Source organism: Myxine glutinosa, chromosome 2, assembly GCF_964187855.1.
Source record: "Myxine glutinosa chromosome 2, kmMyxGlut1.1, whole genome shotgun sequence".
NCBI classification, from domain to species: domain Eukaryota; kingdom Metazoa; phylum Chordata; class Myxini; order Myxiniformes; family Myxinidae; genus Myxine; species Myxine glutinosa.
Window position 1 is genome coordinate 51,346,050 of NC_136262.1, and position 144,179 is coordinate 51,490,228.

General features: G+C 48.4%; 2 protein-coding genes across 2 annotated transcripts; both read right to left on the reverse strand.

Annotated features, from left to right (window-relative positions):
- Positions 1-18,201: 18,201 nt before the first annotated feature.
- On the reverse strand, positions 18,202-85,171 carry LOC144891036 (uncharacterized). Its single transcript, XM_078773287.1, has 4 exons — positions 85,117-85,171; positions 21,499-21,584; positions 19,219-19,468; positions 18,202-19,089 (listed from the first exon to the last, which is right to left on the reverse strand). The coding sequence occupies exons 2-4, from the start codon at positions 21,559-21,561 to the stop codon at positions 18,857-18,859; spliced, it is 546 nt and encodes a 181-aa protein (XP_078629413.1). The 5' UTR covers positions 21,562-21,584; positions 85,117-85,171; the 3' UTR covers positions 18,202-18,856.
- Positions 85,172-102,102: 16,931 nt separating this feature from the next.
- Positions 102,103-135,760, reverse strand: LOC144891032 (uncharacterized). Its single transcript, XM_078773280.1, has 10 exons — positions 135,361-135,760; positions 131,553-131,623; positions 129,189-129,392; positions 128,834-129,066; positions 124,398-124,482; positions 122,014-122,223; positions 121,659-121,891; positions 117,202-117,286; positions 103,342-103,548; positions 102,103-103,218 (listed from the first exon to the last, which is right to left on the reverse strand). The coding sequence occupies exons 2-10, from the start codon at positions 131,599-131,601 to the stop codon at positions 102,962-102,964; spliced, it is 1,563 nt and encodes a 520-aa protein (XP_078629406.1). The 5' UTR covers positions 131,602-131,623; positions 135,361-135,760; the 3' UTR covers positions 102,103-102,961.
- Positions 135,761-144,179: the final 8,419 nt, after the last annotated feature.

Below are 144,179 nucleotides of genomic sequence, written 5' to 3' on the forward strand. Positions count from 1 at the left end.
GTCCATCACTTTGATTATGCCCGCTGTAATAAAGTGTTGATAAAAGTCTCGGCTTCTTGGAATTGCAGGAAACAGTAGGTTGTAAAAAAGGGGTTCTTCCACAAACATGCTTGTCGCATAGGTTTCTTGCTGGCGACTAGTCGAAAGGCTTTGCCAGGCATTCAGAAGGCTCTGATAGAATGATGGTAGATGAGATGTGTCGACATGTTGGAGTTGGACTCAGAAAAGTTCAAGGCCATATCCGAGCCCGCTTGCTTTTCGCAGCACGTGATAGGCCAGAAGTTGGCTTGGCAGTCGTTCCTTGTACAGCAACTGCTGTATGGTACACAGCCGAAAAGCCATGATACGACTTTTTATGTCGATCAGTCCCTGGCCACCTTCAGACAAGGGGCTACATATGACATTTGGTAGTAACCAATGGTGACCACTCCAAAAAAAATCCACGAGTAGCCTCTGCACTGCCTTTAGTAGTGCCTCTGGCGGCTGAAGGCAGATAAACCTATGCCACAGGGAAGAAGCCACCAAATTATTCACCACTAGAACCCTGCCTTTGTAGGAAAGGTGGGGCAGAGCTCGTTTCCACAGTCCCAGTCTTTTTTTGACATGCTCAACAATCCCGTCCCAATTTTTGAGGACGTAATGTGGAGATCCCAGGAAAACCCCAAGGTATTTGACTCCGTCTTCCACCCATTTTAACTTTGTTGGTAGATGCACAGGTGGTACCAGCACTCTTCCAGGTGGAATGTTCTTGAGACAGGGAATCCATAAGGCCTTACTCTTGTCCCAGTTACACTTCAAAGAAGAAGCGAGGCAAAAAAGATTTAAACATTCAACAAGTGCTGGGATATCACTCTCCTTCTTAACAACCACACAGACATCATCTGCATAAGCCGATACAACTACTGAAGGACTCCCAGGGGATACAGTCACTCCTGAAATATTTTTCCTAAATAAAATTAGGAGTGATTCCATTACCAAGGAAAATAATAACCCAGAAACCGGGCATCCTTGTCTCACCCCTCTTTTAACCTGTACCGGAGAGCTGAGTTCGTTATTTATTTTAAATAAACTAAATATATTGTTGTACAACAAAGTCACGTAGGCCCTAAAATTGACACCAAAGCCACATGCTTCTAGCACCCGATACAAAAAAACATGATCCACACTGTCAAAAGCCCTTTCCAAATCCAGGAATATTATCCCAAAATCTTTTTCCAAGCAATCACATTCCATTAAGTCTCTAATCAAAAAAATATTATCATAAATAGATCTGTTTGGGATGCAGTAACTCTGATCATGGTGGACTAGATCACCGATTACCGTCTTCATCCGACTGGCCAACACTTTTGACAATATTTTATAGTCCGTACATAATAACGAGACCGGCCGCCAATTCTTTATCTGTCGTAGATCCCCAGTCTTTGGAATCAGCGACACCACTGCTCTTCTGAAGCTTAGTGGGAGTTCTCCAAGCACCAAGGATGATTCCAGGACATTCAATAATTCAGGGCCCAAAAGGTCCCAAAAAGCCAAGAAAAATTCTGCCGGTAGGCCGTCAATCCCAGGAGCTTTCCCCGAGTCCATTTCACTTAGGGCCTGCGTTAGCTCAGGCAAAGTAATTGTTGAATCCAGGCCCAGGCACTGAGGCTCAGTTAGGGATGAAAGGTGAGAAGTTAAAAATTCCATGGTTTGCTCACAAACATTTTGTTTTGCATAGACTTTTGAAAAAAACTCTCTAATGCACATCCTTACATCTCCAGGGTTGGCAACCATGTTTCCCCTAAAGTCTTGTACAGAGAAAAGGGTTTTGGGTGACTTATTGACAAAATCCATTTGGAAAAAAGATTTACTCGGGGTGTCTGATACCTTTAAATTGTTTATTCTTAATCTAATTAACAGGCCTGCTGCTTTCTCCTGAATCAGCTCTCTCAGTTGAGCCTTCTTTTCAACCAATAACCTGTGGTCTCTTCTGATATTATCTTTAGCCAGTTTACACTCTAACCGTATAATATCAGCTTCTAAACAAGCCATTGTTATATTTTTTATGTCAGTTCCATTTGAAACAAACTGCTGACAAAACACTCTAATCTGAGCTTTTGTATTATCCCACCATAATGCTAAAGAAGAGAAAGAGGGCTTTCTTGAAAGTTGGATGACCCAAAAAGCACGGAAGGCGTCTTTAAACAAAGCATCTTCGAGAAGACTGGTATTGAATTTCCAGTATGCACTTTTGCGTAAGGGTTGAGGGAAAAAGAGGCCCATGGTAACTAAATGATGATCAGAAAACAAAGATGGAAAATGATTTGGAGAGATAACCGCATTCCTGAACTGTGAGTTTATGTACCAACGGTCAAGTCTAGCGAAGGTCATTCTCCCATTGGCACATCGTCCCCAAGTATACTCAGATTTGTTGGGGTAATGCAGTCTCCATGCATCTAGCACACCCACTGCCGAAAAATAATTTAACAAATCAGTACTACCTTCGGGATGAGGTTCTGCTGTATTTCGGTCTATACTGGGTTTAAAGGTGCAATTAAAGTCACCCCCCATGCAAATACAATTATTGAGATCTATCGACTGCATGTGTCGAATTAAAGATGAAAAGAAAGCTCTTCGTTCCACACTCTCACTTGGTGCATAAACGTTGAATAGTGTAAACCGAAAATTATTAATGACCAGTTCCAATGAAATAAACCGGCCTTTAATCACCTCCTGGAAGAGGCATGACTCAGGTACCAGGCCTGGTCTGAGTAAAAAGGCTACACCAGCAGAAGAAGAAGACATGTTACTAAAAAAGCATTGTCCTTTAAAGAGGCGACACCAGTCGTACTCCCCATTTTGAATTATATGGGTTTCCTGGAGTAAGAGCACATCAATTTTCTTGCGCTCAAATAAACTTTTCACCTGAACCTGGCGGTTTTGGCTTGCACCTCCGCCATTCATATTTAAGGTTCCAAAGGTGATTTTTTTCATGGATTATCAAAAGGCGTGAGCGGTTGCTGGGAAATCTCGCTCCCTGCTTTTGTAACAGCCTTTCTAAGCCGATGAAACAGCGACCTTGTTAAATGAAATTCATCCGGCCTCCTAATTATGTCCTTTGCAGCCTGGATGAATGAAATTAAATCAGGAAAATGATCTTTTACAATCACATTTCGGTGTCGGTAGGTGTCATTCAGAAAAGAAATAACGAGTTGAGGGGCTATGGATGACTGATCAGATGAAGATTGAGACAACTCAGTCATCTCAACTTCATCCTCTGAATCTGACAAATCAGAAACAGCTCCACCCGGGTCACATATATCAGTCTGCACAGTCACCATTTTGATTCCAGCCAAGTCCGAAGATTTGCTGGAATGTTCTATGGTAGAGTCATCCTCACTCTGGTACCCGGGACATTCAGCAGGAGCTGAAATCTCGGCTTCACCCTCCTGCAGGGAGATGTTCACTGGCTCAGTTGACGAACCAGTGTCATGATTTAGATCTTGCAGGGGTAAAGAGGAGCTTGGGGCTGAGACATTCCCAATCCGCTCGGTCTCAGCAGGTAGTGAAGGTGGCGGCTCACTAATGGGCTCACCATCATCTTTAGTCTCACCATCTACTTTTTCTCCCAGGTTTTCGGTGCTGCCCGATAATGTTTCAGAATTAATTAATTCATGTTCCTTCTCCCTGGTGTCAACACAGCTTGTGGACACCTGAGAAAGACGTTCCAGGGCGTCTGCACCCACACTGTCTTTATCCAACACTACCTTTTTCAAAGTAATGTTGGAGTTACAAGCACCAGGTGCTCTTCGTTTCTTTGTCACCACAATGGGATTTTCTTCCATCTCCTCACTGCACGTAGCATCTGCCACCACAGGTGGGTTATCTGGGGTTATTTCATTATTTACCGAATCAGCGGTGTTGTCGTTTTCACTAAGACGAACAGGAGTATTATCCCTACTCCTCGAGTGCGAGGGAGCGTCGCTAGGAACCGTTCGGGTATTTCGGTTTACGTTGTTTCGCACGTTAGAGACCGGGGTGTTATTTCTTTTACAATCAGCGTCACTATGACCTGCTTCACCACACCTTACACACGATACCTTCGGACAAAACCTTTTCACATGGCCAAAAGCTCCGCACTGAAAACATGTTAATGAGGCCGATGACGCATACATCTGATACTCATGGTTGTTCACCTTTACCTTGAACGTGATGTTTAACCCCGTGTCATCGCCTCGATCCGGAAGCACCATATACACCTGCCGTCTGAAGCTCATCACGTGTTTAACACGTTCATCCTGAGACCGGAGCGGAATCATTGTGACTTTTGACACAGCTGTTCCGTATCGGGACAAAACGGACATCAGCTGGTTGCAGGTTATAAATGGGGGTACGTTAGATATGACGACCCTCATCGACGGAGTGTCCATAGGCGACGCCAAGACAAAGAGACCTGTCTCTGTGGTTAAACCCGCACTTACAACATCGTGAACGAATTTTTCATCGGACACAAATACAACAACTTTTTGATTCATTCTCGACGCTACTCGTACATTTTCACAACCGATTATTTTCCCCACCGACAAAACAATGTCCTCAGTGGAAGTTCCTTCGGGTGGAACACACACAAATGCATGCTTCCTTGTTAAGTTGTCGAACGCCTCTAACCGAGAGCGTGCATTCGCCATCCCAGCGAATTAACACCCCCCCCACTTGTCCGAACCGGACAAGTAGGTACCAAAACGAAATAAATCAAACTAGAATAAATAATAAACGTGCAGTATAAGCACAAAAAGGCTTACAAAGCGTCGTCGATGCCAGTAGGCCGCACCCAAAATGGGTCCGCTCTCAAACCTCTCTCTCTTGAAGACAAAGGTATAGGAAGGATGAAAAACAAAATGCCAAAGTACACAGGATGGAAAGGAGAGGGAGGGGGGGGCAGGGGAGGGCAGGAGAGGAGGAAAACTCACAAAGAACTCGCTACACCACAGAGCAGTTGCTCACAGCCGCCATGACGCCACGCCCAACACACGAACGGCCAGCAGGGGGCGCGAGAGAGAGAGAGAGAGAAAGAGAAAGAGAGAGAGAGAGAGAGAGAGAGAGAGAGAGAGAGAGAGAGAGAGAGAGAGAGAGAGAAAGAGAGAGAGACTTTTGACTTTTCTTCCCCTTTATTACAAGGAAAACAAGTTTTACATGGTGAAGGATGTTTGTACAGGCATCAAAAGAAATAACCAGGAAAGGAAGGGGTAACAAAGAAGCAATACTTTAGATTTATAAATTGATTGTTAGAACACCACCAACCATACCACATAAGGATTGTTTCGCACACCACCGGTTTTTAAATAAAGCAGGATCTTGAGTTTCAAACTCAAAAAGAACACGCGATGTAACCAATGCTTTAAAAACAGTTAAAACGTCATCAGCTAAAACGTCAGTGTTCTGCAGTTTTCGTTTCCTCGATAAATAAATGGCAAGTTTTGCCTCAGAACACAGAAAGTTTGCTAAAAGACATTCATTTTTACATTGATACAAGACATTAAAACCAAATATGAAAACACAATGTGTAAAAGTCAAACCGAGCCCCCGGATCACACGTGACAGGATTTTAAAAAGCGAGGCCAACCTTGAACATTCAATGAAAGTGTGAAAAATGGTCTCTGGGGTGTCGCAAAAGGGGCACAATTCCGAGTTTTCAGGACATATACGGTGGGACAGGATGTTGCAGGGCAGGATATTGTGTGCTAACCGCCATTGTAGATCACCCGAGCGCTTGACAGTAGGTTCTTTGTACATCACCTGCCAGTTTATTGTTGTGAAACGGTTAGCTTGAAGCAGCGCTCGCCAATGAGCTTGTGGCTCTGCAGTTTGCCAGGAAAAAGAGTGAGAACACATAGATTGTACACTGAGGATTTCTCCATCTGGTTAAAGAGCCTAAAACTTTGAAATAAAATTAAAAGATTCGGGAAAGGACATTGGGATCGATGGAGGGCATCTTCTATGTCTGGGTCCCATTTTAACCCGGTTTGCTTAAAGGTCCGTAAAATCACAGAGAAAATTCTGCCAATAACTCTGATGGACCTCACACTGGTGGCCACGGCAATGTCAGCAGCTGGCTTCCATCTATGTACAAGGGGGTTCCTGAGGTGTTTTACTCTGGTAACGCCGACATCAATAAACTTTTGCATAAAAGATCTGTCACTACAGACCCCATCAAAAAAAGAATTTAAAAATATTGGTTCATTTAAAAACATCTGAAGGGAGTAAGCACTGGTGTCACGGCGAAAAGAAACAGCCTGCCATGCTTCCAGCATGCTTCGGTAAAACAACGGGACCGATGTCATATCCACGTGCTTCGCGTCAAGAAGAAAAAGCTCATCACCATAGCCAAGTTTCCCAGCTTGCTTAAGCAAACAATGGGCAAAGGCTTTCCATGGGACGTCGGAGTATAGAAGCCTTCGTACTGAAAGGAGGCGAAAAGCCATCACTTTGCTCGTCACATCTATTAGCCCCTGTCCACCTTCTGCAGTCGGCAGGCTTAGTATTCCTGGCTGGAGCCAGTGCTTTCCCCCCCAGAAAAAATCTACAAAAAAGCTTTGAAGTTTTTTAAGGATAAAACCTGGGGCCTGCAGTGCTTTGAAAACATGCCAGAGCATTGATGCCGCGAGATTATTAATGACCAGAGTACGACCCCGGAAGGAAAGCTGCCTCAATAGTCCCCTCCATTTTATCAACCGCTGCTCAGTTTTGGTAATCAGCGACTCCCAGTTTTTTAAAATAAAATCTTGAGTTCCAAGAAAGACACCGAGGTAGTGTATTCCTTCATTGGTCCATACAAGCTGCCCTGGTAGGGTTGGAGGGGGAGTTTCATTCTGTGGACCTAAGTAAAAAGCTTTGCTCTTTTCCCAATTAACTTTGGTCGAGCTTGCCAGGCTGAATTCCTCGACAGACTCAACCAGAGCACGAACATCGTCATCGGAGTACACAATTGCGCAGAGGTCATCCGCATAAGCAATGGTCTTTACGGGATTTTCTAACGGCAGAGGATAAAACCCTTGTAGCCGTGTGCGTAAACGATGTAGTAAAGGTTCAATTGATAGGGAGTATAGAAGGCCAGACAGGGGGCACCCTTGACGAATACCCCTGGTAACAGGGAAAGGCTGACTTAAGATGTTGTTTACTTTGAGCAAGCTAAAAATATTATTATACAATATTTTGATATAACAAATAAAATTTTCCTTAAAACCAAACCCCCGTAAAACAGCAAAGAGATAAGAGTGATCAATCGTGTCGAAAGCTTTTTCTCGGTCTAAAAACACCAGACCAACATTTCTATGTTCAGCAATACAAATGTCAATCATGTCACGTACAATAAAAATGCTATCGTGTATTGTCCTTTTAGGAATGCAATAGGATTGATCGGGGTGTACAATCTCCCCAATCAAAGGTTTGAGGCGGTTGGCAAGAGCTTTTGAAAAAATCTTGTAGTCCGTGCAGAGGAGCGAAATGGGACGCCAATTTTTAAGTTGCTGGAGGTCTCCTTTCTTAGGTATGAGAGCAAGTATAGCCCTGCGACAGCTGATTGGTAACAAGCCTGATCGTAGGCTATCAACTAAGAGGTCAAGCAACTCAGGTCCCAACAAATCCCAGAAGGTTTTGTAGAACTCTGCAGGGATTCCATCAAGTCCAGAAGCTTTACCTGTGGGCAAAGTTTGTAAAGCAGTAAAAAGTTCGTCAAGAGTCACTTCCTTGTCAAGTTGTTGACATGCAGGTTCGGACAAGGTGGGCAAAGAAGTGGTTAAGGAACGAATCATGTCTTCTTTAGTGTTTCTGGCACAATACAAGCCAGAGAAGTATTGTTTTGTCAAGCTTCTAATGTCTTTTGGATCGTGTGTTGTTCGGCCTCCTGGTGCCTGCAGCGAAGTTATTTGCTGGTTTCTCTTTTTTCGTGCTTCCAAAGCAAAGAAAAACTTGGAAGGAGTATCAATAGAGCTGTAGTTCTCCATTCGTAGCCTTATTAGAGCCCCTCTGGCTTGTTTTGCACAGAGTTGAGCAAGGAGTGCTTTCTTTGTTGCTATTAGAGAACTAGTCCTTTCGGCACTGGGAGCTGGAAGGCTTGACTGGAGAGACAATATTTCTTTGGCAATTAGAGATTGCAGCGCAGATTCATTCCTTGTACAAAAGGAGCTATATTGCTGGCAAAAGGTCCTAATATGGGCTTTCGCATTGTCCCACCATTGTGTGAGGCAGGAGTAGGAAGGCTTCCGTAGTAGTAAAGCTTCCCAAAAGGCTCGGAAGGCGACAGGAAAAGCGTCATCTTGCAGAAAACTCACATTGAAGGTCCAATGGGCAGTGCCACGATTTCGAGCCGGGGAGAGTATATGAAGAACAACCATGTGATGGTCCGAAAAACCACTTGGGGTGGTGTCAACATGGTCTATGACATTTAGAGAGTCATTATTGATGTAAAATCTGTCTAGCCTTGCAAGAGATAACCGGCCATTGCACATCGGCACCACGTGTATTGCCGTGCAGATGGGTTCTGGAGTCTCCATACATCCATAAGGGAGAATTTGGACAGTGCTCTCTTTAAGGGTGTTGTACTTGATGGGTGGGGCTCTTCTCCATTACGATCAAGGGGGGGGGGGGGTACAGTGTGCAATTAAAGTCCCCACACAGACAAACAAGACCATCAAAATCAAGGTGTGTGAGGGACATTTCTAACTGTGTGAAAAAACCTAATCTTTCTGTGCTCGTGCTGGGTGAATATACATTTATTAAAGTGTGTTTGTAACCATTATAAAAGAAATTAACTGAAACTAAATGCCCTTTAATAATCTCCTTAAAAGTGACATTTTCAGGACAGAAAGAAGGATTTAAATAAATAGCCACTCCAGCACTAGGACAGGTCAAGCTACTAAAGAACCACTGTCCTTTCATGATGCGAGTCCATTCGCTCATGCATGAAGAGCTACATCTTGTCTCTTGCAAAAGAGCAACATCGAAATGTTTTTGCTCGACAAGCAACTTTACCTGAGCTTTACGCAGGGGTGAACGTCCCCCATTTATATTTAAAGTTACAACAGAGAAGGTCATGGTGTAGGTAGGGAAGATTTATCATGTACAGGGAAGTTAGGGTGTGCTTGTAGCTCTTTCCGAGCTTTCAATACACACTTTCTAAGGCGAAAAACTTGTGACTCAGTCACACCAAGTTGTTCAGCCTTAAGGAGGAGACGTCTTGAGGAGTTTATAAAACCAGACAGGTTCGGGAAGAAGGTTATAATTTTAACCTTTTTCTTTCGAAAGGTGTCCTGAAGAAACTTTAGAATTTCCGTGGGTGATGAATCATCATCACCTTCCAGTTCCTTGGCTATTGCTGGGTCATTCCAGACCTCGCTACTAGCACTAGAGGCAAGCGACGAGGCCCCATCTGAGTCGTAATCCGAAAGGTCTTCATTTTTTCCCCCACACACCGAAACCGATGCTCTCATAACGGGAATATCGTCTTCTACTAAAGGTGCAGCTGTTTCCACAGCGGGAGTTTTTAAAACCGTAACAGGGATTAACGTTTTTATATCAGAGGCTTTGCACTCTCCTTCTGGAGCTGCTACTTCTTCTGCCTCCATTACCTCAGACACTTCATCGTCAGCAGGGCGCGGGACGAGAGCAGGTTTGTGGTTCTTGACTTTAGTTTCAGTAACCGGGGTGGTTACCACAACATCTTGGGGCATTGCGCTTGGTCCTTGTTCATGAGAGGAATGAACGGAAATGTCTTCTTCCATTTCAGCAAACACACTGAACCTATTCTGCAGCAGAAGACCAGCTGCAGGAGCTTCTGTTTCTAAAAAGGAAACATTACGTTCATTCGACGGCGCTATCTTTTTCGAAACGCTCGCCTGTATGTCCTCATTACCGCTTCCTCTTTTATAACTCCTCCTGGAGGACACGGTAGTAAAACCCGCGTCATCAGCCGGTGAATTATCGATTTCCGCGCTCGAATGTGAAGGCTGATCTGCCGTCCCAGACGCGTCATTAATCATTGCGAAGATCGACATTTGGTTCTGTCCGTCTAGATGTGCCACTAGGATCGGCATTTGTTCCTGACTGTCTAGATGTGCCACCGGATATACACTTCGGACAAGCACCTTTTAAATGTCCGAAGGCACCACACGTGAAACACGTCATTGTCTCTGTTGCGATGTACATTCGATAATTTCGATTTTCAACGACCAACGTAGCTGAGGCATTGAGCGATTGAGCATTGTTTTTTAACACCATGTAACAGTGCCGCCGGAAGGACATGATATGGCGGACTGTAGAATCCGAACGCAAACAGAAGGGAATCATGGAGATTTTTGACACCACGGTGCCAAACTGTGTTAAAACGGACAAAATCTGTTCATTTTTAACAAAAGGCGGTAAATTAGATAAAGTGATTTTCACCGCCGGTGAGTCCAACATACTAACGTTAACGAAAATATCTGGCGGTAAGGACAAACCAGTTTCAACCGCCTGAGCGACATAGCGCTCCTCGGAAAGAAAAACAACAACTCGTTGGTTCATCTTTGAAGCTGCTAACACATTTTCAAAACCAACGAGTTCACCCAAGCCCATCACGACGTCATCGACCCGAACCCCGTCGGGTGGACTAACTATTACCCCATTTTTACGAGTAAGTGACTCGTAAATGCTGTTCTGCAAACGACTGTTTGCCATAGCGATAAATAAACCAAAACTAAGGAAAATTTTTGAAAAAGCAAAACAAAATAAAACCTATCGCAAGCAAAGCCTGCAGGCGAAGGTAAAATGAAAAGAAATAGAATAAGGGAGCCGATAAACGACGATAATGAAAAACACGACAAGCAGAGCACAGGCCCGAAGAACACAAGGTTCTTTAGGACTCGCACCAAACTCACCGTGCGCGCTCTCTTTCTCTCTCTTGTCTCAACAAAGAAAGGAAAACACGGGGAAAACTTCACAAACACGTACAAGGACACAGAGGGAGTGAAAAGGGGGATGGGAAAGGCAACAACACAACACAGTACTCACAGCTCCTCACACACAGCAGCCATGATTGCCACACCCACGTACGACTCACCAATGACCAGCAGGGGGCGAGAGAGAGAGAGAGAGAGAAAGAGAAAGAGAGAGAGAGAGAGAGAGAGAGAGAGAGAGAGAGAGAGAGAGAGAGAGAGAGAGAGAGAGAGAGAGAGAGAGAGAGAAGAGATGTCCTTTTATTACAAAAGTATAAAATGAAGATTTTTTACAGTCAAAACAAAATAAACAAAACAGTTACATACAATTTTACCATCGGGGAAATCAAAACCAACAAACCGTTAAGCTACCAAAAAAACACAAAGGATATTTAGTAAAGACTAGAGAGAAAGCACCAAATGACCCTCGGATATTTTACAAAAATCCTTTACACACCACATTCTTTCAAAGAGTTCAAGTTACCTGGGAAGCGAGTAACAGTAAAAATCAAGTTTTATCCGGCTTTCGCAAAAAGATCTGAACTTTATCTGATCTACAGTATCTGTACTGTACAAGTCATTCTTTATCTTTGATTTTCTGGTTTTGTAAATTGCCAATTTTTGCTTGGGAAATGAAAAAGTTTGCCAGAATTGTTGCTTGGATGTTTAAGGGGCCACTTGGACCTAAAATGAAGATTGGAAAATTGAAATCAATGGAAAGATGTGCAAATAGCACTTTCAAGAAAACAAAAAGAGGAGTTAAACATCTGCATTGAATATACGCATGGGGCAAGGTTTCTCTCTGTCCACAAAAGGGACACTGATCACTTGTCGCTTGTGAAAAGCGGTGAATGAGGGAGTTTGTGGGTATTATCCAATGTGCGATTCTCCATTGGAGATCACCAGCACGTTTTGGCACAGGATTTTTATAATACCATCCCCAGTTTGGGGAGAAAGGAGGAGTGTGTGGCAGGACTGCAGACCACCTGCAAGGTGCTGGAGGAGACAAAGAGGGGAAAAGAGCTTTTAAACATTGGAGATATAAGGTTTTATGGGTACCACTGGAAGAGAAAAAGGAGCGGCCAAAATTTATTGGCTCCAAGTTTTCAGAGGCCGACAAAAGAAGGTTGGGGAAAGGAGAGAGGCTCGGCTCAGAGGGAGGTACAGGATGAACCAACCAAGGTTGGGAGGTACCGTAGGCATGAAGCACCACCCTTAAACATCTGTCTAGTTGGCGAGATGATCTGACGCCAGTCGCCAAGGCAATAGCAGCAACACTTAGCCACTTATCATTTGCATTGTCTCTAAGGTGGCACACTTTAGTTATTGATGCAGCCACAAACTTTTGAATGAAGGCCTGCTGTTATCAAAACCTTCAAAAAGTGAGTTGCAAAACAGTGGCTCGTTGAAGAACATTGATCTCTCGTACGTAGTATGATCGCGATGGCTTTTGAGAGCTTGCCATGCATTTAACAAACTTCGCTAGAAAGAGGGGAGTGAAGAGAAATCAAACATTGTCAAGTCCATCAGGAAAAGCTCCTTAGCATGACCGAAATTCTCAAAACGACCCAAAATGCAGCATGCAAGTTGCCTCCAAAGCACAACAAGCTCATGCAAAATGGACCATATTGTGCATAGACGAAAAGCCATGATTCGGCATTTTACATTGACAGGTCCTTGACCACCCTCAGATATCGGCAAATTCAATCTTTCCGGTCATAGCCAATGCATTCCAGACCAGAAGAAATGAGTGATGCTCTTCTGTATTCAATCGATTAACCCAGCAGGTGGTTGCAGAGCCAAGACCTTGTGCCACAGAATGGAGGTAACCAGGTTGTTTATGAACAATACTCTGCCACGGTAAGACAATTGGCGGAGTAGGCCTTTCCATTTTATTAAAAGGAGTTCAATGCGTTCAGGCAAACCTTCCCAGTTATGCCTGATGAAATCTCCAGGACCTAGAAAAACTCCCAAAAACTTGATCCCATCTCTTCTCCAAGCAATATTTGCGGGGAGAAGCGGGGGTGAGGGCGGGTGGGGAGAATGGGGGTTGGGAAAGGGATTCGAGCCACAGTGCCTCAGTCTTTTTCCAATTGATTTTTGCTGACGAGGCTCTGTTAAAAAGTGCTAAAGCATGCATCATCTTAGCAATGTCATCAGAGTTTTTGATACAAACACATATATCATCAGCGTAGGCAATGGTCTTTATAGTGTGGTTTAAACCTCTAACAGTGAAACCAGTCAAAGACTTTCGAAGCGTGTTTAAGAGGGGTTCAAGGGAAAGGGTGTATAAAGCACCTGACAGTGGGCAGCCCTGCTTAACACCTCTTTTAATACAAAAAGGGGGTACAAGCTCATTATTTATGTTTAGCAGGGCAGATACGTTTGAGTAACACATATGTATACATGATAAAATAAAGGGTCCAAAACAAAATCGATTTAAAACTTCGGACAAGTATTCATGAGAAACGTAATCAAAAGCCTTCTCCTGATCTAGGAAAACAAGGCCAACACTTTCATGATGGATATCACAAACATCAATCAAATCACGAATAACAGAAATACTGTCATGGATATTACGACCAGGAACACAATAAGTTTGGTCCATGTCTACAATGTTCTTTAGGAAGGGTGAAAAACGTAAGGCAATAGTTTTGGAAAAGATCTTGTAATCAGTACATAGTAATGATATTGGCCTCCACTGGGAGATGAGTAAAGGGTCGCCTTTCTTTGGAAGCAAGGTAAGTACTGCTCTTCTGCAGCTCAGCGGGAGTTCCTTCTTTTCAAGGCTCTCCTGGAAGACTGATAGCAGTTCAGGGCCAATTAGGTCCCAGAAAGATTCGAAAAATTCTGATGGTAGACCATCGATGCCGGGTGATTTTCCTTTGCCAAGGCTCTTTAATGCGATGGAGAGTTCCTCAAGTGTGAGTGGTTTCTCCAGGCTCTGCCTTTGCTCTGGGGTTAAGGTGGAAACACCGTCAAATAAGTGAGAGACACCATTTCGATCAACTTCTTTTGTTTTGTAAAGGTTGGAGAAAAATAGTCTAGCTTCCCTCTTGATTCCTTCAGGGTGAGTGATGACAGAATTGTCAGGGCATTTTAGAGCAGTAATTTGGGGGTGAGGAACCTTAGATTCAAAATCAAAGAAGTATCGGGTTGGCGTGTCCAAAAGATTGAGCTGCTGAAACCGTAATCTTTTTAATGCCCCTTGGGTTTGGTTCTCAATTATTGTATTAAGGAAAGCTTTCTTTTCTTTCAGTCTCAGTTCTTGTTGGGGAGAAGAATGAGTTTTTTAATTTGTTTGAATTTGTAGAATTTCCTTTTCTAAACTAGCCTTTATTCTACGTTCCTCTTGTGTTATTAGGAAACAAAATTGTTGGCAAAATCCTCTACATTGGGCCTTTATGTTGTCCCACCACAAACGCTGATCTGTAAACTGGTGTTTTTGATTTAATAAAACAGACCATACGTCTTCAAAAGCAGCCCGAAAGGAGGGGTTTTCTAAGATGGTGACACTAAGCTTCCAGAAAGAATGGCGATTCAAAGACAGATGTGAATGGTAATTCACAGTAATTAAATGGTGATCTGAAAAACCAGAAGGCAAAATTCCAGTGGTAGGGGAGAGATTAAAAAATGGTGAATTTATATAGATCCGGTCGAGCCTACCTAGGGATACTTGGTTGTTTGTGATCTTGCTCCAGGTAAATTGATGCGTTGTGGGATTTTGTTGCCGCCAAAGATCCTGAAGCTTAAAATCCCTTATTATCTCTGCTAATAATTTAGCTGATCCGGGATGGGGTACCGCACCGTTCCTATCTAGGTTTGGTTGCAGAGTGCAGTTAAAATCACCTGCCATTATAATACACCTGTGCAGGTCTATTTGCCTCATATAAGGCCCTAATCTAGCGTAGAAGCGTTGCCGCTCCGTGCTATTTGAAGGGGCATAAACGTTCAACAAAGTAAAATTTATGTTATTAATAACAAATTCTAGGGAGGCTAGGTGCCCTGGGATTATGTTTTTAAAGGAAAGTTTTGATGGATGGAAATGGGGATTCAAAAGAAAAGCCACTCCCGCAGTTCGGGAATTGGATTCACTAAACAAATTGGTCGTTTTCATCATCCGGTTCCATTCTGCATGCGATGCTGGCGTAGTGTGGGTTTCCTGTAAGAAAAGTACGTCTAATGTTTTCTGTAGTGCAAGGTTCACCACTTGGAGTTTGCGCAGCTGACTCACGCCACCATTTATATTTAAGCTTCCAAAACTAATTTTTTTAGTTCATCTTTTGCTCTCACAATGTACTTTTTCAGCCTGCTACATTGGGCTTCTGTGAAATGGTGGTCGCTAGGCCGGCGGATGATGTTTCTTGCCGTGTCGATAAACCCGTGCAGGTCAGAGAAGTGATCTTTAATGTCTACGTGTCTCTTTCTAAAAGTGTGGTTGAGGAATTTCAATATTTGGGCTGGTAAGACATTGGATTCACTTGTTGTAGGGAACTCCTCAATTTCGTAAGCTTCCTCATCGGACATGTCGGAACCACTGTCTGGGAAACTTTCAATTCCTGGTTCTTGGGGCTCTGAGGTAACTTGTGGCGTGCAGGTGTCATCCTGCTCCATATTAATAGGAGCAGGAGGGGGTAGTGGAATTGAAGGAGCCTCGGGTAGTGGGGGGTGGGGGGGAGGACGGGAGAAACCGTAACCGGTTTGACAGTTTGAGGTTCTCTGTCAGTTTTACCAATGTGCTCAGGCATGTTATGGAAGACCGCCAGCCCAGGTACTGCTGGGGTTAGAATATTTTCATTGTGCTCAGAAATTGGGGGCGCTGGAGGTGCGATCGGGTTTTCTGCTATCATGTTTCCTCCTATTTTTACGGTTGGGTCTTGATGCACTTCGGCATCATTCACAGAAGGACACGGAACAGCTTTAATTTTCCCTTGAGGAGGGATGTAATTTTCCTCTGTTGCATTGTGGGGGAAAGTCTCAGGTAAGGGCTGGGGATCTACATTCTCATGCATGAGCAGTTCGTACCGGTTGCTGGTAGTAGTTTGGTCGGACAGAGGCATTCCCGCAGTGTTTGACTGAAAAACTACCACCTTTTCTTTACGAGGTGTAAATGAATCCTGGGGTGTTTTTCTCTTCCTTAATGAGAAAACAAGTGTAAACCCATCCCAGATGTTCATGTTCGTATTATCAGCGGTCGTTAAATTTGGTGCGATGTCATCTGAGACAGTAGTTGGGGGAGTTTGCCCGTCAGTGTTGGGAGGTAGTGGGGGATCTGAGACAGTAGTTGGGGTAGTTTGTCCATCAGTGTTGAGAGGTAGAGGGGGCACAGTATTGTCCAGAGAGCCTGTCTGCTCGATCACAGAGGGTGCAGTTCGGGGACAGAAACGTTTTAAATGTCCGAACTTTCCACAAGTGAAGCATTTTAATGCTCGGTTGACGCATATACTTGGTAGTCCTGATCTTTTATACGGAATTTAATTACCACGTTTAATACTTTATCCGCGTTTGATGTGGGAAGTACAATGTATGCCTGGCGTCGGAAAGACATGACGTGCTTCGCCTGTTCACTTCGACAGCCCAGCGGCAGCATCTTGATCTGGGACACGACTGAACCATAGCGCGATAGTTCCGCTGACAGCGACTCATTTTTTAGAAACGGGGGGGGGGGGGCGTTGGGTAGGAGTATTTTAACAGCTGGGGTATCGAGTGGGGAAACCAAGACGAAATGTCCATTGTCTGTGGACAGACCAGCCGCGACAACCTCATACACGAGGCTTTCCTAGGCTAAAAAAGCCATGATACGTTTATTCATTCGTGACTCTGCACGGATCTTTTCCATCCCAATGATATTCCCAATCGCAATAACAATGTGTTCCACAGGAACCTCATCGGGAGGAACACACACCACGCCATGCTTCCGTGTGAGAGCTTCGAAAGCCGCATACGGGGAACGTGTCGACATTTTACTAATTCAAATTACCCGGACTAAGCCGAGTTGGGGTCGGGGGAAAAGGGAGGGGTCGGGGGTAAAGGGAGGGGTCGGGGGAAAAGGGAGGGGTCGGGTACAGTTTTCTGTAAAAGCAGGGGGGGAAAAAACCGCAAAGAAAACGCCACTCAGCATGTACCAGTACGAGAAAACGAACGCGGTAAAACACACCTCTTAATGAGGAAAAGGGGCGAAAACCCATCGCAACTCCTTAGAGTGTCGATAGGAATACCACTCACCCGTCGACCTCACGGAAAGGCGTGAGCTCTCTCTCTCTCTCTCTGTATCTCAGAGGAAAAAGTAGAAGAAGCTGGAAGAAAAAGAATCGAGACAACAACACAAGCGGGGAACGTAATGGGGGGGGGGAGGGAGGGGTGTGGGGGGGGTGGGGTGTGGGGGGGGGGGAAGTGGGCAGAGGGAGGGCAGAACGGGCGGGGAGCTGGGGGGGAGGGATGAGGAGTTGTAGTCGCGGGTTTTTTTTTTTAATGGAGTGGTGGGGGCAGAGTGTAGACAACGTGAGGATTAAAAAGAAAAATGGAAAAACAGAAGGTAAGAACAACGAGCAAGGGGGGGGGGGGGTTAGAAAGATCGGCGGTTGGAGCAGCTCACACCTCACCACACATGCACAGCTGCCATCTTGCCACGCCCAACAACAAACGGCCAGCAGGGGGAGAGAGAGAGAGAGAGAGAGCAGAGGGAGCAGAGGGAGCAGAGGGAGCAAAGGGAGCAATGTTGGATAGTAGATGGATGTGATGCTGGGCAGCCAGCCCGTAAAGAGAGGAGCACTTATAGACAAAGGCCTCATAGAGTGAGTAGATCTGCTTTTACAAGGAAAGGCTTGGATGAATGGGGAGAAGACCAGTCTGTGGCTGTCTTTGGAGGCCAGGTTTGCTATGTGTTTGGCCCAGAAAAGATGATAGCTGATGGTGGGGTAAAGAAGTTCACTACACTGAACCTCTACCAATTGCATGACCAAGAAAATATATTGATGGGTTAGGTTTGATGGGTGAGACTGTGAGATTTCTCCAGGATTAATGGAAATGTTCCATTTATCAGACCAGAATCAAATAATTTCAGGATGAGCCGAGAGAGCCACAGCTACTGTCTTCCTAGCAGTGGAATAGGGGTATTGTACAACACAATGTGGAGTCATCTGCAAAAAGGAAGAGAGATTATTTTTAAAGTATCAGAGAAGTCATTTATATAGATGAGCACCAAGACTGGGCCCAAAATGCTGCTATGGGGAACTCCAGCATCTACTGGGAGAGGGGAGTAAAGAGTTGCATTGACAGCAACATGTTGATTGGATGAGCGAATGAAGTCGAAAGGAAGAAACTATTATGAGTTATAGGAACGAAGAAACTATTAAATGAGATGTTAATGTCTACAATAATCTTCATTTATGTGAATAGTTTGTGCAGTTTGCGACTCACAACACAATACATGTGCTCACTGCTTTGTTGGTGCGTATCGCAGACAATATAAGTCTGTCGGGGACAAATCCCAACCCCACGACCTTTATCCTGTGTTTGGAATTCAATTAATTTCCTTTTTAATATCAGGGTGCTCCAAGTGCTTAACCAGCAGAAGAATTGAATGTTCAAAATTCTTAAATTTGCTTTATATTTGCTGTATAAACATATATATATTTGCTGTATACAACTCCACAACATCTTCACCAAATGGGAAATCCTGCAGTATGTTTCCTTCCAATCTTAGAAAATGTTTTGGTGAAAAGTTGATCGAAAGCAAGAGGATTGTCAGAGTTACAAAATGTGTTGAAAATTTGCTAAAATGGAAAACCCAAGTTGTAAAATAATTGTTTGTTTTGACTTGTAGAATTAAAAATTTCGTTTTTTTATAATTATCAAAAAAGGAAAAAACGTATTTTTATTACAAGATCACAATGAATTTTCAATTTTCACTCCGGCATATCAAATGGGTTCTCCTTTTCAATAAAGTTACTGATGATCTTTGCTACATCTCTTGTAGCTTTCTCGTTTTTCTCACAACTGTACAGTCCGTTTGACTCAAAGAAAAAGCAGTCGATCACACCCAAAATGTTGTCTTGTGGTACGTGGGTGGCGCTGTGTGGGTCTGACAGGAAGACCTGTGGAGGGTAGTGGTTCATCACGACCAGGATTGTTGGATGACCTGTTTAACAGGGAAATCAGGTAATTGCATGCTGCCTTTGCATTATCTTTTGTGATCTATAAAAAGCACAATGTTTGACACATTCCAGCTTTTTGATGTTCGAATATTAAGCAATAAATCATCGCTTACTTGGAAACAACTGCAGAGCAGCCTGAGCGTCTGTGCCGATGCGTGTTGCATTGACACAGAACATGAGGAGAGGCAGGTTTTCTTTCATGGGAGGAGATTTCACATGTTCTGCTTGAAGCTCCCATTTTTCAATGTGTAGCTGTGTTTTCAAGTCCTTGAGAAAGGTTTGCTCGACTCCAAAGCACTGTCCATACACATGATATGGCAGCGGAAGTTTGCAAGGTGGGATGAAATGTCTTTGATCATTGGTCTGAAAACGAGGTAATATAATGTTAGACCGATGAAAATACCTCAATATTACCTCAATTCGTGGCAGTAATGCAGAGAAAACACAATCCCACACACACCACACAATCTCACACTGAACACTTGAGTGTAAAAATCCATAAACATCGACAGCAAGCCAAACAATGCAAAGAACTTGAAATTAGTGATACTAGGACGTGCCCGTACGTGGGTGCCCGTTCCTTGCCAAAAAAAAAAAAAAAAATGTCTGGGCGTGCCCGTGGGCCCATGGGCGTGCCCGTAAGTGCGTGATGTGACCGTACAATGAATGTATCGTCCCGACGCCGCAGCTCGGATGGCGCTGCAGTTAATCGGGCCTGTATCGGCAGAGTTATTATAAACGTGTACTACAATCGATCGTACCTTACAACAATCAACACAGATTGCAACGTCAAATAAATGAATACGCTCTCAAATGTGCCGTCCGAGGCAGCGTCTGCTCGCCACGTTCAGCATCAGTACGTCGTCACTATGACTATCCGTAAGTCCGGAAGCGACGTCCTCATTTGACTGTCCGGAAGGTCGCATATCGCAGTTACGATGAATCGCAAATTAGTTTTAATTAGTTTTAAAACATAGTTTAACGCCAACATAGCGCCAACATAGTTTGCCAACGTGAAATAAATGAATACGCTCTCAAATGTGCCGTCCGAGGCAGAGTCTGTTCGCCACGTTCGGCACACGTGATAGCTCGCTGCTCTCTGATTGGTTGAATCGTTTTTTGGACATAGCTCGGTTACTACTTCTCCGATTAATATGAAACCTTGAAAAGGCACATCCTCAGGTCCCCAGCAATATACCTGGCAAGTTTCAAGTATATCGGACCCGTGGTTGTCGAGAAACAGCGGTCACAGACAAACACACACACACACACACACACACACACAGACACACACACACACAGATTACTGGAATTATAGATAGATAAAAAGAGTAAGGTGCTTGCAAGATTCCCATCCTCATATAACCTCTTCATTATCCTGAAAGGGCTTTCTTGGAGTCGAGGTGACGGTATAGTTAAAATGGAAGACGTTTAGTATGCTAAATAAAAGAGCAAGGAAGAATATTGTCACGTCAGACAGCCTCTGTTAATACGGGCCTTCTGCCCCCGGATCTTTCATCTCGTGAATGGCCGAACGGTTTCTAACTATACTACGGTCACTTTCTTTTACAACTTTTCCGTTCCGCGAGTTCACCCAAATGAACTAAAATTCATGGCACATGCACAGGAGGCAAAGGGTTGAACACGTTTCTTACTTTTTTAAAAGATTTATTGATAACTAGTATCTGATAGGCCAGATCTGGATTCGGACCTGAAGGAAAATCGAATCGGCTTGTTCTTGTCACTAAACCAACTCGTCCACCAAGTTTTGTCATAACTCGTGCATATCTTTTTAAATATCACGTTATATATTACTTTTCACCTCATGTCTCAATATTAAAGAATCACTTAAAAATTTAATAATTCTCGTATCCAAATTAATATTCAGATCTTCACCAACATCGAATCGTCCTTGTCACATACCCAATCTGTCCACCAATTTTCATCCGAATCCGTCCACAACATTTTGAGATATCGTGCTATGTATCGTTTTTAGTCTGAAGTCCTCATGGTGAGAGATCACTTTAAAAATTCTCTGATCTGGATCCGGATACCGATCTTCACCAAATCTAATAATTTCGTCCATGTAACATACGCTACCTCTCCGCCAAATTCCGTCCGAATCCGTCCACAACCTTTGGAGATATCTTGTTCGCAGACAAACAGACAGACAGGGGTGAAAACATAACCTCCGTCCACCTTTGGTGGTGGAGGTAACAACAGAAGACTAACCACACAAATATTACACAGGATACGAAAGAGAAAGAAAGAGAGTGAGAGTGGAGAGAAGCATCGTTCCACACCTCCATGTACAATCAGGGATAATTGAAGATTTTTACAATTATCTTTTTATAATGAGTAAAATTTTCAACACCTACACCTACCTGCCTTACCTTGTCCTTCTTCATTTCACCGTTGGTAGGCCTCTCACAATCTCCCTTGTGTTCATCTCCCATTTTTTCTTTCTTTGGCTCTGAGCCTGTAGAGAGAGAGCGAGACCACCTTTTGAGGCCATTTTTCCCCGCAGAGCAGGGGCTGGCCTTTTTCGGGCACCGTGGTCCCCTTTTTGAAGCAATGTTTTATGGCCGGATGCCCTTCCTGCCGCCAACCCTGTTAGTCGCCTCTTGCAACACACAGTGAATTACCAGTGAACTGGTACTCAATTTGCCGACCTCGGAAGAAAGACCAAACTTGTCTATTAAGTTATCTCTTATTATCTCCGCCGATCGCACCGCACCCCCTGGTTTTGGTTTGCACTGGCAGGAACGATGGTCTGGGTGGCAGAGAGGCTGTTGGTTCCTTGCGGGTTATGCGGTTTTTACCGTGTGAGACATAATCCATAGCTGATGCTCACCATTAAAGCTTGTAGGTGCCTTGATTCACTTAAAGACGAGTTTGGTCCTCATTGGTTAGATTTTTTGCAGTATGCCGTCCTGATGAGGGTCAATTAGCCCTCGTCGGGACGGCATGGTGTTGAAGTCATGGGGACTCACTCCTATGGAGGAGGGGTCCAATTGTATGACCATGCATTCTGGCCCTTCGGAGTCAGGATGCATGTGTTTTGATTGACCATGTGCTTCAGCCTCTGCGTTGAGGTGCATGTGTATGCCAATGGGACAGTCTTGATAGACGGTGTGCCTTGGCCGTGGGGTCAAGGGGCACGTCCAAGGCTGTTTAAATGTTTGATTTTTTACCTTTTTTATTATAAAAAAGGCGCCTTCATCAGAGGCAAATAAGCCCGAAATATGGATTGGCGGCTCTGCTTGATGTTTACCCAATGGGGACCAAAGAATAAATCTCTGTCTGTTGACAGAGTGGCCGGGCTGAGGCCTCCGGGACGGAGGTGACGCTTTGGTCTCGGACTTCGGTCCACAGGAGATTGGGACAGCGCTCTTCACGCTGTTATGTCGTTGATTATTGGCGCTGAGGAAGCGCCTCTAGCGAATGACTTCCAGCCAGTGTAACGCTAATTCCTGTCACAGGAATTCTGAGATCATATAAGTGGGCGTGGCAGTTCCTGATTGGTTCGTGTTGGCGAACCCCTTCTCACTGCCGACGTGACGTAAATTCGCGCACGCGCACTGGCAAGGCTGCCACTCGTAGGGGAAATCCCCTATGGTAGGGGTTTTCAGCCTAATGTAGGGGGTAGGGGATACCTACGGGGAAAATGGCAATATGCAGCAAAATGCAGGGGAAAATGACAATATGTAGGGGAGTTGCCAACTATTTCCAACTGCATTTATTGCCAACTGCATTTGCCGCCATTACGGCGTGGTCAAGCCTCGGAGAAGAAGGGGGAGGAGCTACATTACGGGCGTGGCCCGCACTTCGTCATCAGGAGGTGGAGCCAGGAAGCGCTTGCGCTCAACCAGGACTCGGTGATGTAGCCGGATACCAAAGGAAAATGTTCATTTACGCCAAAAATTTGTTTGTTTGTTTTGTGGAATAAGCAATTTATTAGCTAAAATACCAAAGAAAACTTTACTTTTTCTATGCCAAAAAGTATTTTCCTCCTAGAAATTCCATGCCCGAACCTCAGCGCGATCCAAGAGGATTCACTTGTTATCTCCGCCAATCGCACTGCACCCCCTGGTTTTGGTTTGCACTGGCGGGAACGATGGTCTGGGTGGCAGACAGGCTGTTGGTTCCTTGCGGGTTATGCGGTTTTTACTGTGTGAGACATAATCCGTGGCTGGTGCTCACCATTAAAGCTAGGAGGTGCCTTGATTCATATATACGTGTGTGTATATATATATATATATATATATATATATATATATGTATATATATATATATATATATGTATATATATATATATATATGTATATATATATATGTTGGGCAACAACTCTTGCCGATCGTATACAGAAGTTCACCAACAGTTTTGAGATTTAAGAATGACGAAACTTTATTAAAACAGCACTTATACAGATCTGGAGGAGACAGACATCTACAGCAAGAACCAGCTTCATGCCACGTCTAGCCTTCCTGGAGCACATTGATTCGCAGTCCGTATAAATAGGGACAAGTTTATCAGAAAATCTCCGAGAGAACAAAGGAACTAGCGAGAGTCCCCCACCGTCATCCCTAGCCCCCACCGTCATCCGTCCCTTATCCGGACCAGATGTTTCTCTGGGCTCCGAGGAGACAGAAAATGTAACTCATTAAAGGGAGGGTGCATTCTTGGCTTCGATAAGGCCATAAAATATATGGGTTTGTTCAACTGAGTAATTCAAAACATGTTTATACAGATTCAAGCGTCGCTGTGATTAATACAAAATATATAGTTTTAACGATAGGTTTATGTCTGCAATCTAATCATTCTACCGGCGTTACACATCCGCGCGCATGTGAGCGTTCTCCTGCCCGCGGCTCGAGGCGCCGTCTGAGAATCATCAGAGGGATTTTACGACCGGCCTTATCTAGCCTCGAAAGGGCACACGTATACAATTGTCCAGCACGACTAAAGCGAGCCTTTCCTCATTTTAAACTAAAACGAAGCAAAAACCTTTTATTAACTTTATGAAATAGCATTTTAGACAACATTTAAATCATAACCTCGTAGCCATACGGCGTCCATAGCCGACCATTAAGCAGCAACAATTCTGCGACCTGACATCCCTTCCTCTTGTCTCGTCGAGACAAAGTATCTCAAGAGACAACGTGCCACATCGGGCTTTATTGAAAGACAATCGTGTAATGCGGGTATCTCCCGAGGGCATACCGTGCGCCCATAGCGCCTCGCCCGTGCATTTGGGGAACGTGTCGTGTGGTGCGTGCTTTGAACCTGAGGGCTCAGAACATGAAAGTCCATTAACGTTTCGGATCCACAACGAAGACGTCTGGTCCAGATGAGGTTCTGCCCCGCCAGAGGGCCCACAACCTCCCCTGCGGAACTTGCTCCCCACACCCTTTGCAGACGCAGTCCTTGCAGATCTTCGAAGTTAATCAACGGTCATGCCCATGAGGTCCCTCACGTGCTGCTGTTCTGGGGAATACAAAATGTCGTCAGTATCTTGTGTCTCAATTTCCTGATCAGGGTACAGAGCGTAAAAATCCGATTCACTTGAAGCATTTGAACTTAAAACATTTGGAGAAAAGAGAGGGACTTCCTTTATGTCAAAGTCTCCCATGGGCGCCTGGTCGGCTTGCGGGTCTAGGACATCCGCGTCGGGTCCCTCGACCGCCAGACCCAGTGTCGCAATCAGATCCATAGTTGGGTCGGAAGGGGGCGTGCAGCTGTCAGCTTGTAATACATAAGAGGCGTTAGCCAGTACACGCAAGGGGTTTTCAGCACAAGTATCACAGTCATCACAAACATCCATACAGGCAGCAGCCAGTTCCCACATGGGATCCACACAAGTATCACAGTCGTCACAAAATTCAATACAATTTTCTGGAGCGTTGGTCGCAACTGCCTTGTTGAAGGACCCGTTCAGGTCGACGGCCTCTGTGGTCAGAGCCATAGTCGTTGTCAGCGGCTTCTTCACTTTCCATCCTGTAAAATACTTTCTCATACAGAGGAGGACTAGAGATTTCATTAGTGCCCCCCAAATTACTACCCCGATTATCACAGCCAGTGCGGTCAATAACCACTTCACTATGGTGCCCGTCCATCCCCGGAACCAGTCAGTGAGCCAGCTAAATGTATAAGAATTTTTGCGCGCGATCCGATCGATCGTCAGGGCGTGGCTAGTTTCCCTTAGTCTCACTATTGCGGCTGACACTCCTTCAGATGGATCGGGTATGTAAGTGCAACATTTTCCCTCTATAATTCCGCATACCCCTCCTTTCTCTGCCAAGAGCATGTCCAAAGCCACCCGATTCTGCATCACCATTGTACGCATGTGAATCACCGTATCCAATAGTATGTCATGAGCCGTAGCGGTGTCGTTTGCCACCTTTTCTAGGGCCAAAGCCAATTTATCTATCCGGAAACTATCCATGACTGTGCCCGCTCCTGGGAAGAAGAAACCAAACACCTTTTCCCATAGGCTCCCGTGTAGTTTAGTGGTTCCATCTTCGTTCATGACTGACCTCTTATAACGCCTGTCCAAGGACTTTGGGTCTAGCTCATCCAGTATCTCAACGTCAGGAAGGACTGAACCCAGATAACATGTGCCCCCCCAATTATTTGGTAAATAGGGGTAAGCCTTGTCGCCGCATATAAACATTGTCCCATGGGGTGGGACCAGGTGGGTGGATAAGCACCGGAGTCCCTTTACCACCCCATTAATCCTACTAACCCCCCTAGAGAATGTTATAGCCGTTATGTTGTGGTTGTGTTTATCTTGCAGTACTATTCGTAATGTAATCCCTGAGCTCCCTTGTCCCAGCTTCCCGGGGAGAGTGTAGGCGCATTCTGATTCTCCCATACGCAAGTGGCCGGAACCCTGGAGGCAGACCCTCCCTTTCTGTGGTTTGACCCAGACGGGGGCAGGCCTCTTGGCCACATGGGCAATCATTGACGGGCGATAATTAAATTGTCGATTGCAACTCTTGCCGTTGTCAACCCCTTCTCTTTCCAGCGTGGTGACTAAACATGGGGAATCGATAGGTTGTGAGCAGAGGTCATTGAGGGACAGAGGTAGCACTATCATGTGTATTCCTGTGGTGCCTGCTTGGGGAAAGTGCATGCACGACCAGCAGTGTGTCCTATTTTGAATTGTTGCCACCTCCCTGGCCACTTTCCAATATGTGTTTTCCCCCCTCTTTGGGGCCTTATCCTGAGGGTGTGGCGTGAGTATGTATTCGATGCATGGTGTGTATTTAGTTTCGCCACTGGCCGCTCCTGGGGTCCAGACGCTGCACCAGACCTGCATAGTCATGCCCTTCTCTAGGCGCGTGCGTGTTTGTAGCTTAAAATCAGGGGTTCCCCATTTGTATCCTGGTTGGGCCAAGGTCTCAATGCTAGCTTGCCCGTTTTCCCGGAACTCTCGTTGCTTTTGTAGTACCATGCCAACGCGTCCAGGCCCTGCCGACAGTGCTAGCCAATTTATGTTCACCCAATTTGTGTGCAGGGCTTTCTGTTCGAAACATGGTAGTGATACTCTTTGTCCCCATGTTACGGTGAGGTGTCGGGTTTCGTTTTCGCATCTATTGGAATCGGAGTTTCCCCTAGCTGCTGTCGCTATCAATAGTATTGTACCTATGATTAGGCCCATCCTTACTGTGGTTGCTGTGGTGTAGTGTCTGGTGCTTGTATGGCCAACTTACAGTGCGTGGCGTGGATCCACGAGGTCTTGCCCTCGCAAAAGACTGCCGTTGGTGTAGTCAGCAACACCTGGACTGGTCCCTTCCACCTTGGTTCCAAGGCGTTCTTGCGGGTGAAGTGTTTCACGAGCACGTAATCGCCGGTCTGGAAGTCGTGGATGGCGTGGCTTGTTGGTTCAGGCAACGCCTCTCGTACCCAGGCGTGAATGCTGCGTGCCACATTGGACAATCCTCTGCAAAACTTTAAAAGCATGTCATCCATCACAGGCAAGTCAAGTTTGGACATGTCCATCGGGGCCGAAACAGGCAAACTCATAGGTCGTCCCATTAATATCTCGTGGGGGGAAAGGCCCGTGGTGTGGCCCGGGGTGGAACGAATACTCATTAATGCCAGCGGGAGTGCTTCCGGCCACTTCAAACCTGTGTCTGCACAGATCTTGGCTACCTTAAGTTTCAGCGTCCCATTGGTGCGTTCCACAAGTCCCGCTGATTGTGGGTGATAAGCGCAATGGAAAGATTGTTTCACGCCCAGTGCCTTTAGGATGCCCTTAATCACCTCTCCCGTGAAATGGCCCCCTTTGTCTGACGAAATTTTCTGAGGGATGCCGAATCTGCACATGAAATCCCGCACGAGGCGCTTGGCAACTGTCGGGGCGTCTGACTTAACGCATGGATAGGCCTCGACCCATTTTGTGAACATGTCCACGATTACCAGGACATATCGGAACGACATACTTGGTTCCATGTTAATAAAATCGAACTGGACATGACAGAAGGGCCCGATTGGTCGAGGATGGCCTGCATTATGTGGGTGCCTAGGTGGTGCCCCCCTGTTGTGTTGTTGGCAAATCGCGCATGACCGGCACACCTCTGCTGCGATTCGCGACAGTCCCGGTGCCGCCCAGGTATAGTTTATCTGTTCCATCACCCCCCTCTGGCACACATGGCCATTTTGATGTCCCATACGTGCCAGCCAAGGCAGTAGTTCCTTGGGTGCTATTGGTTTTCCGTGAAGGGTCCACATCGCATTTGGTCCGGGGCGTGTGGCCCCTCGTTTTACCCAGTCATCGTGTTCGGCTGCTGTTGCTGCGTTTTGAAGTTTTATAACGTCCTCATTAGTCGGTGAGGCGGTGATGATGGTGCACCCATTTTTCGAGGAAGGGGTTAGTCCTGAGGTCGGTACGTTGGCAGTTTGCGTGTGTGCCCCTTTTGCTCGCGTTATCATCGGCATGTTCCGTCCTATTTGTTGGTTGGCCGCTTTTCCTGCCGCTGCGTCCGCTCTGGCGTTGCCTCGGGCGACGTCAGAGTCTGTCCTTTGGTGGCCGCGACATTTAATCACCGCGATAGCGCGGGGAAGCAAGATGCTTCGGAGTAGCCCTTCAACCAGTTCGCCGTTCTTTATGACCGAACCCGCAGATGTGAGAAAGCCTCACATCTTCCAAATTGCCCCTTTGTCGTGAACTACCCCGTGTGCGTATGCTGAATCTGTATAAATGTTGACGGCAAGGTCCGCCGCCAAGCTGCATGCTCTAGTCAAGGCGCACAGCTCCGCCTGCTGGGCGGAAAATGTGGGCGGAAGGCGCCCGCTTTCTACAGTCTCATTATCTGAACACACCGCGTATCCGGATAGCAAAGAGCCGTCCCATCCGCGTTTAGCTGACCCATCGACGTAGTACACACGATCGGGGTTGTCGAGGGGAACGTCCTTCAAGTCCGGACGTACCGTGGAGACTTGCTGTACTACATCGACACATACGTGGGGTTCGCCCTCCTCTGGGGTGGGCATCAGTGAGGCCGGGTTGAGTGTAGTGCAACGTTTAACAGTGACGTTGGCGGCCGTAATCAGTGCTGTTTCGTATTGCATCAATCTAGTGGTCGACAAGTGTTGTGTTGTCCGCTGTAGTAACAGTGAAGTGACGCAGTGTGGTACCTGTAGCGTTACCGGGTGCCCCATCACAATGTCCGCAGTCCTTTCCATAGCGTACCTGGCCGCTGCCACGGCTTGCAGGCACACCGGAAACCCTTGCTCAACCGGTTCTAGCTTTTTGCTAAAGTAGGCTACCGGTCGTTCCTTATCTCCATGGGTCTGTGTCAAAACGGACTGAGCAAAACCCCTTATTGCGTGAGTGTAAAGGGTGAATGGTTTCGCATAATCGGGGAGTCCTAAAGTCGGTGCCGTTACCAATGCCCTTTTCAGCCCCTCGAAACAGCGCATCAATTTGTCCGTCCAAACCAAGTAGTTCGGTTCTCCTATTCTGGTGGCTTCGTACAGCGGTTTAGCAAGTAGTGCGTAGTCAATTATCCAAGAGCGGCAGTAACCCGTCATACCTAGGAAGCGCAACATCTGTCGTTGCGTACTTGGTCGTGGCGACTCCATGATGGCGGTCACCCGTCCAGCATGCAGTTCTCGCTTCCCGTGTGAAATGGCATGACCCAAATAGGTTACTACCTTCCGTACAAATTGGAGCTTTCTCCGTCCCACCTTGTGGCCCTTGGCCGCCAAGGCTCTTAGCAGGGCCATGGAGTCCCCTTCACAGGCTTCCTTGGAAGGGGAACAAATCAACAAGTCGTCAATGTATTGCAACAACACCGAACCCCCTTTTAATTCCACGTCTGCCAAATCGCGGTGCAGCGCTCGAGAGAACAGGGTGGGGCTGTCGGAGAACCCTTGGGGTAGCACCGTCCAGGTGAACTGGCGCCCCCTAAAGGTGAAGGCGAACAAGTATTGTGACTCAGGTGCGATAGGTACAGAGAAAAAGGCAGAGCATAGGTCAATGACGGTAAAATGTGTTGCGTCCGGTGGGATAGATGTCATAAGGCCTTCCGCATTTGGTAGCACTGGGTGTATGCCTTGTATGACTTTGTTCACTTCCCTCAAATCCTGCACGAACCTCCATTTATCCTGCATTGGTTTCTTCACGGGCAAAATTGGTGTGTTGCATTGGCTGTTAGTTTCCACGATTATTTTCTGTTTCACCAAAGATTGAATCACTGGCTCTATGCCCGCATCGGCCTCATGCCGCAATTTATATTGTCTCACGTTTGGGAGAGGCATTCCTGGTTGGACCGGTATTACCAGAGGTTTGGCGTCGCGAATTCGCCCGACATCGTTGTCGTGTTGGGACCACAAATCGGCCGGAACCTCCTCCAAAAGGTCATCGGACTCGCCCGGGCCCTGAGGTACCGTTCGTACAACGTGGGTGCCCTTTGGGGGCAGGTCTGTCTCTTCAAATTTCCCTTCTATACTTTGCTCCTCAAGGGTGATCAAATACCCCTCGTCCTTGTCGAGCACTGTCACTGTCCAGTGGTCCACTTCATAAATGGCGCTGCACGGAATTTCTCGCAAGCGCCCCATCATCCATCCTACACTTTCCGCCGGCCACCCTTTGGCGGTGGTGAGGGTAACATGGGCGTACACCCCTGCGGGGTACTGAGACAACGCCCGCTGTTCCGCAGTTAGGGTTACCTCGACGCCTATTCCCTCCCATCCAACCCATATGTTTGACAATAGTAGGTCCGAATTCTTACCTACTGACCCCTTCGTCCTTTCTCGGTACTCGTCGTCATCGCCCCTAGCATCGTAGTAAGCCGTGCAATGGGGAGGGTTGTCCTTTACGTTTGTTGTAATTTGGTGTACGCGCAGCCAATCACGCAGCCCGTCGTTCCGGGAGCACACTGTGTCTAGGACGTGTGCCCAAGTGGCCAAAGCCCCCTTTTCCAGGCTCCACCAGTAGGCGGTGGGGCCGGGCCGAGACAATGCCGTCATTAGCAGATCGCGTTTGGATTCCGCGACGTCTACGAAAACTCCCTGCTCCGTGCATGAAATTTGGCAGCCCAAACGGCAAAGTAAGTCCCGTCCCAACAAGTTAGTCGGGGCGGTGGTAGTCATCAAAAAAGCGTGTCTAGCCTCTAGCGGACCGCACACCACTCTTACCTCTTCTGAAATGGGAAGCGCTTGGGGCAAGCCTGAAACTCCCACTATCTGAACGTCTCTATCAGTGGGGCGCAAAGATGGTAGCTGCCCTTCGTTAATAGTACTGCGAGTAGCGCCCGTATCTACGAGAAAGTCTACCTGTTGCCCATCCACGTCTAGTGTCCAGGTCGGCTCCTCGGTTGGTGTCATAGTCAAGAGGGGGCATTCTACGGGCGGCCCGCCGGCGTCCCGTCAATAGGCTACTTGATTTCTCTGTGGCGGGTATCCCTGACGGGGCCCCCGGCAATCACGTTTCCAATGTCCCATCCGTCCGCAACGGAAGCACGCCCCCTGTGGAGCGGTAGATGCGGGGTACCCGTTGCTATTGCGCTGACCCTGTTGCGTCGGACGCCTCGCAGGCTGTTGGCCCCGCTGTCCCCATTGTGGCGGTCCATTCCCGTTTGCTCCGCTTGGGGCCCAATAACTTGGGGGAGGCCCATCGATTTGGGGAGGGGGTCCCTGTGGATACCCGTTCTGGGGAGGGGGCGTTTGTACTGCCCAGGTCTGTGGAGGGGGTGCTGATTGCATGGCCCAGCTCTGCGGCTGTGGGGGGGGCCCCTGCATGTTCCAGTTTTGGGGAGGGGGCCCTTGTGGGTTCCAATTTTGGGGAGGGGGCCCTTGTGGGTTCCAATTTTGGGGAGGGGGCCCTTGTGGGTTCCAATTTTGGGGAGGGGGCCCTTGTGTCCGCATGTCGACTCGTCCACTGTCGTTATCGTCGATGTCATCGTCGTTTTCGTTATCGCGGCCCCACTCTTCGTTGGGCTCCATTCTGGTGTTCCGATTCTGGGCCCGCCCTTGGCCTCGATTCCCCTTCTTATTTTGGTTAAGTTGGGCCCGTTTTTCCTGGACAAGCATTTGCAACATGTCGTCCTTAACATCGGCCTTTTTATCGTCTCCGTCGCCACATTGTTCGGCCGCTTCAACTAGTTGGTCGGTTGGGGTGTTTCTCCATCCTATCATAGCCGTTTGAATGCGCTTCCTAACTGCCGGTCTCATCCCTTCTACCAAGAAATTGTTCACTACAGCGCGAGGGAGATCTTGTGCCCGCACCTGGCCCAGTCCTCCCCATTTTAACACTGCTCTTTCCACCCTCTCTCTCCAATCGATGGCTGCTTCGCCATGCTTCTGTTTAGGCCGTATATTTTATTCCAATCTGGCCCCGCGGCTGGCATCAGTGCGGTGTATACCCCGGCCAACAATAGGTCGACCAGGGCCTCCCAATTGGCGAGGGTCTGGGCCGCGGTTTGGGCCGGGGGCGGTTCTACATTTGGCCAGCGCGCGTGTACTTTGGCCTGGTCCCACACCCGCGCTGGCAATACAGCCTTCCCCATGTGGCAGACGTCCCGCCAATCTGCACCTGTATTTTGTATCCACAACCGCATAAATTCCGGTATCTGACCGGGCTGTTCAGCCAGCAGGGTTCTCACCCGCTCCTGCATAGACGCCAAATCTGATTCTCTCCAGGGTATCCTGATGTTAATGGGTGCCCCCCTGTTCAGTCCTATGGTTTTTAAGGGACACATCCCAATTGTGGGCTGTGGGTTCTCCGATTCCGTGAGCCCTTCCAATGAGGGGTACAGTTCACCTAGCCCTTCTGGGGCCGCGAACCCGCTGTCCGCCCCACTAACTTCTTGTCCTCTAAAAGGGTTGCCCGGGCTAAGGTGAACCTGAGGGGCGACTGGTCTAGTTTTCTGGGGGTCTAACCCCTGGGGAAACAGGGGCGGGGGTGGGAGAGGTGGCGCCTGTGGCCCGGGGACAGGGCTCAGGGCTTGGGGGGGTAGGGGCATGGTGGCTACCTCCCCTGTCGCGGGGTCTTGGTCCGGACTTTGGACGAGCGGCATTAGCCGCTGATTTGCTTGCTTAACTACCTCCCTGATTGTTTTGTCCTGAACCTTGTCTGCTTGCTTCTTTTGGCCCTGAAGCTTCAGTACTTCCCCTGCCAAGCTGGCCTGTCTAGTGGCCGCCAGTCGCTTCATTCCTTCCTTTTCCCACCACCCATACACTTTCCAGTAGTCGGGTGGGAAGTGTTTCCTTTCCCTTTCTAGCTTATCCAAAGCTCCGTATAACACTTCCAATTTGTCAAGTGCAAACGATCCCTCCTCTGGCCAGGGACTACTTAAATCTTTAGTTAACACAGCCCAGTCCTTTACTGGTCTTACCGCGGCAAAATGATGCCTCTTAAACATGAAAGATGCCGGGGTTCCCTTAAGGGGTTCCCCTTCTTTCGTTAGCTTGTTTCCCATCTTATTGCTCTGGGCTGATCCTTCCTGGAAAGTTCTCGGCCACTTGGCTCAACCTATACGGCTGGCCAACCTCACGTTTCCCCCTCCTGCTTGTTAACTATAACGTTACCCTTACCGATATCCTGCGCCAATCTTATCCTTAACGTTACTCTTAAATGTTATCCTGCGCAAATATTGTAACGTCACTCTTAAATGTTATCCTGCGCAAATATTGTAACGTCACTCTTAAATGTTATCCTGCGCAATTTCAACAAAGGTACGTCATTCTGAGGCCTGAAACAGCCTTTACTTACAATTTCAGTTCGGAATGCAGGCAGTGCGGATGACAGGGAAGCGGACTGAACCGTTCGAGGAAGCAAGGTACAAATTTGGAAAGATAGCCCTCTGGTATAAAACAATTGCTCACCTTAATCAAATTAGAGTGCCAGCGTCCCGGCCTCGGGCAGCCTTCCTCCTGTCGCCCGGGTTCCGCTTCCCGTCCTCCGCGTCTGTTGCGATCCGAGTCATGGCACCATCAATGTTGGGCAACAACTCTTGCCGATCGTATACAGAAGTTCACCAACAGTTTTGAGATTTAAGAATGACGAAACTTTATTAAAACAGCACTTATACAGATCTGGAGGAGACAGACATCTACAGCAAGAACCAGCTTCATGCCACGTCTAGCCTTCCTGGAGCACATTGATTCGCAGTCCGTATAAATAGGGACAAGTTTATCAGAAAATCTCCGAGAGAACAAAGGAACTAGCGAGAGTCCCCCACCGTCATCCCTAGCCCCCACCGTCATCCGTCCCTTATCCGGACCAGATGTTTCTCTGGGCTCCGAGGAGACAGAAAATGTAACTCATTAAAGGGAGGGTGCATTCTTGGCTTCGATAAGGCCATAAAATATATGGGTTTGTTCAACTGAGTAATTCAAAACATGTTTATACAGATTCAAGCGTCGCTGTGATTAATACAAAATATATAGTTTTAACGATAGGTTTATGTCTGCAATCTAATCATTCTACCGGCGTTACACATCCGCGCGCATGTGAGCGTTCTCCTGCCCGCGGCTCGAGGCGCCGTCTGAGAATCATCAGAGGGATTTTACGACCGGCCTTATCTAGCCTCGAAAGGGCACACGTATACAATTGTCCAGCACGACTAAAGCGAGCCTTTCCTCATTTTAAACTAAAACGAAGCAAAAACCTTTTATTAACTTTATGAAATAGCATTTTAGACAACATTTAAATCATAACCTCGTAGCCATACGGCGTCCATAGCCGACCATTAAGCAGCAACAATTCTGCGACCTGACATATATATATATGTATATATATATATATATATGTATATATGTGTATATATATGTATATATGTGTATATATATGTATATATGTGTATATATATATGTATATATATGTATATATATATATATATATATATATGTATGTATGTGTATATATATATATATATGTGTATTCTGTTACGTGGTCCCCTCGGTGACTACCTGGTCTCGGTGACCCCCGGACCGTGAGAGGAACTTCGCCAGAAAGTGGTATTATATATGCGCTTTCGCAACGCAATCCCTATGAATTCCACCCAAGAGAAAACTGATGTTCAATGATATTTTTCAAGGGTAATAATACCATACAATTTCAATGATACAATCAAGGATATATTCCCCGAGCAATCAACAACAAACAACCATCAACAATTCCCAATCCACAATCAATTCCCTAGATGATTAAGATGGCCATCTTATATATGTGTGTCCCCTTTTGTACTCACGATCCCCTTTTGGTCTCTGTCCCTCACAATGTCTCTGGGCCCCTCCTGACCAAGATGATGGTCGGCGTCGCCGCACTCGGGCGGTTGAACGAACCCCGGGTGGACATGTTTCCACCGGGCAGGTATCGTACCAGGCACCACGGCTGCAGCCCCTCGTGGCCACGCGAAGCGGGTACGGTAAAGCAAGCAAAAGCCCCACGCCGCTTGCAACGCGTGTTAGGCCCCAACGTGCGACCCGTACGCATCTTTTTAGACGGTGCCGCGAACGGTGCCAGACACGGGGTCGGTGCACGGCCCCACGTCAACTTGACGTCTCCACCGGGTAGGTACACGTCCCGGTAACTCCTCTCGCCAGACGGGCTTCGGAACGCCGCTTTTCCACGCGGCGCAAGGTCGATCCCACCTTTTGTCGGAGCGGGGCGAGGAAGAAGAATCCTCATCGCTTTTCTTCCTCGTGTCTTTTCCTCCTTCCGTTTCCGGTCTCTTTTTCAGAAGGGCTCCTGACCCTCCAACCACAACAACCCTTAATCTACTACACATTGATAAGCAAAGACCTGAATGGTAATTCACATACATTCACATAAATATGTAACACTCCCCCCCTTCAAGAAAGAAAGTTTGAACCCAGCGAAAACTTTCTTTGCCAGCCAATTTGGATAAACAAACCAGATAACTCAACCCCCCCACATTATCAGTTCCCCCCAGGCACAGTTATCACTTAACAATAAAGCAACAAAATTTCACACAACCCCCAGAGATTTTCAAAGGTAATTCCCTCTGGACAAAGCACCAGCCACGACATTGTCCCTGCCCTTTACATGTTCAATTTCCCCTTGGACTCCTGCCAAGCCAAACTCCATCTCATGACCCTCTGACTTTGACTGTCAGTTTCTTGTGAATGAAGGTTAAGGGGTTGATCAAAGATCCAAAGTTAAGCAACTCGATAGCACTTTTTCCCGGAGGCCAAGCCGAGTATTCACTACATGGATGCCTTTAGGAACGTGGAGTTCACGGTTAGTCCGTGCAGGAAAGTTCTCTACATGGGCGCCTTGAGGAACGTGGAGTTCACGGTTAGTCCGTGCATGAAAGTTCACTACATGGACGCCTTTAGGAACGGCGTTCATGGTTAATCCGTGTAGGAATCTTGGCTCGGCGGCTCCGCCGCCTTCAGTGCTTCAACTTCTCAGAACTTCCCTAATAATTATGGTGGGACCGCTTGTCCCTGTAGTCCCATGAATAGCGGTCTCCTTCTCGGCCACTACTTTGACAATCCTTCCTTCGGGAGCTGCCGTAACTCAGGGAGCCTCCATAATAATATTGATTGCGGCCACCACCAAAACTACCGCCCAGTTGTCCTCTCCTGTAGACCTCTCGACGCCTACGAAATGCCTTCCCTACTGTTATGGTCCGACCCTCCAAATCCTTGCCATTCCAATTCTTCTCTGCCTCTCTGGCGTCTTTTGTGCTTGCAAACGTGACAAAGCCGAACCCTCTTGACTGTTGTGTTTCCCTGTCTCTTACCAACCGCACTTCCACCAGCGGCCCATATCTGTTGAAGACCGAGGTCAGAACTTCTTCCTCTGTTTTGAAGTTCAGTCCCCCTACAAATAACTTGGTACTTTTGTCGCCCTCCCGAGCTGGTGTGGTGTTATTTTCCCTGCTGGGCTCTTTACCAACCCTCAGGTTACCATAAACTTGACCCCCGGCCAAATCATTCCCGATAACCACAGATACACCCTCTACAGGAAGCGTGGCTTGTAAACCGACGGTGACCGGTCCTGACACCAAATCGGACTCCAAATGGATGACATGAAGTGGAGCACTAACACCGCCCCCGATCCCCTGTAAACGAACACTATCCCCCGTTGCCGTCTCCTCGGACCATGGCAAAATGCCTTCAAGCATTAAAGATTGATGTGCTCCTGTGTCCCTCAATATCCTAACCGGTCTCCGGTTAGTCGAGGCTCCATCCAGTGACACAAACCCCTCCGAAATAAATGGTTGGTAACCCTTTTGATGGCGATTTCTCACAATGGCCATTGCATTTGGAGTCGTAATAGTCGGACTCCGCTCTGGGTCTTCCCTTTTCATGCGGTAACAACTGGACATCAAGTGTCCAGGTTTTTTGCAAAAAGCGCAAGTAGGCCCGGAGGAAAAACTCGTGGTCTGCCTCGGGCCCCCCGAAATATAAGTTTGTCTTGGGCCCGCATCCCTCTGATTTCGAACAGGTGGGGTATCCGCGTTGTCCCCATACTCCTCTCGAGGCCGCCGCCATGTATTGTCGTTCTCCGCACCTGCTGTTCCCCACCTCCCCTGCGGAGATCTAGGCGAGGAGTTAGGTTCGTGGACCCCTATTCGGTGGGTTAAAGCATAATCATCTGCCATGGTGGCTGCGTCCCACAACTTTGGTACTTTCTTTTCCTGCAGGTACACTTTGATGTCCTCGTGGACACACTGCTGAAATTCCTCCACCAGGATCAAGTCACGCAATGTTTCGAAGTCTTTCCCGACTCCTTTTGACTCACACCACCGATCAAACATGTTTTCTTTCACTCTGGCAAACTCCACATGGGTCTCACTCTCCCTCTTCCTGGCATTCCTGAATTTTTGCCTGTAAGCTTCCGGAACCAACTCATAGGCTTTGAGGATGTGCTTCTTCAGTACCTCATAATCTGCACATTGGTCCATTGGTAGCGCCGAATAAATCTCTTGAGCTTTTCCCACCAGCACACTATGCACTAGTATGGTCCAGGCCTCCTCCGGCCAGTTTAATTGTCGAGCCACTTTCTCAAAGTGTGGAAAAAATTTCGCGACTTCCTTTTCACTGAACGGTGGAACCAGCCTCACATGTCTGCCCACATCCCAGGTTTTCTGGTTAGGTGTCGACCCCGTCAGCAAGGGTGGTGCCTCTCCCCGTTCTCTCATTAACTCCAGCTCCTTGAATTTAATTTCCTGCCGAAGCTCCATGTCACGTTCCTTTAATTCCCTTTCTGCTTTTCTCTCCTCTGCTTCGAGTTCTCTTGCAGCTCTCCTCTCCTCTGCTTGTTTCTCTTCTCTCCTCTCTTCTGCTTTCCTTTCTTCTTCTTTCAACCTTTCCTGGAGTTCTCGTTCCACTCTCCTTTCCTCTGCTTGTTTCTCTTCTCTCCTCGCTTCTGCTTTCCTTTCTTCTTCTTTTAACCTTTCCTGGAGTTCTCGTTCCACTCTCCTTTCCTCTGCTTGTTTCTCTTCTCTCCTCTCTTCTGCTTTCCTTTCCTCTTCTGATCTTTCCTTTTCTGCTTTCCTTTCTTCTTCTGCTCTTTCCTTTTCTGCTTTCCTTTCTTCTTCTGCTCTTTCCTTTTCTGCTTTCCTTTCTTCTTCTTTGATCCGTTCCTGGCTCCGTAATTGCAACTCCAGTTTCCGGAGCTCAACGTCTTCTGGTTCTTCGGGTAGCCACTCCCAGGCTAACTCGTCCCATGTTCCTAATCCCACCATAGATTGTATCACCGTGGCCTGCAACTCTGCCTTCCTCAAATTAGTTCGGACCTCCAAGTTAAAATGTTTGGCCAATTTCAAGAGGTCCGACTTTAGCAACGCTTGGAACTGTGCCTCACTCGGGGTTACCCCAAAGTTCTGTGCCACAAACGCCATGGTGACTATCGTTAACACCTGTTAACCTTCACCCAAGACTTTACCCCAATTTCCCCAAAAAATTTCCAATTAATACTTAATTAATAAATTTTAATTAATAAAAATATTATTTTATTATTTTATACAATTTTAGATCCCGGACGTAGACCCAATTGCGAATCCGCAAATCGTATCCTGGACGAGCCCCCAATTCTGTTATGTGGTCCCCTCGGTGACTACCTGGTCTCGGTGACCCCCGGACCGTGAGAGGAACTTCGCCAGAAAGTGGTATTATATATGCGCTTTCGCAACGCAATCCCTATGAATTCCACCCAAGAGAAAACTGATGTTCAATGATATTTTTCAAGGGTAATAATACCATACAATTTCAATGATACAATCAAGGATATATTCCCCGAGCAATCAACAACAAACAACCATCAACTATTCCCAATCCACAATCAATTCCCTAGATGATTAAGATGGCCATCTTATATATGTGTGTCCCCTTTTGTACTCACGACCCCCTTTTGGTCTCTGTCCCTCACAATGTCTCTGGGCCCCTCCTGACCAAGATGATGGTCGGCGTCGCCGCACTCGGGCGGTTGAACGAACCCTGGGTGGACGTGTTTCCACCGGGCAGGTATCGTACCAGGCACCACGGCTGCAGCCCCTCGTGGCCACGCGAAGCGGGTACGGTAAAGCAAGCAAAAGCCCCACGCCGCTTGCAACGCGTGTTAGGCCCCAACGTGCGACCCGTACGCGTCTTTTTAGACGGTGCCGCGAACGGTGCCAGACGCGGGGTCGGTGCACGGCCCCACGTCAACTTGACGTCTCCACCGGGTAGGTACACGTCCCGGTAACTCCTCTCGCCAGACGGGCTTCGGAACGCCGCTTTTCCACGCGGCGCAAGGTCGATCCCACCTTTCGTCGGAGCGGGGCGAGGAAGAAGAATCCTCGTCGCTTTTCTTCCTCGTGTCTTTTCCTCCTTCCGTTTCCGGTCTCTTTTTCAGAAGGGCTCCTGACCCTCCAACCACAACAACCCTTAATCTACTACACATTGATAAGCAAAGACCTGAATGGTAATTCACATACATTCACATAAATATGTAACAATATATATATATATATATATATATATATATATATATATATATATATATATATATATGTATATATATATATATATGTATATATATATATCTATGTATATATATATATATATATATATGTATATATATATATATATATATGTATATATATTGTTGTGGAAATGAGAATGTTCTTTTTTTTTTTGTTGTTGTAGTGTAAATTGTTGTAAAGATCACCCTCTGTAAAATGTAATGATTCCTTGTAAACACCTCCGTAGTGTAAAGGTCAAAGGGCGTCTCGGTAGTTATTCCATAAACACCACATTGCAGGACACGATAAAACCCTTGTTCAGTAGCTTATATCTTATTATGTGTTTTAGAGTAAGGCCTTGTCTTCCATTAGAATGACACTCCATTGCACCGAGTGAAATAAGAGTAGATTCCCTTCATTCCCATTCCCAAAAACCTCCATTTCCCCTTTCGTCATTGCCAGGCCTCAATTGCCATTGCCAATTACATCCCCTCCAATTGCCGCCATTGACCACGAGGCAGGGTCGGAGAAGAAGGGCGTGTCTCCACCTCGTCATAGAGGGGAGGAGTGAGCCAGCCCCAAACAACCAACCGAGCACGAGGGGTTTGGTTTGAGAGGGCAGAGGAAGAGCGATCGGGGAGGTTCGCAAAGGTTCAAGGGTGGGGCTATATATAACCCATGAGAGACGCCCCCAAGAGAGATGCGCTTTTACTGAGACAAGGAGATGAGTCTGAAAAGAGAGGTCCATGACAAGAGCTGAGTTGGTCGTCAGGGGTGGTCAGTGGTTGCGTTGAGTGGTTGCGTTGGTAGCGTTGAGTTGTCGGTGGAGAAAGAGTGGTTGGACCAAGAAAGAGAGAGGAGAGAACCCGTCATGCCAGACCCCCCACCAGCGCGTCGGCTCCGACCGTGATCCGACCCATGATCCGACCCGTGATCCGACCCGTGATCCCGCACACACGACAGGATCGGTGGCATCAGCGGCCGTCGAGGTCCAGCCCGACGTCCCGTGCGGGATCAAGCTCCAGCCAGCTCCGTGCCGTCCTCCCCCTCCAGCCACACACCTCCTTCCAGCCAATCCACTCTGCAATTCCCCGTGTGAGTCGTCTTTGTTTGTTCTGTCCTGGGTAGTAACTAAGTCTGTATAAGCTAGTAATTTTCACTGTGTCACCTGCGTCTCATGTCCCCTGTAAATAATCGTGACTGCTCCTTTTTGCTTGTGTGTGTAAATAATAAATCCCGTTACTCTTCTGTACGTCTTCTTCCTCTTTGCATTCGGTCGCTTTAGAGTTTTCCAGATTGAGTAGCTGTGGCGCGATACGGCCAACGTTGGCTGAATCGGGTTTAGTGGGGAACAACTGTTCGGCCGCGGTTATACCTCCGCTCGGTAAAATAACATCCTAATCCGCGGACCGTAACAAATTGGTAGTCAGGAATTGGGATTCGAACCTGGGACTAAATTTATTTAGCCCAAATTTTGGACACCAATTGTGTTATTACAGTAACAAATTGGTGTCGGGGAGTGAGATACGAAGCCCAAAGCATGCTTAATGCGCTCAAAATTACGAGCTGCTGGAAATTTGTGTTGTAAAGCAAAACCCGAATTTTGACATCGCACCATGGCTGGTCAAGGCGACGGGATGCCGGTGGGAGAGATACAGATAGACGGGGTAGAACCGACCCAGGACCTCGGGGAAATGTATGTGGATGAAAGAGAGGAGGAGAACATTGGCAATGTGGTTGAGGGGGTATCAGGTGCACAAAATGGCGTTCTCGCGCACGAGGTTTCAGGCGCGCAAGATGTCGCCTTTGTGCACGCGGTTACAGCGGCACCAAATCTAGCCGCGCCCGCGACCGTAGCAGCGCCATCGGTGGATTTGAACCTGTTTTATGATGCAAATGAAGGCCCTTATGGAAAAGAATAGTGAGCAATTGGGAGACCAAATTAGAGGTTTGAAAAGCAGAATGGGACAAATGGGGAACCGGATGGATGCTCAGAGTGAGCAAATGGGGGCAATGAGGGACGAAGCGAGGGCTGATAGTGAGCGATTGGGGGGCGAAATGGGGGGGGGAATGGGAGAAATGGGGGGCAAAATGGGAGAAATGGGGGGCAAAATGGGAGAAATGGGGGGGGGATGGGAGAAATGGGGGAACGGCTAGAAGCTAAATTTGAGGGGTTAGACAACGGGATAAAAGAGGTAAAGAATGGGTTAACGGGGGTGGAAAATAGAATGGCTGCCCAGGAGAATCAGTTAGAGGGGGTGAAAAATGGGTTAATGGGGTTAGAAAATAGGATAGAAGACAAATTGCGGGAAATAGGGGAGCAATCCGCCCGGGAAATCGAACAGATGGGGAACCAGATAGAGGAGGTGAAAATCGGGTTAGAAAGTAAATTGGATGCTCAGAGGGATGAATTGGGACAGATGAGGGTGGCATCTACAAAAGAGATGGAGGAGATGAAAGAGGAGATACGACGAGGTGTAAGTGAGGAGGTCTCGGGGGTACGCGAGGAGGTAAAGCGAGGTGAAAAGTGTATGGAGAAAGAGGTGAGAAATGGGACGGCAAAGTTACAAGGGGGCATAGAGGACCTGACGGAGGAGGTGGAACAGCTGACGGAGGGACAAAAAGAACTAACGGAGCAGGTTCCAAGGAACACTGCGGTACTAGGAGGGTTAAAAGCGACACAAAACGACATAAAAAATGACTTGATAGCGACACAGAGGCAATGTCAGATGGTACGTGAGGGACTGACAACGAGGTTGGACGAGGTGACAGAGGTAATGGAGACGAAGGACCGACCGGCAGGTGAGGACGCACATAGAAACGGTCAAGGTAGCCTTAGAGGACGAACTTGAGGAGACGCACCAGGAAATAAAAGAGGTGAAGCAAAAATTAGAGGAAGTGGAAGAAGAGGTGAGTGAAATTAAGAAGAGACGGACAGAAACTAAGAGAGAAATACAGGAGGAGGTGATGGAATATGTACAAGGTCGGTGCTCAACTCATAAATGTGTGCTCACTAACCAAATAAAGAGTTTGCAGGTGGCGAAGGAGGTGCGGAGACGAGGTGCCAAGGTGAGTGGCGATATACGAGGAAATGTACATGATGTGAGGGGAGCTTCAGTCGGCTTGGGGGTTGATTTGGATCCGGGTGTTCGTGAGAGGCCGTTGGTGAAGTGTGCGACAGGTACGGTGTGCGAAGGAGGAGGTGTGTGAGAATGTCCGACTCTGGGGTGTGTGAGGAAAAAGTTTGCGCCGAGGAGTGAGTGTGCTGTCGAGAGTGAGTCGGTCGTAGCGCATGTGCGAGGGAGCACATGGAAGCGTGTAGTGAGGAGTGTAACAGAGGTTGTAACGGAAGCATGCACGCCTGTGGTGAGTGTTACAGAGGAAGTAACAGGAGAGTGTGCGCAAGAGGATGCACGAGAAAGGTGTGTAACGGACGGGTGCATGGGGAAAGAGTGCGCTGTCAAGAGTGAGAGAGAATGCATGCCTGTGGTGAGTGTTACAGAGGGTGTAACGGGAGAGTGTGCGCAAGAGTGTGCGCGAGAAAGGTGTGTAACGGACAGGTGCATGAGGAAAGAGCGCGCTGTCGAGAGTAAGGGTGAGTGCGCTGTCAAGAGTGGTGGTGAAAGTAGTGAGAGTGACACGGAGCGTGAGTTGGTTGTGACAGGTGAGAGAGGAGGTACACCTGGAATGGAAGGATGCACACCTGGAATGGTAGAGCGGGTGTGGGAATGCACACTTAAGTTGGTAGTGAGGCACGTGGTTGGGTGTGCGAGTGAGAGCACACCTGTGATTGTCACAGAGGAGGTGACCGAGGAGGGGGCGCGAAGAGGTGTGTTGGTGAGGTGTGCGAACGACGAATATGTGCCAAGGTGTTCGGTGGTCAGGTGTGTGACCAAGTCTGTGAGCGGAATGAGTGCACCTGGGTGTGTAAGAGAAGGTGCAATGACGAGGAGCATGGGAATAGCTGGATGTATGAGCAAGGAACGGGCTGCAGGGTGTAAGCATGCAGGTGAGGCATCGACGGTAACCGGGTTAGCGGTTAGAGCGACTTATAGCCTAATCGGGCCCTCGGTGCGCGTCGGGCAGCTTCGCGTGCCGCGAGAACCAGCGGGGATCCGAACCACGGCGGGTTCGAAAGGACCGCCGTACGTGATCCAGGCTGTGCCTCGCTTTGAACGGCCGCGTCCGTGCTCCACTAGGCGGAGCGGGCAGCCCGATAGGAAGGGTCGTCATGGCGACCCCTTTTTGTGGGGGCATTCCGGCAGGTCGAGATCGGGCCATGGGATGGCTCCATGCCCAGGTGGTGCGTGGGATCTCGGCCTGGGTAAACCCCCTTCCCTTCACCGAGTGCCGGACGCATCCAGCCGCCGGCACCAAACAACCCGCATTCATTGCTCGGCTTTACGAAGCCGGGCTGTAGACGTGAATTGGCGCACCGAGAGGCATTAGTAAGTAGACTGTGATGATGAGGATAGTGGTCTGGACCCGAAATTAGACAAACAAAATAGTGATGATTGGTAATGGTACAGTGATTGGCAGATGATTGGCAAATTTTTGATTGGTTGGAATTTGGTGAGCAAAATTGGTAGTGGAACGCCCCCGATGTGGTGGGATGGCCAATCCACCATCCCTCACAGCGGGGGGGGGGGGGGGGGCAAAGGAGCACTAGATTTATGGGGTTGATGGCAGTGAAAACTAGCCCGGGAGGGTTAGGATATATCGTGTGTAGGGATCTAGCGAAGATGACATTAGGTAACGTTAAGATTAGTTAGTGACAAGGATACCTGTAGTGGGGACGCAGGTAGATTAGAGTGGATGATAATGACGTGGGAGCGCAATAGTTTAAAGGGAAGACGGGGAAGCGCAAGTTTCAGAGGGGAGTAGTTAGCTGAGATGATGCCGTGTGTTTGAGGATTGGAAGTGTATGGTGAACAGGTGTGATTGAACAGGTGTGATTGCACAGGTGTGCAACTGAACAGGTGTATGGAGCAGTGTTTGAGTGAGTGATGGTGATGAGTATTGTGTTGACCAAATGGTCCAGGAAGAGGAGGAGGGTGCAGGTGGCACCAGGTATGATTGCACAGGTGTGCAACTACAGGTGAATGGAGAATGATTGTATGGATTACCTGAAGTGTGGAATATCTGGAGTATTGGAATGGATGGTCGTGGAGTGAGTATGGTGGAAACTATGGAGTGGAGTGGATGGTGCGAAGGTGTGAATGGGGGAAGAGTGGACCCCCATCACGAATACCCGGGGCGGGTAGTGTAAGTGTTAGGTAGAGGGTATAGGTAAATTGTGGTTGGATATTGGCATCTGTGGTGCGGGTGGAAGAATGGTGATTGGATGGGTGCATTAGTGTTGTGGAAATGGCTGGGCGTGTAGCCTGTTAGTGTGTGTAGTTGGTTTGGGCACTCCACCACTGTGAGGATGTCGGCCAGGTGAGGCCGCAGGTGGGCTCTGGGAGCTGGTAGAGTTGTTGTGGATGGGGCCCGAGGATCCGGAGGACGGACCCGGGTAGCCCAGTGCCAAGGGCACCGAGGGGTGACAGAGCCTGGAGGGGCCTTCCCCAGTTAGTTAGGTTAGGGTGAGGAGCTAGGTAAGCTCGGGTGGCAACTACAGTGGTGGAGGTGTGCAGGTGGGTAGACCTGCTGGGAGAGCTACATGTCACAGCCCAAAAATTGTGCAAGGGCACCGGGAGATGAATCGGGGGAGTGAGACCCCAAATTGAGAAGCACCACAGTTTGGTCAATGGGAATTGGTTTTTAGAACCCATAGTGTAAGTTGGCCAATTAATTGGCAGGGAAAGACCCCGGGTAGTGTAACGTGTGTTAAAATCATTTAGAGGATAGTTAGGATGAAGAATCTCCTTGCACCATCTGCATCCACTCACCTGAGGTGACAGGTACTCCACACCATGCCATGTTTTGATTATTTTTTATGTGCAAATGTTTTGGATTGTGAGACGCATCATGACGTGGGTGTGACATTGTGCTTTGTTGTTCCATCTCTTCCTCCTTTTGAGGATTGATGATGAATTGGGTGATGGCAAATTTTGAAGTAGAGGGATTGTGGAGACGAATTTGGTATAAGGGAAATAAGGGGAGACGTGACAGTAGCGACGAATTTGTAAATGTGTAGATTTTGTAAATATGGGGTAAGGGCAAGGGTAGTGTAGGTGACAGGGGGGGTGACGCACGGTAGGGACAAGCCTTTCTCACTTTGCTCTCCGTACGCATTTCGCCTTGCATTGCCTTATTGATGTGTACCCTTGTGACCTTACCCCTCGCTCATTTGTCTTCCCCCTTTTGTCTCCCACATGACCTGTGCGCCATTGGGCGCCGAGGGGAGCGTGCGTGAGTCCTCCATTGTGCGCCCGGAACTCTCAGAACCAGCTGTCTGCATCGATGCACCACATTATGGACCAATGCCTGTGGCCGAGCACCACTTATGGACCCCATGGGCTGGGGCATGGCCCCTCTGCTGGAACCGGCCATGAGGGCCCGTAATCTTGCTGGCGGACCTTGGCCACAGGGCACCGATGCCCCACAGGTGAACCACATGTAGTCGGCCCTGTGGGCCATAAATAAAGAAAAATAAAAGGGACACGTTGGGTGCAAGTTTAATACAAATAGGCCGCCAGCAAAGGAAAATGACAACAACTGGAAGAAATAATAATAGCCAGCAGAGGGAGCCGAAGAGCAAGAGATCACCTGCAGGGTTAGAGGTTGTTGATTTTATTTTTATTCATGAACATTGATGAACTGTGGTGACTGCACCGATTGGTGCTTGAGGGTGTGATGGTGCATTACAGGTGCTTTCATGGTGCGGCGATGCAGAGCAGACTGTCTCCCCCCGAGAAAGAACAATTACAGGTCCTGGGTTAGTTTTGTAAATAAAAGTAGTGTCAATTGTAAATAATGCTCCCCACCGTCAATGTATAGTTTGAAGACCATTCCGCAATTCGGTTAACTGTGGGCATAAGTCTGTTAGGCAGGGTGCAATGGAGCAGCGGGACACATTTATTTATGTTTTAAAACTGTCGCACTCAGGGTCAGGTTAAAAGTAGAGGGAACTACACCTACGTGTCACACTAAATTTAAGTTGTAGGCCCGGGAGGTGCCTAAGAGGAGGAGGGTGCAGTGTTGTGGATATGAGAATGTTTTTTTTTTGTTGTTGTTGTAGTGTAAATTGTTGTAAAGATCACCCTCTGTAAAATGTAATGATTCCTTGTAAATACCTCCGTAGTGTAAAGGTCAAAGGGCGTCTCGGTAGTTATTCCATAAACACCACATTGCAGGACACGATAAAACCCTTGTTCAGTAGCTTATATCTTATTATGTGTTTTAGAGTAAGGCCTTGTCTTCCATTAGAATGACACTCCATTGCACCGAGTGAAATAAGAGTAGATTCCCTTCATTCCCATTCCCAAAAACCTCCATTTCCCCTTTCGTCATTGCCAGGCCTCAATTGCCATTGCCAATTACATCCCCTCCAATTGCCGCCATTGACCACGAGGCAGGGTCGGAGAAGAAGGGCGTGTCTCCACCTCATCATAGAGGGGAGGAGTGAGCCAGCCCCGAACAACCAACCGAGCACGAGGGGTTTGGTTTGAGAGGGCGGAGGAAGAGCGATCGGGGAGATTCGCAAAGGTTCAAGGGTGGGGCTATATATAACCCATGAGAGATGCCCCCAAGAGAGATGCGCTTTGACTGAGACAAGGAGATGAGTCTGAAAAGAGAGGTCCATGACAAGAGCTGAGTTGGTCGTCAGGGGTGGTCAGTGGTTGCGTTGAGTGGTTGCGTTGGTAGCGTTGAGTTGTCGGTGGAGAAAGAGTGGTTGGACCAAGAAAGAGAGAGGAGAGAACCCATCACGCCAGACCCCCCACCAGCGCGTCGGCTCCGACCGTGATCCGACCCGTGATCCGACCCGTGATCCAACCCGTGATCCCGCGCACATGACAGGACCGGTGGCATCAGCGGCCGTCGAGGTCCAGCCCGACGTCCCGTGTGGGATCAAGCTCCAGCCAGCTTCGTGCCGTCCTCCCCCTCCAGCCACACACCTCCTTCCAGCCAATCCACTCTGCAATTCCCCGTGTGAGTCGTCTTTGTTTGTTCTGTCCTGGGTAGTAACTAAGTCTGTATAAGCTAGTAATTTTCACTGTGTCACCTGCGTCTCATGTCCCCTGTAAATAATCGTGACTGCTCCTTTTTGCTTGTGTGTGTAAATAATAAATCCCATTACGCTTCTGTACGTCTTCTTCCTCTTTGCATTCGGTCGCTTTAGAGTTTTCCAGATTGAGTAGCTGTGGCGCGATACGGCCAACGTTGGGTGAATCGGGTTTAGTGGGGAACAACTGTTCGGCCGTGGTTATACCTCCGCTCGGTAAAATAACATCCAAATCCGCGGACCGTAACAATATATATGTATATATATGTATATATATATGTATATATATATATGTATATATATATATGTATATATATATATATGTATATATATATGTATATATATACATAAATGTATATATATATACTGTTCAGCCCGAGAGCAGACTGCAAGATGCTGAAAGAAGTCTCTAAGATATGTATATATGTATATATATTGTTGCAGACGCGGTTTTAGATGTTATTTTACCGAGCGGTGGTGTATTACCGCGTCCGAACAGTTACTCCCCGATTAGAACCCGATCCCGCCCAAACGTTGGCCGGATCGCACCGCAGCTGCTCAATGAGGGAAAAGACGAAAACGACACAATGCAAAGAGGAAAAGGAATAAAACGAGAAGACGTACAGACGAGTAATGGGATTTATTATTTACACAAGCAAAAAGGAGCAATCAAGGTTTATTTACAACACATAAGACGCAGGTGACACAGTGCAAATATTAAGTTATACCAGCTTAATTAACCCAGGACAGAACAAACAGAACAAACTCACGTACACAAGAAGGATGGAATGGAATGAATGTTGGAAGGAGGAATGGGAAGGTTCAGCTGGGGCAGATGGTTCGGGCTTGATCCCGCACGGGACGTCGGCTGGACCTCGACGGCCACCGATGCCACCGCTCTCTGGTCCCCGCGGGGTAACGGGTTGAAGCTGCCTGGTGGAGTCAACGCTGCTTGTGGAGCCAAAGCTGCTTCTCTGGCTCAGCTCAGGGCGCGTCTCCCGTCTCTGCCGCAACTGCTGGTAATGGCCTGGCACCTTCTCTCTCTTGGCCCTGGTGTCTCCTCACCATCGACAACTCAACGCAACCAACGCAACCACTGACCACTCGACGCCACCACTTCTCACCACCGACTTCTTACCACCGCAACCAACGCAACCACTGACCCTCCTCTGACGACCAACTCACTTGCTTCTTGCGTGCGCGCCTTTTATAGCGCCTCCGGCGATTAAGCCGCCGGCCTTTTGGACACGCCCATCGGGGTGCTCACCTCGGCCCTGGTTGGTCGCGCGACCCTCTGGCTCCGCCCTTGATGACGACGGGCGGGCACACCTTTCTTCTCCGATTCGAGCACATGTTCAATGGCGGTTATTGGAGGGGAGGTAATTCGGCAATCGAGGCCCGGCAATGACGGAAGGGGGTGTAAAAGGAAATGGGGATTTTGGGGATGGGAATGAAAGGGGATCTATTCTCTTTCACTGGTGCAATGGAGTACTTCAATTAATGGGAGACACAGCCTTACCCTAAAACACAGAATAAGAGATAACTATCAACAGGGGTATTCTATTACTTGGCTGACGTGTATGCTTGTGGACTAATTATGGGATGCCCTTTCACCTTTACACAGCTCCGGAGGTAGGGGGGTGCAGAATAAACAATAATAATAATAATACAGCACACAAAAAAAAAACACAGTTCTCATCTCCGCAACACTGCACCCTCCTCCTCTTAGGCACGTCCCGGGCCTACAACTTTTATTTTTAGTGTGACACGTAGGTGTAGTTCCCTCTATTTTTAACCTGACCCTGAGTGCGACAGTTTTAAAACATAAATAAATGTGTCCCGCTGCTCCATTGCACCCTGCCTAACAGACTTACGCCCACAGTTAACCGAATCGCGGAATGGTCTTCAAACTATACACTGACGGTGGGGAGCATTATTTACACTTGACGCTACTTTTATTTACAAGACTAACCCAGGACCTGTGATTGTTCTTTCTGGGGGGGAGACAGTCTGCTCTGCATCGACGCACCATGAAAGCACCCAAAAACACACCAATACATTCTCAAGCGCCAATCAGTGCAGTCACCACTGTTCATCAATAAAATAAAACCAACAAACCCAAACCCTGCAGGTGTCGCTTGCTCTTCGGCTCCCTCTGCTGGTGATTATTATTTGTTCTTCCAGATGTTGTCATTCTTTCATTTTCTTACTGGCGGCCTATTTGAACTGAAAAATGCACCCAATGTGTCCTTTTTATTTGATTTTATTGAAAGCCCACAGGGCCGAATAGTGTGGTTCACCTGTGGGGCATCGGTGCCCTGTGGCCAAGGTCCGCCAGCAAGATTTCGGGCCCTCATGGCCGGTTCCAGCAGAGGGTCCATGCCCCAACCCATGGGGTCCATAAGTGGTGCTCGGCCACAGACATGTGGTCCATAATGTGGTGCATCGATGCAGACAGCTGGTTCTGGGAATTTCGGGCGCACAATGGCCGACCCACGCACGCTCCCCTCGGCACCCAATGGCGCACAGGTCATGTGGGAGACAAAAGGGGAAAGACAATTGAGCGAGGGGTAGGGTCACAAGGGTACACATCAATAAGGCAATGCAAGGCGAAATGCGTACGGAGGGCGAAGTGAGAAAGCTCGTCCCTACCGTACGTCACCCCCCTGTCACCTACCCTACCCTTGCCCTTACCCCATATGTACAAAAATCTACACATTTACAAATTCGTCACTACTGTCACGTCTTCCCCATATTTCCCCTATACCAAATTCGTCTCCACAATCCCTCTACTTCAAAATTTGCCATCACCAAATTCATCATCAATCCTCATAAGGAGGCAGAGATGGAACATCAAAGCACAATGTCACACCCACGTCATGATGCGTCTCACATTCCAAACATTTGCACAGTAAAAATAATTAAACATGGCATGGTGCGGAGTACCTGTCACCTCAGGTGAGTGGATGCAGATGGTGCGAGGAGACTTCATCCTAACTACTTTCTAAATGACATTAACACACTTTACACTACCCGGGGTCTCTCCCTGCCAATCCATTGGCCAACTTACACTATGGGTTCTAAAAACCAATTCCCATTGACCAAACTGTGGTGCTTCTCAATTTGGGGTCTCACTCCCCCGATTCATCTCCCGGTGCCCTCGCACAATTTCTGGGCTGCGACGTGTAGCTCTCCCAGCAGGTCTACCCACCTGCACACCTCCACCACTGCAGTTGCCACCCGAGCTTACCTAGCTCCTCACCCTAACCTATCTAACTGGGGAAGGCCCTCTCCTGGCTCTGTCACCCCTTGGTGCCCTCTGGCACTGGGCTACCTGGGTCCGTCCTCCGGATCCTCGGGCCCCATCCACAACAACTACCGGCTCCCAGAGCCCACCTGCGGCCTCACCTGGCCGACATCCTCACAGTGGTGGAGTGCCCAAACCAACTACACACACTAACAGGCTACACGCCCAGCCATTTCCACAACACTAATGCACCCATCCAAAGACCATTCTTTCACCCGCACCACAGATGCCAATATCCAACCACAATTTACCTATACCCTCTACCTAACACTTACACTACCCGCCCCGGGTATCCGTGATGGGGGTCCACTCTTCCCCCATTCACACCTTCGCACCATCCACTCCACTCCACAATTTCCACCATACTCACTCCATGACCATCCATTCCTATACTCCATACCATTTATTCCATACACCTGTCCTCCATTCACCTGTCGTTGCACACCTGTGCAATCATACCTGGTGCCACCTGCACCCTCCTCCTCTTCCTGGACCAGTTGGTCAACACAACACACATCACCATCACTCACTCATACACTGCTCCACACACCTGTTCAGTTGCACACCTGTGCAATCACACCTGTTCGATCACACCTGTTCAATCCTCACACACACGGCATCATCTCAGCTAACTACTCCCCTCTGAAACTTGCGCTTCCCAGTCGTCCCTTTAAACTATTGCGCTCCCACGTCATTATCATCCACACTAATCTACCTGCGTCCCCACTACAGGTATCAGTCACTAACTAAACTTAACGTTACCTAATGTCATCTTCGCTAGATCCCTACACACAAGATCCTAACCCACCCGGGCTAGTTTTCACTGCCATACACCCCATAAACTATAGCGCATTTGCCCCACTCTTCTGTGAGGGATGACAGCGTTGCCATCCCACCACATCGGGGAGGTCCTACTATCAATTTGGCACACCAAATTTCAGCCAATCAAAAATTTTGCCAATCATCTGCCAATCACCGTACCAATCATCAAATTTCGCCTTTTTCTAATTTTGAGTCCAAACCACTATCCTCATCACCTGTCTACTTATTACATCCTCTCGGTGCGCCAATTCACGTCTACAGCCCGGCTTCGTACAGCCGAGCAATGAACGCGGGTTCTTTTGTGCCGGCGGCTGGATGCGTCCGGCACTCGGTGCAGGGACGGGGGCTTACCCGGGTCGAGATCCCACGCACCACCTCGGCGTGGAGCCATCCCATGTCCCGATCTCGACCTGCCGGCACGTCTCAATAGAAAGTGGTCGCCATGACGACCCTTCCTATCGGGCTGCCCGCTCCGCCTAGTGGAGCCCGGACGCGGCCGTTCCAAGCGAGGCACAGTGTGGATCGCGTACGGCGGTTCTTTCGAAACTGCCGTGGTTCGGATCCCCGCTGGTCCTCGCAGCACGCGAAGCTGCCCGACGCGCACCGAGGGCCCGATTCGGCTATAAGTCGTTCTAACCTCTAACCCGGTTACCGTCGATGCTTCACCTGCACGCTTACATGCATACGCTACCCCTTTCTTGCTCATACCTCCAGCTGTTCGCATGCTCCTCGTACCTTTCCTTACACACCTCGGTACACTCATTCCGCCCACAGACTTGGTCACACACCTGACCACCGAACACCTTGGCACACATTCGTCCCTCGCACACCTCACCAACACACCTCTTCGCGCCCCCTCCTCTGTCACCTCCTCTGTGACAATCACAGGTGTGCTCTCACTCGCACACCCAACCACGTGCCTCACTACCAATTCCAGTGTGCATTCCCACTCACGCTCTACCATTCCAGGTGTGCATCCTTCCATTCCAGGTGTACATCCTCGCTCACCTGTCATAACCAACTCACGCTCCGTGTCACTCTCACTACTTTCACCTCCATTCTTGACAGCGCACTCACCCTTACTCTTGACAGCGCACTCTTTCCTCATGCACCCGTCCGTTACACACCTTTCTCGCGCATCCTCTTGCGCACACTTTTTCGTTACTTCCTCCGTAACACTCACCACACCGCGCTTCCCTGTGCTCCCTCGCACACGCGCTTCGACCAACTCACTCTCCACGGCACACTCACTCCTCGGCGTGCACTTTTTCCTCACACACCCCATGGTCGGACATTCTCGCACACCTCTTTTTTCGCACACCAGACCTGTCGCACACTTCACCAACGGCCTCTCACGAACACCCGGATCCAAACCAATCCCCAAGCTGACTGAAGCTTTCCTCACATCATATACATTGCCACTCACCTCCGTACCTCGTCTCCGCACCTCCTTTGCCACCTGCAAACTCTTTATTTGGTTAGTGAGCATCACATTATGAGTTGAGCACCGACCTTGTACCAATTCCATTACCTCCTCCTGGATTTCTCTCTTAGTTTCTGTCCGTCTCTTCTTAATTTCACTCACCTCTTCTTCCACTTCCTCTAATTTTTGTTTAACCTCTTTTATTTCTCGGTGCGTCTCCTCAAGTTCGTCCTCTAAGGCTACCGTGACCGTCTCTATGTGCATCCTCACCTCTCGGTCCTTTGTCTCCATTATCTCTGTCACCTCGTCCACCCTCATTGTCAGTTCCTCACGCACCATCTGACATTGCCTCTGTGTCGCTATCAAGTCATTTTTAATTTCTTTTTGTGTCGCCTTTAACCCTCCGAGTACTGCAGTGTTCCTTTGAACCTGCTCCACTAACTTCGTTTGTCCCTCTGTCAGCTGTTCTACTCCCTTCGTCAGATCCTCTATGCCCCCCTGTAACATAGCCGTATTATTCCTCACTTCTTTCTCCATACGCTTCTCACCTCGCTTTACCTCCTCGCGTAGCCCCGAAACCTCCTCGCTCACACCTCGTCGTATTTCCTCCTTCATCTCCTCCCTTTCTTTTGTAGATGCCGCCCTCATCTGTCCCAATTCAACCCTCTGAGCATCCAGTTTGGTTTCTACCCCGATTTTTACCTCCTCTATCTGCTCTCCCATTTGTTTAATTTCTCTGGCGGATTGCTCCCCTATCTCCCGCAATTTGTCCTCCATCCTATTTTCTAGCCCCATTAACCCATTTTTCACCTCTTTTATCCCGTTGTCTAACCCCTCAAAATTATTGTCTAACTTCCCAAATTTCTTGTCTAACTCCCCAATTTGGGCATTGGTACCCCTCGCTTCGTCCCTCATTGCCCCCATTTGGCCCCCCATACTATCCATTTTTGCATTCAGTTGGGTCAAGAATAATCTGAGGTCAAACGCGGTTTGCCCAGCGTCCCCAGCCGCCACCGCGGGCTCGCCCTCCACTGCGCCGCTATTTTGGGACTCTTCAACCACGTGCGCGAGCACGCCATTTTGTGCACCTGATACCCCCTCAACCGCATTGCCAATGTTCTCCTCCTCTCCTTCCTCCACATACATTTCCCCGAGGTCCTGGGTCGATTCTACCCCGTCTATCTCTCCCACCGGCATCCCGTCGCCTTGACCAGCCATGGCGCGATTTCAAAATTCGGGTTTTGTAAAACAAAACAAATTTCGGCCGCTCCAAATTTTGACCAAATTTTTTCTAGACGTTTTTAAAAATTTGGTTCGGGCCTCGAATCCCACTCCCAGACACCAATTGTTGCAGACGCGGTTTTAGATGTTATTTTACCGAGCGGTGGTGTATTACCGCGTCCGAACAGTTACTCCCCGATTAGAACCCGATCCCGCCCAAACGTTGGCCGGATCGCACCGCAGCTGCTCAATGAGGGAAAAGACGAAAATGACGCAATGCAAAGAGGAAAAGGAATAAAACGAGAAGACGTACAGACGAGTAATGGGATTTATTATTTACACAAGCAAAAAGGAGCAATCAAGGTTTATTTACAACACATAAGACGCAGGTGACACAGTGCAAATATTAACTTATACCAGCTTAATTAACCCAGGACAGAACAAACAGAACAAACTCACATACACAAGAAGGATGGAATGGAATGAATGTTGGAAGGAGGAATGGGAAGGTTCAGCTGGGGCAGATGGTTCGGGCTTGATCCCGCACGGGACGTCGGCTGGACCTCGACGGCCACCGATGCCACCGCTCTCTGGTCCCCGCGGGGTAACGGGTTGAAGCTGCCTGGTGGAGTCAACGCTGCTTGTGGAGCCAAAGCTGCTTCTCTGGCTCAGCTCAGGGCGCGTCTCCCGTCTCTGGCGCAACTGCTGGTAATGGCCTGGCACCTTCTCTCTCTTGGCCCTGGTGTCTCCTCACCATCGACAACTCAACGCAACCAACGCAACCACTGACCACTCGACGCCACCACTTCTCACCACCGACTTCTTACCACCGCAACCAACGCAACCACTGACCCTCCTCTGACGACCAACTCACTTGCTTCTTGCGTGCGCGCCTTTTATAGCGCCTCCGGCGATTAAGCCGCCGGCCTTTTGGACACGCCCATCGGGGTGCTCACCTCGGCCCTGGTTGGTCGCGCGACCCTCTGGCTCCGCCCTTGATGACGACGGGCGGGCCGCCTTTCTTCTCCGATTCGAGCACATGTTCAATGGCGGTTATTGGAGGGGAGGTAATTCGGCAATCGAGGCCCGGCAATGACGGAAGGGGGTGTAAAAGAAAATGGGGATTTTGGGGATGGGAATGAAAGGGGATCTATTCTCTTTCACTGGTGCAATGGAGTACTTCAATTAATGGGAGACACAGCCTTACCCTAAAACACAGAATAAGAGATAACTATCAACAGGGGTATTCTATTACTTGGCTGACGTGTATGCTTGTGGACTAATTATGGGATGCCCTTTCACCTTTACACAGCTCCGGAGGTAGGGGGCGCAGAATAAACAATAATAATAATAATACAGCACACAAAAAAAAAACACAGTTCTCATCTCCGCAACAATATATATAAGTTCAAAACACACCTTGTCACAAGTGTGCCGCACTGACCGGGTCCTCAGTCGAGGTCCTCAGCATCATCCCGTTTCGGCCCTTCAACCTTGATAGGGTCAGCTAAGGTGGGCCAGCAGGGGCACATACATATCCACATGCAGCAACTGCACCTGGATGCGTACATACTCCCACCCCCAGCCAGTGCGAACAACAACAACACCTCCACATCCAGAATCCACAGCACCAAACAAACATGGTAGAACACTCAAACACCCACCTTTATACCCTTCACCACTCACCAACAAAACACACCAGATCATTCATACACACACATAAACACACATACACACCCATTCGCACACATACACACACAACCTCAACCAACCAACCACATACCCTTACATCATCCACCACTCAACACACAAAAGCACACACTCATGCAAAAATTTATTCATGCAAAAACACACACCCTCACCCACTCACTCATATACACAAAATAAGAAATAATAATGGTAACTAAAAAAAAAAAAAAAAAAAGCCACACACAACCAACCGACACCGTTCGACGTGCCTCCATAAACTTCCTCCATCTCCAAAATGAGCCTTTCAAGGCAACCTGGGCCACCTTGTCACACATCCTCCTTCTTTCTGGCCCACACACTCCCAGCCTAGCAAGAAATGCAGAAAAGGAATTGTCAATTTTCCCTCTACATCCCACCTCAAATGGCTGACACGAAACTCGCCAACCCTTCTCCCGGCATTCTGCCTCCAGCTCACTGTACTTTCCTCTCTTCCTCTCGTGCACCTCCTCCATGTTCTCTTCCCAAGGTACCGACAACTCCCCTAAGATGACCTGTCTTGTTGCACTTGACCAAATGACAATGTCAGGCCGCAACCTTGTCACACAGATCTCCTCTGGGAATACCAATTGTGGCTTTAGGTCTGCCACCACCTGTTAATCACAAGCATCTGACAGCCCTCTTGCTTTCCACCTCCTCCTCTTTCCACCTCTTGCCACTTGGCCCTCTTTGACAAACCACACCTCTCCCCCATCAGTCTCCTTCTCCACTCTTTTCTCTCTCGATCTCAGCACCTCTTGTTGCACCATCTGCATCACCACCGCCAGCACCTGATCATGTCGCCACCTGTATCTTCCTGCTGCCAATGCTACTGAGCATGCACTCAGTGCATGCTGCACCGTTCCCACACCTCCACACAAATAACATCTCTCCTCCTGCAACAAACCCCACAATCTCAAGTTTACTGGTGACGGAAGCACATCATACGTTGCCCGCAACAGGAAATTCAACAATATTGGCTCCATCCTCCAAATCTCTCTGATCTACAGATGGGTCACAAATGTATATATGTGTATATATACAGTCACGTGAAAAAGTAAGTACACCCCATGTAAAGTTTTGACTTTTCAACATATTTCAACATACAGCTATTTGATCTTCATTTCAACAATATTGATAGATAAAGGTGATATAATATAACAAATATCATGAAACATTTACATTTTGTAGTCCATTGTATAATTTAAATAAACATAAATGCAAATTTCGCATGTGGAAAAAGTAAGTACACCCCGACATTTATCACTAATTAAAATACCTAAAATTAGAATCAGGTGCACCAGCTCAGGTGCAAATGATTAGAACATCGTTAGAGAGGATCTTGGAGGAACCTGTCTTATTTAAACCTCAGACATTTAGTTTGGTTTGCTATTTGTTGTTGAAGTGTGCAGCGTCACCATGACTAGATGAAAAGAGCTCTCTGAGGCCTTCAGAAAGAAGGTTATAGATGCATACGAGTCTGGGAAGGGATTTAAAAACATCTCCAAACAATTTGAAACCAATCATTCAACTGTCCGGAAGATCAACTACAAGTGGAGAACATTCCAAACAAGTGCCAACTTGTTCAGGCCAGGCCGCCCCAGCAAGTTCAGCCCGAGAGCAGACCGCAAGATGCTGAAAGAAGTCTCTAAGAACCCCAGAATGTCATCACGGGACCTACAGGTAGCTCTTGCCACTGTGGATGTCAAAGTGCACGAGTCTACCATTAGAAAGAGGCTGCACAAATTTATCTACATGGGAGGTGTACTAGGAGGAAACCTTTGCTGTCCTAAAGTTTGCTAATGAACACCTTTTTTTTTTCCTTTTTTTTCCTTTTTGTTGTATACAAGATCGAGGCTCGTGAAAGAGCCAACATTAATCACACAGAAAGACAAACCGACACATAAAACATATAACATGGGGAGCGGTAGACAAGATGGGGCGAGAGGGGCAGGAACACAAACCCAACATCTGAGAGCAGGGACATCGAGAGATCTGTGGGAGGGAGAGGGCTTTGGGGGGAGGGAGGCATGGGAAGGGGGGGTGGGAGAGGTATAAAACATATGGACACTGCCGGGACTTCCAGGAAAGAAGTTGGAATTTCAAACAAGGTGGATCTGGGGTGAATTAGTGGGGGTAGAAAAGATCAAGGTTTTGGATGGGGAAAGACAAGAGATGGTGGTGAACAGCTGTTTTAAAGACCCGGATGGAGGAGTGGGATTGAAGGGAGTGTGGGAGTTTTTTCCAGAGGCGGGAGAAAAGAGGAATGAAAGAGTGAAGGTGAGCAGAGAGCCGAGATTTCGGCAATTTAACCATCAGAGGGTTGCTGGCAGATCTTGTGCGACCTGTAGGAATATTTGAGGGACAAAGCACAGAGAGAGCTGGGGGAGCAAGGCTGGAGAGGAGTCCGTAGAAGACAGAAAGACCACCTACCTGTCTGCGGTGAGTGAGTGAAAGGCCCTCGGAGATAGCTTCATCACGGGAGATTCCAATGATTCTGAAAGCTTTGGTTTCAACAGCGTGAAGCCGAGCTAGGTGTGAGGCAGGAGCACCGGCCCATAGGGGAGAACAGTATTCCATTGAGCTGCGGATGAAAGCCTTGTATGTGGTGAGGAGCTCAGGTGTGCCAAGGAAGGACTTTGCACGACGGAGGATGCCCAGTCGGCGACTGGCTTTGGAGGCCAGCTTGGAAATGTGGTTTTCCCAAGAAAGATCATGGCAGATAGTGAGACCCAAAAGCTTGAGCGACAGAACTTCTTGGAGAGGATTGTTGAGAAAGTAGATGGGAGGGTTGTCAAGTCGATCTTTTCGGAGAGAAATAGTAAGAGTGTGAGATTTGTCAGGATTGAAAGACATGTTCCACTTGTTTGACCAGTCTGTGATTTTGTCCAGGTCTTCAGAGAGTGAGGAGGCTGCAGACTGCCGATCTGAGGGCAGAGGAATGGAGCGGCAGAGAGTGGAGTCATCAGCAAAGAGATAGAGAGGATTTTCCAGAGAGTCGGAGAGATCATTGATAAAGACCAGAAAAAGCACAGGGCCCAGAACACTGCCTTGGGGAACTCCAGCCTGAACAGGAAGGGGAGATGAGAGAAATCCATTCAGGGCCACACGTTGTCTTCGACCAGAGAGGAAGTCCGCAAGCCATGCATTGAGATTTCCATGGATACCATAGGAGGAGAGTTTGGTAAGCAGAGCTGGGTGCCAGACAGTATCGAAGGCCCGTGATATGTCAAGGGAGACGGCTCTGATTTCCTGTTTGGCATTGAGGACCTCCATCCATTGTTGAGACAGCAGAAGCAGCATGTCCAGAGTAGAATGACCTGGTCTGAATCCAAATTGATGATTGGAGATCAAGCCATTGGAGAAGAGGAAGGATTTGATATCCGAAGCAATGATGGATTCCATGACTTTGCTGATAATTGGGAGCAGGCTGATTGGTCTGTAGTTGCAAGGATCTGTTTTTGCACCTTTTTTGTGTAAAGCGGTAATGTTTGCTGATTTCCAGGATGCTGGCAGATGACCTTGAGCAAAAGAGAGGGTGAAAAGAACAGAGAGAGGGTGAGATAGACCGGCAGAGCAGGATTTTAGGACCCGTGGGCTGATGCCGTCTGGTCCAGTTGCAGAATCAGAGTCGAGGTTTGACAAAAACTCCTCCACCTTGTCAGGAGAGAAGGACACAGAGTCCAGGAGCAGTTGGGTTCGATTGGGTAAGGTGGGAACAGAGAGAGATGGGTTTGGGACACAAGATTTTGAGGCAATCACAGAGTTGACGCATTCGACTTTGTCACGTGCGGTGTCAACTGTGTAGCCATTTGAGGTAAGGGAGGGGATGGAGGGGGAACAAACACCAGAAACGGATTTGACCAGACGCCACCAGGATTTGGAGGAAGGAGACAGGTTTGAGAGTTCATTCTTGAGTGTGGAGAGATAGTGCTTCCTGGCACTCCGGAGGATAGACACAGACTTGCTCCGAGCTTGGTGGAAGGAACTGAGATTGCCTTCAGTTGGATTAGCCTTCCAAGAGGCAAAAGCAAGTTGTTTCAGGACAACTGCCTCACCACAAGATTCAGTGTACCATGGACGGGAGGAAGGGTCGGACAACTGAACACGAGATGGGATAAATCTGTGCATGAGAGAGAGCAGTTTGCTTTGGAAGAATTCCCAGGAAGAATTGATGTCAGAGGCAGTGGAGATGGGAGACCAGTCCAGATGAATGATGGCTGCTTGAAGACCGTGCCAGTCGGCCTGATTGAAATGCCAGACTCGGCGACGCTGAGGAGGCTCTCTGAGAAGAGAGAGTTGGGATGAGTGGATAGAAGTTGGTCCATGTTGTCAGACAGTGAAATGTAAATGGAGTCATCACTGTTTGGAGGACGGTACAGAACACATATGAACAAAAGGTGGGAGCGGAGAGGAAGCCGTAGCCAGAGGTACTCCTGGGGGTGAGGTGGAGAGAGGGCAGTGCAAGGAGAGTGAGGAAGAGAGTTTTTGATAAAGATAGCCACCCCACCACCAGGACGAGGCTCAGGTCTATCATAGCAGAGGAGGGAGTAACCAGGAAGAGATATTAAGGAATCAGAGACATCTTGAAGGAGGAAAGTTTCTGTTAGGCAGATCAAGTCTGGATTGTCAGAAGCAACCTGTATGGAGAGATCAGTCAGGTTTGAGCGAAGGCCCCGGATGTTTGAGGTCCATACCGTTAATGAAGAGAGAGGGGGAGCATCGGGTACAGGACAGGGGAGGGGAGATGTCGGGTAAGATGAAGGATGAGAGGGGGAGGTAGGGAGAGCAGTTGATAGTGTGTCAGAGATTACAGAAGAGTTACAAGAAAAGGAAGGATGAGGAGAACGAAAGGTTTGATGGTGAAGGGATGAGGCACAGTGAGGGGTTGTTTGAGGGGGGGGGGCAGAGGAAAGTAGAAGGTTGGGGGAGGTGGAGGTATGAGATAGAAGGGAGACGAAGTGGGGAGGAGGCAGCTTTGAGGAGGAGGAGGGGGGAGGGAGAATTGGAGAGGAATGTTATGGGAGGAGATTTGAATGGGAGGGGTTGGGGGGGAGTTTTGAAGGGGAGGAGTGAGGGGGGAGTTTAGGAGGGGAGGGGCAAGGGGGGAGTTTAAGAGGGGAGGGGCAAGGGGGGAGTTTAGGAGTGTAGGGGCAAGGGGGGATTTGGAGGGGAGGGACAAGAGCAGAGTTTAGAAAGTGGATGATTAATGAAAGACGAACATTGATAACAAATTGGGTTTATTGTGATTTTCAAGTTAGCAATCCGATTAAGAACGATGGAGGAAGGATGGAAAGAATGTGAGTTTAGAGCATGCAGTGATTTAAAGTTATAAGGGATTGAATTTATTTTTTTTGAAGTGGAATGAGTTGGAGAGGAAATTGAAAGAAACATTTTAAATATGAAGAAAAACAGCGTGTCGTAATATACCACTGAATAAAACACTGAAGGGGAAAGTTTAAACATATTTAAATAATATTTAAACAGAACCGTGAACAAACTTAAATGCACAAAATTCCGATGGTGGGAGGGCCGAGAGGGACCACCATGAGTCACGTGAACAGAGCAAAAGGTAGATGGCAAGGAGATAATCGGGGCAGGGCGAACAGCACACCTGGACAGAAGTACAGGATGAGACAACAAACAGCACACGTGGAGAAAGGAAAAATAAATGTTTTTGGTTATTTTATTTTTGGGGGGTTTTTTGGGGGGGTGGGGATTTAAAACGTCAGACAAAGAGTATTATGTTCGGGGAAGAATGGAAAAATCTAAGAGCCAATCAAAACACTAAGTAGGGGACTTAAGTTAGCAAACAACGCCGGGGGTACAAGGCCACACACGAGGAGCAGAACACAATTAATTACGGTATTTGCCATACGGTATTTAAAACGTTAGACAAGTGGTCGATGTTCGGGGAAGTTAGGGGGAGAAGAGAAAATCTAAGAAATAAGCAATACAGCGAAGGAAAACTTAAATTCACAGAACACCTACGGGGGTAGGGAAGCCGAGAGAAACCAGGCCGCGCACGCGGTGGGACAGAAAACGATTAAATTACACAAAAGTTTGCAAGAATTACAAATTAACACCAACTAGAAAACACACTGCAACACTTGCACAATAAAAAACGAGTAGAAATTGACGAAGACACAAATGGAAAAAAATACTATAACTTTGCTGCCGTGCAGAGGTCGAAGACGCTTCCTTGCTCCAATGATCCAGGACCGGAAACGGAAGTCATGATCAAAGAGCCCACCTAGGCAGAGACCAGCACTTCTGGAACAATGCGCTCTGGACAGATGAGTCAAAGGTAGAGCTGTTTGGCCACAGTACCAGAAGACATGTTTGGCGAAAACCAAAGACAGCATTTGACCACAATAACCTGATACCAACTGTAAAGCATGGTGGTGGAAATATTATGGTTTCGGGCAGCTTTGCTGCATCAGAGCCTGGGCAGCTCACCATCATATAATCCACTATGAATTCTTCATTGTACCAGAGCGTGCTTGAGGATAATGTGAGGCCATCTGTCGAAAAGTTGAAGCTCAACCGAAGGTGGACATTGCAACATGACAATGACCCTAAACATACCAGTAAATCCACCAAGGAATGGCTGAAAAGAAAGAAATGGAGGGTTCTGGAATGGCCAAGTCAAAGCCCAGATCTGAATCCCATCGAGATGTTGTGTGGGGATTTGAAACGAGCTGTGCATGCAAGAAACCCCTCAAACATCGCACAGCTGAAAGAATTCTGCATGGAGGAGTAGGCAAAAATTTCTCCCAGTCGATGTCAGAGACTGGTAGACAGTTATAAGAAACGCCTACTTGAGGTTGTTTCTGCCAAAGGGGGCAATACCACCTATTAGAGCCAAGGGTGTACTTACTTTTACCACATGCGAAATTTGTATTTATGTTTATTTAAATTATACAATGGACTACAAAATGTAAATGGTTCATGATATATGTTATATTATATCACCTTTATCTATCAATATTGTTGAAATGAAGATCAAATAGCTGTATGTTGAAATATGTTGAAAAAGCCAAAACTTTACATGGGGTGTACTTCCTTTTTCACGTGACTGTATATACATATATATACAGACTTGGCATTTAATATGGAATATTTTTTTGTGGGGGTGAACTTAATTTTCAAGATGTCTTAGAACCAAAAGTTCATTGGAATTATGTTGAAATTATTCTAGATTTTGTTAATGTGACCTTTAAAAGAAACAAAAAACACATTTGACATTTCGAAACAAATAAATTGATCCTTGAAAGTGATGTAAACTGATATCGAACTTAATTCATGGACAGTAATGTGTTAAACTTCTGTACGTTTTCTAGAAGTATCTCTTTATTTTGCACATTAGCCAAAAAATTTTTTAACAAAAACAAAAGTTAAATTACGACTGGGATTACGGACAGTAAAATTACAGTTCAGTACTTTGTGTAACCCCCACGAGCATTCAGGAGAGCACGTACACGTTGAGGCATGCTGTTCACGAGATTTGCCAAGGTTTGGACAGGAATCGCTTGCCATGCAGAGACAATAGCCTGCTGCAATTCAAGCACAGAGGTCGGCTGCTGGTCAAAGTGGTCGATTTGACGCATTAATTCTGCCGACAAGTTCTCTATCGGATTCATATCCGGGGACATGGCAGGCCACTCCATATGATCTACACCACGGTCAGCAAGAAAGTGTTGGATCATGCGAGCACGATGAGGCCGTGCATTGTCATCTTGGACGACAAAATTTCCTCGAAAGGCTGCTTGAGCAAATGGAAGCAATGTTTCTTCCAGAATGGCCCTGTACTTGAACTGGTTCAGGTTTCCATTCAGAACAACCAGGTCAGTTTTGCCGCCTGCATGAAAAGCAGCCAAAACGGTCACCCCACCACCTCCAGCTTGGACTCTTGGCACTATACAATCTTTGTTGTAGGCTTCATGCACTTGTCTGTGCACTCGGACGCGGCCATCTTGACGATAGACCAGAAATCTAGACTCATCACTGAAGATCACGTGATGCCAGTGTCCTGGCTGCCATTGACGGTGCTCTCTGGCCCACTGCAATCGGCGCTGGTGGTGTTGTCTGGTCACGCGTGGCTTTCTCAGGGGACGCCTGGCACGATAGCCTGCTTGAACCAGTCGTTGGTTGACTAGCCTTCTGGATACAGGCACATTTGTCAGTTGCTGCCACTCAGCCCTAAGCCGATTAGCTGACTTGGTACGGCCATTGCGGACTAACCGGTGCAGCTGGCGATCATCCCTCCTTGTGGTTCTGCAGGGACGTCCTGGCCTCGGTATAGGAGTCGGGACACCCCTCTGAGCATTTCGTTTCAGGATCTTTGACACCTGACCTTGAGTGATGCCATACTGCCGAGCAATAGCACGCTCTTTCATGCCGTAATTTCGTAAAGTCACCACTCCATGACAAACAGCATTGCCGAGTTGACGGACCATCTCCAGAGGAAGCGGCAATAACCTTTGGAGATGTGCAGCAGTTGTTTTCCACTAATACAGAATGCAACAACCCTTGTATACCCGACTGTGAAGCCAATCGTCAAATGCACCTGTCCGTACATTTTGCCACGCCACCTGTGATATAATCCTGTTGTTGACTTCTTGCTGCGACAGACAATCAGTGACATGGTTCTTTTAACAAATAAATCATCAAAGTTTAAAAGAAACTAACCAGATTGATATACTGAGTTAAGAAAGTAAACCCAAGTCAAGAAAAAAAATATATTCCATATTAAATGCCAAGTCTGTATATAAATATATATATATATATATATATATAAATATAAATATATATATATATATATATATATATATATATATATATATATATATATACGAGTATATATATATATATATATATATATATATATATATATATACATATATACGAGTATATATATATATATATATATATATATATATATATATATGTATATATATATATATATATATATATATATTGTTACAGACGCGGTTTTAGATGTTATTTTACCGAGCGGTTGGTATTACCGCGTCCGAACAGTTACTCCCCGATTAGAACCCGATTCCACCCGACGTTGACCAGATCGCACCACAGATATTCAATCGGGAAACCTCTAAAGCGACCGAAAGAGAATGAAAAGAGAAGAAGACAGAGTACGGAGGAAGAACAGATTTATTATACACACACAAGCAATGGATGGAAGAAGCAGTCACACAGCGAATCGTTAACTTACACTATTCATTTTACTTAACCCCAAGACAACGAGTAGGACAGACGACGTTCACACTTACTCGGGGAATATTGCAGGCAGGTAGGGCTTGAGGTGGATTGCTGGAGAGGGAGGAGGGTCGGAGGCAGCAGCTCTCAATTCCTCGCGGTTTTTGGTGGGAAAACCCTTCGTCGCGTATCCGCTGCCGATGCTTTAGACGTCACGTGCTGGCTCGGGCACACCTGCTCCTCTCCTTCTGGTGGAGCCGTCTCCCTCCTTTCAGCGCGTCTTTCCAAAGCTGGTTTCCTTTCCGAGGCCCTCTCCTCTTTGGCTTGGAGCGTTTCGCATCTCACCGCTCCTCTTGGTGCCGCCTCTTCGCTCCTCTCCCAGGTCATCTGGTGAAGCAGTCCCTTACAGTCGCTTTTATCACCTCGGGCGGAATCAAGCCGCCGGCTGCGAGGGCACGCCTACCGGGTCGCTCACCGCGGTGCTGATTGGCCATGCGACCCTCTGGCTCACTCCTCCCCTCTATGACGAGGTGGAGACACGCCTTTCTTCTCCGAGATTAGCACATGGGCAATGGCGGCTTGCGGGATTGAACACAACTCGCACCCTTTTGAAAGGAACTTTGGAGAGCGGAGATGTTTGGGGAAATTGCAAGGGCCTACGCTTATTTTGTTTGATACAATGCAAAGTCAATCTAGTGGGAAACACATATTTAGCCTACATGGAATAAGGAAATACACTATTTAAAAAGATATATCATGACCTGCGTGTAAGTTTCATGGAATTAACTAGGAGGACGGCTGCGACCATTATTTACATTACGAGGATGTTTACACAGAACAAAACCATACTTTTTTACATTCGTTACACTTCCTCCAAAATTGTTACACTTCTTAAAAACCGTTACACTTCTCAAATTCGTTACCCACTTCTCAAAACCGTTACACTGCACCCTCCTTTCTTCAGGCCAGGTCTCGGGCCTACTAAACTTTATCTTAGTGTGACACGTAGGTGTAATTCCCTCTACAATTAACCTGACCCTGAGTGTGACAATCTTAAAACACAAATAAGTATGTCCCCCTATTGCATTGCACCCTGTCTAACAGACTCAAGCCCACAGCTAACCGAATTACGGAATTATTCTCAAACTATACATTTACGGTGGGGAGCATTATTTACAATGACGTGATTTCTTATTTACAACGCAACCCAGGACCTGTGTTTTTTTTTGTTTCTTTTTAGGGAACAAGAAAAAGAAATTCCTGTTGGGAGGGAGGAGACAGCACGCATTGCATCGATGCACCAGTACCAATACCACCGAAGCACCCAAAAGCACCAAAAGCACCACAAGCACCACAAAGCACCAAAAGCACCACTCAGTGCGCAGTCACCATGGTTCATAATAAACACAACAAAACAACTGGTGGTGGTCTTCTCTTTCTCTGCTGGGCCGATGTTCTTCCCGACGTCTTTGGCTTCATGCGGCCTACTTGGAAATATAAAAAAAAGCACAACTTGTGTTCGTTTTTATTTAGGGCCTCAGGGGCCAACTAAGGGTGGTCCACCTGTTTGGCATAGGTGCCACCTTACCGAGGTCTGCAAGCAAGATTCCCTGGCCACTATGGCCGGTCTCCAACAGAGGTGCCCTGCCCCAGAACCTGGGGTCCATCAAGTGGTACTTGGCCGCAGAACAGCGGTCCATAAAGTGGTACATCAACGCAATGCATGCTGGTTCTGGGAATCTCGGGCGCACAATGGCCACCTCACGCACGCTCCCCTCGGCACCCAATGGCGCACAGGTCATGTGGGAGACAAAAGAAAGACAATTGAGCTAGGGGTAAGGTCACAAGGGTACACGTCAATAAGGCAATGCAAGGCGAAATGCGTACGGAGGGCGAAGTGAGAAAGCTCGTCCCTACCGTACGTCACCCCCCTGTCACCTACACTACCCTTGCCCTTACCCCCTATTTACAAAATCTACCCATTTACAAATTCGTCACTACTGTCACGTCTTCCCCATATTTCTCCTATACCAAATTCGTCTCCACAATCCCTCGACTTCAAAATTTGCCATCACCAATTCATCATCAATCCTCATAAGGAGGGAGAGATGGAATTACGCACAATGTCACACCCACGTCATGATGCGTCTCACAATCCAAACATTTGCACAGTAAAAAATAATCAAAACATGGCATGGTGTGGAGTACCTGTCACCTCAGGTGAGTGGATGCAGATGGTGCGAGGAGATCCTTCTTCCTAACTATCCTCTAAATGACTTTAACACACTTTACACTACCCGGGGTCTCTCCCTGCCAATCCATTGGCCAACTTACACTATGGGTTCTAAAAACCAATTCCCATTGACCAAACTGTGGTGCTTCTCAATTTGGGGTCTCACTCCCCCGATTCATCTCCCGGTGCCCTCGCACAATTTCTGGGCTGCGACGTGTAGCTCTCCCAGCAGGTCTACCCACCTGCACACCTCCACCACTGTAGTTGCCACCCGAGCTTACCTGCTCCTCACCCTAACCTATCTAACTGGGGAAGGCCCTCTCCTGGCTCTGTCACCCCTTGGTGCCCTCTGGCACTGGGCTACCCGGGTCCGTCCTCCGGATCCTCGGGCCCCATCCACAACAACTACTACCGGCTCCCAGAGCCCACCTGCGGCCTCACCTGGCCGACATCCTCACAGTGGTGGAGCGCCCAACCAACTACACACACTAACAGGCTACACGCCCAGCCATTTCCACAACACTAATGCACCCATCCAAAGACCATTCTTTCACCCGCACCACAGATGCCAATATCCAACCACAATTTACCTGTACCCTCTACCTAACACTTACACTACCCGCCCCGGTATCCGTGATGGGGGTCCACTCTTCCCCCATTCACACCTTCGCACCATCCACTCCACTCCACAATTTCCACCATACTCACTCCACGACCATCCATTCCAATACTCCACTTATTCCACACTCCATGTCTTCCACACAACCATTTATTCCATTCACCTGTTGGTGCACACCTGTGCACTCACACCTGATGCCACCTGCACCCTCCTTTCTTCCTGGACCATTTGGTCATCACAATACACATCACCATCACTCACTCATACACTGCTCCATACACCTGTTCAGTTGCACACCTGTCCAATCACACCTGTTCAATCCTCAAACACACGGCATCATCTCAGCTAACTACTCCCCTCTGAAACTTGCGCTTCCCAGTCGTCCCTTTAAACTATTGCGCTCCCACGTCATTATCATCCACACTAAACTACCTGCGTCCCCACTACAGGTATCAGTCACTAACTAAACTTAACGTTACCTAATGTCATCTTCGCTAGATCCCTATCAATATAACCTAACCCACCCGGGCTAGTTTTCACTGCCATACACCCCATAATCTATTGCGCATTTGCCCCCACCGTCTGTGAGGGATGGTGGATTTGCCATCCCACCACATCGGGGGTCCTACTATCAATTTCGCACACCTAAATCCAACCAATCAAAAATTCTGCCAATCATCGTACCAATCATCAAATTTCGCCTTTTTCTAATTTCGTGGCCAAAACACTATCCTCATCACCCGTCTACTTATTAGATCCTCTCGGTGCGCCGTGACATCATTAAACTCGGTTCGTAAAGCCGAGCAATGAATTCGGGTGGTTTGGTCGCCTGCAGGTTGAATCCATCCGGCTTTCAGTTCAAGGGAGGTGGTTTGGTTGGACCGAGGTTCCACGCACCATCTCGGCGCGGCACCTTGCGGTCCCGGGCCCGATGGCTCAATCTCCCCCGGTCGGAACCCCGTCCCCACGAGGGGGCACCGTTCCGCTTCCTCCCACTTGCCCTTGAACCGGACCGGTCGCCTCGCCCGACAAAGCCCGGACTCGACCGTGCGGGGCGGGTCCAAGCCCGAATCGGCAACGACGCTTCGAAGAGAAGCGACGCAGCATCGACCCGCGCCGGGCCTCGCACCCAACAAAGCACCCCGCGCCCCGAGTGCTCGCATCGGCTATCCGTCGCCCTAACCACTAACCCGGTTACCGTCGATGCTTTACTTGCATGCTCACACGCATACGCTACCCCTTTCACCCTCACAAAACCCGGCGTTCCAACGCCGTCCGTACATTCCACCAACGCTCTCCCTGTTACACACCACACCTCTCGCGCACACTCTTGCGCACACTTTGGTCCACACCTCTCCTCCGTTACGTCCTCCGTAACACTCACCATGGGCGTGCACTCTTGCATCCACCCACTAACGCGCTCGGATGGGCTCTCCCACACTCGCGCCATGACCAACTCAGGTGTGCTTCCTCGCACACGTTCCACCACCACCTTACTCTCCGTGTCACACTCACCCTCGCACGTACACTCCGTATTGCTCTCACTACCTGTGTCACACCCCGTACACACCGACGTGCATTCTCGCTCGCACTCGGTTTCACTCCCACACTTTATAACACACCCACTCGCCAACGCACACTTTTTCCTCCCACGCGTGCCATTTCCACTCACACGGGACCCTTCACCAACGCCCGGATGCTTCCTCGATCCCAAGCGCGTGAAAATTCTTTTGTCGCCAAACATCCTCTTACAAAATCTACCCGCACAATATACAGCACATCTCACCTTCGGGGTTCTTCTTCCTCCCTGCACCAAAACCTGCAAACTTCCATTTGGATTAGCGAGTACAGCATCAGGATGTGCATTTAGACTTTGAGCAATTTCCCTTCCTTCCTCCGATTGTTGCTCTTTTAACTTTAAGTCCCCGGTCTCTCCAATTTCAACTATACCCATAATTTCTTTGTTCACCTCGACGACCGTTGGCTTTAATAAAATTCCCTCTACCTCATCGGTCGCCGGCTTTTCCAAACCCCGGGTCGCGATTTCTACCCCCGTCATTGTACCCGTGCTTTTCTCCGCTTCGCTCAACCGGCGCTTCTCGACCCGCGTTAACTCCTCGTGCACCCCTGGGACCCTTTCGCCCAACTTGCGGTCTCTGTTCCTCTGCTCCCTTTCCTCCCTATCGGCCCTCATTCCGTTCGTTGGTGCTTCAATTTGGTTTCCCCATTGTTCCATTCGCTCACCATGAGCATCCATTTGGTTCCCCATTACCCCCATTTGGTTCCCCATTACCTCCATTTGGTTTTCCAATCGTTCCATAATGTCGTTTTCTCTCTCTGCATTTCCACCATGAATTGGGCCATGAAGGCTCGCATGTACCCTGGCATCTCTGGCTCGGCTGCCGCGACCACGGGCGCGGCTAACTTTGGTGCCGCTGTAACCACGTGCGCGAGAGCGCCATTTTGTGCACCTGATACCCCCTCAACCACACCTTCTTTACTCTCCTCCACCCTTTCCTCCACATACATTTCCCCGAGGTCCTGGGTCGAATCTACCCCGTCTATCTCTCCCACCGGCATCCCGTCGCCTTGACCAGCCATGGCGCGATTTCAAAATTCGGGTTTTGCTTTAAAACAAAACAAATTTCGTCCGCTCCAAATTTTGACCAAATTTTTTTCTAGATGTTTTAAAAATTTGGTTCGGGCCCCGAATCTCACTCCCAGACACCAATTGTTACTTAATAACACAATTGGTGTTCCAAAATTTGGGCCTAACAAATTTAGTCCCAGGTCCGAATCCAACTCCTGACAACCAATTGTTACAGACGCGGTTTTAGATGTTATTTTACCGAGCGGTTGGTATTACCGCGTCCGAACAGTTACTCCCCGATTAGAACCCGATTCCACCCGACGTTGACCAGATCGCACCACAGATATTCAATCGGGAAACCTCTAAAGCGACCGAAAGAGAATGAAAAGAGAAGAAGACAGAGTACGGAGGAAGAACAGATTTATTATACACACACAAGCAATGGATGGAAGAAGCAGTCACACAGCGAATCGTTAACTTACACTATTCATTTTACTTAACCCCAAGACAACGAGTAGGACAGACGACGTTCACACTTACTCGGGGAATATTGCAGGCAGGTAGGGCTTGAGGTGGATTGCTGGAGAGGGAGGAGGGTCGGAGGCAGCAGCTCTCAATTCCTCGCGGTTTTTGGCGGGAAAACCCTTTGTCGCGTATCCGCTGCCGATGCTTTAGACGTCACGCGCTGGCTCGGGCACACCTGCTCCTCTCCTTCTGGTGGAGCCGTCTCCCTCCTTTCAGCGCGTCTTTCCAAAGCTGGTTTCCTTTCCGAGTACCTCTCCTCTTTGGCTTGGAGCGTTTCGCATCTCACCGCTCCTCTTGGTGCCGCCTCTTCGCTCCTCTCCCAGGTCATCTGGTGAAGCAGTCCCTTACAGTCGCTTTTATCACCTCGGGCGGAATCAAGCCGCCGGCTGCGAGGGCACGCCTACCTGGTCGCTCACCACGGTGCTGATTGGCCATGCGACCCTCTGGCTCACTCCTCCCCTCTATGACGAGGTGGAGACACGCCTTTCTTCTCCGAGATTAGCACATGGGCAATGGCGGCTTGCGGGATTGAACACAACTCGCACCCTTTTGAAAGGAACTTTGGAGAGCGGAGATGTTTGGGGAAATTGCAAGGGCCTACGCTTATTTTGTTTGATACAATGCAAAGTCAATCTAGTGGGAAACACATATTTAGCCTACATGGAATAAGGAAATACACTATTTAAAAAGATATATCGTGACCTGCGTGTAAGTTTCATGGAATTAACTAGGAGGACGGCTGCGACCATTATTTACATTACGAGGGTGTTTACACATAACAAAACCATACTTTTTTACATTCGTTACACTTCCTCCAAAATTGTTACACTTCTTAAAAATTGTTACACTTCTCAAATTCGTTACCCACTTCTCAAAACCGTTACAATATATATATATATATATATATATATATATATATATATATATATATATATATATATATATATATATATATATATATATACATGTATATATATATATATATATATTGTAACGATTTTGAGAAGTGTGTAACGATTTTGAGAAGTGTGTAACGAATTTGAGAAGTGTAACGGTTTTTGAGAAGTGTAACAATTTTGGAGGAAGTGTAACGAATGTGAAAACGTTACAATGTGAACGTTACAAACGTACGGTACCACCCTGTTAATGTAAATAATGGTCGCAGTCAGCGTCCTAGTTAATTGCATGGAATATACACGCAGGTCACGATATATCTTTTAAATAGTGTATTTCCTTATTCCATGTAGGCTAAGTATGTGTTTTCCCACTAGATTGACTTTGCATTGTATCAAACAAAATAAGCGTAGGCCCTTCCAATTTCCCCAAAACCTCCCTTCCATTTGCCTTCCGCATTTTGGTCGGTTTTTCTCTTCAACCACCATTGGCCACGAGGTAAGGTTGGAGAAGAAAGGCGTGTCTCCACCTCGTCAGAAGCGGGAAGGAGTGAACCGGCCCTAACAGCCAATCAACACCGCGGTGATCGACCCGGTAGGCGTGCCCTCGGAGCCGGCGGCTTGATTTCGGCCGAGGTGATAAAAGCGACTGCAAGGGACTGCTTTACCAGATGAGAGATGACTGGAGAGATGACTGGAGATGAGCTGGAGTCCTGGAGAGGAGCAACGAGGCTGCACCAAAGAGAGGCGGTGAGATGCGAAACGCTCCAAGCCAAAGAGGAGAGGTACTCGGCAAGGAGACCAGCTTTGGAGAGACGCGCTGAAAGGAGGGAGACGGCCCCGCCCCAAGAAGAGGAGCAGGTGTGCCGAACCAGCGCGTGGCGTCTCCCGCAGTGGATACGCGACGGAGGGTTTCCCGCCAAAACCGCGAGGAATTGCGACCGGCGGCCTCCCGACCTTGCCTCCATCTCAAGCCTTACCTGCCTGAACCACCCCTGTGTAAGTGTGAACGTCCTGTCCTGCTCGTTGTCTTGGGGCTAAGTAAAAACGAATAGTGTAAGTTAAGGATTCGCTGTGTCACTGTTTCTTCCATCCTTTGCTTGTGTGTGTATAATAAATCTGTTCTTCCTCCGTATTCTTCTTCTTCTTTTTCATTCTCTTGCGATCGCTTTAGAGATTTCCCGATTGAATATCCGTGGGGCGATCTGGTCAACGTCGGGTGAAATCGGGTTTTAATCGGGGAGTAACTGTTCGGACGCGGTTAAATACACCACCGCTCGGTCAATATAACATCTAAAAGCCGCGTCAGTAACAATTGGTGTCGAGGAGTTGGATTCGAACCTGGGACTAAATTTGTTAGGCCCAAATTTTGGAACACCAATTGTACTATTAGAGTAACAATTGGTGTCTGGGAGTGGAATTCGGGTCCCGAACCAAATTTTTAAAACATCTAGAAAAAAAAATTTTTTGGTCAAAATTACGAGCTGCCGAAATTTATTTTGTTTTATAAAGCAAAACCCGAATTTTGAGATCGCGCCATGGACAATCAAGGCGATCGGATGTCGGTGGGAGAAATAGACAGGGTGGAATCGACCCAGGACCTGGGGGAAATGTATATGGAGGATAGGGAGGAGGAGAAAAATAGCAATGTGGTTGCGGAGGTTTCAGACGCACAGAATGGCGCCCTGGCGCACGTGGTTGAGGGGGCCACGGTCGCGGAACCAATGAGCACGGCCCAAATACAAGCCTTCATGGCCCAATTCATGGTGGAAATGCAGAAAAAAAACGACAGTATGGAACAAATGGAAAACAGAAGGAGGGCTGATAGTGAAAAAATGGAAAGCAGAATTATGGGGCAAATGGGGGTAATGGGAAACCAAATGGGGGTAATAGGAAACCAAATGGGGGTAATGAGGGACGAAGCGAGGGGTACCGGTGAGGAGTTAGACAAGAAATTTGGGAAGTTAGACAAAAATTTTGAGGGGTTAGACAACGGGATAAAAGAGGTAAAAAATGGGTTAATGGGGTTAGAAAATAGGATGGAGGACAAATTGCGGGAAATAGGGGAACAATCTGCCAGGGAAATCAAACAAATGGGAGAGCAGATAGAGGAGGTGAAAATCGGGGTAGAAACCAAACTGGATGCTCAGAGGGAGGAATTGGGACAGATGAGGGTGACATCTACAAAAGAGATGGAGGAAATACGACGAGGGGTAAGTGAGGAGGTTTCGGGGCTGCGCGAGGAGGTAAAGCGAGGCGAAAAGCGTATAGAGAAAGAGGTGAGAAATAATACGGCAAAGTTACAGGGGGGAATAGAAGATCTGACGGAGGAGGTGGAACAGCTGACAGAGGGACAAACGAAATTAGTGGAGCAGGTTCAAAGGAACACTGCAGTACTCGGAGGGTTAAAGGCGACACAAAAAGAAATTAAAAACGAATTAATAGCGACGCAGAGGCAATGTCAGATGGTACGGGAGGAACTGACAATGAGGGTGGAGCACGGAGGTATATAATATGGAGAGCCAATTGGCCACCTCGCAGCATTAGCCGCCGTGAAGCCACCGGAAATAGTCTGGCGGCCATATTGGGAAGCCGATTGTTTTGTAAACAAAGCCTGTCAAAGCAAACGCGTGGCGCACTGATGATGCAGCTGGAGCGAATTTTAGGACCGCCGACTATTTAATTAATATAGAATACTAATATTTGAACTGATATTCGGGCTCAGAATCCCGTTCTTTAAGGAAATGGTGTTCATTAAGTTTGAAGTTGATTCTAGACGCATTTTTCCTGGGGAATCCAATGGTTTAGAGCTTGTTTGAAAAAAAAGTGCCCAAAATTACCGCTCGGTGTTCTTTATCGTCCTTCTCATGACCCAATCATCCACTAGTAGGAATAAGAATCCTGACATGTTACACCCCTGTTTAACTCCTGTCTTCACCTTGAACCATTCTGTTGTTTCACCTTGGTCGACGACCGCACATTGAAAGTCTTGGTAAAGAGCTTTTACAAGGTTCACTAATTTTCCAGGTATGCTGTATTTCTTCATTATGACCCAGACTTTCTCTGGGCAAGGAGTCGAAAGCTTTCTAGAAATCTATAAAATTGAGGTACATCGTCGTTTGCCATTCTTTGGCTTGTTCTATAATGTTCCTCAATATAAAGATCTGATTTGTTGTCATGTTATATGATGTTACTTAATTCAGTCATTATATTGTAACTAAGATGTGTATGTTTCTATTACCGAGATGCTAGAAACCAGTCACATAAATGACATGAAACGCTGTCATGTAGTTAACCCACACAATTCTTGGGTTTCGGAAGTTTTTGCTATTCATAACATACAAGACTTACATGTTGCAATGGAACGTTCAACAGGACATGGTAATTGTTACATGAATAATGGAGCGGAGATATAGACATCTCATGCAACACATCTTTTACAGTTTAAATATTTACATGAAGTGTTGGTGAACTCGCCATATCAGACAAAGGGCAACCCACTTGCAGACTTGATGTCATGTCGCATCAAGAGGCGCTTATATGCGGCAACAAACTGCCGGGCCGTTGGGTTATTCCCACTTCCACATGCAATGCGGACCGCTCCAAAGAAAAGTTCAATGTGGTCTTGGCTCATTTTGTACGTAAGCAGGTATCGCAGGGGAGATGAGGCAGGTTTGACATATGTGAAATACAAAATTGTGACACTCTCTATGCAGATCATGAAACCAATGAAGGGGGTTTTCAAACGCGTATTGGTCATAACTTGACCATTCATGTTTTTGATGTTGGACAAGTAACTGTAGGCAGTATCCAGGAATGGCAGGAAAAGTCCTTCTCGTGATGTCATGAGTGGTGCCTTGTAGTTTCGTGCCAATGGATTGCGAGAATTTAGAATGTCAAACAGTTTGTCCAATGTTTCAATGTATTGGCAGGTAGCCCCACTGCCCTGAAATTCTGATAGTTGCAAAGTGTCCCTGCAAAACCGAATTGCATCTGCCACACTAGTGCTCAATGTCTGAGCGCTGTGTCCACCTTCATGACATTGCTCTTCCACTCGATGTGTTTCCGGGAGAGCTTATTTCCCAGACGCAAGCCTTCCCTCTTCTGCAGATCAAAGAGTGCCTGGATGTATTTCCACGCGATGACTTTTTTGTTGCCATCCTCCATCATTTTCATGGATCCAAGACAGTTTCTTGCAAGTTTAAGCATGTGACATGCATCGAGTACTTCGAGTACTTCGGCTTCAGTCGGACGGTTTGACCAGTCCTGTCGAAGTCACTCTCATTGAAGTGATCACTGCACAGAACTGTGGTGCCTGGGGTGGGGTAGAAGGACTCCCTTCTCAGGGCAGATGTCCATCGGGAGCACAAGTCCTTATCCTTTGGAAACCTTGAAACAAAATACGTTGTGGTCACAAAATGTGGTTGCGGGTCAAAACCTCAGAGGGCAGTCAAAACATCCGAGTCAAAACGACTCCATATCAAAATAATATTTTGAGTTTCATATGTATAGTTAAATACAACTTCATCTGCTAATGTTTGCCATGTGTCGGACTTTCGTACCTTCCACAAGTAACCCCCATTTGCTCTTTCTGCTCACGAGTGACACAGGAGGGCATGGAAACCCTGACAGTAGTAGACTGGACAATTAAGTTAAGCTCATCACAAATTAAATCACTTGACAATGATCACGAGCTGACGAGTCAATCTCGATACTTCAATCTGAATCAATGAATGAGTCAATCAGACATCAGTCTGACATACTCACATAGCCCTAGTGAATACACAATACAGTTATATTTGAGATCTGTGTCGTATTGCACACCCTGCGCGTGGTCTAACATCATCAAATTCAAACACAGTGTTCAAACTTCATTGAAACTTAATTACCTAGCCCCACCACCGTGACCACGCCAAAAACTGAAAAAGCAGAACACCCGCGATCGCGGTTTGTCACTGACTTGTGAAATGTGCATGTGGAGGCCTTCCCTGAGGTATTTGTGCAGTCAAATGCAACACACTGTGGCATTTTGAAACAGCGCGTTCACAAATAAGACTCCTTACAGTCGGTAAGCATCCAAAATGAATCAGAAATTGTGAGATCAGCTGATTGTGAGATCAAACACGGACGCAGACACAATCGGCTTCCCAATATGGCCGCCAAGCAACTTCCGCTAGCTTCAGCCGACAGCCATCATTGGCTCTCCAGGTTTATTATATACCTCCGTGGGGTGGAGGAGGTGACAGAGATAATGGAGACAAAGGACCGGCAGGTGAGAACGCACATCGAAACGGTTAAGGTAGCCTTAGAGGACGAACTTGAGGGGACGCACCGAGAAATAAAAGAGGTTAAACAAAAATTAGAGGAAGTGGGAGAAGAGGTGAGTGAAATTAAGAAGGGACGAACAGAAACTAAAAGAGAAATCCAGGAGGAGGTGATGGAATGTGTACAAGGTCTGTGTTCAAATCATGATGTGATGCTCACTAACCAAATAAAGAGTTTGCAGGTGGCAAAGGAGGTGCGGAGACAAAGTACGGAGGTGAGTGGCAATGTATATGATGTGAGGAAAGCTTCAGTCGGCTTGGGGATTGGTTTGGATCCGGGTGTTCGTGAAAGGCCGTTGGTGAAGTGTGCGACAGGTCTGGTGTGCGAAAAAAGAGGTGTGCGAGAATGTCCGACCATGGGGTGTGTGAGGAAAAAGTGCACGCCGAGGAGTGAGTGTGCCGTCAGGAGTGAGCCGGTCGTAGCGCGTGTGCGAGGGAGCACAGGGAAGCGCGGTGTGGTGAGTGTTACGGAGGAAGTAACGAAAAAGTGTGCGCGAGAGGATGCGCGAGAAAGGTGTGTAACGGACGGGTGCATGAGGAAAGAGTGTGCCGTCGAGAGTAAGGGTGAGTGCGCTGTCAAGAGTGGAGGTGAGAGTAGTGAGAGTGAAACGGAGCGTGAGTTGGTTGTGACAGGTGAGCGAGGATGCACACCTGGAATGGTAGAGCGTGTGTGGGAAGGCACATTTGAGTTGGTAGTGAGGCACGTGGATGGGTGTGCGAATGAGAGCACACCTGTGATTGTCACAGAAGAGGTGACCGAGGAGGGGGCGCGAAGCGGTGTATTGGTGAGGTGTGCGAGCAACGAATGTGTGCCAAAGTGTTCGGTGGTCAGGTGTGTGACCAAGGCTGTGAGTGGAATGGGTGTACCTGGGTGTGTAAGGAAAGGTACGAGGAGCATGGGCACAGCTGGATGTGTGAGCAAGGAACGGGCTGCGGGGTGTAAGCGTCCAGGTGAAGCATCGACGTTAGACGGGGTAGAGTTTAGAACGACTTATAGCCGAATCAGGCCCTCGGTGCGCGTCGGGCAGCTTCGCGTGCCGCGAGGATCAGCGGGGATCCGAACCACGGCGGTTTCGAAAGAACCGCCGTACGCGATCCACGCTATGCCTCGCTTGGAACGGCCGCGTCCGGGCTCCACTAGGCGGAGCGGGCCGCCCGATAGGAAGGGTCGTCATGGCGACCACTTTCTATTGAGACGTGCCGGCAGGTCGAGATCTGGACATTGGATGGCTCCACGCCGAGGTGGTGCGTGGGATCTCGGCCCGGGTAAGCCCCCATCCCTGCCACGAATGCGGGACGTATCCAGCCGCTGGCACAAAAGAACCCGCGTTCATGGCTCGGCTGTACGAAGCCGAGCTTTCGAAGGAAATTGGCGCACCGAGAGGATGTAATAAGTAGACGGGTGATGGTGATAGTGATAGTGATTTAAAACGAAATTTAGAAAAGTGAATAGAATTGGCAGTAAATGGAAAATTTTTGAATTGTTGGATTTGGACGAGCGAAATTGGTAGTGAGAGACCCCCGATGTGGTGGGATGGCAAATCCACCATCCCTCACAGGTGGGGGCAAAGGAGCAATAGCTTATGGGGTGTATGGCAGTGAAAACTAGCCCGGGTGGGTTAGGTTATATTGATAGGGCCCTAGAAGATGACATTAGGTGACGTTAAGGTTAGTTAGTGACTGATACCTGTAGTGGGGACGCAGGTAGTTTAGAGTGGATTATAATGACGTGGGAGCGCAATAGTTTAAAGGGACGACTGGGAAGCGCAAGTTTCAGAGGGGAGTAGTTAGCTGAGATGATGCCGTGTGTGTGTGAGGATTGAACAGGTGAGAATGGAACAGGTGTGATTGCACAGGTGTGCAACTGAACAGGTGTGTGGAGCAGTGTATGAGGGAGTAGTGGTGATTGCGTGTTGTGTTGACCAAATGTGACAGGAAGAAAGGAGGGTGCAGGTGGCACCAGGTATGATTGCACAGGTGTGCAACGACAGGTGAATGGAGGACAGGTGTGTGGAATAAATGGTTGTATGGAATAAATGGTATGGAGTAGTGGAATGGATGGTCGTGGAGTGAGAATGGTGGAAATTGTGGAGTGGAGTGGATGGTGCGAAGGTGTGAATGGGGGAAGAGTGGACCCCCATCACGGATACCCGGGGCGGGTAGTGTAAGTGTTAGGTAGAGGGTACAGGTAAATTGTGGTTGGATATTGGCATCTGTGGTGCGGGTGACAGAATGGTATGTGGATGGGTGCGTTGGTGTTGTGGAAATGGCTGGGCGTGTAGCCTGTTAGTGTGTGTAGTTGGTTTGGGCACTCCACCACTGTGAGGATGTCGGCCAGGTGAGGCCGCAGGTGGGCTCTGGGAGCCGGTAGTAGTTGTTGTGGATGGGGCCCGAGGATCCGGAGGACGGACCCGGGTAGCCCAGTGCCAGAGGGCACCATGGGGTGACAGAGCCAGGAGAGGGGCTGTCCCCAGTTAGTTAGGTTAGGGTGAGGAGCTAGGTAAGCTCGGGTGGCAACTACAGTGGTGGAGGTGTGCAGGTGGGTAGACCTGTTGGGAGAGGTACACGTCGCAGCCCAGAAATTGTGCTAGAGCACCGGGAGATGAATCGGGGGAGTGAGACCCCAAATTGAGAAGCACCACAGTTGGGCAATGGGAATTGGTTATTAGAACCCATAGTGTAAGTTGGCCAATGGATTGGCAGGGAAAGACCCCGGGTAGTGTAAAGTGTGTTAAAGTCATTTAGAGGATAGTTAGGATGAAGGATCTCCTCGCACCATCTGCATCCACTCACCTGAGGTGACAGGTACTCCACACCATGCCATGTTTTGATTATTTTTTTATGATGCAAATGTTTGGATTGTGAGACGCATCATGACGTGGGTGTGACATTGTGCTTTGATGTTCCATCTCTGCCTCCTTATGAGGATTGATGATGAATTTGGTGATGGCAAATTTTGAAGTAAAGGGATTGTGGAGACGAATTTGGTATAGGGGAAATATGGGGAAGACGTGACAGTAGTGACGAATTTGTAAATGTGTAGATTTTTGTACATATGGGGTGAGAACAAGGGTAGGGTAGGTGACAGGGGGGTGACGTACGGTAGGGACGAGCTTTCTCACTTCGGCCTCCGTACGCATTTCACCTTGCATTGCCTTATTGACGTGTACCCTTGTGACCTTACCCCTCGCTCAATTGTCTTTCTTTTGTCTCCCACATGACCTGTGCGCCATTGGGTGCCGATGGGAGCGTGCGTGAGGTGGCCATTGTGCGCCCGAGATTCCCAGAACCAGCATGCATTGCGTTGATGTACCACTTTATGGACCGCTGTTCTGCGGCCAAGTACCACTTGATGGACCCCAGGTTCTGGGGCAGGGCACCTCTGTTGGAAACCGGCCATAGTGGCCAGGGAATCTTGCTTGCGGACCTCGGTAAGGTGGCACCTCTGCCAAACAGATGGACCACCCTTAGTTGGCCCCTGAGGCCCTAAATAAAAATGGACACAAGTTGTGCTTTTTATTATGTCCAAATAGGCCGCATGAAGCCAGAAGACGTCGGGAAGAACATCGGCCCAGCAGAGAAAGAGAAGACCACCACCAGTTCTTTTGTTGTGTTTATTATGAGCCATGGTGACCGCACCGGATGGTGCTTTTGGGTGCTTTGTGGTGTTTGGGTGCTTTTGGGTGCTTTGGTGGTACTGGTACTGGTGCATCGATGCAATGCGTGCTGTCTCCTCCCTCCCAACAGGAATTTCTTTCTCTTGTTCCCTAAAAAGAAAAAAAAAGAAAAACAAAACACAGGTCCTGGGTTGCGTTGTAAATAAGAAATCACGTCATTGTAAATAATGCTCCCCACCGTAGATGTATAGTTTGAGAATAATTCCGTAATTCGGTTAGCTGTGGGCTTGAGTCTGTTAGACAGGATGCAATGCAATAGGGGGACATACTTATTTGTGTTTTAAAATTGTCACACTCAGGGTCAGGTTAATTGTAGAGGGAATTACACCTACGTGTCACACTAAGTTAAAGTTTAATAGGTCCGAGGACGGACCTGAAGAAAGGGGGGTGCAGTGTAACGATTTTGAGAAGTGTGTAACGATTTTGAGAAGTGTGTAACGAATTTGAGAAGTGTAACGGTTTTTGAGAAGTGTAACAATTTTGGAGGAAGTGTAACGAATGTGAAAACGTTACAATGTGAACGTTACAAACGTACGGTACCACCCTGTTAATGTAAATAATGGTCGCAGTCAGCGTCCTAGTTAATTGCATGGAATATACACGCAGGTCACGATATATCTTTTAAATAGTGTATTTCCTTATTCCATGTAGGCTAAGTATGTGTTTTCCCACTAGATTGACTTTGCATTGTATCAAACAAAATAAGCGTAGGCCCTTCCAATTTCCCCAAAACCTCCCTTCCATTTGCCTTCCGCATTTTGGTCGGTTTTTCTCTTCAACCACCATTGGCCACGAGGTAAGGTTGGAGAAGAAAGGCGTGTCTCCACCTCGTCAGAAGAGGGAAGGAGTGAACCGGCCCTAACAGCCAATCAACACCGCGGTGATCGACCCGGTAGGCGTGCCCTCGGAGCCGGCGGCTTGATTTCGGCCGAGGTGATAAAAGCGACTGCAAGGGACTGCTTTACCAGATGGGAGATGAGCTGGAGTCCTGGAGAGGAGCAACGAGGCTGCACCAAAGAGAGGCGGTGAGATGCGAAACGCTCCAAGCCAAAGAGGAGAGGTACTCGGCAAGGAGACCAGCTTTGGAGAGACGCGCTGAAAGGAGGGAGACGGCCCCGCCCCAAGAAGAGGAGCAGGTGTGCCGAACCAGCGCGTGGCGTCTCCCGCAGTGGAACGCGACGGAGGGTTTCCCGCCAAAACCGCGAGGAATTGCGACCGGCGGCCTCCCGACCTTGCCTCCATCTCAAGCCTTACCTGCCTGAACCACCCCTGTGTAAGTGTGAACGTCCTGTCCTGCTCGTTGTCTTGGGGCTAAGTAAAAACGAATAGTGTAAGTTAAGGATTCGCTGTGTCACTGTTTCTTCCATCCTTTGCTTGTGTGTGTATAATAAATCTGTTCTTCCTCCGTATTCTTCTTCTTCTTTTTCATTCTCTTGCGATCGCTTTAGAGATTTCCCGATTGAATATCCGTGGGGCGATCTGGTCAACGTCGGGTGAAATCGGGTTTTAATCGGGGAGTAACTGTTCGGACGCGGTTAAATACACCACCGCTCGGTCAATATAACATCTAAAAGCCGCGTCAGTAACAATATATATATATATATATATATATATATATATATATATATATATATATATATATATATATATATATATATATATATATATATATATATACATATATATATATATTATACCAGAAGAAGCCGTCAAACGAATTTTCAGTCCCCATGTTAAAGTTGCATACACAGAAACGATCCCATATAAAGGGAGGGGTACTTTGCGCCTCCCTTTGATTATTCAAGACGATATAAAATACTTTAAAAAGTAAGAAGAAAAAAATTGTTCAACTCAAATGCGACTCAACATACACTCCCCAGCTTTGGAGTCTGACGCCTTATCTGTTAGGCCATTAAACCAGCACATTAGATTTGGGTAATAACATTTTGAAGAGTTATAAAGTGTGGATATATTTATATATATATATTTATGTATATATATTCATATATATTTAATTTTAAAGCTAAAAACTGTAGCACTTAGGTGGACTTTTTTTCGAAAGTCATGAACTAGACCTATTGGCCAATGTATTGTTAAGTTTATGGGGGGTAGGCAAGGAAATACCTTAGCGCCAGGTAGGATTGTATAGGTAGTGTGCTCCGAGGGTTGTGAAGAAAGAAGAAACCTCCATGTACCTAAGTAGGGAATACGTTAGACCGGATGTCGTGTAAGAGCGTATCTTTGTCCCCATGGCGAGTGGTGGGGCTATGTTAATTAGGTAGGGGCTAAGGATAAATCCCCTGTATGAAAAATGACCTCTGCGATTTTTCCTTTGTTCCTTATGACACACATGACACCCGCCATGCATTCCGCACCTGTACTAAAAACACCATATAAAAGTAACCGGAAGCAGGACATTCAAATGCCGCTGATGCCACCAGCCGAGTCATCTTCAGGGACAGCGGGAGGGGTGGTGATTGGTCCAGGCGAGGATGGAGCGATGAAATGGACTTGCTGATTGGAGCACGCGCCGACGTCATCGGATGACGTTGGAGACCAGGGAACAAAAAGACTGAGTCCCGGGATTTTCTTTCTCTTGGCTTTGGGTTTTACTGCAGACAGTCGCGGCTCGTGTTCTCTCTTGGCTCTGGCTTCGTAGATGTGATCGCAGGCAGACACATTCTTCCTCTTGGTCTGAATTAGTTTTAATTTTTTTTAAAGAATAGCGGACGCATCCTTTCCCTGGTTCATTGGTGCTGACTTCATGGCGACTAGGTGCGCCTGAGAGACCTCGGTGCTTTGTGGAGCGTGGAACGAGGATAGAGGGGGGCCTGCTCGCTTCACGTTCATGGGTGGCGGTGAACTCGGCTTCGCGCCAATGCGTGTTTTCGCGTGCATGGACTCGGGGACCAGTCTGCGGCTGGCGGGTGAAAGGACTGCGCACCAAGGCCTGTTTTCCCACGCACGGACTCGGGAAATCCGTGCAGGTAAGACTGCCCTCCACTACTCCTCACGCGTATAAAGAAGGTCCCCCGTAGTTGACTGAATGCCTCGGAGGTAAGCTCGATTGGTCATTCGTCCGAGACAGGTCTTTATCGGTACGGATACGACAGTATATTCCAAGTTTCAGCTAATTTCAATGTATAGCCCTTGAGATATGAGCGGCAACACATTTTTGGCAGACGTAAGGACAAACAGACACCAACATGATTTGGAGGGTTTTCTAAATAAAACTCAAGAATGTGGAAACAGACGTTGCTGAAATTTGGAACATATCACCTTGATGTACAAAGCATTTACTTCTGAAATTTGGAACATATTACCTCGATGTACAAAGCATTTACTTCTGAAATTTGCGGCCGAATTCGTCCAGTAGAAGCCGAGAAACGAATTTTCAGTCTCTATGTTAAAGCTGAATACAGAGAAACGATCCCTTATACAAAGGGAGGGCACTTTGCGCCTCCCTTTGATATCATTAGAGATTTAACATCACACTTTATAGCCTATTTGTTTTGTTTGTTAATATGCTAAAGGACTACATTTGCAATAAATAATAATATTCGTACAGGATGTTTTACAATTAACACCACATAATTGATATCATAGACAATTAATATCTAGAAACAAGAGATGGTTTCGCCTTGAAGACAGACAGGGAGGGTAAAGGACAGAGTTTTTAACCTCGTGAAAATCACCGCAGATTTGACAGCCTCATCTACGATATCACATAATGTCCGCAAAACATCAGGGGCTCTCAAAGATAATACTAATTACTTTAAATAACTCTGAACAACGTACTTTTCACGGAATAATTGGAATTAGAATGTCAATATTACCTGATCAGATGATATATTTGTGAAGGATTGTGTCGCTTCAACAAGGAAACGAAACTATGTTTTCGATGGGTGGAGAATTCCTGAATTGTCAGAGTAACGCCAAACGTCATGACAACACCCTGTCGAGATCTCTGTCTCGAAAACGCCTGCTGCTCATTCCGACACGCCCACGTCTCACTCCGACACGCCCACATCTCACCACGTCCCGCTGAGGTCTCACTCGGTCCCGCCCACATTTCATCATGTCCCGCCCACGTCTCACCATGTCCCGCCCACGCCTCAATCGGTCCCGCCCACATCTCACCAAGACCCGCCCACGTCTCACTAAGGCCCGCACACGTCTCACTCCGTCCCGCCCACATTTCATCATGTCCCGCCCACTTCTCACTCGGCCCTGTAACAGAAAAACGGAATCCATTAATGAACTCAGAAGAGAGCATACAACCCTCCGCCTGGTGAACAGTTTGCGTTTTGTATCCCACTGATGGGCCGGATCTGGATTCGGAACAACCAAAATTTAATCGGCTTGTTCTTGTCACCAACCAACTCGTCCACCAAGTTTATTCATAACTCGTCCATAACTTTTTTAAAATATCATGTTATACATCGCTTTTCACCCGATCTCTCAATGGTAAATAATCACTTAAAAAATAAATAATTCTCATATCCGAATCCATATTCAGATAATCACCAAAATCGAATCTATTTGTCCTTGTCAGGTACCCAACCGGTCCACCAAGTTTCGTCCAAATCCATCCACAACTTCTTGAGATATCCTGCTATGTATCGTTTTTGGCCCCATCTCCCAACAGTGAAGAATCACTTTTAAAATTCTACTAGCCGGATCCGAATCTTCACCAAAATTGAATCGATTCTTCCTTGTCACACATACAACGTGTCGAACAAGTTTCGTCCAAATCTGTCCATAACGTTTTGAGATATCCTGCTATGTATCGTTTTTGGGCCCGATCTCCCAATGGTGAAGAATCACTTAATATCTATCTATAATTCCAGTAATCTCTGTGTGTGTGTATGCGACCGCTGTTTCTCGACAACTACCGGTCCGATATACTTTAAACTTGCCAGGTATATTGCTGGGGACCCGAGGATGTGCCTTTTCAAGGTTTCATATTAATCGGACAATTACTTACCGAGCTATGTCCAAAAAACGATTCAACCAATCAGAGAGCAGCGAGCTATCGCGTGTGCCGAACGTGGCGAACACACTCTGCCTCGGACGGCACATTTGAGAGCGTATTCATTTATTTCACGTTGGCAAACTATGTTGCCGCTATGTTGGCGTTAAACTATGTTTTAAAACTAATTAAAACCATTTCATGTAAATAGAGGGGGGGGGGGGGGGGATTGTCACTGTACTCGCAAGCCGTTCGCCGTTCGCTTTGGCGTTGCGAATGGACCAAAACATTTCATGAACCAAACCATTTCATGTAAAGCGTTCGCCGTTCGCTTTGGCGTTGCGAATGGACCAAAACATTTCATGAACCAAACCATTTCATGTAAATAGAGGGGGGGGGGATATAATTTTAGATATATATATAGTACGGGCATGCCCTAGTATTAAATAATTCTCATATCCGAATCCATATTCAGATCATCACCAAAATCGAATCTATTTGTCCTTGTCAGACACCCAAACGGTCCATCAAGTTTCGTCCAAATCCGTCCACAACTTTTTGAGATATCCTGCTATGAATGGTTTTTGGCCCGATCTTCCAATGGTGAAGAATCACCTAATATATTAAACAATTCTCATATCCGAATCAATATTCAGATCTTCACCAAAATCTAATATATTTGTGCTTGTCAGACACACAACCGGTCCACCAAGTTTCGTCCAAATCCGTCCACAACTTTTTGAGATATCCTGTGCACAAACGGACAGACAGACAAACGGACAAACAGACAGACAGACAGACAGACAGGGGTCAAAGCATAACCTCCATTCACCTTTGGTGGCGGAGGGAATGAAGGAGCCGTTTATATTTACATATTCTGTACAAAGGTAAGTAAAAAATAAATAACAATTCCTATACGTGTGACACAAATCGGGGCATTTCCAAAAAGATAAAGCTTGTAGTGAAATATCAAATAACTATAACAGTGTGGCGGACACAAAAGCCCACTGGCGTGGTGACATCATTCCACGCACCAAGTGGGCGGTGGCCACGCCCGAGGGGTAGGCGTGGCCTCATGATATACACCGGGCGACCAGCCCGGAGCAGTTCAGTGTTACAGTGTAGTCTTACAATAAAGACGTTTATATGTTACCGCTTGTCCGCTTCCTCCTTGCTCACAAGCAGCGCGCGTAACGCCGCGCTTTACTGGTGACCCTCGACGTTGGATCTGCCGTAGCGATCCTTCCGAACACGACGCCATTGCAATGGCCAACGACAAGGCAATGGCGATTAAACTTCCCGAATTTTGGGAGGCCCAGGCCGAAGTCTGGTTCGTTCAAGCCGAAGCCCAATTTCAGCTTCGGCGCCTCACCAACGACGACCTGCGCTACTGCCATGTCGTCGCCTCCCTCGGGCCCGGCACGGCCGCTCGAGTTGTGTCCGTCCTTCGCCACCCACCGGACGGCCACAAGTACGAGGCACTCAAGCGGCTACTCCTAGCCACGTTCGGCCTCACGGACGACGCACGGGCCGACCGCCTCCTGGATCTCCCCGAGCTCGGTGAGACGCGCCCGTCGGTCCGAATGGACCATATGCTGTCACTGTTGGGCGACGAAGCCCCCGGTTCGCTATTCCGGGCGCTTTTCCGGCGCCAACTTCCAGCGCAGGTTCGCCTCGCGTTGGCCGGGACCGAGCTAACAGAACCCCGAGCATTGGCAGCCGGGGCGGACAGGTACTTCGCCGCTTCGGACACGCGGGCGAGCGTCGGCGTGGCCGTCACGGCCCTCGACGCTGATGTTCAGCAGCATGTTCCACAGCATCAGCTTCTACAGCACGCTGATGTTCAGCAGCATGCTGATACGCACCTCGTGAACGCCGCCACGCCCCGCCCACCGCCGCGGCGAAAACCGCCACCGCGGGGAAACCCGCCAACTCCACCGGCCTGGCGGAGCCAGCCGCGCTCCTCCAGCTCCACCACCTGGTGCTGGTTCCACGCCAAGTTCGGCCACGAAGCTCGGCGGTGTCATCCGCCGTGCTCCTTCAACGGGTCGGGAAACGCCCGGGCCGGCGCTCAATAGTGGCGATGAGCGCCGGCCGTTCGAGCAGCCTGCTGTTCATAACGGACACCTTCTCCGGGTGCCGTTACCTGTGCGACACGGGAGCGCAGGTGAGTGTCATTCCCGCCGGCACGTCAGACAAGCACGCCGCGGGTGGGGGCCCCGCGCTGCTTCCCGCGAACGGGACGCCCATCCGTACGTACGGAAAACGCTGCCTCTCTCTGCGGTTTGGAGGGCAGGTTTTCCGATGGACGTTCGTCACCGCCGACGTGCCCATGGCACTGCTTGGCGCGGACTTCCTGTGCGCTAATGGGCTCCTGGTCGACGTCAAGCGCAGACGGCTTGTCCAGGCCGAGACGTTCAGCTCGCTCGCTTGTGCGTTGCCCAGCTCAACGAGCGGCTTGCCAAGCGGCTTGCCGAACGATTCGGTTCCGGCCACTTTGGTCTGTACGCTTCCGGCAGCGGACGCATTCACCCGCCTCCTCGCCGGCTTCCCGGCCCTCACGCGGCCCACCTTCTCGGCGGGGGCCGTCAAGCACGGGGTGGCCCATCACATCCCCACCGTCGGGCCACCGGTCTACGCCCGGGCACGCCGCCTCGAGCCGACGAAGCTGGCGGTGGCAAAAGCGGCGTTCGCTACCCTGGAGCGACTCGGCATCGTTTGGCGCTCAGAGAGCGCTTGGGCGTCGCCGCTGCACATCGTGCCGAAGCCCGGCGGGGGATGGCGACCGTGCGGGGACTATCGCCGTCTCAATGACGCCATGACTCCCGACCGCTACCCCGTCCCCCACATTCAGGACTTTTCCGCCCGTTTGGCGGGCAGGTCCTTCTTCTCGAAGGTGGACCTCATACGCGGCTACCATCAGGTCCCCGTCAGGCCGGAGGACGTCCCGAAGACGGCGGTCATCACGCCATTCGGACTCTTCGAGTTCCTGCGCATGCCCTTCGGTCTGAAGAATGCGGCTCAGGCGTTCCAGCGACTGATGGACAGCATCCTGCGCGACTTGGATTTTGTCTACGTCTACCTGGACGATATCCTCGTCGCCAGCGCGTCCCGCGAAGAGCACCTACGCCACCTCCGCACGCTCTTCGAACGCGTGGGCCAGCATGGCCTGATTGTGAACCCCGCAAAGTGCCGGTTCCTTGCCGCCACAATCGATTTTCTGGGGCACCGTGTCACCAGGCACGGAGCCGTCCCCCTGCCGGCCAAGGTGGAGGCAGTGAAGGGGTTTCCGCGCCCCCGCACGATCAGAGGGCTGCAGGAGTTCCTGGGCATGGTGAACTTTTACCATCGGTTCCTGCCCCGTATCGCCCAGCTCCTGCGCCCCCTGCACGAAGCTCTCCGAGGTAAGCCAGGCAAAGGCGACGTCACCTGGACCGAGCAGATGGACACGGCGTTCACGGGCGCGATGCTCGCCTTGGCTAACGCCACCATGCTCGCGCACCCGGCGCCCGATGCACCGATCGCCCTCACCACCGATGCCTCGGACTACGCGGTGGGCGCGGTGCACGAGCAATGGGTGCGTGGAGCTTGGCAACCGCTGGCGTTCTTTAGCCGGCAGCTTCGCCCGCCCGAACGCCGTTACAGTACCTTCGACCGCGAGTTGCTCGGACTTCACTTGGCGGTCAGGCACTTCTGCCATCTGCTCGAGGGCCGGGCGTTCACTGCCTTCGTCGACCACAAGCCGCTGATATTCGCGATGGGCAAGGTCACCGAGCCGTGGTCGGCCCGGCAGCAGCGTCACCTCTCGGCCGTGTCCGAGTACACGACGGACATCCAGCACGTCGCGGGGAAGGACAACCCGGTGGCGGATTGCCTTTCCCGGGCCGTCGCCCACGCAGTCCACCTCGGCATCGACTATGCCCGGATGGCAGCGGACCAGGCCGCTGACCCCGACGTCCAGGCCTTGCGGACCACCGTCATGGGCCTCCGCGTCACCGAGGTGCCGTTCGACGGCGCGGGCGCGGCCCTCTTGTGCGACGTCTCCCTCGGGCGTCCTCGCCCCATCGTGCCCGCGGGCTGGCAGCGCCAGGTGTTTGACGCCATCCACGGCCTGTCCCACCCGGGCGCGAGGGCCTCCCAAAGGCTGATCGCCGACAAGTTCGTCTGGCATGGCCTCCGGAAGGCCATCCGCGGCTGGGCCAGGACGTGCCTCGCGTGCCAGCGCGCCAAGGTGCACCGGCACACCCAGGCCCCGTTGGCCCCGTTCACGGTGCCGGAACGCCGGTTTGACCACGTCCACGTGGACCTGGTGGGACCTCTGCCCCCCTCGCGGGGTTTCACCTACGTCCTCACCATGGTGGACCGCACCACCCAGTGGCCGGAGGCCGTGCCCTTGGCGTCGACAACGGTGGCCGATGTCGCGCAGGCTTTCATCGCCACCTGGGTCGCCCGGTTAGGCGCCCCCTCAGACATCTCATCCGACCGCGGCCCCCAGTTCACCTCGGAGCTCTGGGGGGCAGTTGCGCAGGGGCTCGGGGTCCGGCTGCACCGAACCACGGCCTACCACCCCCAGGCTAACGGCCTGTGTGAGCGATTTCACCGCTCATTGAAGGCCGCGCTCCGGGCCACCCTCCGCGACGGCGGCTGGGTCGACAGGCTCCCCTGGGTCCTGCTGGGCCTCTGGACGGCGCCCAAGGAGGACCTGCGCGCATCCGCGGCGGAGTTGGTCTTCGGGCAACCGCTGCGGGTGCCGGGCGAGTTCCTCCCCGACTCCACAGCACCATGGTCCGCGGCACAGCAGCGCTCCGCTCTGCAAGAGACCGCCCAGAGGTTCGCCCCGGTGCCAACGGCATGCCACGGGCACCCACCGACGCACGTCGCCCCGGAGCTTCACACGGCGGAGTACGTCTTCGTCCACCACGATGCCCATCGGACACCACTGCGGCCCCCGTACGACGGGCCTTTCCGCGTGCTGGAGACCGGGGCGAAGCACTTCACCCTGGACATCGGCGGTACTCCTGACCGCGTTTCGGTAGACCGCGTCAAGCTGGCCCACCTCGATGTGGACCATCCACCGCCAGTGGCCCGACCCCCACGTCGGGGCCGCCCTCCTGCGGGCGGACCCCCGGCACCGCCCAGCCCCGCCACCACGCCGCCCCCCGGTCCTGCACCCATCCCAGGGGCAGCCAGGGGCATCCCACCTGGCATCCCTGCACCCCGGATGCCGCCGATCGCCAGGGGGCGCTTTGGCCGGGTCATTCGTCTGCCCCGCAAACTGGCCCTCCAGGTGCGCGGGAATTCTGGGGGGGCGTGTGTGGCGGACACAAAAGCCCACTGGCGTGGTGACATCATTCCACGCACCAAGTGGGCGGTGGCCACGCCCGAGGGGTAGGCGTGGCCTCATGATATACACCGGGCGACCAGCCCGGAGCAGTTCAGTGTTACAGTGTAGTCTTACAATAAAGACGTTTATATGTTACCGCTTGTCCGCTTCCTCCTTGCTCACAAGCAGCGCGCGTAATGCCGCGCTTTAACAGCACCCGGCATTGGCGTCGATGGGTGGGGGACGGGGGGTGGGGAGGGGGGACAATTGCCCCCACTTTTTTGACGAGGAGGGTTTATTCCCCCCAGAGCTGTAGATAGAGACGGCTCTATATACGGGTCTATCTCTATCTGCGGCTCTGATCCCCCCCCCCCCCCCACTTTCTCCTCGAATCCCTATCCCTATTTGTGAACGTCTGTTGGTTCGGTTGTGCCTCATGGACAGCCTAAGGAAGTGACTTAGGGAGGGAAGAAGAGGACCATGGGAGGGTAACTTTTCACGAGAAGAAACATGGGTGCATCAGATTTAGACTAGGGACGTGCCCAAGGGGCGTGGCAGCGGGACGTGCCCAAGAGGCGTGGCTTCCTCTGACTATAAATTGTCCACGCACCTAGCAGAAGAACAAAAAATGTATTTTATCATGAAGTGCTGAAAGAATATTGTGTTACTTAACAGAAGAGTATAATAAACAGAATATCAAAACTAAATTGCGGGACTGACTTTATTTTCCAGGTAACGCCGGGTCGGTAACTCTGCTAGTATAACATAAAATACGTTGCTCTATGCTAGTATAACATAAAATGCATTGCTCTATGCTAGTATAACATAAAATGCGTTGCTCTATGCTAGTTTAACATAAAATGCGTTGCTCTATGCTAGTTTAACATAAAATGCGTTGCTCTATGCTAGTTTAACATAAAATGCGTTGCTCTATGCTAGTATAACATAAAATGCGTTGCTCTATGCTAGTTTAACATAAAATGCGTTGCTCTATGCTAGTTTAACATAAAATGCGTTGCTCTATGCTAGTTTAGCATAAAATGCGTTGCTCTATGCTAGTTTAACATAAAATGCGTTGCTCTATGCTAGTTTAACATAAAATGCGTTGCTCTACGCTAGTATAACATAAAATGCGTTGCTCTATGCTAGTATAACATAAAATGCATTGCTCTATGCTAGTATAACATAAAATGCGTTGCTCTATGCTAGTATAACATAAAATGCGTTGCTCTATGCTAGTATAACATAAAATGCGTTGCTCTATGCTAGTTTAACATAAAATGCGTTGCTCTATGCTAGTTTAACATAAAATGCGTTGCTCTATGCTAGTATAACATAAAATGCGTTGCTCTATGCTAGTATAACATAAAATGCGTTGCTCTATGCTAGTACAACATAAAATGCGTTGCTCTATGCTAGTTTAACATAAAATGCGTTGCTCTATGCTAGTTTAACATAAAATGCGTTGCTCTATGCTAGTTTAACATAAAATGCGTTGCTCTATGCTAGTTTAACATAAAATGCGTTGCTCTATGCTAGTATAACATAAAATGCGTTGCTCTATGCTAGTATAACATAAAATGCGTTGCTCTATGCTAGTATAACATAAAATGCGTTGCTCTATGCTAGTTTAACATAAAATGCGTTGCTCTATGCTAGTTTAACATAAAATGCGTTGCTCTATGCTAGTTTCACATAAAATGCGTTGCTCTATGCTAGTACAACATAAAATGCGTTGCTCTATGCTAGTATAACATAAAATGCGTTGCTCTATGCTAGTTTAACATAAAATGCATTGCTCTATGCTAGTATAACATAAAATGCGTTGCTCTATGCTAGTATAACATAAAATGCGTTGCTCTATGCTAGTATCACATAAAATGCATTGCTCTATGCTAGTTTAACATAAAATTCGTTGCTCTATGCTAGTTTAACATAAAATGCGTTGCTCTATGCTAGTTTAACATAAAATGCGTTGCTCTATGCTAGTATAACATAAAATGCGTTGCTCTATGCTAGTATAACATAAAATGCGTTGCTCTATGCTAGTATAACATAAAATGCGTTGCTCTATGCTAGTTTAACATAAAATGCGTTGCTCTATGCAAGTTTAACATAAAATGCGTTGCACTATGCTAGTTCAACAGAAAATGCGTTGCTCTATGCTAGTATAACATAAAATGCGTTGCTCTATGCTAGTATAACATAAAATGCATTGCTCTATGCTAGTATAACATAAAATGCGTTGCTCTATGCTAGTATAACATAAAATGCGTTGCTCTATGCTAGTATAACACAAAATGCATTGCTCTATGCTAGTATAACATAAAATGCGTTGCTCTATGCTAGTATAACATAAAATGCGTTGCTCTATGCTAGTATAACATAAAATGCGTTGCTCTATGCTAGTTTAACATAAAATCACGTCTCCGAGGGCCGAGCAATCATTCCCCGGCTAGTTTATAAATGTTGTCGTCCAAACTTTATAGATGTACTCACATTGTAATGTCACAGCACTGTACATTCTTTATAGATGTACTCACATTGGAATGTCACAGCACTGTACATAATTTATAGATGTACTCACATTGGAATGTCACAGCACTGTACATAATTTATAGATGTACTCACATTGGAATGTCACAGCACTGTACATTCTTTATAGATGTACTCACATTGGAATGTCACAGCACTGTACATAATTTATAGATGTACTCACATTGGAATGTCACAGCACTGTACATAATTTATAGATGTACTCACATTGGAATGTCACAGCACTGTACATACTTTATAGATGTACTCACATTGGAATGTCACAGCACTGTACATAATTTATAGATGTACTCACATTGTAATGTCACAGCACTGTACATTCTTTATAGATGTACTCACATTGGAATGTCACAGCACTGTACATACTTTATAGCTGTACTCACATTGTAATGCACAGCACTGTACATACTTTATAGATGTACTCACATTGTAATGCACAGCACTGTACAATCCACACAGACCCAGATGCGGGATGTTCGACAAATACATCATCTAATTTATGTATAAATCAATATTAACTTTTCCCAAATAAGTTATCTATCTATAATTCCAGTAATCTCTGTACGTTTGTACGTTTGTACGTTTGTCTGTCTGTGACCGCTGTTTCTCGACAACCACGGGTCCGATATACTTTTAACTTGCCAGGTATATTGCTGGGGACCCGAGGATGTGCCTTTTCAAGGTTTCATATTAATCGGACAATTACTTACCGAGCTATGTCCAAAAAACGATTCAACCAATCAGAGAGCAGCGAACGATCGCGTGTGCCGGCGTTGCGAATGGACCAAACCATTCCATGTAAATAGAGGGGGGGGGTTCTGTGGTCGTTGCGAATGGACGAAACCATTTCATGTAAATAGAGGGGGGGGGATTGTCACTGTACTCGCAAGCCGTTCGCCGTTCGCTTTGGCGTTGCGAATGGACCAAACCATTTCATGTAAATAGAGGGGGGGGATATAATTTTAGATAGATATATAGTACGGGCATATATATAGTACGGGCATGCCCTAGTCTATCTATAATTCCAGCAATCTCTGTGTGTCTGTGTGTCTGTGTGTTTGTTTGTCTGTGACCGCTGTTTCTCGACAACCACGGGTCCGATATACTTTAAACTTGCCAGGTATATTGCTGGGGACCCGAGGATGTGCCTTTTCAAGGTTTTAAATTAATCGGACAAGTACTTACCGAGCTATGTCCAAAAAACGCTTCAACCAATCAGAGAGCAGCGAGCTATCACGTGTGCCGAACGTGGCGATCAGACTCTACCTCGGACGGCACATTTGACAACGTATTCATTTATTTCACGTTGGAAAACTATGTTGCCGTTAAACTATGTTTTAAAACGAATTCAAACTGCGATTAAATTAAAACGATTCATCGTAACTGCGACGATTTGCGAACTTCCGGACAGTGAAGACTTCACTTCCGGCAGCCAATCACAGAACGCTTTGTTGCGTAGGCGTGGCCGATGTGAGAACGAGCGGAGGTGAGCGCGTTACGAGCTGACCGCCATTACGGTACGGTTCGTAATTCGATTTCTTCCGGAGAAAATAATAATTTCTCGATTTCATATGCGCATTATTTCTCCCAATTCAGTCAGAGCGAAGGGCGGAAGCGAAGAGCGTTGTTTTTTTTGTTTACGGGCGTACGGGCGGGGTAGAGCGTACGGGTAGCGTTTTTTTTTTTTTTGGCAAGGAACGGGCACCCACGTACGGGCAATGCCCTAGTCTATCTATAATTCCACTAATCTCTGTCTGTGTGTGTGTATGCGACCGCTGTTTCTCGACAACTACCGGTCCGATATACTTGAAACTTGCCAGGTATATTGCTGGGGACCCGAGGATGTGCCTTTTCAAGGTTTTAAATTAATCGGACAATTACTTACCGAGCTATGTCCAAAAAACGATTCAACCAATCAGAGAGCAGCGAGCTATCGCGTGTGCCGAACGTGGCGAACACACTCTGCCTCGACGGCACATTTGAGAGCGTATTCATTTATTTCACGTTGGCAAACTATGTTGCCGCTATGTTGGCGTTAAACTATGTTTTAAAACTAATTAAAACCATTTCATGTAAATAGAGGGGGGGGGGTTGTCACTGTACTCGCAAGCCGTTCGCCGTTCGCTTTGGCGTTGCGAATAGACCAAAACATTTCATGAACCAAACCATTTCATGTAAAGCGTTCCCCGTTCGCTTTGGCGTTGCGAATGGACCAAAACATTTCATGAACCAAACCATTTCATGTAAATAGAGGGGGGGGATATAATTTTAGATATATATATAGTACGGGCATGCCCTAGTCTCTTAAATTGCCATTGCGCTCGTGGGAATTATTTAATAACAGAGAGCGGCATCGCTCGTGCATGTCGTGCTGGATTTCATTGGTCCAAGCACAGAGTGCACGGTGCACGCATGCACTAAAAATGTATTATGTGATTCGTGAATACTGAAAGTGTGATACAGGTGAGAGATTCCTGCTGCAGTGCAGTGTAACTATATTCCTTCATGTTTTCTTCCGAAGGAGCCTCTCCCATAGTGAAATTTTCTCACCCATCGTGAAATTATTCGGTAAGAAAAGTTTATTTATTTAGTTGTAACATTGGAGAAAGTGCTAACTGCGCCAGAGATTATTCGATTTTGGCGAAGATTCGAATCCAGATCCGGTTTATGTTTATCAGTGCGATACAAAAGGTAAACTGTTCAACCTGGTGGAGGTATGTTTGCATCGCGCGCATCTTTTTCTTTCACGCAGCAATGAATCAAATCCACGTTACTTTTCTCCTCTCGCTCTGTGTTAATTCCTGATACGCAGTGTTGAGATTTGATGTAAAATATGGACATTTTACATCTTTTTGATAAATATTGTTAAGTAAAAAAAATATAGAAGATGAATACATTGACTTGAATGAGGCTTGCTGGGAGATTTTGCGATCTGTGAATATTTTAACCTCAAGTGAATCCCCCTCCCCCTAAAAATGTTCCGGATCTGCCCTTGGGGGGGTTGGAGGGGGGAGGCTGAGAGGAGGTCCGGGGGTCCTCCCCCAGGAAATTAAAAAAAAAATGATCGTCAGAAATGGTATTTCGTGCGTTCTTGGAAGTTTCTGCAGTTCCTTGCGTTCTTCGCTGGTTCATCAGTTCAGCAGATTCGCGATGACTAATACCCAGATCGACGAACTGGTGCACCGACTGACCCAGCTGTTCCTTCTGCTTAAATTGATGCAATGTGTGTGTGTGTGTGTGTGTGTGTGTGTGTGTGTGTGTGTGTGTGTGTGTGTGTGTGCGCGTGTGTGTGTGTGTATATGTGTGTATGTATGTGTGTGTGTGTGTGTGTGTGTGTGTGTGCATGTGTGTGTGTGTGTGTGTGTGTGTGTGTGTGTGTGTGTGTGTGTGTGTGTGTGTGTGTGTGTGTGTCCGTGTCTGTAACCTCTGATCGTTGGAAAGCTGCTTGGAACGTTCCTTTATCAAAATAATCTGGACACGAGGGCCGTTCCAGGATATTCATAGCTTATAATTTATCATTGAAATTCCGAAGTGTGCGGACGGGGTGCGCACCCCTGCACTCCTCCCCCACCCCCCCCCCCCCCCAATCCCCTGGATCCGCCAGTGCAGATCCGGATATAGTTTTTTTTTTCATTCTTCACCATCGAGCGATGGGGCCAAAAACGATACATAGGATGATAATTATTTCAAAATGTTGCGGACGACTTATGACAAAACTTGGTGGATGACTTGGTTCGGCAACAAGAACAAGCCAATTAGATTTTGCGTCAGTTCCGCCTACAGATCTGACCTAACAGAGGTCATTTACAAAACTTACAACTTACAAAACGTAAGCTGCTCACCCTGGCCGAGGTATGCTCTCTAGTTTATAATGGACATTCTCGTTACCTACGCCACCAAGGGTGGATGGAGGTTGCGTTTTCACACTTGTCTGTCTGTCGGTCTGTTTGTGAACAAGATATCTCGAAAAGTTGTGGACGGGTTCGGACGAAATTTGGCATAGAGGTAGCGTACGTGACAAGGACGAAATGATTTGATTGTGAAGATCTGGATATGGATTCGGATATGAGAATTATTTAATTTTTAAGTGATTCTTCACCATTGGGAGATAGGGCCAAAAACAATACATAGCAGGATATCTCAAAAAGTTATGGATGTATTTGGACGAAACTTGGTGGAGAGGTTGTGAATGTGACAAGGACGAAATGATTAAATCTGGTGACCATCCGCATCCGGCTACTATAATTTTTTAAGTGATTCTTCACCATTGCATTGGGTGATCGGGCCAAAACCGACATGGAGCAGGATATCTCAAAAGGTTGTCAACGGATTTGGACGAAACTTGGTGGAGAAGGTTGTGTGTGCGAAAAGGAATATTCGTTTCGATTTCGGTGAAGATCTGAATATGGATTCGGCTACAATCGTTATTTAATTTCGAAATGATTATTCACCATTGAGAGATCAGGTGAAAAGCGATATCCAACATGATATTTTAAAAAGTCATGAACGAGTTATGACGAAACTTGGTGGACGAGTTGGTCGGTGACAAGAACAAGCCGATTCCACATCCGGCCTATCAGTGGGATACAAAAAGTAAACTGTTCACCAGGCGCAGGTATGCTCTCTACTGAGTGCCGTTCTTGTAGTAGATCATGTTTTATATCGCTTTTCGCCCAATCTCTTCTCAATGGTGAAGAATCACTTAAAACTTAAATCACTCTCTTTTCCGAATCCATATTCAGATCTTCATCATAATCGAATTGAATCGTCCTTGTCAGACACCGAACCGTTCCACCAAGTTTCGTCCAAACCTGTCCACAACCTTTTGAGATATCCTGCTATGTATCGTTTTTGGCCCTATCTCCCAATGGTGAAGAATCACTTAAAAACTCTAGTAGCCAGATCCGAATCGGATCTTCACCAAAATCTAATCATTTCGTCTGTGTCACATACACTACCTCTCTGCCAAATTTCGTTTGAATCCGTCCACAACTTTTTGAGATATCTTGTTCACAAACAGACCGACAGACAGATGAAAAATCACTCATAGAGCGACACTTGGCAAAACAGAACAAAGTAGAATGGCACTCAGTAGAGCATCCTTTTGACCTCAAAAAGAGTTGTTGGTTGAATTCAGTTAGCTGCTATGAAAATCCTATTCAAATTTCAAGTCAATCGGATGAAAATTGAAGATTTTAGAAATTCGAAAAAAAGTGGTTGACCTTTGGCCTTTGTTGACCTTTTGGCCTATGCTGATCTCAAAAATAGTTGGTGGTTGAATTCAGTTCGCTGATATGAAAATATCATTTTAATTTCAAGTCAATCGGATGAAAATTGAGGATTTTAGTAATTTGAAAAAGGTGGTTGACCATTTGGCCTATGCTGATCTCAAAAATAGTTGGTGGTTGAATTCAGTAGCCGATATGTAAATCCTATTCAAATTTCCAGTCAATCGGATGAAAATTGAGGATTTTAGAAATTCGAAATTGTTGTTGACCTTTGGCCTATGTTGACCTTTAGGTCTATACTGATCTCAAAAATAGATGGTGGTTGAATTCAGTTCAATGCAATGAAAATCCTTTTCAAATTTCAAGTCAATCGGATGAAAATTGGAGATTTTAGAAATTCTTTTAAAAAGTGGTTGACCTTTGGCCTATGTTGACCTTTTGGCCTACGCTGATCTCAAAAATAGTTGGTAGTTGAATTCAGTTAGCCAATATGTAAATCCTATTCAAATTTCAAGTCAATCAGAAGGAAATTGAGGAATTTAGAAATTTGAAGAAGTGGTTGACCTTCAGCCTATGTTGACTTTTGACATCTATCTACAAAAATAAAACACAGTTTGTGTGTGTGTTACCTTTAGACTCCTAAACGGAGAGGCTCACATACTTGATTTTTGGCATATACATGGCCATTGGGCCTGGGAAGGACATGGCCCACCTAAAAATGACCTCCGATGACGAGATCCATATTTTTTATTCATAGATAACGTCGCGCATTTCAGTGAGGAACATTATACACTGAATCTCAGCCTGTGCCAGAGCAGCTCGCTGATTCGCTCAGAGCGATTACGTGATATTCCATCCTCGCCACCAGATGCGTACACGTACTTGATTTTTGGCATAGACATGGCCGTTGGGCCTGGGAAGGACATGGCCCACCTAAAAATGACCTCCGATGACGAGATCCATATTTTTATTCATAGTTAACGTAACGCATTTCAGTGAGGAACATTATACACTGAATCTCAGCCTGTGCCAGAGCAGTTCGCTGATTCGCTCAGAGCGATCACGTGATGTTCCATCCTCGCCGCCAGACGCGCTCACGTATTTGATTTTTGGCATAGACATGGCCATTGGGCCCGGGAAGGACATGGCCTACCTAAAAATGACCTCCGATGATGAGATCCATATTTTTATTCATATTTAACTTAGCACATTTCAGCGAGGAACATTAAACACTGAATCTCAGCCTGTGCCAGAGTAGCTCGCTGATTCACTCAGAGCGATCACGTGATGTTCCATCCTCGCCGCCAGACCCCCCTCCTTCCCCCCTCCTTCCCCCCTCCCCTTCCCCTCCTTCCCTCTTCCCCCCCATTCCCCCTTGCCCCCTCCACCCCTTTCCTCCCCCTGCCCCCCCCCCACCATCCACACCTTCCCTCCCCTCCCCCTGCCCCTCCCCCCCCTCCCCTCCCTCCCTCAAGATTGCATGGCTGTGTGCTTGATTATATATACCAGTCAGCAATGGGTGTGGCTGAAACAGCCGAATCCACTAATTAGAAGGGGGTGTCCGCATACTTTTGGCCATGTAGCGTATATTCCCCATGGCTAGTCGGTCATACGTATGATGTTTTGCATGAATCTGTTAAGCGGTTCTGGAGAAGAAGATTTTTTATGTTTTTATTTTCAATCAAGTATGGCCACCAAACCACCTGTTCAATGACATTATTCATTTAATTCTTTACTCGCATTGGGTTGTAGATCAGATATATGATGTTTCGAATAAGGATTTTGGTTCAACCAATTATGGCTGGAATACCACTTCACCAATGAGATCAGCATTATCACCCTATTTACTCATTGAGGAGTTGATGACATATGCTAAATGTATTTTTTTAAATTCGTTGAAAGGTATCAGAGAATATCTCCCATCTTTTTGTTTTCATACAATATGGCTGCCATAGCATGTGACTTATGTCAGAGTTATCAACAAAATATTCACCATTGGGAGTTCCTCCTATGTTTAAAGTTTCACGTCAATCAGATAAGCGGTCGCAGAATTATTTTTTTTTAAAGTGAAAATATATATTATAGACAAAGACACACAGACACACAGATAAACACAAGGGCGTTACAATAATCTCGGAACCCCTTTGGGGCGAGACTAATAAGACCCTTGAGGAATATGGACCCCAAATAATTTGTGGTCATATAAAAATACTTGAGAGCATGTATTCAAGCAATTTCATAAAATGTCATTTTGGGTCAAGGGATGAATGTGTATGATCGAGTAGATTGATAAGATGGCCCAACAAATGCTTTCGATCTTGTATTAAGTGTTATTGTGGAAGCACTGACAATTCACAAGAGAACATGACCAGCTGTTAATCAAACAGGTTGCGAAAGTGTTCAGCAGCAAAACAAGAATGGAATGCGAAAAATTAGAATGCTGCATATTTATAAGTATTATAAAAATGCTGTTCGTAAAGCCAGGTTAGTAATATTAGTTGCTCATTGTCAGTCATAATTTGTACAAACAAAGTTATAAATAAGTACAGCCACTGTTTGCTGCCGTTTCTTGAGCTTAAAGATCAATTGACCTCGTTACATTTTGTTTTCTTCACTGTATAAAACATTAAATTAAACGTAACAGTGTATATACAGTCATGGCCAAAAATATTGGCACCCTTGCACTTTTTTCAAATAACTCCCAATTTTCTCCAAAAATAAGTTGAAATTGACAAAAGTATTTGGTCTCCACAATTCTTTATTTCACTGTCAATATTACAGAACCTTTGTTTTTGAATCAGAACCTAATATATCCTTTTAAATCAGAAAATAAAAAGAAATGGCATTGCCAAGTGTTCAATGGGATATTACAGACTCCCCTCCCCCCCCTCCCCCCCCCCCCCCTCAGCCCTTCCCCCGCAGGTGCTCAATGGGATTTAGATCTTGACTCATTCCTGGCCATTTCAGAACAGTCCAGCGTTTTGTCTTGAACCATTCATGGGTGCTATTTGAAGTGTGTTTGGGTCTTTGTCCTGTTGCAAGACCCATGACCTTCGACGGAGGCACCCTTCACAGCACTGGAAACATCGCCCTGCCCTCTACAATCTTGACTAACGCAGCACTGAGACATCTCGTGTCAAAATCACGAAACTTCACACTCAATGGCAGGAAAGAACTAATGTGCGGACCGTGCTTTGTTTTCATTTGAATATCTTTACCTGTTTTGGAGAAAAATAATAAAGGAGGCATTACTTTTCAACATGCCCTCATAGCATGCAATTCCTTTGTAGTCACATGCCAAAGACTTTTTAAAAGTATTACCCAAATAAAGAAGCATATTTAGTTTAGGTCCTGGGAGCTTGGTGTGCCTATGAACTTTTGAACACCAAATTAACCATACAGTTGGGATATTTGAACCATTGACTAAAACGTCTGTGTTAAAAAATTCTCACTACACCCACCATGGTTATCGTAAACACCAAATTTTTCTCCAGCTTATAAGTAGCTTACAAATTGAATCCAGAATAGATCATCACAGCATCATCATTCTAATTACAGCCGAAAACATAACCTCCGCTGATGGAGGTAACGATTTCCACCATTTAAATTAATTTTGTAAAGACTATTCTTTGTATGTCAGCATGGTGTCCAGAGATATTTGTCTTTGATGCAATTTCCTTTGCCACTCGTTCCACGGCCTGGTTATTCTCCTCACAGTCATACATGCCATCTGATTCGAAGAAGAAGCAATCCACCACGACAAGGACATTCTCTGCTTGGATGTGCTCGGCACTGTGATGCGCCTTTCGGTACGTTTCCTTTGGAAAGTTATTCATCACAATCAGTACTGCAGGTTGGCCTGAAAGCAAAACAGAGACTTTCATTATCTCACCAAACATCGCTTTGCTTTATATGAACTGCAATTGTTCACACATAATTCATACAATTTGAAAGAATTCATGATGAAAATTTCACTTTTTACCCTTAACATGTCCAAGAGCTTTGTTGGCTTCGGTAGCCACTTTGGAGGCATTGACACAGAAAATGAGGCCAGGCATGGGACCGCAAGTGGAGAGGTCTTTTGGAGATCTCACATTCACGTACTGCTCATGCAAACATGATCGCAGCTTCTCCAAAAAGTCATATTCTGCTCCGTGTGACTTTCCATGAACATAATACTGAACTTGAACTGAAGATAATACAAAGGTAAGATTAACAACAATGTCAAAGTTCTGCTTTTATTTTTTAAATCGACAAAGTCCGATGAGCATTTGGGGTGAATGCAAAGTTTTGTCTTTTCACCAAATTAAGTCGAATCTTGTTTTTCTTCTTCACCCAATTTGTACTGTGGACTATAATTCCCTCAAATTGTAAAATCACGTTTTATTTTACATTTTATCGATGTAAATTTTTTTTTTTATCGCAAGCATTTTTTATTGCAAGCACAATTTTATCGATGCTCTTTTGGGGTTTATTGCAGTTCTTGAGCCCCTCTCAACATTGTCCTATGCATTTTCCTCCTGTTCTTTCTTCTCTGTCTGGGGTAAGTGAGGATCAGATTTTGAGAATTAGCCTCCAGTGATGGGATGCCAATGACATGGAGAACCTAAGAACTAAATGCTATGTTTACACTCAAAGGGTCACAATGTCAATCAGCGCTGCAGGCCCATAGAGGGGCATCATATTTCATGATACTTTACATGAAGACATTGTACACAGTTATAAATTCAAGATGGCAGAGGAAGGATCCGGCTTATTGGAGTATTCCTAGGTGATTGCAAGTTTTGGAAGCTAGTTGGGATATCTGATCTGCCAAAGACAGGTTATAGCTGATTCTGATGCCAAGGAACTCCAGAGACATACATGAGGTTTCATGAACTTCTCAACATCTGTCCTCAGTCTAGAAACTTTGTAACTTAGCAACTCTGTCCTCAGTCTAGCAACTTTGTAACTTAGCAACTCCGTCCTCAGTCTAGCAACTTTGTAACTTAGCAACTCTGTCCTCAGTCTAGAAACTTTGCTATTTTTCGTCTGCATCACCATAAGGGCTTGGACATACAGTCACGTGAAAAAGTAAGTACACCCCATGTAAAGTTTTGACTTTTTCAACAAATTTCAACATACAGCTATTTGATCTTCATTTCAACAATATTGATAGATAAAGGTGATATACTATAACAAATATCATGAAACATTTACATTTTGTAGTCCATTGTATAATTTAAATAAACATATATGCAAATTTCGTATGTGGAAAAAGTAAGTACACCCCTACATTTATCACTACTTCAAATACCTAAAATTAGAATCAGGTGCACCAGCTCAAGTGCAAATGATTAGAACATCGTTAGAGAGGATCTTGGAGGAACCTGTCTTATTTAAACCTCAGACATTTAGTTTGGTTTGCTCTTTGTTGTTGAAGTGTGCGACATCACCATGCCTAGATCAAAAGAGCTCTCTGAGGCCTTCAGAAAGAAGGTTATAGAGCCCTACGAGTCTGGGAAGGGATTTAAAAAGATCTCCAAACAATTTGAAATCAATCATTCGACTGTCCGGAAGATCATCTAGAAGTGGAGAAGATTCCAAACAACTGCCAACTTGTTCAGGCTAGGCCGCCCCAGCAAGTTCAGACCGAGAGCAGACCGCAAGATGCTGAAAGGAGTCTCAAAGAACCCCAGAACGTCATCACGGGACCTACAGGTAGCTCTTGCCACTGTTGATGTCAAAGTGCATGAGTCTACCATTAGAAAGAGGCTGCACAAATTAGATCTACATGGGAGGAAACCTTTGCTGTCCAGAAAGAACATCAGGGCAAGACTAAAATTTGCCAATTAACACCTAGGCAAAGACCAGCACTTCTGGAACAATGTGCTCTGGACAGATGAGTCAAAGGTAGAGCTATTTGGCCACAGTACGAGAATAAATGTTTGGCGAAAACAAAAAACAGCATTTGACCACAAGAACCTGATACCAACTGCAAAGCATGGTGGTGGAAATATTATGGTTTGGGGCAGATTTGCTGCATCAGGGCCTGGGCAGCTCACCATCATAGAATCCACTATGAATTCTTCATTGTACCAGAGGGTGCTTGAGGATAATGTGAGGCCATCTGTTGGAAAGTTGAAGCTCAACCGAAGGTGGACCTTGCAACATGACAATGACCCTAAACATACCAGTAAATCCACCAAGGAATGGCTGAAAAGAAAGAAATGGAGGGTTCTGGAATGGCCAAGTCAAAGCCCGGATCTAAATCCCATCGAGATGTTGTGGGGGGATTTGAAACGAGCTGTGCATGCAAGAAACCCCTCAAACATCACACTGCTGAAAGAATTCTGCATGGAGGAGTGGGCAAAAATTTCTCCCAGTCGATGTCAGAGACTGGTAGACAGTTATAAGAAACGCCTACTTGAGGTTGTTTCTGCCAAAGGGGGCAATACCACCTATTAGAGCCAAGGGTGTACTTACTTTTTCCACATGCGAAATTTGCATTTATGTTTATTTAAATTATACAATGGACTACAAAATGTAAATGGTTCATGATATTTGTTATATTATATCACCTTTATCTGTCAATATTGTTGAAATGAATATCAAATAGCTGTATGTTGAAATATGTTGAAAAAGTCAAAACTTTACATGGGGTGTACTTACTTTTTCACGTGACTGTATATATTGTGACCACCTACTTAGTACTAGATAGATGACATTATGTATTTGAATTCCCAAAAATGTGTATAGTCTGTGAAAAAATTGATATTTACCTCTGCCACCAAAGGTGATATATTCACCCCTATCTGTTTGTATATGTGTTTGTCTAAGCCACGACATCTCAAAGAGTTGTGGACGGATTCTGACGAAACTTGGTGGAGAGGTTGCACGTATGACAACAATGAATCGATTTGGATTTGGTGAAGATCCGGATCCAGATTTGGATCCGAGAATTTTTATGTGATTCTTCACCATTAAGTGCTTGAGAAAAAACGATATATAGCATGATATCTCAAAAACCTGCTGACAGATACGGTTGAAACCTCGTGGGCAGCTTAGAGGTGTGGCCAGGAAAAATTGAAACAATTTTGGTGAAGATTTGAATCTGAATCCAGATCAGAGAATTTGTAAAAGTGATTCTTCACCGTTGAGCGATAGGGCTAAAAGTGATATAAATAGCAAGATATCCCAAAAAGATATGGACGGAATCGGACAGAATTTTGTGGACAGGTTGTGTGTGTGTGACAAAGATAAATCAACATGGGTTTTGTGAAGATCTGAATCCAGATACGAGAATATTTAAAATTTAAAGCGATTCTTCACCATTGACAGATAAGGACAAAAATGGTATATAGGGCGGTGTTTCAAAAAAATTTTTAACTGATTATGACAAAACATGGTGGACGAGTTGGTTAGATGACAAGAACAAGACAATTAAATTTTGGTTCATGTCCGGATCCAGATCTGGCCTATCAGTGGGATACAAAATATAAACTTGTAGCGACCCATGGATCCCCCAAAGCTCGAGACCAGCAACATAATCTCCTTGCCCAAGCCGGTGACGTAACCGGCGGACAAAACGCGGCGCCGAGGTTATAATTCTTTGCACCTGTCGGTCACATGACCACCAAAGCGTGCCTCGCCTGAGAGGCGTGGCTTTGGTTCTGACGTATGCTTTTTGGCTTGGATTATATATATGCGAACCCGATAAACGGGCTTTCAGAGTTCCCGAGTTGATTATAAAATAAACATCTTCTCGGACGAGTTTGTGTCTTGTCCATCACTTCGTCCATCTCAAGCAGGAGCGCTGCTCCTTCACTGGTGACCCCGAGTTTACGACACGCAATGGACACGGCAGTGTCCCTCAAACTGCCCACTTTCTGGGAAGCACATGCCGCCGTCTGGTTCGCTCAGGCGGACTCCCAGTTCGCCCTGTGTGGCATTACGGAGGACACCACGAAATACCATTACGTGGTCGCCGCGCTCGGCTCCGTGACCGCCGCCCTCTGCCTGAGCCTCCTCCAGAGCCCGCCCGCTGACGGCAAGTACGACGCCATCAAGGCACTTCTTCTGGGCGCTTTCGCCCTCTCACCGGCTGAACGCGCACGACGCCTGCTCGACCTTCCTGAGCTCGGCGATACGCGCCCGTCCGAACGTATGGACTACATGCTCGCGTTGCTCGGCGAGCACCCCTCGGATTTCCTTTTCTGAGAGCTTTTTCTCCGCCAGCTCCCGGCCCAGGTCCGGGTCGCCCTGGCAAGCACGACCATCGCGAACCCCCGCAACCTCGCCAGGGAGGCCGACAAGATCGATTCGGCAAGCCAGCTCGTCGGAGCGGCGAGCCAGCTCGTCGGGGTGGCTGCCGGGAGCCCGCCCGCCGCCCAGTCGGCGCCCGTGGCGCAGTTTCCCGCCCGACGCCCGCGACGCAGCTTCCTTCCCGGAGGCCGCCGGGCCGGCGCGACTGGCAGCGGCGACGCCGCGTCGCCCGGTCCCGACGCGTCGACCGGAGCCCCCGCCAGACCCGGCCTGGTGTTATTTCCACGCCAGGTTCGGGCGGCGGGCCCGATCATGTCAACCCCAGTGCACGTTCGGCAAGTCGAGAAACGGTCGGGCCGGTGCTCACTACCAGCCATGAGCACCGGCCGTTCCGGAAACCTGCTATTCATCATGGACCAAGCGTCGGGGCGGCGTTTTCTCTGCGACACCGGCGCTCAGCTAAGCGTCATTCCCGCTCCGGCGGAGGACAGGCGGGCCGCCATTTGTGGCCCCTCCTTAATCGCGGCCAACGGCTCCGCCATCCGCACCTTCGGCCCACGCACCGTCGCCCTCCGCTTTGGCAGCCAGCTCTTTCGCTGGGAGTTTGTGACGGCGGACGTCCCCATGGCTTTGCTCGGTGCCGATTTCCTTTGTGCCCATGGGCTACTGGTCGACGTTAAACGTCGGCGTCTCGTCAATGCCGAAACTTTCAGCTCGCTGGCGTGCGCCTTCAGCCGTTCTGCGTCCACCGAGCTTTCCTGCGTCCTCCCGTTGGCAGACAACTTCGCGCGTCTCCTCGCGGAGTTCCCGGCCCTCACGCGACCGACGTTTTCGGCCGTTGCGGTGCGTCACGGCATCGAGCATCATATTCCCACTACGGGCCCGCCCGTGTACGTCCGAGCTCGCCGTCTCGACCCAGCCAAACTCGCCGTCGCCAAGGCCGAGTTCGCCGCGCTGGAGCGCCTCGGCATCGTGTGGCGCTCCGACAGCACCTGGGCCTCGCCGCTGCACATCGTCCCGAAGCCGGGGGGCGGATGGCGGCCATGCGGCGACTACCGCCACCTCAACGATGCCGCTACCCCCGACAGGTACCCCGTCCCGCACATTCAGGATTTTTCCGCCCGGTTGGCGGGGCGGACCATTTTTTCAAAAGTGGACCTGATTCGGGGGTACCACCAGGTGCCCGTCCGCCCGGCCGACATCCCGAAGACGGCCGTTATTACACCTTTCGGCCTCTTCGAATTCCTCTGGATGCCCTTCGGCCTCAAAAACGCGGCACAGGCATTCCAGCGCCTGATGGACGACGTACTGCGTGACTTGCCGTTCCTCTTTACCTACCTGGACGACATCCTCGTCGCCAGCACGTCCAGAGCCGAGCACCTCCTCCACCTCCGGACACTGTTCGGCTGCCTCAGCGAGCACGGCTTGATCGTCAACCCGGCCAAATGTCACTTTGGTGTGGCGACGATCGAGTTTTTGGGCCACCGCATCACCCGGAACGGCGCCGTGCCGCTACCGGCCAAAGTCGAGGCCATCACCGCTTTCTCGCACCCCCGCTCCGTCAAGGCGCTGCAGGAGTTCCTCGGGATGGTGAACATTTATCACCGCTTCGTGCCCCGAGCTGCGCAACTCATGCGGCTCACCACAGACGCCTCCGACGACGCCGTGGGCGTGGTTCATGAACAATGGGTAAACGGGGCCTGGCAGCCGCTCGCGTTCTTCAGCCGGCAACTCCTGCCCAACGAGTTGAAGTACAGCACTTTCGACCGCGAGCTTCTCGGGCGGTACCTGGCCATCCGCCATTTTCGCCACCTCCTGGAGGGCCGCCCGTTCATGGCCTTTGTCGACCACAAGCCATCGATTTTCGCCATGGCCAAGGTCACGGAGCCGTGGTCGGCCCGCCAGCAGTGCCACCTCTCCGCCGTGTCGGAATACACCACGGACATCCGGCACATCGCCGGAAAGGACAACGCCGTGGCCGACTGCCTTTCTCGAGCTGGCGCCAACGCCGTCCACCTCGGTGTCGATTTCGCCCTGATGGCGACGGACCAGGCCACCGACGGCACGGTGCAGGCGCTCCGGGTGGCGGACACGGGCCTCCGCTTGGCTGACGTCCCCTTCGCGGACACGGTCCTGCTTTGTGACGTCTCCCAAGGCCGACCTCGCCCTGGTGTGCCGGTCACCTGGCGGCGTCGCATTTTTGCTTCGCTCCACGGCCTCTCACACCCGGGCCGGAAGGCGTCCCAGAGGCTGCTGTCGGCACGTTTCGTCTGGCACGGGTTGCGACGGGACGTCCGCGACTGGGCCAACGCCTGCACACCCTGCCAGGGGGCCAAGGTCCACCGTCACACCCAGGCTCCGCTGGCTCCTTTCACCGTGCCCGAGTGACGTTTCGACCACGTCCACGTGGACCCGGTGGGTCCCCTGCCCCCATCGCAGGGGTTCACCCACCTGCTTACCATGGTGGACAGGACCACCAGGTGGCCGGAGGCCGTGGCCCTCGCCTCCACCACCACCGCCGACGTGGCCCAGGCGTTCATCGCCACCTGGGTCACGCGTTTCGGTGCACCGGCGGACATCTCGTCGGACCGCGGCCCACATTTCACGTCCGAACTGTGGGGCGCGGTCGCCCACACATTGGGCGTTACCCTGCACCGCACCACGGCTTACCACCCCCAGGCCAACGGGTTGTGCAAGCGGTTCCACCGCTCCATGAAGGCCGCACTCATGGCCGGCCTCCAGGACGACGGCTGGGCCGACCGGCTCCCGTGGGTCCTTTTGGGCCTCTGCACGGCTCCAAAGGAGGACCTCCAGGCGTCCACCGCCGAGCTGGAGTACGGCCAGGCCCTCCGCGTCCCGAGCGAGTTCGTGCCCGACGCCACCAGCCCCTGGTCCGCCGCGCGCCAGCGCACGGACTTCCAGGAGGCCGCCCAACGTTTCGCCCCGGTGCCCACGTCCCGCCACGGCAACCCCCAATCCTACGTCCCCCCAGCACTCCGCACGGCGGAGTATGTCTTTGTGTGCCACGACGCGCACCGGGGGCCGCTCCGGCCACCATACGACGGACCCTTCCGGGTCCTATGACGGGACAACAAGTCCTTCGTCGTCAGCATCGGCGGCCGGGCGGACTGGATTTCGGTGGACCGCCTCAAGCCGGCCCACATGGACGTCGGCCAGCCGCCACGGCCGGCTCTCCCACCGAGGCGCGGCCGCCCCCCGTCCACTGCACCCCCCGCCCGGCCACCCACCACCACACCTGACCCCCCCCCCCCCCCCGCGCCCAGCCAGGGGTCGTTTCGGTCGGGTCATCCGGACCCCCCTCAGGTTGACCTTCCTGGACCAAGTCGATTCTGGGGGGGCGTGTGTAGCGACCCATGGGTCCCCCAAAGCTCGAGACCAGCAACATAATCTCCTTGCCCAAGCCGGTGACGTAACCGGCGGACAAACCGCGGCGCCGAGGTTATAATTGTTTGCACCTGTCGGTCACATGACCACCAAAGCGTGCCTCGCCTGAGAGGCGTGGCTTTGGTTCTGACGTATGCTTTTTGGCTTGGATTATATATATGCGAACCCGATAAACGGGCTTTCAGAGTTCCCGAGTTGATTATACAATAAACATCTTCTCGGACGAGTTTGTGTCTTGTCCGTCACTTCGTCTATCTCAAGCAGGAGCGCTGCTCCTTCAAACTGTTCCACCTGGTGGAGGCATGCGCTCGATCGAATGCCGTTCTACTCCTGCCTGTAATAATTTAAACTTGACTCATTTATCTGTTGGAGTGCTTGCCTCCATTAATTTATCAATAGCAAAATGAATGGTTAGATTTTGCTGTTTTTTTGGTGTGGAAACTATGACTTGCAGAATAGCTTAGAGGAACGCACACTTGCCTGAACTAGCCTGGAATTGAGGATGCACCCATTTTACAGCACTGGTCATTGGTGGATGTTCAAGATCCCAAGGTGTTTTTCATGAAGAGTGAGCGAGTTATCATCAGCTCCTTAACCAAATTCTAGATTATCAAGTTTTGGCGAATGTCAAGCTGAGCAAGCCAGTTTGTGAAAAACCTGGTTCAGAAACATTGCCTGGCCGACCCCACAAGAAGGTGGAAAAATTTGGGCAGTTGGTAGCAGCAGCAGCAGCAGCAGCAGCAGCAGCAGTAGTAGTAGTAGCAGTAGTAGTAGTAGTAGTAGTAGTAGTAGTAGTAGTAGTAGTAGTAGTATAGTAGTTGTTGTTGGCATGCAAGCCATGGCAATGGAGATAACATGCTTTTTATAATATTCTGGTCATTAACAAACACCAGGGGAAGAAAGAAACAATAATCCTTCCATTCAAATGCAGTACCACCATATCCTGGATTCAGATGCATGCATTTGCTTTTACATGCTTTACCACCAAGCATGTATGGGTTGGCTGTACACACCAGAGAGAGGATGATGTCTGGGTAGGAGAGACCCCACAGAAATCTCTTATCATGAGCCTTCCACAATTGACTTGGAACATTGTTAGCATTTAATCTGCCGAATAGAGATGGTTTAGGGGCTTATTTCTTGGGAACATTCCATTGCAAGGATTTACCATCACCAGACCAATGAGAGGCTGTCTTATCTGCCATCACAGTGTCTTACAATACAGTATAGTCCATGTCTTACAACATGGCTGCCCTTACACCAATGTTCTGTGAACATTATTGGTGAAGTATTTAGGAACCCTCTTTTCTGCAAGTTGAAACAAAACAACTCCATCCAAAATCCTGTTCTTGCTCAAGTTTTCTTTAACTTCTTTTGTCCTATGGATACCATCAACCTCAAGACAATGAAACAGGGAAAGGGGATGAGCAAAGAATCCAAGGAGCTTGGAGCTTCAATGTCATTACAAAGCACCTTGAGATACTACGCCACAAAGAAAATGGTAATGTTTAATTACTGTCGATCTCTTCTCATATAATCCAAATTATAACATAAATCTTCAATATGGACACACACAAATTTTAATGTATATTTGATGCTGTAGCGGCTACCGCTGGGTATACACAATCGCCTTGCACCTACCGAGGACGCGGAGCGATCACCATGCCGGGCTCGTCCAGGACGCCCGGGCATGCCCGCTCTCGACTTGCCAGGCCTTGTCCAGGACGCCCGGGCACGCCCCCTCTCGCCTTTCCCGGGCAAACGCTCGGGGATAATGTGTATATATATTGCTGCCCGATAAACGGGCTTTTCAGAGTACCCGAGTTGATTTGACACAATAAAGAAACTCGGACGAATTCCAGCTTTTTGTCGCGTCCATTCTTTCGATTTATGTTGGAGCATAGCTCCTACATTGGTGACCCGACATGGACACGGCAGTTGCCCTCAAACTGCCTACCTTCTGGGAGGCTCACGCGGCGGTTTGGTTCGCCCAGGCGGACTCCCTGTTCGCCCTGCGAGGCATCACGGCCGACGACACCCGCTTCCACCATGTGGTAGCAGCACTCGGCTCAGCCACCGCAGCCTGCGCCCTCAGCCTCCTCCAGCGCCCGCCAGCCGCTGACAAATACGACGCGATTAAAAATCTCCTCCTCGACGCTTTCGCCCTCTCATCAGTGGAACGCGCACGGTGCCTGCTCGACCTGCCCGAGCTTGGCCACACGCGCCCGTCTGAGCGAATGGACTACATACTTTCGCTGCTCGGCGAGCACTCTCCGGCATTCCTGTTCCGGGAGCTGTTCCTCCATCAGCTGCCTAGCCCGGTACGCCTCGCCCTGGCAAGCATGACGATCACGGATCCCCGCGCCCTCGCCAGGGAAGCCAACAAGATCTCCGCGGCAGGCCAACGCATTGGAGCAGCGACCTGGAGCCCACCGCCATCCGAAGCAACGCCCATGGCGCCCGAGCACCCGGCACGGTCGACGACCGAACTGCCGACGCAATTGGCGGCCGCTACGCCGCGCCGACCACCTCCAGCACGACGACCGGAGCCTCCACCTGACCAGGCGTGGTGTTATTATCATGCCAGGTTCGGACAGAAGGCCCGGACATGCCGACCCCCATGCACCTTCGGCAAGCCGGGAAGCGGCCGGGCCGGCGTTCATTACCAGCCATGAGCACCGGCCACACGGGCAACTTACTTTTCATCACGGACAAAGCGTCCGGACGGTGCTTCCTGTGTGACACCGGCGCCCAACTGAGCGTCATACCCGCCTCCGATCAGGACAGGCAGTCCGTGGTTTGCGGCCCCTCCTTGGTTGCGGCCAACGAATCGGCCATCCGCACCTTCGGCCCGCGCAACGTCACCCTCTGCTTCGGCGGCCAACGCTTTAATTGGACTTTTGTAACCGCAAGCGTGCCCATGGCTCTGCTAGGTGCCGACTTCCTCTGCGCACACGGACTGCTGGTGGACGTCCAACGGCGTCGCCTCATCAACGCCGAGACCTTCAGCTCCCTGGCATGCACATTGAGCAGCTCCGCTCCGACCGAGCTGGCATGCGCCCTCCCGGCGGCGAACGAGTTTGCTCGCCTGCTCACGGAGTTCTCGGCCCTCACGCGGCCGACGTTTTCGGCCGTCGCAGTACGACATGGGATCGAGCACCACATACCAACCACGGGCCCGCCGGTCTACGCCAGAGCCCGCCGCCTCGACCCAGCCAAGCTCGCTGTGGCCAAAGCCGAGTTCGACGCTTTGAAACACCTCGGCATCGTGCGGCGCTCCGATAGCGCGTGGGCTTCGCCACTACACATCGTCCCAAAACCAGGGGGCGGCTGGCGCCCATGTGGCGACTACCGCCGCCTTAACAACGCTACCACCCCCGACAGGTATCCGATCCGGCACATCCAAGACTTCTCCGCCCATTTGGCAGGACGGGTCATTTTTTCAAAGATCGATTTAATACGAGGATATCACCAGGTACCTGTCAGGGCGGCCGAGGCCCAAAAACGGCCGTCATCACGCCGTTCGGCTTATTCGAATTCCTGCGAATGCCGTTTGGCCTCAAGAACGCGGCTCAGGCGTTCCAGCGCTTGATGGACGGCGTGCTGCGCGACCTGCCGTTAATCTTTGTTTACCTGGACGACATCCTCGTCGCCAGCACGTCCCGGGCCGAGCACCTCCTCCACCTCCGAACACTGTTCGGGCGCCTCAGCGAGCACGGCCTCATCGTCAACCCGGCCAAATGCCACTTCGGCACGACGGCCGTTGATTTTTTGGGCCACCACATCACCAAGAACGGGGCCGTGCCGCTGCCAACCAAGGTCGAGGCCATCACCACGTTTCCGAGTCCCCGCTCCATAAAGGCCCTGCAGGAATTCCTGGGAATGGTGAATTTCTATCACCGCTTCGTGCCCCGCGCTGCTCAACTCATGCGGCCCCTCTACGAAGCCCTCCGGGGCAAGCCGGCCAAGCACGACGTCGTCTGGTCCGCAGCAATGGACGCGGCCTTTAAAAGCTCAAAGCGGGCCCTCGCCGACGCAACACTGCTCGCTCACCCGGTGCTCAACGCTCCCATCACCCTCACCACGGATGCCTCCGACTACGCGGTGGGCGCCGTACATGAGCAATGGGTGAACGGGGTTTGGCAGCCACTCGCTTTTTTCAGCCGGCAACTCCGGCCGAACGAGCTCAAATACAGCACGTTTGACTGTGAGCTCCTCGGTCTACACCTGGCCGTTCGCCATTTCCGCCACCTCCTGGAGGGCCGACCCTTCACGGCGTTCGTCGACCACAAGCCGTTGGTTTACGCAATGGCCAAGGTCACGGAGCCGTGGTCGGCCCGCCAACAGGGCCACCTCTCCGGCGTGTTGGAGTTTACCACGGACATCCGGCACGTCGCCGGCAAAGACAACGCCGTGGCCGACTGTCTTTCTCGGGCCAGCGCGAACGCGGTCCACCTCGGCGTGGACTTCGCGCTTATGGCGGCGGACCAAACCACCGACACCACGGTGCAAGCCCTCCGGGCGGCGGACACGGGCCTCTGCCTGGCCGACATCCCCTTCGCGGACACTGTCCTGCTCTGCGACGTCTCCCAAGGCCAGCCTCGCCTCATCGTGCCCGTTACCTGGCAACGCCGCATCTTCGCCTCCCTCCACGGCCTTTCCCACCCGGGCCGGAAAGCTTCCCAGAAGCTGGTGTCGGCGCGATTCGTCTGGCACGGCCTTCGACGGGACGTCCGCGATTGGACCAGCACCTGCACAGCCTGCCAAAAGGCCAAGGTCCACCGACACACCCAGGCCCTGCTGGCACCTTTCACCGTGCCCGAACGACGTTTCGACCACGTCAACGTGGACCTGGTGGGCCCCCTCCCCCCATCACGGGGTTTCACACACCTGCTCACCATGGTGGACAGGACCACCAGGTGGCCGGAGGCCGTTCCCCTCATCTCCACCACCACCGCCGACGTGGCGCAGGCTTTCATCGCCACCTGGGTCGCCCGCTTCGGCGCACCGGCGGACATCTCGTCGGACCGCGGACCGCAGTTCACCTCCGAGCTGTGGGGCGCGGTCGCCCGCAACCTGGGGGTCAAGCTCCACCGTACTACGGCCTGCCACCCCCAAGCCAATGGGTTGTGCGAGCGATTCCACCGCTCCATGAAGGCCGCGCTCATGACCGGCCTTCAGGACGGCGGTTGGGCCGACCGGCTGCCGTGGGTCCTTTTGGGCCTCCGCACGGCCCCCAAGGAGGACCTCCGGGCATCCACCGCCGAGCTTGTCTATGGCCAGGCGCTACGCGTCCCGGGCGAATTCGTGCCCGATGCTACCAGTCCCTGGTCCGCAGCTCACCAGCGTTCGGACCTCCAGGAGACCGCCCGACGGTTTGCCCCCGTGCCAACGTCCCACCACGGTGACCCCCAGTCCTACGTCCCCCCAGCGCTTCGCACAGCGGAGTACGTTTTTGTGCGTCATGACGCACATCGGGGGCCACTCCGGCCGCCATACGACGGGCCCTTCCAGGTCCTGCGACGGGACAACAAGTCGTTCGTCATCGACATCGGCGGCAGGTCGGACCGGATTGCGGTGGACCGCCTCAGGCCGGCGCACGTGGACATCGACCAAACGCCACGGTTGGCCCTTCCGCCGCGGCGAGGCCGCCCCCCGTCCACGGTGCCCCCCACTCGACCGCCAACCACCACACCGGACCCCCCCCCCCACGACCCACCAGGGGTCGCTTCGGCCGGGTCATCAGGACCCCCCTTAAATTGACCCTGCCAGTGCAAGTCGATTCTGGGGGGACGTGTGTAGCGGCTACCGCTTGGTATACACAATCGCCTTGCACCTACCGAGGACGCGGAGCGATCACCATGCCGGGCTCGTCCGGGACACCCGGGCATGCCCGCTCTCGACTTGCCAGGCCTCGTCCGGGACGCACGGGCATGCCCCCTCTCGCCTTTCCCGGGCAAACGCTCCGGGATAATGTGTATATATATTGCTGCCCGATAAACGGGCTTTTCAGAGTACCCGAGTTGATTTGACACAATAAAGAAACTCGGGCGAATTCCAGCTTTTTGTCGCGTCCATTCTTTCGATTTACGTTGGAGCATAGCTCCTACAATGCCACATTAAACCATGTGATAACTGCACTGAAACAGACATAATGTCACTTTGTCATATTTAGGATCATCCTGATACCTACATGAGGATGTGGAAGGAGTCGTTTGAGGTTTTCCTTTATCAGAACACTTTGCAGAACCTTCGGACTTGGATTGGCTGCCTTGTATCTATTTGAGGAAGAAAAATAAAAATTATAATCATACATTACAATAACATTGTTGTTAAATTATCTTCAGTGATTTATTCCAATGCTCTTTGCAGTACAGTACTGTGTTTAATTCATCTTATTAATCACTAAAGGTAGAGAACCTGAATTAAAACAGATATATATGACTGATATCAGTTTTGGTTCATCGATGCTTCCATTGCTTTTTATGGTCAAAATAATCCACACACACTCACACAAGTTGTGATCACAATCAATTGGCACACTTTCACAAGTAATCCTGAAGATGATATTCACATGGAAGAGGTTGCTGTCTAAAACCACTTGTAAGCAAAAGTGATGTAGATACAGTGCCCTCCATAATTATTGGAACAGTGAAGTCAAATTTGTTATTACCCTGCGCCAGCGAAGTGAAAATCAGGGGTAAGCATTCGGGTGCGTATGTCGTGCGTACGTGCATACATGTCTGCATTTTTTAAATTCATTTTTATCGGCACCGTTGTTCCCATTGGCACGAAACTTTACCAGAGGAGTTCCTCTGCCTGCAGAAATTTTTTGTTCAAAATTATGACGTGATAGATCATGTGATATGGACGCCATCTTGGAAAAACGTCACACCTCGATCTCCCAAACCGCTCAATGGAAAAAAATTAAACATTGATATGTTGATGATGATGTCATCGGTGCCTTCATTATGACGTCATAATTCAACAAGTACAACGCTTGATCTGATCAGGATTTTAAAAATCCTCTGCACCTGTTAGTCCGATGGTCACTAAATTTTCAGAATATGAGCAGCTCTTCCTGTAGAATTTTGTGATAATTATGATGTCATAGGTCACGTGGTACAGGCGCCATCTTGGAAAAATCGAAAAAGGTTGCACCTCTATATCTCCGAAACCGCTCCATGGAAAAAATTGAAACATCGTTCATTGTCAAGTACTCCCCATTGGGGAATAAGATATGTTAATGATGATGTTATTGGTTCCTTAATTATGACGTCATAATTTGACAAGTACAACGCTTGATTCGATCAGTAAGAATTACTTTCTCTGCAATTCTTGGTCCGGTTGACACAAAATTTTCATCATATCACCATAGGAGGGCCTCCTCCAGGAAAATATTTTAATAATTATGATGTCATAGGTCACGTGGTACAGGCGCCATCTTGGAAACAATTGTTCCCCCGATATTTCAGAACTGCTGAATTCAATGGGGCAGTTCCACATGGGATATTTAATTGTGAAAGGGGTCAAAAGGGCCAACTTCCAATCAGGCCCTTCTTTCAAAACTCAAAGACAAGGGGTTTCACACAGTAGAAAATTTCACACGTTTACCCACCACGGAAGTTGTTGCCTGATGTTTGAGACTTGCTGAATGCAATGTTGTGGTCCCCATCTTAATGTATGGCTACATGGGGCACACTATATGATATTTAGGTACATATTGTTGCACACTATTCAATATCTACAGTCACGTGAAAAAGTAAGTACACCCCATGTAAAGTTTTGACTTTTTCAACATATTTCAACATACAGCTATTTGATCTTCATTTCAACAATATTGATAGATAAAGGTGATATAATATAACAAATACCACGAAACATTTACATTTTGTAGTCCATTGTATAATTTAAATAAACATGAATGTAAATTTCACATGTGGAAAAAGTAACTAAACGCTTACATTTATCACTACTTCAAATACCTAAAATTAAAATCAGGTTCACCAGCTCAGGTGCAAATGATTAGAACATCGTTAGAGAGGATCTTGGAGGAACCCATCTTATTTAAACCTCAGACATTTAGTTTGGTTTGCTCTTTGTTGTTGAAGTGTGTGGTGTCACCGTGCCTAGATCAAAAGAGCTATCTGAGGCCTTCAGAAAGAAGCTTATAGATGCCTACGAGGCTGGGAAGGGATTTAAAAAGATCTCCAAACAATTTGAAATCAATCATTCGACTGTCCAGAAGATCATCTACAAGTGGAGAAGATTCCAAACAACTGCCAACTTGTTAAGGCCAGGCTGCCCCAGCAAGTTCAGCCTGAGAGCAGACCGCAAGATGCTGAAAGAAGTCCCTAAGAACCCCAGAATGTCATCACGGGACCTACAGGTAGCTCTTGCCACTGTTGATGTCAAAGTGCACGAGTCTACCATTAGAAAGAGGCTGCACAAATTTGATCTACATGGGAGGTGTGCCAGGAGGAAACCTTTGCTGTCCAGAAAGAACATCATATTTAGGTGGTGTAGACTGCAAGACTAAAGTTTGTCAATGAACACCGAGGCAAAGACCAGCACTTCTGGAACAATGTGCTCTGGACAGATGAGTCAAAGGTAGAGCTATTTGGACACAGTACCAGAAGACATGTTTGGCGAAAACCAAAGACAGCATTTCACCACAAGAACCTGATACCAACTGTAAAGCATGGTGGTGGAAATATTATGGTTTGGGGCAGCTGTGCTGCATCAAAATAATAAACCCGGCGTTGCCTGAGCAAATTCCCAGGAAGGGAGAGGAAGTTAGAAGGGGGAAAGAGAGAGGTGTAAGGTGAGAGGAGAGGAGAGGGAAGGGAGATATATCTGCTATATAAGAGAGATGTCTGTCTGTGTGTGTGTCTGACTGTCTGTGTCGCCATTTTTCTCAGAGATGGCTGAACGGATCTTCGTCAAACTTTCAGAGGTTCATCAGTGAGTGCCTCGATCGTGCCGAAAAAAATAATCGCTCTCCTCCCTCTCCTTCCCTTCCCCTCTCCCTCCCCCTTCCCCCCCTCCCCTCCCCTCGCTCCCTCCCTCCCTCTCCCACCTCCCCTCCCCCCCCCCCCCCCGCCCGGCAACGCCGGGTACTTCTGCTCGTACTGTATATACAGTGTCCATAGAAAGTCTACACCACCTTTCAAATTTTTCATCTTTTGTTGCTTTATAGCCTGGAATTAAATTCCATTAAATTAGACTTTTTCCACTTTTATTTACACATCGTAACCCAAAATTTCCAAATTAAAAACGAATTCAACAAATTTCATGAAATTAATTAAAAATACAAAACTGTATACTATTAAAAAGTGGTACCATATGCCTTACACTTCTTCATGATTGCCTTGACTGTCCTCCAAGGGATATTCAAATGCCTTTGAAATATTTTATACCCATCCCCTGATCTGTGCCTTTCCAAAACTTTATCCTAGAGGTCTTTTGAAAGCTCCTGGGTGCTCATGGTTAAGTCTTTGCTGTGCAATGCACTACCCAGCAGGGGAAACATACAGGAACAGCTGATTTTATTTAGAAATAATCAGAATCACTACAATTGAACACAGTGGAGGCCAATCACGTTGGTGTGTGATTTCAAAGGTGATTGGTTACACCTGAGCTAATTTACGCAAAATGAAATGCACTTATTCGCACAAGGTCATAACGGAATTGAACAATAGAACAACTCAGCTCACGGCCTGGAATGACCTTCGACCAATTGACAATTAAGCATGATACACACCCAATGACGACTTGCTCAGTGTACAGAATGGCTTTGACATGCTCAATTTCTGCAGCAAATTATACGGTGAACAGATGGCCAAATCTCTATTCATCAGAGTGTTGCTGAGGGCAATCCTGTAACGATTGGGACTAAGAGTCTCACCATGTGTGGGACTCTTTCAGTCTTTCGGTAGATGGTAGTCAATAATCTATCCTCGGATTTCTCGACTTACATATCCAGAAATTACATATCCAGAACCAGAACTGGACTTACATATCCAGAAAAGGCTGTGTACAGCTGCTCCATCTCAAAGGTGAATTTGAATGCAGGATGGAGTGTGTCGAGATGTGCAAGGAACTACTTGCATGGCGCAACAAATAAATAAAAAAAGAAGTAAATCACAAAAGTATTGTGCACATAAAAACACACACAAAGTATGACGTTGGTGGATAAATTTGAAAGGCACGCTTCTTGTGGACCTCGTATATCCCTTCTTGTGGACTTCTTCACAAACTCGTATATCGTTGTTCACATCGTTATGCTTATTTAGAACAACGACACTAACACAAGTATATAAAAGTATATCATAAACAAAAAGAAAAAGATTCAAAACATATAGATGTCCTGCTTTTGAACATCAAGACATTATTTACCTCAAATATCACAGATAAATACCACGACGCCCAATGGGAACACTGCAGTAGATCGCGACACAGAGGAGACTCGTTGATCTGATTGATGACACTTTCATGTAATGTGCATTATTATTTGGGATTGTGACAAGTATTCTTAAATATCAACTTTGTTGCACTTTGTCTTGTCAATGTCAAAAACCCCTTCACACCAAACTTGATGATTCATCAACAATCGATTGACACCATTTGAATAAGTGAAGAAAAACTTACCCTTGGTCCATCATCATGTTGTTGAAGGGAATTTCCCATTCGTAGAAGATGATTTCTCACTTGTTTCACGACCTCGTTATTCTCCTCACAATCATATATTCCATCTGAATATGAGAAGACGCAATCCAGCACCGGATGGACATTCTTTTCTTGGACCAGTGAGGCACTGTGACGAACATTTCTTTTGGAATTCTTTGGAAAGTAATTCATCATAATCAGGATTGCAGGTCTTCCTGAAAGCAAAACATGACTTTCATCATCTCAGCAAACATCCCTCAACTTCATATAAACTGTAATTATTTACATACAATTCACACAATTTGAAAGAACGGATGATAAAAAATTCACTTTTTACCATCAATGTGTCGAAGAGCTCTTTTGACGTCACTGGACACGTTTGAGGCATCGACGCAGAAAAGGAGGACAGGTGAACCACAAGTGGAGAGGTATTCTGTACATTCCAGATTCAGGGATTCCTTTTTCAAACATAATCGCAGCTTCTCCAAAAAGTGTTTTTCTGCTCCGATTGAGTTTCCATACACATAATACTGCACTTGAACTACAGCTAAACAAAAGGGAAGAGCAACATCAATGTGGAAGTTATAATTTTATTTTACAATATTTAAATCCATCAAACACCTGTGAACACCCAGGGTTAGTGCAACAAATAACTTTTACTATGAGAGTGAAGTTTTCTCTTTTCACCAAGACAAGTTATCACTGATTCTGAGTCCCAAAAACTCGAGATACGTACATGGAGGTTCATACATTTCTCAAACATGATGCAGGGTTATCATAAAACAACGGTACCCATGAAATTATATAAACCTTCATTATTTTAATTTAAAATGACACGTTATTTGTGAACATTTGTGTCACATGATGCACAATCTCTCTGGAAAGTTTCAGATGGATTTTTTTTGTTTTCATAACCAAGGCTCGTGGAAGAGCTCGTACCGGAACACCGAATGGATCAGGACGCAACAGGTCAAAACAAACAGCAGAGAGAGGGGGAAACACCAACAGCAGAGAGAGGGGGAAACACCAACAGCAGAGAGAGGGGGAAACACCAACAGCAGAGAGAGGGGGAAACACCAACAGCAGAGAGAGGGGGAGGAGAGAGTCTCCCAAGGCCAGCCTCGCCCCATCGTGCCCGTTACCTGGCAACGCCGCATCTTCGCCTCCCTCCACGGCCTTTCCCACCCGGGCCGGAAAGCTTCCCAGAAGCTGGTGTCAGCGCGATTCGTCTGGCACGGCCTTCGACGGGACGTCCGCGATTGGACCAGCACCTGCACAGCCTGCCAACAGGCCAAGGTCCACCGACACACCCAGGCCCCACTGGCACCTTTCACCGTGCCCGAACGACGTTTCGACCACGTCAACGTGGACCTGGTGGGCCCCCTCCCCCCATCACGGGGTTTCACACACCTGCTCACCATGGTGGACAGGACCACCAGGTGGCCGGAGGCCGTTCCCCTCGTCTCCACCACCACCGCCGACGTGGCGCAGGCTTTCATCGCCACCTGGGTCGCCCGCTTCGGCGCACCGGCGGACATCTCGTCGGACCGCGGACCGCAGTTCCCCTCCGAGCTGTGGGGCGCGGTCGCCCGCAACCTGGGGGTCAAGCTCCACCGTACTACGGCCTACCACCCCCAAGCCAACGGGTTGTGCGAGCGATTCCACCGCTCCATGAAGGCCGCGCTCATGGCCGGCCTTCAGGACGGCGGTTGGGCCGACCGGCTGCCGTGGGTCCTTTTGGGCCTCCGCACGGCCCCCAAGGAGGACCTCTGGGCGTCCACCGCCAAGCTTGTCTACGGCCAGGCGCTACGCGTCCCGGGCGAATTCGTGCCCGACGCTACCAGTCCCTGGTACGCAGCTCACCAGCGCTCGGACCTCCAGGAGACCGCCCGACGGTTTGCCCCCGTGCCAACGTCCCACCACGGTGACCCCCAGTCCTACGTCCCCCCAGCGCTTCGCACAGCGGAGTACGTTTTTGTGTGTCATGACGCACATCGGGGGCCACTCCGGCCGCCGTACGACGGGCCCTTCCGGGTCCTGCGACGGGACAACAAGTCGTTCGTCATCGACATCCGCGGCAGGTCGGACCGGATTGCGGTGGACCGCCTCAAGCCGGCGCACGTGGACATCGACCAACCGCCACGGTTGGCCCTTCCGCCGCGGCGAGGCCGCCCCCCATCCACGGTGCCCCCCACTCGACCGCCCACCACCACACCGGACCCCCCCCCCCCCCCACGACCCGCCAGGGGTCGCTTCGGCCGGGTCATCAGGACCCCCCTTAAATTGACCCTGCCAGTGCAAGTCGATTCTGGGGGGACGTGTGTAGTGGCTACCGCTGGGTATACACAATGCCCTTGCACCTACCGAGGACGCGGAGTGATCACCATGCCGGGCTCGTCCGGGACACCCGGGCATGCCCGCTCTCGACTTGCCAGGCCTCGTCCGGGACGCCCGGGCATGCCCCCTCTCGCCTTTCCCGGGCAAACGCTCCGGGATAATGTGTATATACATATATTGCTGCCCGATAAACGGGCTTTTCAGAGTACCCGAGTTGATTTGACACAATAAAGAAACTCAGGCGAATTCCAGGTTTTTGTCGCGTCCATTCTTTCGATTTACGTTGGAGCATAGCTCCTACAATGCCACATTAAACCATGTGATAACTGCACTGAAACAGACATAATGTCACTTTGTCAGATCTAGGATCATCCTGATACCTACATGAGGATGTGGAAGGAGTCGTTTGAGGTTTTCCTTTATCAGAACACTTTGCAGAAGCTTCGGACTTGGATTGGCTGCCTTGTATCTATTTGAGGAAGAAAAATAAAAATTATAATCATACATTACAATAACATTGTTGTTAAATTATCTTCAGTGATTTATTCCAATGTTCTTTGCAGTACAGTACTGTGTTTAATTCATCTTATTAATCACTAAAGGTAGAGAACCTGAATTAAAACAGATATATGACTGATATCAGTTTTGGTTCATCGATGCTTCCATTGCTTTTTATGGTCAAAATAATCCACACACACTCACACAAGTTGTGATCACAATCAATTGGCACACTTTCACAAGTAATCCTGAAGATGATATTCACATGGAAGAGGTTGCTGTCTAAAACCACTTGTAAGCAAAAGTGATGTAGATACAGTGCCCTCCATAATTATTGGAACAGTGAAGTCAAATTTGTTATTACCCTGCGCCAGCGAAGCGAAAAGCAGGGGAAAGCATTCGGGTGCGTATGTCGTGCGTACGTGCATACATGTCTGTATTTTTTTAATTCATTTTTATCGGCACCGTTGTTCCCATTGGCACGAAACTTTACCAGAGGAGTTCCTCTGCCTGCAGAAATTTTTTGTTCAAAATTATGACGTGATAGATCATGTGATATGGACGCCATCTTGGAAAAACGTCACACCTCGATCTCCCAAACCGCTCAATGGAAAAAAATTAAACATTGATATGTTGATGATGATGTCATCGGTGCCTTCATTATGACGTCATAATTCAACAAGTACAACGCTTGATCTGATCAGGATTTAAAAAATCCTCTGCACCTGTTAGTCCGATGGTCACTAAATTTTCAGAATATGAGCAGCTCTTCCTGTAGAATTTTGTGATAATTATGATGTCATAGGTCACGTGGTACAGGCGCCATCTTGGAAAAATCGAAAAAGGTTGCACCTCTATATCTCCGAAACCGCTCCATGGAAAAAATTGAAACATCGTTCATTGTCAAGTACTCCCCATTGGGGAATAAGATATGTTAATGATGATGTTATTGGTTCCTTAATTATGACGTCATAATTTGACAAGTACAACGCTTGATTCGATCAGGCAGAATTACTTTCTCTGCAATTCTTGGTCCGGTTGACACAAAATTTTCATCATATCACCATAGGAGGGCCTCCTCCAGGAAAATATTTTAATAATTATGATGTCATAGGTCACGTGGTACAGGCGCCATCTTGGAAACAATTGTTCCCCCGATATTTCAGAACTGCTGAATTCAATGGGGCAGTTCCACATGGGATATTTAATTGTGAAAGGGGTCAAAAGGGCCAACTTCCAATCAGGCCCTTCTTTCAAAACTCAAAGACAAGGGGTTTCACACAGTAGAAAATTTCACACGTTTACCCACCACGGAAGTTGTTGCCTGATGTTTGAGACTTGCTGAATGCAATGTTGTGGTCCCCATCTTAATGTATGGCTACATGGGGCACACTATATGATATTTAGGTACATATTGTTGCACACTATTCAATATCTACAGTCACGTGAAAAAGTAAGTACACCCCATGTAAAGTTTTGACTTTTTCAACATATTTCAACATACAGCTATTTGATCTTCATTTCAACAATATTGATAGATAATGGTGATATAATATAACAAATACCACGAAACATTTACATTTTGTAGTCCATTGTATAATTTAAATAAACATGAATGTAAATTTCACATGTGGAAAAAGTAAGTACACGCTTACATTTATCACTACTTCAAATACCTAAAATTAAAATCAGGTGCACCAGCTCAGGTGCAAATGATTAGAACATCGTTAGAGAGGATCTTGGAGGAACCCGTCTTATTTAAACCTCAGACATTTAGTTTGGTTTGCTCTTTGTTGTTGAAGTGTGTGGTGTCACCGTGCCTAGATCAAAAGAGCTATCTGAGGCCTTCAGAAAGAAGCTTATAGATGCCTACGAGGCTGGGAAGGGATTTAAAAAGATCTCCAAACAATTTGAAATCAATCATTCGACTGTCCAGAAGATCATCTACAAGTGGAGAAGATTCCAAACAACTGCCAACTTGTTAAGGCCAGGCTGCCCCAGCAAGTTCAGCCTGAGAGCAGACCGCAAGATGCTGAAAGAAGTCCCTAAGAACCCCAGAATGTCATCACGGGACCTACAGGTAGCTCTTGCCACTGTTGATGTCAAAGTGCACGAGTCTACCATTAGAGAGAGGCTGCACAAATTTGATCTACATGGGAGGTGTGCCAGGAGGAAACCTTTGCTGTCCAGAAAGAACATCAGGGCAAGACTAAAGTTTGTCAATGAACACCGAGGCAAAGACCAGCACTTCTGGAACAATGTGCTCTGGACAGATGAGTCAAAGGTAGAGCTATTTGGCCACAGTACCAGAAGACATGTTTGGCGAAAACCAAAGACAGCATTTCACCACAAGAACCTGATACCAACTGTAAAGCATGGTGGTGGAAATATTATGGTTTGGGGCAGCTTTGCTTTATCAAAATAATAAACCCGGCGTTGCCTGAGCAAATTCCCAGGAAGGGAGAGGAAGTTAGAAGGGGGAAAGAGAGAGGTGTAAGGTGAGGGGAGAGGAGAGGGAAGGGAGATATATCTGCTATATAAGAGAGATGTCTGTCTGTGTGTGTGTCTGACTGTCTGTGTCGCCATTTTTCTCATAGATGGCTGAACGGATCTTCGTCAAACTTTCAGAGGTTCATCAGTGAGTGCCTCGATCGTGCCGAAAAAAATAATCGCTCTCCTCCCTCTCCTTCCCTTCCCCTCTCCCTCCCCCTTCCCCCCCTCCCCTCCCCTCGCTCCCTCCCTCCCTCTCCCACCTCCCCTCCCCCCCCCCCCCGCCCGGCAACGCCGGGTACTTCTGCTCGTACTGTATATACAGTGTCCATAGAAAGTCTACACCACCTTTCAAATTTTTCATCTTTTGTTGCTTTATAGCCTGGAATTAAATTCCATTAAATTAGACTTTTTCCACTTTTATTTACACATCGTAACCCAAAATTTCCAAATTAAAAACGAATTCAACAAATTTCATGAAATTAATTAAAAATACAAAACTGTATACTATTAAAAAGTGGTACCATATGCCTTACACTTCTTCATGATTGCCTTGACTGTCCTCCAAGGGATATTCAAATGCCTTCGAAATATTTTATACCCATCCCCTGATCTGTGCCTTTCCAAAACTTTATCCTAGAGGTCTTTTGAAAGCTCCTGGGTGCTCATGGTTAAGTCTTTGCTGTGCAATGCACTACCCAGCAGGGGAAACATACAGGAACAGCTGATTTTATTTAGAAATAATCAGAATCACTACAATTGAACACAGTGGAGGCCAATCACGTTGGTGTGTGATTTCAAAGGTGATTGGTTACACCTGAGCTAATTTACACAAAATGAAATGCACTTATTCGCACAAGGTCATAACGGAATTGAACAATAGAACAACTCAGCTCACGGCCTGGAATGACCTTCGACCAATTGACAATTAAGCATGATACACACCCAATGATGACTTGCTCAGTGTACAGAATGGCTTTGACATGCTCAATTTCTGCAGCAAATTGTACGGTGAACAGATGGCCAAATCTCTATTCATCAGAGTGTTGCTGAGGGCAATCCTGCAACGAGTGGGACTAAGAGTCTCACCATGTGTGGGACTCTTTCAGTCTTTCGGTAGATGGTAGTCAATAATCTATCCTCGGATTTCTCGACTTACATATCCAGAAATTACATATCCAGAACCAGAACTGGACTTACATATCCAGAAAAGGCTGTGTACAGCTGCTCCATCTCAAAGGTGAATTTGAATGCAGGATGGAGTGTGTCGAGATGTGCAAGGAACTACTTGCATGGCGCAACAAATAAAAAAAAGAAGAAGTAAATCACAAAAGTATTGTGCACATAAAAACACACACAAAGTATGACGTTGGTGGATAAATTTGAAAGGCACGCTTCTTGTGGACCTCGTATATCCCTTCTTGTGGACTTCTTCACAAACTCGTATATCGTTGTTCACATCGTTATGCTTATTTAGAACAACGACACTAACACAAGTATATAAAAGTATATCATAAACAAAAAGAAAAAGATTCAAAACATATAGATGTCCTGCTTTTGAACATCAAGACATTATTTACCTCAAATATCACAGATAAATACCACGACGCCCAATGGGAACACTGCAGTAGATCGCGACACAGAGGAGACTCTTTGATCTGATTGATGACACTTTCATGTAATGTGCATTATTATTTGGGATTGTGACAAGTATTCTTAAATATCAACTTTGTTGCACTTTGTCTTGTCAATGTCAAAAACCCCTTCACACCAAACTTGATGATTCATCAACAATCGATTGACACCATTTGAATAAGTGAAGAAAAACTTACCCTTGGACCATAATCATGTTGTTGAAGGGAATTTCCCATTCGTAGAAGATGATTTCTCACTTGTTTCACGACCTCGTTATTCTCCTCACAATCATATATTCCATCTGAATATGAGAAGACGCAATCCAGCACCGGATGGACATTCTTTTCTTGGACCAGTGAGGCACTGTGACGAACATTTCTTTTGGAATTCTTTGGAAAGTAATTCATCATAATCAGGATTGCAGGTCTTCCTGAAAGCAAAACATGACTTTCATCATCTCAGCAAACATCCCTCAACTTCATATAAACTGTAATTATTTACATACAATTCACACAATTTGAAAGAACGGATGATAAAAAATTCACTTTTTACCATCAATGTGTCCAAGAGCTCTTTTGACGTCACTGGACACGTTTGAGGCATCGACGCAGAAAAGGAGGACAGGTGAACCACAAGTGGAGAGGTATTCTGTACATTCCAGATTCAGGGATTCCTTTTTCAAACATAATCGCAGCTTCTCCAAAAAGTGTTTTTCTGCTCCGATTGAGTTTCCATACACATAATACTGCACTTGAACTACAGGTAAACAAAAGGTAAAAACAACATCAATGTGGAAGTTATAATTTTATTTTACAATATTTAAATCAATCAAACACCTGTGAACACCCAGGGTTAGTGCAACAAATAACTTTTACTATGAGAGTGAAGTTTTCTCTTTTCACCAAGACAGGTTATCACTGATTCTGAGTCCCAAAAACTCGAGATACGTACATGGAGGTTCATACATTTCTCAAACATGATGCAGGGTTATCATAAAACAACGGTACCCATGAAATTATATAAACCTTCATTATTTTAATTTAAAACGACACGTTATTTGTGAACATTTGCGTCACATGATGCACAATCTCTCTGGAAAGTTTCACATGGATTTTTTTTGTTTTCATAACCAAGGCTCGTGGAAGAGCTCGTACCGGTACACCGAATGGATCAGGACGCAACAGGTCAAAACAAACAGCGGAGAGAGGGGGAAACACCAACAGCGGAGAGAGGGGGAAACACCAACAGCAGAGAGAGGGGGAAACACCAACAGCAGAGAGAGGGGGAAACACCAACAGCAGAGAGAGGGGGAAACACCAACAGCAGAGAGAGGGGGAAACACCAACAGCAGAGAGAGGGGGAAACACCAACAGCAGAGAGAGGGGGAAACACCAACAGCAGAGAGAGGGGGAAACACCAACAGCAGAGAGAGGGGGAAACACCAACAGCAGAGCCAACTGCCAAGACAGAGGGAGACAGACAAACAATGGGTGTGGGGAGGAATGAAGGGCAGGAGAGGATGTATGGGGTGGGCAAGATGGACACAGAAGGAAACTCCAGGGGAGGGGGGGAAACTGGAAATTTGGAAGGAGGAGGGATTGGGATGGTAGAGAGGGGTGGAGAGGCAGGGGGGGAGGGGGGGTTAACAAGGGTAGAAAGCATCATGGTTTTGGATTGGGGATGATATAAGATGGTGGTGAACAGAATGAAATTGAAGAGAATGTGAAAGTTGATTCTGCAGGTGGGAAAAATAGGAACAAATAAGTGGAGGTAAACAGACATCCTGGATTTGGGCAGGTCCACCAGAAATGAAGAGTATGAGCCCTGCAGAAAACTGGAGGTGGAGTGGGGGGGGGGGCGGGGGGGGAGTAAAGAGAGTGTATGGAAAGATATCTTTCTGTCAGTGATCTGATTTAGGTGAGACCACAAGCCTCAGATGTAGGCCTCCACGCTGCAGGCAGACTTGGATTTGATGGGGAAAATTGTCTTTCACTCTGACACATTCGGCTGCAGGGATGGAACAGATTTCGTCAGTTATTGCTGTTTTGAGATCATCTATGGATTGTGACCTTCCATGTTGTCCTTAAGCATCCAACACTGAACTCAGTTTTTGTCTTCGTAAATGATTTCATTCCCAGGTCGATGTTGACTGAAAACTGTTTTTCTTTCGTTTGTCCAAAGTCCCAATCGAGTAACCTGAGAGTATCGATATAACAAGAGATGGCATTCGTTTGTGGCAAATTGAATGATGGCCAAACCATCCCAGCAAAGGACCACCTTGCACACAGCAACCTTGACCAAGATGACAGACACGTGCACGGCCCGACTGGGAGGTCAAAGTTCAGGGTCGCCAACAAGGAAAATTTCAAAAGTGGAGAATCAGGATGTGTTGGCAGAAAGGAGAATAAAATCCCGGAAATATTACAAATCAAATATCTATACATGTAATAATACAACCCTTCGGATGTTTCCACACTCGTCTACAGAGGCGCGTCATGGAGGCCCGTGTTATAGTTAGATTGAACTCAGATACTGTTCTCACATCGCGCATACCTGCCCGCTCCTCCCTGCCCCCCCCCTCCCCCCACTCATTAAGTGTTATATCTGAGAAGAACGAGATTGTTAATTGTGTTTCCAGTGAAATATATGAATAAACCTGCTCAAAAACACGAGGCCACATATGTTATGAGGGAGTATAGATATTGCTGATGAATATTTCCACGTATGTAACCCATTCGACCATCGTATTGTTTTCATGTCGACCCATGATCGAGCCTTCCCACGCCCTCCTATGCACAGTGTGAGTACCATGTCCCAACCCACTCCGCCCACAACATGTACATCTGGACACTCATCCATTTACTTATTTAATTATTTCACGATTCTATGATATAAATGGTAAATAAAAATACAAACCAGGCTTCGTCTTGTGATAACCAAACCATGAAATCACAGTTTCAGCCATGTTCACCAGGTTTACACGTCACCTGGATGAAGATAAAATAAAGAAGATGTGATAAATACAAAGTACAAAGATGTAATAATTATAAAATGAGTCAAATAAAGGAGGATTATTAAATTAAACACAGAAGTGTGCACTCTGTCTATACGAGCTCAATATATGGATTAAACCAACAAATATTCACTTTTACAAATAATCACAATTACCTCCACCACAGGTGGACAGAGATGATGATTTCTCCCCTGTCTGTTTGTTTGTCTGTGATGAGGGTAACTCAACAAATTATGGATAAATTTAGACGAAACTTGGTGGATGAGTTGGGTAAGTGACAAGAACAAGCCGATTCGATTTTGGTTCAGGTCCGGATCCAGATCGGGCCTCTCAATGGGATACAAAACAAACTGTATAGGCCCTGGTGGAGGTATGTGCTTTACCGAGTGCTGTTCTAGTTTATATAATGGATCAACTACAGATACAAAAACTCCTTTTTAAACTCCAAACATGATGTAACATGAAACATAACAACATTATTTATGCAACAAAATAGATTTATTGGTTTATTTTTATTACAATTTGGGAAGAAGAAAAATACTTTATTCAAAGAGCAAGATCACTGAGTTTAAAAGGTGTGTGTGTGTGTGTGTGTGTGTGTGTGTGTGTGTGTGTGTGTGTGTGACTGTGTGTGTGTGTGTGTGACTGTGTGTGTGTGTGACTGTGTGTGTGTGTGTGTGTGCGTGTGTGTGTGTGTGTGTGTGTGTGTGACTGTGTGTGTGTGTGTGTGTGTGTGTGTGTGTGTGTGTGTGTGTGTGTGTGTTTTAGGACGGCAAGATGGCCTTGAGCTATGCCATCCTCAGTCACCTTTGGGCAGTCTCACTGTCTAACATGGGTTCGAATCCCAGCCCAGCTGTAAACTGTCATCCCGGTGTTTCACAGGAAGAGTGATTCATGAATGTGTTTGCCGTCCCTTGGATGGATGTTAATCTGTACGTACTGTTTGTCTGCATTCGTTGGTGAACGTTAAAATTCCCATTGTGCCCTTTGCGAAAATTCGATGCGTTATCGCCACCGTTGCTCCATTACAAATTCCTGCTCTAACCTATAGGGGGCACTGCATCAATGGCACACCTAAACAAGATGACGATTCCTGTCTCTTGAGATGCAAAGGCTGTGCAGGTGGAAGGGGGAATTGATGGTAACCCTTAAGTGTCCTGTCTGCCAGAATTCAGATCAGGGACAGATTCAACACGGGACAGATCAGGTCGGGGTTTGGAAAAACCCTCATTTGCAGACAGGACACCATGGAATCTTTAACATCCACCAACGAATTCTGGCAGACAGGACACCATGGAATCTTTAAAATCCACCAACGAATTCTGGCAGACAGGACACCATGGAATCTTCAACATCCACCAACGAATTCTGGCAGACAGGACACCATGGATTCTTTAACATCCACCAACGAATTCTGGCAGACAGGACACCATGGAATCTTTAAAATCCACCAACGAATTCTGGCAGACAGGACACCAGGGAATCTTCAACATCCACCAACGAATTCTGGCAGACAGGACACCATGGAATCTTAAACATCCACCAACGAATTCTGGCAGACAGGACACCGTGGAATCTTCAACATCCACAAACGAATTCTGGCAGACAGGACACCATGGAATCTTCAACATCCACCAACGAATTCTGGCACACAGGACACCATGGAATCTTCAACATCCACCAACGAATTCTGGCAGACAGGACACCGTGGAATCTTCAACATCCACAAACGAATTCTGGCAGACAGGACATCATGGAATCTTCAACATCCACCAACGAATTCTGGCAGACAGGGACACCGTAGAATCTTCAACATCCACCAACGAATTCTGGCAGACAGGACACCATGGAATCTTTAACATCCACCAACGAATTCTGGCAGACAGGACATCATGGAATCTTTAACATCCACCAACGAATTCTGGCAGACAGGACACCGTGGAATTTTCAACATCCACCAACGAATTCTGACAGGCAGGACATTATGGATTCTTAAACATCCACCAACGAATTCTGGCAGACAGGACACCGTGGAATCTTTAACATCCACCAACGAATTCTGGCAGACAGGACACCGTGGAATCTTTAACATCCACCAACGAATTCTGGCAGACAGGACATCATGGAATCTTCAACATCCATCAACGAATTCTGGCAGACAGGACACCGTGGAATCTTCAACATCCACCAACGAATTCTGGCAGACAGAACACCATGGAATCTTTCACATCCACCAACGAATTCTGGCAGACAGGACACCGTGGAATCTTCAACATCCACCAACGAATTCTGGCAGACAGGACACCGTGGAATCATTAACATCCATCAACGAATTCTGGCAGACAGGACACCATGGAGTCTTTAACATCCACCAACGAATTCTGGCAGACAGGACACCATGGAATCTTTAACATCCACCAACGAATTCTGGCAGACAGGACACCGTGGAATCTTCAACATCCACCAACAAATTCTGGCAGACAGGACACCATGGAGTCTTTAACATCCACCAACGAATTCTGGCAGACAGGATACCATGGAATCTTTAACATTCACCAACGAATTCTGGCAGACAGGACACCGTGGAATCTTCAACATCCACCAACGAATTCTGGCAGACAGGACACCGTGGAATCTTTAACATCTACCAACGAATTCTGGCAGACAGGACACCATGGAATCTTTAACATCCACCAACGAATTCTGGCAGACAGGACACCATGGAATCTTTAACATCCACCAACGAATTCTGGCAAACAGCACACCATGGAATCTTTCACATCCACCAACGAATTCTGGCAGACAGGACACCATGGAATCTTTAACATCCACCAACGAATTCTGGCAGACAGGACACCATGGAATCTTTAACATCCACCAACGAATTCTGGCAGACAGGACACCGTGGAATCTTCAACATCCACCAACGAATTCTGGCAGACAGGACACCATGGAATCTTTAACATCCACCAACGAATTCTGGCAGACAGGACACCATGGAATCTTTAACATCCACCAACGAATTCTGGCAGACAGGACACCGTGGAATCTTCAACATCCACCAACGAATTCTGGCAGACAGGACACCATGGAATCTTTAACATCCACCAACGAATTCTGGCCGACAGGACACCGTGGAATCGTTAACAGCCACCAACGAATTCTGGCAGACAGGACACCATGGAATCTTTAACATCCACCAACGAATTCTGGCCGACAGGACACCGTGGAATCGTTAACATCCACCAACGAATTCTGGCAGACAAGACACCATGGAATCTTTAACATCCACAAACGAATCCTGGCAGACAAGACACCTAATTTAACGTCCATTCGAGGAACAGTACACACATTGACGAATCACCCTGCGTGTGAAACAGTTGAAAGCTCGGTCAGGATTCCAACCCAGGCGAAGCAGCTCAAGGTGAGTGTGCGTACCTTTAGACCATCCCACTGGCCCCATGAGAAACATTTAAAACTACAGACTGAGTGTGTAAACGATTTGCAATGCGGAACCGATTCAAAATGGAGAGAAACTACCATCAAACCGGTCATTCAGGTACATGTAAAGATTCAAACTATTGTGGTAGAGTGTGCGTGCAGTGGTCTATGACCTTACCATGGTAACACATTGGGGGTAATATTCACCATGATACAAACACACTCCATTTACTTTGTCTGTAACACAAGGTTATCATCTCCATTCGGTACCTGGACAGGTGAGAACACGTTCGGAAGCTCCTCGACCAACTCGTCCGTCCAAACGTTTCACAAAAACCTCAACAGTCTCAGTCTCGAGATCCTCGTCTTCTTCCTCTTCTCTTCACCTGAACTACAATCTCCTCTCGATTCCAAATCTACCTTTCTCAGATGGTACGATATCGACGATAAAACGCATGAGGATATCCGTGCTGTGGTGATATCCGTGCTGTGCTGTGCATGAGGATATCCGGGCTGTGCTGCTCTCACCCACGGAGAACCAACACGGGACGAACGGGAGTTTCGGTTTCGGGATTTAAGGGAAGTTGCTGATCATAATATTTAACACGTCACACTTTATTTATAACACTTCTGTACTAACATTTATAACACCACTTTACCAACATTTATAACACCACTGTACCAACATTTATAACACTACTGTACCAAAATTTATAACACTACTGTACCAACATTTATAACACCACTGCACCAACATTTATAACACCACTGCACCAACATTTATAACTACTGTACCAACATTTATAACACTTACGGTACTACACCAACATTTATAACACTACTGTACCAACATTTATAACACTACTGTAAGAACATTTACACCACTACTGTACCAACATTTACACCACTACTGTACCAACATTTATAACACCACTTCACCAACATTTATAACACCACTGTACCAACATTTATAACACCACTGCACCAACATTTATAACACCACTGTACCAACATTTATAACACTACTGCACCAACATTTACACCACTACTGTACCAACATTTATAACACCACTGCACCAACATTTATAACACCACTGTACCAACATTTATAACACTACTGCACCAACATTTACACCACTACTGCATGGTACCGACATTTATAACACCACTGTACCAACATTTATAACACCACTGTACCAACATTTATAACACTACTGTACCAACATTTATAACAATACTGTACCAACATTTATAACACCACTGTACCAACATTTATAACACTACTGGTACTGCACCAACATTTATAACACTACTGTACCAACATTTATAACACTACTGTACCAACATTTATAACACTACCGGTACTGCACCAACATTTATAACACGACTGCACCAACATTTATAACACCACTGCACCAACATTTACACCACTACTGTACCCAATTTATAACACTACTGCACCAACATTTATAACACCACTGTACCAACATTTATAACACTACTGTACCAACATTTATAACAATACTGTACCAACATTTATAACACTACTGTACCAACATTTATAACACTACTGGTACTGCACCAACATTTATAACACTACTGTACCAACATTTATAACACTACTGTACCAACATTTATAACACTACCGGTACTGCACCAACATTTATAACACGACTGCACCAACATTTATAACACCACTGCACCAACATTTACACCACTACTGTACCAACATTTATAACACAACTGTACCAACATTTATAACACTACTTTACCAACATTTATAACACCACTGCACCAACATTTATAACACTACTTTACCAACATTTATAACACTACTTTACCAACATTTATAACACAACTGTACCAACATTTATAACACTACTTTACCAACATTTATAACACAACTGTACCAACATTTATAACACTACTTTACCAACATTTATAACACTACTTTACCAACATTTACAACACTACTTTACCAACATTTATAACACCACTGCACCAACATTTATAACACTACTTTACCAACATTTATAACACTACTTTACCAACATGTATAACACTACTTTACCAACATTTATAACACAACTTTACCAACATTTATAACACAACTTTACCAACATTTATAACACTACTTTACCAACATTTATAACACAACTGTACCAACATTTATAACACCACTTTACCAACATTTATAACACTACTTTACCAACATTTATAACACTACTTTACCAACATGTATAACACTACTTTACCAACATTTATAACACAACTTTACCAACATTTATAACACAACTTTACCAACATTTATAACACTACTTTACCAACATTTATAACACAACTGTACCAACATTTATAACACCACTTTACCAACATTTATAACACTACTTTACCAACATTTATAACACTACTTTACCAACATTTATAACACTACTTTACCAACATGTATAACACTACTTTACCAACATTTATAACACAACTTTACCAACATTTATAACACAACTGTACCAACATTTATAACACCACTTTACCAACATTTATAACACTACTTTACCAACATTTATAACACTACTTTACCAACATTTATAACACTACTTTACCAACATGTATAACACTACTTTACCAACATTTATAACACAACTTTACCAACATTTATAACACAACTTTACCAACATTTATAACACTACTTTACCAACATTTATAACACAACTTTACCAACATTTATAACACTACTTTACCAACATTTATAACACTACTTTACCAACATTTATAACACTACTTTACCAACATTTATAACACCACTGCACCAACATTTATAACACTACTTTACCAACATTTATAACACTACTTTACCAACATTTATAACACTACTTTACCAACATGTATAACACTACTTTACCAACATGTATAACACTGAAGGAACTGCGCTCCAACGCGAGTCAAAAGAATTGACGCGACCAAAGACGGAATTCGTCCGAGTTGCTTTATTGAAACAAAACAGCTCAGGTATTCTGACAAGCCCGTTTATCGGGCAGCAATATATTGTTGCGGATATGGGATTTGGCCTCCATCCATATCCGCTTGTAAATATTCCCCTATTTCCCCAATACCCCCCAACTATCCCCAATCCCCCATTCCCTAGTCCCATTGCCTGTAAATAACACTCTGTAGAACCGACCTTCCCCTTTTCCCCCCATTAAATGTCGTGCCCAGGTCCACCGCATCTCACGTAGACAACTTTCGGACATCTTGCTAGTTATTCTTAGTCTATGTCAGTTAAGGACTCGTTTCCATTAATTCTGACTCTTCGTTGCACCAGAATGTGATTGTATGGCACCAGTAGTGAGTTTAGGACCTCCCCATACCTCCTCCCATCTTCCCCATGAAACAACAACTACAACAACGGCGCGCGGGGAGTGTGCGTACTCACTCCGGCTTGGTTAGCCGCCATGCCCATGTGCTCTGGCGGGGTTACCACGAAGGGGCTGACTGTCGGCCCCTCATCAAGGGCGGAGCCCGGTAACCCCCAGCACCCAATAAGAAGCAACGGGCCGATTCCATCTGGGGCGGAGCTAACGAGCTGAGGGCGTGTCACTCCCCGCCGGATATACGCAGCGACTGACCGGACGTGACGTCAGATGCGCCTCAGCCACGAAGGAGAAACAGACGCCACCTCCAGCGCGACGAGACCTCCCGCATCTCTGGACCGGACCGGGTCGATTCTGCCCCTGCGCCAAGGTGCACCTTGAGCCTCGACTACCTGCCCTTCCTTGCCATCAATCCCCGTGTGAGTCAGTCTTGTCCTGTTTATCTGTGGTCTGTCGGGGTTACTATAAGACCGTGATTAAGTGCCTACCTTCCTATGCTGTCTCTCTTGTCCTTGTAATCTAACGCTCCGAACTATTATAACCTCCTCCGGAGGTCTTGAGAACTGTACCCCTGGTGTCGTGTCATTTAATCCAGCCGTTGTATCCTTTCCGTAATTGATTTAGCATAGCGCGACTCGGCCAACGTTCGAGTATAATTGGGTAAACTGTGCAGACGCGGTCATACCAAACCGCTCGGTAAACCAACATCCACAACCGCGTCTGTAACAATATATACACATTTATGTCGGGAAGTTTGCCCGACAAAAGCTATACCGGGCATGCCCGGGTGTCAAGGGCGAGCCTTGGAAAGGCGAGTCTGGACCTGCCCGGGCGTGTTTGGCTGCGGCCTGGCAAGTCGAGGCTGGGCGTGCCCGGGTGCTCTGGGCGAGCCCTGGAAAGGCGATAGCGGGCATGCCCGGACGCTCTGGGCGAGCCCTGGAAAGGCGATAGCGGGCATGCCCGGACGCTTTGGGCGAGCCCTGAAAAGGTGATAGCGGGCATACCCGGACGCTCTGGGCGAGCCCTGGAAAGGCGAGAGCGGGCATGCCCGGGAAAGACGAGACCAGGCGTGCCCGGGAGGTTCGGGCGTGCCCGGGAACAGTGAGTCCGGGCATGCCCGGGAGAGGCGCGTCTGGCCGTGTTCTGGCCGGTGCAAGGCGATTGTGTGCATCCAGCGGTAACCGCTACACACGCCCCTCCAGAATCGACCTGCACCGGCAGGGTCAATTTAAGGGGGGTCCGGATGACCCGGCCGAAGCGACCCCTGGAGGGTCGTGGGGAGGGGTCCGACGTGGTGGTGGGTGGTCGTGAGGGGGGAACTGTGGACGGGGGGCGGCCTCGCCGCGGAGGAAGGGCCAACCGTGGTGGTCGGTCGACGTCCATGTGCGCCGGTTTGAGGCGGTCCACAGAAATCCGGTCCGGCCGGCCACCGAAGTCGATGATGAAAGACTTGTCGCCCCGTCGCAGGACCCGGAAGGGCCCGTCGTACGGCGGCCGTAGTGGCCCCCAGTGCGCGTCATGACGCACAAAGACGTACTCCGCTGTGCGAAGCGCCGGGGGGACGTAGGACTGGGGGCCACCATGGCGGGACGTCGGCACGGGGGCAAATCGTCGGGCGGCCTCCTGGAGGTCCGAGCGCTGGCGAGCGGCGGACCAGGGACTGGTAGCGTCGGGCACGAATTCGCCCAGGACGCGGAGCGGCTGGCCGTAGACGAGCTCGGCGGCGGACGCCTGGAGGTCTTCCTTGGGGGCCGTGCGAAGGCCCAAAAGGACTCACGGCAGCCGGTCGGCCCAACCGTCGTCCTGAAGGCCGGCCATGAGTGCGGCCTTCATGGAGCGGTGAAACCGCTCGCACAACCCGTTGGCTTGGGGGTGGTAGGCCATGGTGCGGTGCAGCGTGACCCCCAATGAATGGGCGGCCGCGCCCCAAAGCTCAGACGTGAACTGTGGGCCGCGGTCGGACGAGATGTCCGCTGGTGCACCGAAGCGCGCGACCCAGGTGGCGATGAACGCCTGCGCCACGTCGGCGGTGGTGGTGGAGGCGAGGGGCACAGCCTCTGGCCACCTGGTGGTCCTGTCCACCATGGTGAGCAGGTGGGTGAACCCCCGCGAGGGGGGCAGGGGACCCACCAGGTCCACGTGGACGTGGTCGAAACGCCGTTCAGGCACGGGAAAAGGTGCCAGCGGGGCCTGGGTGTGGCGGTGGACCTTGACCCGCTGGCAGGCCGTGCAGGCGTTGGCCCAATCGCGGATGTTTCGTCGAAGGCCGTGCCAGACGAAACGCGCCGACACCAGCTTCTGAGAAGCTTTCCGGCCCGGGTGAGAAAGGCCGTGGATGGAGGCGAAGATGCGGCGCTGCCAGGAAACGGGCACGATGGGGCGAGGCTGGCCCTGGGAGACGTCGCAGAGCAGGACGGTGCCCGCGAAGGGAATGTCGGCCAGGCGGAGGCCCGTGTCCGCCGCATGGAGTGCCTCCACCGAGGCGTCGGTGGTCTGGTCGGCCGCCATGAGCGCGAAGTCCACGCCGAGGTGGACCGCGTTCGCGCTGGCCCGAGAAAGACAGTCGGCCACGGCGTTGTCTTTGCCGGCGACGTGCCGGATGTCCATGGTGATCTCCGACACGGCGGAGAGGTGGCGCTGCTGGCGGGCCGACCATGGCTCCGTGACCTTAGCCATTGCATAAACCAACGGCTTGTGGTCGACGAAAGCCGTGAACGGGCGGCCCTCCAGGAGGTGTCGGAAATGGCGAACGGCCAGGAATAGCCCGAGCAGCTCGCGGTCGAATGTGCTGTAGTTTAACTCGTTCGGCCAGAGTTGCCAGCTGAAAAAAGCGAGTGGCTGCCAAACCCCGTCCACCCATTGCTCATGGACGGCGCCCACCGCGTAGTTGGAGGCGTCCGTAGTGAGGGCGATGGGCGCGTTGAGCACCGGGTGAGCCAGCAGCGTTGCATAGGCGAGGGCCCGTTTGGCGCTGGCGAAGGCCGCGTCCATGGCCGCGGACCAAACAATGTCATGCTTGGCCGGCTTGCCCCGGAGGGCCTCGTAAAGGGGCCGCATGAGCTGAGCAGCGCGGGGCATGAATCGGTGATAAAAATTCACCATGCCGAGGAACTCTTGGAGGGCCTTGATGGAACGGGGACGCGGGAACGTGGTGATGGCCTCGACCTTGGTCGGCACAGCCCCGGTCTTGGTGATGCGGTGGCCCAAAAAGTCAACGGTCGTCGCGCCGAAGTGGCATTTGACCAGGATGACAATTAAGCCGTGCTCGCTGAGGCGACCGAACAGTGTTCGGAGGTGGAAGAGGTGCTCGGCGCGGGACGTGCTGGCGACGAGGATATCGTCCAGATAGACGAAAAGAAACGGCAGGTCGCGCAGCACGCCGTCCATCAAGCACTGGAACGCCTGGGCCGCATTCTTGAGGCCAAACGGCATCCGCAAAAATTCGAACAGGCCGAACGGGGTGATGACGGCCGTCTTCGGGACGTCGGCCGCCCAGACAGGTACCTGGTGGTAGCCCCGTATCAGGTCAATTTTCGAAAAGATGACCCGTCCCGCCAAACGGGCGGAAAAGTCCTGAATATGCGGGATCGGGTACCTGTCGGGGGTGGTAGCGTCGTTGAGATGGCAGTAGTCGCCACACGGGCGCCATCCACCCCCCGGCTTTGGCACGATGTGCAGTGGCGAGGCCCACGCGCTATTGGAGCGCCGCACGATGCCGAGGTGCTCCAACGCGTCGAACTCGGCCTTCGCCACGGCGAGCTTGGCCCGGTCGAGGCGGCGGGTCCTGCCGTAGACCGGCGGGCCCATAGTGGGTATGTGGTGCTCGAACCCGTGCCGCACCGTGACGGCCGAAAACGTCGGCTGCGTGAGGGCCGGGAATTCCACGAGCAGGCGAGCGAACTCGTTCGCTGCCGGGAGGGCGCATGCCAGTTCGGTCGGCGCGGAGCTGCTCATCGTGCACGCCAGGGAGCTGAAGGTCTCGGCGTTGACAAGTCGACGACGTTTGACGTCGACCAGCAGCCCGTGCGCGCAGAGGAAGTCGGCGCCCAGCAAAGCCTTGGGGACGCAGGCGGTCACAAAAGTCCATTGAAAACGCTGGTTGCCGAAGCAGAGGGTGACGACGCGTGGGCTGAAAGTGCGTATGGCCGAGCCATTAGCAGCGACCAAAGAAGGGCCGCAAACGGCGTCCTGCCTGTCCTGCTCGGAGGCGGGTATGACACTCAGTTGGGCGCCGGTGTCACACAGGAAACGCCGCCCAGACGCTTTGTCCCGAATAAACAGCAAGTTGCCCGAGTGGCCGGCGCTCATGGCTGGGAATGAACGCCCGACCGGCCGTTTCCCGACCTGCCGAAAGTGCACGGGGGCCGGCACGTCCGAGCCTTGTGTCCGAACCTGGCGTGGTAATAACACCACGCCCGGTCAGGTGGAGGCCCCGGCCGTCATGTCGGAAGTGGGCAGTGCGGCGTGGCGGCCGCCAGTTGCACCGGCAGTTCGGCCTCCAACCGCGCAGGGCGCTCGGGCGTCGTGGGCGTCGCCTCGGACGGCGGCGGGCTCCAGGTAACCGTGCCGATGTTCAGGCCTGCCAAGGAGATCTTATCGGCTTCCCTGGCGAGGGCGCGGGAATCCGTGATCAACGTGCCAGCCAGGGCGAGGCGTACCGGGTGAGGCAGCTGGCGAAGGAACAGCTCGCGGAACAGAAAATCCGGAGAGTGCTCACCGAGCAACGAGAGCATATAGTCCATGCGCTCTGACGGGCGCGTGTCGCCGAGCTCGGGCAGAGCGAGCAGGCGCTGTGCGCGTGCTGCCGGTGAGAGGGCGAAAGCGTCGAGGAGGAGTGTCTTCAGCGCGTCGTATTTGTCAGCAGCCAGCGGGTGCTCGAGGAGGCTCAAGGCGCGGGCCGCGGTGGCGGAACCGAGCGCTGCCACAACATGGTGGAAGCGGGTGTCGTCCGCGGTGATGCCTCGCAGGGCGAACTGAGAGTCCGCCTGAGCGAACCAAACAGCCGCATGAGCCTCCCAGAAGGTAGGCAGTTTAAGCGTCACTGCCGTATCCATGTCGGTAGGTCACCAATGAAGGAACTGCGCTCCAACGCGAGTCGAAATAATTGACGCGACCAAAGACGGAATTCATCCGAGTTGCTTTATTGAAACAAAACAGCTCAGGTATTCTGACAAGCCCGTTTATCGGGCAGCAATATATATACACATTTATGTCGGGAAGTTTGCCCGGCAAAAGCTATACCGGGCATGCCCGGGTGTCAAGGGCGAGCCTTGGAAAGGCGAGTCTGGACCTGCCCGGGCGTGTTTGGCTGCGGCCTGGCAAGTCGAGGCTGGGCGTGCCCGGGCGCTCTGGGCGAGCCCTGGAAAGGCGATAGCGGGCATGCCCGGACGCTCTGGGCGAGCCCTGGAAAGGCGATAGCGGGCATGCCCGGACGCTCTGGGCGAGCCCTGAAAAGGCGATAGCGGGCATGCCCGGACGCTCTGGGCGAGCCCTGGAAAGGCGAGAGCGGGCATGCCCGGGAAAGACGAGACCGGGCGTGCCCGGGAGGTTCGGGCGTGCCCGGGAACAGTGAGTCCGGGCATGCCCGGGAGAGGCGCGTCTGGCCGTGTTCTGGCCGGTGCAAGGCGATTGTGTGCATCCAGCGGTAACCGCTACAACACTACTTTACCAACATTTATAACACAACTGTACCAACATTTATAACACTACTTTACCAACATT

Bases quoted from the DNA above. Each gene is read 5' to 3' on its own strand.
- LOC144891036 (XM_078773287.1), bottom strand. From the start codon at position 21,561: ATGGGAGATGAACACAAGGGAGATTGTGAGAGGCCTACCAACGGTGAA. The intron at 19,469-21,498 runs GTAAGGCAGGTA...CCTCGTTTTCAG, and splicing joins GTGAAATGAAGAAGGACAAG to ACCAATGATCAAAGACATTT. The intron at 19,090-19,218 runs GTAAGCGATGAT...CCTGTTAAACAG, and splicing joins TGCTCTGCAGTTGTTTCCAA to GTCATCCAACAATCCTGGTC.
- LOC144891032 (XM_078773280.1), bottom strand. From the start codon at position 131,601: ATGGCTGAAACTGTGATTTCATGGTTTGGTTATCACAAGACGAAGCCT. The intron at 122,224-124,397 runs GTAGGTATCAGG...CCTTTTGTTTAG, and splicing joins GACTCCTTCCACATCCTCAT to CTGTAGTTCAAGTGCAGTAT. The intron at 117,287-121,658 runs GTAAGTTTTTCT...TTCCTCAAATAG, and splicing joins AACATGATGATGGACCAAGG to ATACAAGGCAGCCAATCCAA.